The following is a 144179-nucleotide window of genomic DNA, read 5'->3' as shown; positions in this document are numbered from 1 at the left end:
TCATGGGGGAAAAACAGAGCAAGAGCAGTTATTTTAAATACTTCTATCCAATGACGTAATAATATAACGAGATGGATGACTTTCCGCGTTTTCCATATAACTAAGTGAAGCAGCGTCCGCCATTTTGCGGTACGGCAAAAATATATAACGCGACTATAAAAATAAAGCAAAAACTAATAATTTAAGTAATAATTAAAATTTGAATTTAATAATACTGTTTAAACGAACTTATTGACAACTACTTTTAACTTTATTTTTATTTTATATATATTTATAGTGCTTAAGAATTAAACTTAGTAAATGCATTAAAACTAAATGCATTGTGCTAAATAAAATAAACTTTATAAAAATTCATTTTTATAAAAAAATTAATTATGTGTTTAGAAAAAAAAAATTATCTAAAAATATTAAATATTAGGCCCCTCACATTGTGGGGCCTGAGGCAATTGCCTTAATGATAATCCGATGCTGCTCAGGCTTACTGTTACAAAGAACTCTAACGCCTACTTGTATATACTAAGTTCTAATTATTTAAAATAATAAAAATCTAAAATAAGAGACAATGTCTTATTACAATAACATTACCACAGATATTACAAATTACGCCTAATTAGCTGTAAAAACACATTTTTTAATGTTACCATTAAAAAGTTATTCTTACCCTAACTATGTTGAATTTTATTACTTTTCTAATATTGACGGCTAATGATGAATAAAGTAAATTTCAAATCATGAAACTTTACTAAATTAAACCATATTTCAACAGTAACACGAACTAAATTATAACTAAAAAATGAATAAACAAAACAGTAATATAATAACTAAATAGCAGCTAAAGAAATAACAAAAGAAATGAACAAAAATATTAAAAAGGCACAAACTAGAATCTTTTGAAACCTATTAGCAAAAAATTTCCTTTAAACAAAAACTAATAAAAAATAAAACTACAAACAAATAAATGGTGAAACGTTTTGTAAGCTTGATTTTAATACGTAAGTACTGCAAAAATAATAAGTCACATTGAGACAGTTGCTAACACTTATTTATGAAACACATCATTTCAATTATAGTAGGGAGTTTTGTCACGTGACATTTTATCGCGGAAAAAAATTGTTAATATATTTTTGAAAAACTTCGTCCAAAAAACGCCAGAAATGATTTTATGTAGGTGTTGAAGAATAAAAACCCACCCATGAAAATAAATAGTATATACGTACATGTAGATGTTATTTTTTTTAGAAAAGGTTGTACTACAATAATTTGTATATATATATTAACTCAGACATAAACATTTCTGAATTAAAAAACGAAAAAATAAAGCTGCAAAAAAAAGTGAGTAATTTAAAAGTTATTTTGCAAAATAAAACCAACTATATTAATGACAACAATATGAAAGATCTTATAAGTTTAGAGAAGGAAGTTGTTTCGTTATATAGTAAGACAAACATTTTAAAAGAGGAGAATTTAGAACTTCAAAAATTGGTTTCTTTGCTGGATGGTGACGAAGTAATAACATTTGAAGATGGCAGATACAGTGATGACATTCGAGAAACAATAATGAAACTTCTTTCAATAAACGTGAGTATGAATAGTGTCAACGAAGTCATAAAAGTAGTTTTAAACAAACTAGCCAAAAAGAACATATTTAGACTGCCATCAGCCGCTGTAAAATGTAGGTTAATGCAGGAAGCTTCAATTTTAGGTCAATTTCAAGTTGCGTAAGCAATGCTTGAAAATAATTTGATAAATAAAAACTCTAATATAGGCAATTGTTTGCATGGTGATGGTACTCAGAAATACCATAAGCATTATCAAAACTTTCAAATTACTACAACTAGTGGGAAAACTTTATCTTTTGGTCTGTCAGAAGTGGTTGACAAAGATGCAGCAACTGTTTTGCGAAACTTTACTAATATAGTAGATGACATTTGTGACGTTGTTAGCAACTCAGCTACTGAAAAAGAAATTAATTTTGCTAAACTAATAACATCAATAAAATCAACAATGTCTGATCTTTCTTCGGTTAATCCTCTTTTTAACTCACAGTTAAAAACATTAAGGGAAAAACTTTTGCCTATTGCAATTAGTAACTGGGATTTTCTTTCCTCAAACGTCAAAGACAATATGAAGGACATGAGTAATTTTTTCTGTAAACTTCATTTGCTTGCTAATTTTGCTTCTGAAACTTATAAAGTTTTAAATTCTTTTGAAAAAATTCTGCTTCAAAATGATTTTGAAACTGTTTTTGCTTTTAGTGGTAAAGAATGTGGTGCTGTACGGTTAGTTCGTACTACATGTAAGGCATTTCATTCAAGGGGTAGTGAGGAAGCTGGTGTTGCATCATGGTTTAATTCTTTTCTTTCCTCTCGTAACGATAAATCTTATTTTGTTCCATTTATTGGAAATCAATTTAATATTTTGTATTACAATGCAGCTGCCCTATACTATCATAAGGATTCTATAACAGAATTTCTTAATGCTTGGCCTAACCCTAATAATTTATTAAAAGCAGTTAAGGAAGATATCACAAATCTTGTATTCATTGCTGAAGTTCGTGCATTAGGTATTATTGACAAACTACTTACTGGTCCAATGTGGAGAATTATCGAATCACTTGATAGTATATTATTTTTAAACCCCTACCTACTTCGCTTGAAAGTTAGACTTTCATCTCTTTGTATCGATGCATCTTCTTTATTGTTTGCTAATGGAAAAAATTTTGAGGATACCAATCTTCTTCATCAAGATGTGGTTTACACCAAGCTGTTTGAATGCACTCAAAATGATGAGTTTGATTCTTTAACTGTTCAATCACTTGAAATTATTTTCCACTCAATTCTTGTTATTTTGGAACGTCAGTGGGCTGATCAATTACCAGGTGGTAAGTATTGGAATCCATCTAATTCTGTTTCTGAAGCTGCTTCTAATGTCCCTGTCACTAATAAAGCATCAGAAAGCGACTTTGCCATTTTGGATTTAATGGTTCGCACAAAACCCAATGCAAATGTTCAAACTATCCAGGCTTTGACAATGTGGTCTCAGAACCAAACATTAGAATGGCTTAATAGTAAATCAGATAAAGAAAGAAAACAATTGCTTGAATATTCAAGAACTAAAGTAACATTAATGAAAAGCAAATATGATGAAAGAAAAGAAGCTCTTAAAAAAGATAAAGCTATGCACCTTCTAGCAAAGCAAGAAGAAAAAAATCGAGAAGAAATTAAACTACAACATAAAAAGGTTGCAGCTTGTAATGATTTGATAAATTTAAATGTAAGGGCATGGATATCATTAGAGGAAGCAGAGAAAACAGTTTCTAATATAGAAGAGCCATTGAAATCAAAAGTACTCCTTTCTCAACTTAATTTTTATCGCATAATCTTATGTGTTGAATGTGACAAAAAACATTTTTGTAAAACAAAAGTAGAAGGAAGCAAAAGAATAAACTTGTCTTCAGAGGAATTATATCAAAATCTTCTTATTGTTATTCAAGCAAATTTAACACCAAACAAACAATCTTTAAGTAATAATATAAGTAATAATTTAAAGCCTCGTACAATACGTGATGCAGCTGTTGAAAACAAAAAAAAAGAATTAATGGAAAAAATTCAGGATGCAAGACTAAACAAACTAATAGAGCAACAAAAAAAGCACTCCTTATCAAAATTTATTAACAATCCATCTGATTTTGTAGGTTTTTCTATACAACATCGTGTTAGAGAAGAAGATGCTCTTAAAGTATCTTGGGAACGTGCGCAAGTGGTTCAAATTGATCAATTAAACGGTAGAAGAACTACATACCTTGTTAAGTATGATAAGGAACCTGATGAAGTATGGTCATTTCCTTTATTGATTGATTTTGAAAAAGGTGATCTTATTCTTTGTAGCTAGGGTTGCGAGGTAATTTTATTTAATGTAAATTTAGAATTATGTTACAGTATATATTAATCTTATTTCTTTTATTGTTATGTTCCAATAGTTTATTTTTACTGCATTTGAGTTCAGTGGTTTTTATCTTTACAAATAGTATGAATCAAATCTGATATGTTTATCTGTACCAATTTTGTTTATTTGTTGTTGTTTATTTGCAGCTTAACTGCACATTTTTATTATTTAAAAAAAAAAAAAAAAGCTTATGCAAGAATACTATTACTTTTACATTAACTGCCTATCAAGTAAAGGAAAGAATCCAGAAATGGAGGGCTAACCTTAGGCTAATTTACTATTACTTTTACATGAACTGCCTATCAAGTAAAGGAAAGAATCCAGAAATGGAGGGCTAACCTTAGGCTAATTTACTATTACTTTTACATGAACTGCCTATCAAGTAAAGGAAAGAATCCAGAAATGGAGGGCTAACCTTAGGCTAATTTACTATTACTTTTACATGAACTGCCTATCAAGTAAAGGAAAGAATCCAGAAATGGAGGGCTAACCTTAGGCAACATGACAGCTCACGGATGGAGTGCAAAGTCCTATGGCTTACCTTTTCGTTGGTGCACTTCGTTAAGTAAGTTAGACAATTTTGTCTAATTTATGAACGGAATAGCCAAGGTAAATTATGTATAAAATTGTTTGTTAACAATACACACACAGCCTACTCTGAAGTTTGAATTGAAATTCGATAATTAAAATATTTTTTCTGAGTTCAAATAATTTGCAACATATAGTCAAATTTGGGTACATTAATAGTGCGATAATTTATTTCAAAGACAAAACGATTTAAAACATCTATTAAAAAGTTTAAGACAAATAGATAGATAAGATAACCGTATAAGTATTTCCATGTGTCTGTTAATCTATGTAATCTCAATTTCTTAATACAAGAGAGGGGTAATAAAAGTGGATGGGGGGTTTAGTCAAGATTTAATGAACCGGGGGAGGGGAGGGTCAGAATTTACACTGAAAGTTTTATTACTCATCAGTAACTAGTATGTATTTTTTGATTTTTAAAGCTGATTTTCACTGATTTTTTTTTAGTTTTTAGATATAATTTTTTTGTTAAAACAAGTAAAAATTAATAAACGGGAGGGGGTCTTAATAAGCTTAGTGTGGGTGGCAAAGTTTCCCAAAAATAATAAACGCCCCCTCCCCCCTTGAGTTAAGGACTCGAGAGTACACAATCAAATAAAGCCAAGCGCAATGAAATAGAACAATTCAACGAGTTTTTCATTCATTGTTTTCAAATTTTTTAAAAAGTTAAAAACCCTAACCCCATTAAAAAATATAACATTTTTTATATTATGATAGGTGCTGAAAACAATAAATTAGTCGAATCAGTAGACTATAAGTGGTTAAATCTTTTTTTGAATCTATAACAATACTGAAATTATTAACAAGTCTTTGACTAATTTCTTTTTTTGTTTGTGTAAAAATAAATTTTAGATTTATTTTTATTTTGTACGTATTTTGACGTTTTCGGCGTGTTTTGTTTGGGTCCACGTTGTTCAATTGATAATTTATTAAAGAAAAATAAAATTAATTTAAGTTAATATTTATCATCAAAGTTTTGTTACGCTCAACGTATTATAAATTAAAACATTTGAAAATTTATTTTGTGTCAAAAAGGTTTAAAACATATTCAAACAAATTATACAGTTATTTGACTACTTCATGGTACGTCTGCGTTAACCCCCCAAAAAATTCTACTTATGAATTGTTCAAATAATTTAGATTTACAATAAAATTTTCTAATAAAATTTTATTATAAGTTAGTTTACGCAACTTTTTACGCAAAAAAAAAAAGAGATAAAAAAGTTTTTTTTTTCGGTGCCAAAAATTGAACGAGATACTTTAAGAAAATATTTCATAAAAAGTCTATGAATTGAAAGTATTAAAACACGTATATCTTTGGAACTAAATAAGCTACAGAGGTGGTTGAAACCATTTTGAAAAGGAAATATATTAAGGAATATTATGCATTTAATATAAAAAATATTTACATTTGCTATAAATATTGCCTAAACTCCCTAATTATAGTCCAAGAAAAATAATATTTTTTTTCGATTTTTGACGAAGTCCTGCTTTTAAACCTTGAATAACTTCGCGGTAATATTTTTGACCATACGTTTTGAATCTAATAGCTAAAAATCGAGCAGAAATTTTTTTAGTTAACTGTATAATATGCAAATCCTCTTAACAATGATCGTGGTCAAAGTGATCATCCAGCATTCGAAAAATATTAACATAAGGTGAAAGTTTGCGTATAACAACACTTAGAATAAGAACATTTATATTCTGCTTAGCAGTAATTATTGTTGAATTCGATCCACATACGCTACCTTTAAATGCTTTTTTACAAGTTTCACCAACTTTGACAACACCTGATGATGGAAAAACAAGCCCTCCTTTATTTTTGTGAAAAACAAAACTGTGCATGTGTCCAATTGGTAGTGTTTTGGCATAGCTAAAGTGGTCATTGACTAAAGAAATAATCCAAGTTGTTGTTAATGGTTGAGCACACACTGTGCACTCAATTTGATGTAACAAATCACGAACAATATGCCCTTCAATGTAGCATAAAACAACTTGTTAAAAATTGATTATGTTTTCCTCGTCTAGTTTACAAAATAATGATTGGAGAAATGGCTCTTTACTGAACTCAATAGAAGGTACATCTTGTAGTGGTGTTCTTCGACGTGACCATTTCAGATTAAAAAGTTGGAGTTCAGGTTATCTAAACTTGAACAGTTTGCATTTCTGCTCGGAGCAACACTGTTGAGCAACACTGTTGAGCAACACTGTTGAGCAACACTGTTGAGCAACACTGTTGAGCAACACTGTTGAGCAACACTGTTGAGCAACACTGTTGTGTATCAGTAACCAGTAGAGCAACACTGTTGAGCAACACTGTTGTGTATCAGTAACCGCTTCATTGAAGAACACCTTGTGTACAACACTGTTGTGTATCAGTAACCGCTTCATTGAAGATTTAGATTGCACAACATCTGGATTATTATTAAATCCATTTTTCTCAAAAATGCAAGTAAAAATAAGCTCAAGTGACAACTTATTAGTTAATAAATACTTCAACGGATCAACTTCACGATTACATAGTTTAAGAGTCAAGCTCTGCATACTTATTTCATTTGTAACAAATCCAATAACACATGTTTTACGGCAATGTGAAACCAACAAAGGTGCATTTTTTCTTTTATCAAGACGTAGAGATAGCATATATCCAATATTGTTACTAAACGCCTCTATCCAGTAACTACTATTGCTAGGTTTAAGTGGTTGTTTATAATTTTTTGCAAATGCATTCTTAGAATTACATCATGTCAAATAATCTATCGAAAGTACGTATAAAATTCACAGTACCTTTTGCATCTTCAAACCCTTTTAGATTATATTTCATCAAAAATTCGATTGCATCCGCTACTGATGAGCTCAGTGTTTGACCAGCAACTTTTGCATTCATTTTATGTTGTTGAAATTGTATATGTCTGCTACCAAGTTTGTTACAAAGTGTCAACCCTTCTGATTTTTGAAGTTGATGCAAGAGTACGATATGTTCCCATTTAATGACATGACCATTATTATCATACAAAAAACCAATATCAGCAAAAGCACTTCTTGCTAATTTAAGCATACTGCGTGCATCTAATATAGCATAAACAGGCCTGCTAGAAGATTGATCTATTTTGACACTAAATTTGCAACCTAATTGTTGTAAGCAATCTATATTTATTGAACTTCCATCGCATGTCAAAGTGTGCACTCTAATGTTAACTGATTCACACTTTTGCAAACAGGATTGAACTAACGCTTTTAAATTATACCCTGTCAACCTACGAACTAGTACGTAACCAAGTGGATATTTCCAATAACTTTGCAAACCAACAAGCAAAAATACAAGTGCTTTAGTTGCTATATTGTCATCAGATTCAATCGCTTATCCCTCCATAATCTACAAACCCAGTAAATTTTCCAGATTGTTCATTGTAGATTGTATCTGCTTTTATATGCATAGAATCCATAATTAATACTGCATCTCTGTACATTGCATTATTCTCAGCACGTGCTTTCAATTCATCAAATACAGCATTATTGAAACCAAAACAAGGTCAAAACGCACAGATGATATCCAATTGGACAATGAATTTGGTGCAGGCAATTTAAAAACTGTACGTAAATATTCATAAGCACGAGTTGAATAAAACTGAAGAGTTAGAGCAAACTTTTTTACTTCTTTTGAATATCGTCTTCCTGTTGACGCTCTTTGGAAATTTTCCATTTCATTTCTATACATGTTACCTGTTAGTTCAGAGAAATTTGTATTTAAAAAATCCGCTGCATTTTAGCAAATCCATTTTTTGTCTTTAAAAGATTTCATAATCTGTGATGACCTTTTTTGATTTGCGACGCAACTTTTGTTGCAGATATTTAACTTTTTTTTTCAGAAGCAGTTTTCTCGGTGATACTGTACACTGATTCCTATATTCTGGTTCCTCCTCTATTCTATCTTTATCTGATGAGCAAGCTTCATTTGTGCTACTGCTCTGTGAAATTTCTAGCACAGTTCTCTTTTTTGACTTCCGATGGGTTTTTTTCTGATCTAGATGCTTTGGAAAATTAAAAACAGATGGTATGGCATGAGGACACAATTGATGTATTTCACACCCAGGACGTACTAAAAATTCTTCAGCAAGGAAATGCTCGCTACAGACATAATGATGCTTTTTAGAAACAAATTTATCTCGCTTCAGTGCAACTAGCCGCAGCTTGCTTCTATTTTGATCTTTTAATGGAAACTTGAAAATAATTTTAAGTATGTAAATACCTAGTATAATAAAAAGCTAAAAAAGCTGTGTAATACACATTGTATTTCGATTAACTTGTATTACAACATATAATACAACATACACAAAAAATAAAATATATAACATTTAAAGGGATCCCAAAAGGCCGAGACAAGTTGTTTTTATTTTAAAGAGAATGTTAAAATAAAAAATGTTTGGGCAGAATTTTTTTAAGTAAAACACAGTAATAAATGTATACCAACAAAAACAAACTTTGTTGTTTTACTCGAAGTTGCTGTCTCTAAAGCTGCAATTCTCTCGGAGTCTTTAAAATATACGCCGCAATCTACAGACTTTAAAATTTATTCAAGAGCGTTTAATTCGAAAAAGTTTTAGTAAATGATGTCATTGAAGAATTTCGATAAATATTAAAAAAAAATTTTGTTAGCAAATTATAGATTTTTTTTCCATTATAGATTATTAAAGAATTTGTTTAGTTACTTATCATTATATAAAAGTTTTTTTTTTAATCATAAATTACTATAGAATTTTAGTTATTTCAAATTATTATTTTTTTGTTATTTTTACGAAGTTCGCATTAAAAATAATAATAAAATACTTCAGACATTTTAGGCTTGTTTATTGCTGTAAATTAATTTTGTGTTATATTTATTGTTATTAAATTATTATTATCCGTATAAAGAATCTGTTAAAAAAGTTATTTTGTATTTTTTAGCCTTATAAAAGTTTATTTAACAGCATTTAGGAATTGTTCATAAAGTACGTACGCTTGGGTGGGGAGATGGGGTCTGCAAAAAGTGTATATGAGATGGAGGGCAGGGGTCAGTTATAAAAGTACGGAGACATTAATGTAAAACAAATTTTATAAAATGTTGGGTAGGTAGGTTAAGAGCGTAGATAGTTTTAGGAAGAGGGAGGGTGTTCAAAAAAACTATAGCAAAATGTGGAATAGGGGGAGGGGGAAGAAGGGTCGAAATTCAAGCGTACGCACATTATGGACAACCCCTTATTTGCTAAACTTTTCATCGGGTTGCATATATTCTCGGAATATTTATTTAATTAAGCGAGATATATTTAATAAAATTTATTCTACAAAACTTGTATTGCTCAATAATTACTGTTAAAGATTGCAAAAAAAGTGTTGTATTATCGAGTCAATTTTTGAAATCGAAATCGTTTAAGGAAAAACCTTTCATTGTCAATTGTAATAAGATAAGAGAAATGTAAAATACTTGCCAAATACGACATTAATTAGGAAATATTAAATATGTTTTTTAACGCGCGCTTTAACACAATAACAATTTTAATCGCTATCCGTCTTGAATTATTGCCATAAAACATTATTTATAGCTTTAATTAATAAATAATCCACTTTTTACATTATTATTAAACAGAAGTTTATAAAAAGCTCTATTACCGTTTTTTATAGCTCTATTTGAACTCTAATAACTCAAAAAACTCTAAATAACTCAAAAACAACAGAAATGACAAAAACACAAAAGCAAATAATAGGCTTGTTTATCAACACTCGAACGAATATATATTACCTATTTAGCAAACCGTGTACCTACTTATATTAATGTGTATTGAAATAAAATTAAAAAATTTATTTTTGTCTGCATTCTTTGTTTTTTGCATTTTGGATTTTTATTCTTATTCTGCCGAAAACCGAGAACATATTTTTTTTTTTTTTTTTAAATATAAACTTATTTTAAATAAAAGCATCCAAAAATATTAGTAACGGATAGCGGTTTCTTGATGACACGACCGTCGGTCTTCTGCAAGTTTTCCGCGTTCTTTAAAGTAATTTCTAATACTTTACAGTTTTACTTTATATATTTTTTTGTATAACGTAACTTTGTAATTTTTTTTTAAATTTCACTTGCTCTGTAAAGATTCTATTATATTTTACGAATTTGTAGGGTTTAAAGAACAAAAAAATTGAACAAAAAAAAAGAAAAAAAAAAAAAACTATCGAATGCAGCACAATAATTAACCATGGTTTATAACTTTTACATATTTAATTTATTTGATAAAAACTACCGTGATTAATTATATAATAAATTTGCCCCCATAATGGCCTATTTCGACTTTAAAAAAATTGTGGAGGTTAGATATCTAGTTATTCTTAAAATATTATTGGTGGGACTCCACTAGAACTAGACGAGATCTCAGTTGAATAACTGAGATCTCGCTAGCCAATTTCTCATGTAAACATATAATTAATTATTAAACATGCCAAAATCTCGTTTAAGTGAAGTAGCTCGGCTTACCGGGCTAGCCAGGCTCATATAAACAGCTTCTTAAATTTTGATTATTTAAATAAAAGCTCTAGGCTATATGGAACAGAAAAAGACAGAAATCAAAGAAGAAGATACAAATAATGCTGTTATCCAAGTTTTAAATGACTTTATAAAGCAGAACTAAGTTGCTAATAATAAACGGGGCGGGTATATGACTGTGGCCAAGGCCAGTTCTACGGAATGGACTGCATAAGCATTAACGCATATTGACTTATTTATATATATCATATAAGTATGCACCAATATTTATATAGCCTCAACCATAAATCCGGCTTTGGCCCTAGTCAAATACCAGCCCCGGTCGTTTACTAGTGAATTCGATGAAGAATTTTTTCGAAAAAGAAGAAAAAATGCCTTTTCACAATTTTTCTTCTTTTTTGAAAAAATATTGCAGGAATCTGCCACGTAGTCGCTATTTCTACCGCTTCAAGTTTTGCTGAATCAAACATCTTTCTATATTGTTTTAAATTTTTGCTGGCATTTTCTAGAGAACCTGAAGCTGTCGTAAGATCTAAATTTTTAGTTTGCAGCAATTTTGATGGTATATGTACCTCAAAAAAACAAATTCGAAACTGCTCATATTTTTTTGTACTCGTACTGCTTCTTCGCATTCTTCACGTTTTGTACTTGTTATTGATATCTCGGAAAGAGCTTTCATTATATCAAGAAAGCGAATTTTAACGGCGAAAAGAGAAGTATATCGTCCTGCCCATCGCGTTGGATTTAACCTTTTTAATGTTATTTGTGATTCTCCTGTATATTTGGATAGTAGATCCCACCTGTTTATGCTATTTCTGAAAAATGAATACACATCTTCTAGCATTACAAAAAATGAAGCAACTTCAACACAACATTTAACCGCATCGTTAATAACAAGATTTAAATTATGAGCTGCGCAATGCATATACATAGTATTGGGTTGATTTTTCTTAAAAAGGGCCTGAACCCCATTGTATATCCCACTCATGACGTTCGCACCATCATAACCTTGACCCCTGCAGTTACTTAATTTTATATGATGTTTTTCTAACAGATTTAAATTTTCTTCATGTAGTCCAGCAGCAGTGTGGTTATATATTTCCGTGAATCCCAAGAAAACTTCTTTAATTTCAATTGATGTGGTTTCATCTTTTTCATTTTTAATAATTTTAACGTATCTAAATACTTGACTGAGCTGATCTCTTTTAGTAATATCTTGTGTTGTATCCATTATAATTGAATAAAAAGGTGAACTATTAATATCAGCAGTAAGAGTGGCTTTTAAATGCGTTGCAAGGCAATGTATGACTTCATTTTGAATTTGATGGCTTAAATGTTTTATAGATCCATTTGGCATACTCAAAACTTGCTTCATAACATTATCATATTTAGATAAAAGTTGAACTTGGGTTAAAAAATTACCATTATATTCATTGTCAAATGATTCACGATGACCACGAAAAGAATTTTTACAAAGTGCTAATGTTATATTTACTATCCGCTCTAAGACTTGCACCCAAAAATTTGATTGGTATCGTATTTGTTCTTCTATATTTTTATCAATTGTTTCATTATGTCGCCTTTTTTCATAAATGCAACAAGCAAATATATGTTGTTGACTATTTTCGTGAATTTTAATTTTTTTAGAAAGACCACGCCAATCTCTGACACCATGCTCACGCCAGTTATCCTTTGCTTTTCGTTCTTCTGAGAAAAGCCAACAAGGCTCGCAATAAACGGCATCAAGTTTTGGGGAATAGCAAAGCCACATTCTTTCTATAGATCCATATTTTGTGGTAGTTTTAAAATATTCCTTGGAAAACCTACGGTTTTCTTGCAAGGGGTCGCGTATAAAAGGACCTTTTGGCCGACACGATTCCGATAATGCAATTATTTTCTTAATATCTTTTGTTAGTATTTTACCATGAAAATTTGCAATGTCAGTAGAAAATAATTCACTTAATTTTTCTAAATTAATTTGTTCAATGGCGTCATTCGTATCAGAGTTTGAATCTTCCTTGTCTTCATTTCGGTGGTTTCTCGGAGACCTATTCACATCTTCTTCGTTCACATTTTTATTACCAGTAGCAATGTTTTCTTCGATATCATCATGTTCTACTGACTGATTTATACATACCACTTCTGCAGAGTTTTGACTTTCCACTTCCGTTTCCGCTCGCTTTTCGATTGGTTTCAAAAACGTTGTTAGCTTCGGCAATTTAGCTAAAGTAGCTTTTGTTTCTTTTAACTTTCTTCTTTTTGCTGCACCGCTTGTACTACTTAATTTCTTTTCCATTATTATGAGTCAAAATCTAAATTATTACAAATTTATAAATTCAGTACCTGTTGTAAAATTTTTAATTATTACAAATTTATTAATTACCTTTTATTAAATATATCAGTGAAGTAATAAACTCTCGTGCAACAATACTTTATTATTCGTAACACGATTAAATAAATTGGAGACTAGTAATTCAGATAAAATAAGAAATGAAAAGTTAACTTAATACAACGGAAGATTTAATATAAAATTGAAAATGAGAACATACATTTAAAAGTTAATTTGTATATGCAACAAGGTTTTTAGAATCATTATCCTTGATATGCAACGACATAACAAATAATATTGTTTATATTTTAAAAATATTGAATATGCAACTAAGAACTTATAAATTGAAGAACTTCTTACAGTTTAAAAAAAATTTATACGCAACAAATTATTACTTTTACCGAATTCAGTCTAATTGTCTAATTCATACACAAACACAACATAACGGTATAAAAATTAACTATACAATAACATCTGGCAGTTCGCAGCTGATAATCGTACTTTATTTCTCAATTGCGTATGCAATTTTAAAAAGGTTACAACTTTAAATGTAAACTACGCACTCCAATATAAAAATAAATTTTTGAACAATATATTTTAATACGATGGATAACATTTTTTTATCCAAGTTTTATATTTTAGGGCCCACTATACCTGCGGAAAAGAGTTTTATAGTATAAATATTATTGAGAGTGTTCATGAGAGTGTTCATAAATATTAATAATAAGAGTGTTCATAAGTATAAAATAAGAGTGTTCATAATAAATATAAGAGTGTTCATAAATATTATTGAGAGTGTACATGAGAGTGTTCATATTCATTTGAATTCAATTGAAAGCAGACGCGTTTAAAGCTTAGAAAATTTTTAGCTGAAACTTTTTTTTATTTTTGTTGTTATTTTTACTATTATTAAAAACTTTTTTCTTCTATTTTCTTGGTATCGTTCAAATTCTTGTTATGGATATAAATTGTATCGAAAAATTATTCTCTGAAATGCTTGAAAAGCAAAAAATCGACATCCTAAACGAAACTAGAAAATTATTAAAAGAGCACGAAAAAATATTTGCTTCCATAACAGCTGCAAACATGAAAATTATTACTGAACGACTTGATAAAAATGATAAAGATAATATTGATAATTCAAATAAAATAATCGCCATTACAAACGACCTTGAATTAACAAATAAATCCGTGACGTTGTTAGTAACTGAATTCAGTGAAATGCAGAAATTCATTCAAGCAAACGATGATATTATCTCAGGTAAATTAGAACTACTGAAGAAAAAAACAAAAGAAATTAATAACAAGATAAAAGATAATAGTGAGATCACAAAAATAAAGAGTAAACTTAGAGAAATAGAAGACCGCTCAAGAAGAAATAACTTGAGAATTGACGGATTAAAAGAAAGTGAAAACGAAAATTGGAATGAGACTGAATTAAAAGTGCAAAAATTCTTCGAAGATTTACTTGGATTGAAAAATATAAAAATTGAACGGGCACATAGGACTGGGATTAGAGACTCGAAAAAGATTAGAACAGTTGTTATTAAACTTCTAAATTATAAAGATAAAGTTGCTATTTTAAAAAACGTCCAAAAATTAAAAGGAAAAAAAATCTACGTTAATGAAGATTACTGCACAGAAACAATATTAATAAGAAAAGATCTAAAAGAGCGAATGAAAAAGGAACGAGAGCTTGGCAAGTTTGCAATAATATCTTACGATAAACTAATCGTTCGAGAGTGGATTCGAAAGGAATAGTAATTATTATTTTTTTTTATTTTTATTTATATTTGTTATCTTAAATTTATATTTTTAAAATGGAAACTAATCGATTATTTAGGAATAATTTTGATAATAGCGCTCTGATTAATATTGACATAAATAATCTTGAACCTTTCCTAATAAACAAATATATACCGTTAAAAAATCAATCAGATATTAAATTTTATAATGATGAGGAGGGATTATTAAATATAAGTCCTTATTACTATAGTTCAGATATCTCATGTATTACTGCTGACATAAATTCAACTGCATTATCTATCCTACACCTTAATATAAGGAGCCTCCAAAAAAATTTTGAGAAATTTAAGCAATTTTTATTCAGTGTCAAAATTAACTTTCAAATTATATGTCTAACCGAAACATGGTGCCGCGATAAGGAAATTGAAAACAATTCTAATTTTCAACTTAATAATTATAAAGTTTTGCATCAAATTAGAGACTCTGAAAAAACAGGTGGAGGATTATGCATTTTTATCCACAACTCCTTAGATTTCAAACTACGCAAAAATTATTTTGCTGTTACGCATGATTTTGAATTGTTATCAATAGAAGTTGTAAACAAAACTTGCAAGAACGCAGTTGTACACGTCATATACAGACCGCCTTCTGGTAATAAAAAAGCATTTAACAAACAAATTAAAAGCTTAATTATAAGCGAAGAATTATGTGGCAAATGCGTTTACTTCGTAGGCGATCTGAATTTAGATTTACTTGAATACAACAAAAACAAAGACGTCAGAACTTTTTTCAATATTATGTTTCAAAATGGATTTATTCCTACTATAAATAAACCTACTCGAATTACAAAAAATACTGCTACTTCAATTGATCAAATTATAATTAATAATTTCAAAAACGTAAAAATTAAAACTGGAATATTTATTACAGACATATCTGATCATTTTCCGGTTTTTATAACAGCACAAAAATCGTTAAATCAACCTTCTAAAAAAGTAAAAACTAAAAAACGAGTAATTAAGGACGCTTCTCTTGTGACATTTATTAGCCTTTTATCGACAACAAACTGGGAACGTTTTGAAAACAAAAAATGTTAATGAAGCTTATGATAAATTTTATCATATATTTGAATGTCACTACAATAAAGCATTCCCAATAACAACTAAATTTATTAAATCAAAAACTCTACAAAATCCCTGGATAACACCCGGAATCATAAAATCTTCGAAAAAAAAGCAACGATTGTATAAGAAGTTCATTAAAAAAAGGACTTTTAAAAATGAAACAAACTATAAAAACTATAATCGCCTTTTTGTGACGATTGTAAAGCGCTCAAAAAAATTTTACTATAGTAGCCAATTGCTAAAATACAAAAATGATATACAAAAAACTTGGAACATAATAAAAGAGGTTATAGGTAAAAAAGATATGAATAATAGTTGTTTACCAAAAAAACTAATTATAAATGACTGTGAAATTATTAACGACGCAATAATTGCTAATTCGTTTAACCATGCATTTGTTAGCACAGGTCCAAGTTTAGCATCAAAAATAAATAAAAGTCAAACTTGCTTCAAATCCTACCTAAACTCTAATAATAATATAATGGACAATAATATGCTAACAGAAACAGAATTGCTAGATGCCATGTACTTACTTAAACCAAATAAAGGTAATGGAGTTGATGATGTAAGCAGTAATGTAGTAATTAAATCAATGCCTTATTTAAAAATTCCGCTTTTGCATATATTTACGCTCTCTTTAAACCAAGGAATCTTTCCCGATAAACTTAAAATTGCAAGGGTAATACCTATACTAAAATCAGGAGATGAGACTAGTGTCTCCAATTACAGGCCTATCTCCATACTATCATGCTTTTCAAAGTTATTAGAACACATTATGTATAAAAGATTGTATTACTTTTTAGATGTAAACAATATTCTCTATAGTAAGCAATTTGGGTTTAAAAAGAGCCACTCTACTGATCAGGCTATTGTTCATCTTGTTCATGATATTTTTAAATCATTTGATGAAAATAAATATACATTAGGTGTATTTATTGATCTCAGTAAGGCTTTTGACACTGTCGATCATTACATTTTACTAACAAAATTAGAAAACTATGGTATTAAACATACAAATATTGCGTGGTTTAAAAGCTATTTGTCAAATAGAAAACAATACATTTCTTATAATGAAGGTAAAACAACCAATATGAACATAACATGTGGGGTTCCTCAGGGATCTATATTAGGGCCACTCCTATTTCTCATTTTTATTAATGATTTAAGCAAAGCTTGTACCGAACTAGATACAATATTATTTGCAGATGACACAAATCTATTTTATGCACATAATGATATAAATATTCTGTTTAAGTCAGTAAACAAAGAGCTATTAAATCTTACTGAATGGTTTAATGCAAACAAATTATCGTTAAATGTAACCAAAACAAAATATCCTTTTTTCCATCGTTTTCATGACCGAGATAAAATTCCATTGAAACTTCCAAAACTTTGTATTGCCAATCAGGACATAAAAAGAGAAACCACTTTAAAATTTCTCGGCGTGCTTCTTGATGAAAATGTGACGTGGAGAGATCACATACAATATCTCGAAAATACAATCTCAAGGAACATAGGCCTGCTATGCAGAGCTAAGCCTTTTTTAAATCCAACTTGCTTAAAGCTTTTATATTTCTCGTTCATTCATTGCCATCTTAATTATGCAAATATTGCTTGGTGCAGTACAAATAAAAATAAAATAAAAAAACTATTTAATAAACAAAAGCATGCAATCAGAATCATTTCCAATGTGGGCCGTTATACACACTCCCAAGCATTATTTGTTAATTTAAATATAATGAATGTTTATCAATTAAATGTCTATCAAGTTCTTATATTTATGTTCAAAATTAATAAAAATGTATCTCCTAAAATTTTTTACCCATTATTCAAAATAAATCAGAATAGATATCTCACCAGATTTTCAAATAACAGTTATATCCAACCCAAAAGTTATTTTGCGGCGACCGAATTTTCAATTTCTACTAGAGGGCCGAAATTATGGAATAAAATATTAACTAATGAACTTAAAACAATTTCTATGCTAAATGAGTTTAAGAATAAATTAAAGCAAAAACTACAGATGATCGACGTAGCGCTCAACTTTTTCTGAAGTTTTAATGAGGCTTGATAAAAAATAAAAATATATATATATATATATATATATATATATATATATAAAATTATGGTTTATAAGAATTATTCACATATTTAAAGGTATATGCTGGTGTAAAAGGAAAGCTTCAGGATTATGCGTATTTGCTTGCTTGCTTATTAGTAATATAGTTTCTTTGTACAAATTCCTTTTTTTCTTTTTTTAAAATTTTTCTTGACCAACACAAAAACAAAAAGTTAAAGTAGGACTTTAGGACCGATGATTTTTATTCTATTAAGTCTTTATAAAAATGTTTTATATTATATAGTGTTACGTTTTTAAATTTTTGTTGTCTTATATTTACGGTATAGACTAAGGGGCTTGGTGATAAGACCAATTATGTCTTCTTCTTGCCCCTGCTATTTGTATTTATATTATGCTTTACGACTTTAATAAATTTATATAGCAAAAAACAAAAAAAAAAAAAAAAAAAAAAAAAAAAAAAAGAGAGTATAATTTTTTTTATATGAGGGCCCCCTATAGCTGGTAGGCCCCCCCGCAACACAGGGTCCTGCGTCCAGTAGTTCTGCCACTGTATATATATATATATATGATTTCAGTGTAGACATCGTGTATAAGAGTGTATGTTATATTAATAAGAAAACATCAAACAATACGAATTCTCTGACGTCAGTTAAAAAAAAAAATTTCTTTTTTAACTGACGTCAGCAGTTGAATGGCTTCTTTTTTCGTTACGCAAGAATATAAAAAATGGAGTCCAAAATTTAGTTTTAACAAATTGCCCATTATCGAGATTGATTATTATCTAAATTATCTAAATTTTGGACTCCATTTTTTATATTCTTACGTAACGAAAAAAGAAGCCATTCAATTGCTGACGTCAGTTAAAAATTTTTTTTTTTTTTTTTATTAAACTGTTTTTTAACGTTCAAAAAATTTTGTAATATTTTACGAGCTGATGATGCTGGTATCCATAACCCAGTGAAAATTTCTCAAAATAAATTATTATTTGTATTAAGAGAATTCGAATTGTTTGATGTTTTCTTATTAATATATATATATATATATATATATATATATATATATATATATATATATATATATATATATATATATATATATATAACTTTAAAAATTTTGATCAGAATTTCAAATGCTAATAAAAAAGGTGTGCAAAACAGAAAACAACTGAAATATGTAAAAATCATTTACTTTCAAAATAATAAATATACAGAGCAACAATTTTATGTTGCTTCCTCTTCATGAACGTCAACATCGTTAACTATTTTTACTTTCGGCAACGCCCGCTTCAATAAATCGCCAACAGAGCTTCGATAGTTGCGGCATCATAACCGGTTCATTCGGATACTAAGCCTTCAAAACAAGCAAAAAAGTAAATTGCAATTATTATTCTTCTGAACACAGAAATGGTTTTTATATAAGCAATTTTTTATTTTTTTATGTAAATATAAAATTAAATTTTTTTTTAATTCAACTTAGGAATGCACAATACAATAATTGCCTAACCTTTAATACACTTGTAATGTTGCGTAGCTGTAAACTTAAGCTTGCCTTTTAATTCATCTTTACTAAATAAGTTTTGGACTTGTGGCACCATTAACTGGTTTAAAACATTTTTGACAGTTTTGCGTGCTGTTGCACCACCAATGGCTTTGATTTAAGTGATCTGAAAAATCGTTAAATCTAATAAGTTCTAAAATCTAATACCGTAAAAAAATTTATATTGCAACTTTACATTTTCACAAACACGATATTCTAAAGTTACAAGAAACGTTACTTGAACCATCAGAATGAGCATAATAGATTTCTATTTCATTAGAGTTGACCACAAATAACATACAACTACGTTGTATGTTATTTGTGGTCATCACCTGTTTTAATAGTATATAGAATACTTTTTATATATACTCCTGGAAAGTTTAATGTTTTTACCTTGTTTTTCATAGCACTAGAACTTGCTCTGAGAATTTCCTCTTCCTCATTAAAACACCTAATATATTCTTTATTTGTATTGCAGCTAACAGGAAAAAACATTAATAAAACTAGAGATACAATTTTAAAATCAGAGAAAGATTATTTGATCAGAGAAATAAAGATTATCACAAACCTTAATATCATGCGAAAACTTACGTTTATTTGTCATTTCCTTAAATGAAACACCACCATCACTTATCTTGGAAGATGTTGAATTTTTGTTAAAGTGGTACAATTCTAAACCCAATGATTGTTTGAAATCTTCATTTAATCTTTGCTATATTACACAGTCTGCATTACTTATTTTCCACGGAGATATAAGTGGCACATCCAATTGAATTGGTGATGAAAAACCAGACGGTATGCACTTTAAAGCATGCAAATTCGGACTAGAAACTCGTTCCTTTGGATTGAGCATATTTGAAACTATAAAATCACAAAAGATAGAATAAAAAACAAAATGATTCCAGAACACACCAATTGAATACCAAACATATTAAAGCTCTATACACATTAATATCATAAAGTGCATTGCATTGCATTGGTCTCATTTTATCATTTTTTTCTTTTTACTATACTAATTTCTTCAAGGTCCAACGGCAACTACTATTTAATTTTTGTTAAAACCTTATCTCAAGCCTATAACTGTAAAAAATTACCTTGCTGAACAAAGAAATTACATAAGCAAGTTTTTGAAAATATTAACTTTTCACAAATTATATAACAATATAACATGACAAAAAATAATGTAAACAGTTTTTAAAGAAATCAATACAAATGAATTGATATGTATACATACCAGGGCAATCATCATTTTCATCTTCAGTTAAAAAGTTTAACATTGCCTGACATGTTTCATAACTTCCACACTCCAAAATAAATTCTAACAATATAAACTCTTGCCAGCCAGGTTCTGGACTAGCCCATTCAGATAAATAAGCACCCACAGTTTTTTTTTCTCGAGGGGAATAGCATACTATACCTTCATCTACATGAACCCAGTGAGTAGGTACTACTGTCTTAGTGTCAATACCATCTTCTTTAATTGCAATGGTACTGTACAACCTACAATTTTAGATAATTATAAATTAAATAGCAAATAAGTCATAACAACTAAACTTACTATTTATTCTGTACAATATATCAATTCAGAATTGTAACTCTTGTATATTTTAAAGTGTTTTGAGGATAAATTTTATTTTTTTAAAAAACATATATGATTCTAGAAATAAGCTTCGTTAAAAAATGGATAAACCTTCAATAAATACATATATAACAACAAAAAATACGCAATTTTAAAAATTCACATTACTTAATAGAGATATTACAACTTTGTTATTTTTAAATGGAATACACACACATTTTCTAAGTAAGTCATGCATGTTAATTGTTTGCATTACTGGACTACAATTATGGTTTTTAATATAGTATATATTAAAAATCTTAGATTCTACAAAGTTGTCAAAGAAATTGTTTGACATGTCACAAACTAATTGATCATTTGGTAAAATGTTTTTAACAAAAACAACAAAATATTTCGTCATGAAACAAGCATTCTTGGAAACACCAATTTTAGTTATTAATTTTGCTTTACGTGGGTCATCTGATTTATGTTCACTTAAACGTTTTGCAAGTTCTACTAAAAGGTTTTGTTTACCTCGTACTAATCTTTTTAATTGTTGCAAAAAATTCTCAAACTGGAAGCAAGAAATCTTGTCCAAACTACTTTCAAAATGTTCAACATCGTCTGTTATATGCAGAAGGCAGTGAACATTTCAAACACAAAATGTGTCATCAAAATGTTTATGAGCGTTTGACACAAAATACTCCAAGAGTTTTTTTGCACGGCTCAAATATGTTCTCCTAACATCATTATTCTCCTCACACAACATGCAGGTTGCTAAAGATAAGCTGAAAAAATGTTTGTACATCTTAGGATTGAGGATATCCTTTAAAACAACTATACCCACATATAGTAAGAATGTTCTTAATTCTGTGGCTTTCCATCTATTGACGTCTTCAAAAGATCTTGTTTGACGCACAAAATCTGATGGCAATTTCCCATTTAAATTAATGAGTAAACGAGAAGTCTCTTTTAAATAAGGTGTTGATAAACGACCGTTAAATATTCGGGCATATGTACTTTTGTAGTAGTATAACATACGTCTCATAACACCTAAATTAACTATGTGCATATAGTCAAGAGCAAAATCCTGAATCATGTCTAAATCTTCAATGTCAAACAGTAGAGTTCCTGTATGATGATATCACCGACCATCTTTATCTTGTAGAGAGTATAGTCCAGCTTTTAAATCAGCATTGTTTCTATCTGTAACTGTTTCGTGACATTTATCATAAACAATACAACCACTAACATAAAAACCACGCAAATTGCATCTCTCACATGCATAGTATCCAGAATGTTCAACTGTGCATTTTAAGAGTGTCCTAGCAGGAGCATCACATGTTATTGCTAATAAAGAAATATTGTAGATCTTACTTAATATTTCTTCTGGCTGTTTGAAAGTTTTTAACTCTTCTGCAAAATCTGCTAATAATTCAGAATCACACGGCTTTATTTCACCGCCATTCAATCCAACAATAAACGGTTTAAAATATCTAAATTGACAAAGTATAGGCCAAACTTGGTTGGCACTGGATTCAAAGAGTGGTAGACCATCTACATTACAAATAAGATTAATTTTAGTGGAGTTAAAGTCTTGAACTTGCAATATATTTTCAATACCTTGTTTTATGCCAAAGTAAACGTAATTTCCATTTTTTAAAGATGCTGTTTTCACAACTTTTTTTGTACCCAAAAGTGTCTTTGCGTCTTTTGGCATTTCCTGGTGCCCATGACAATTTAAAATTGTCAATAAATCATTGGTACATTGCCTTGTGCAGTTGTGTTTTAAACTCCAATTTTTTATTTCATTTTGAAAAACAACTGTTTCAAATGGCTCTTTTTCAATATCACTATCGTTTAAAGACAAATACATTTTATCCTGATAAAATGTATTTGTGTTCAAAGACAAATACATTTTATCCTGATAAAATGTATTTGTGTTTAAAGACAAATACATTTTATCCTGATAAAATGTATTTGTGTTTAAAGACAAATACATTTTATCAGGATAAAATGTATTTGTGTTCAAAGACAAATACATTTTATCCTGATAAAATGTATTTGTGTTTAAAGACAAATACATTTTATCCTGATAAAATGTATTTGTGTTTAAACACAAATACATTTTATCCTGATAAAATTTATTTGTGTTTAAAGACAAATACATTTTATCCTGATAAAATGTATTTGTCTTTAAACCGCCTTTAATATCTATGAATCTCTTTTCTTAATTTTCAATAATTGAATCAGAAGACAAAACATATTTTTGTAGAACTGTGTTTAAGGTTTAATTACCAAGTTTAACTTGAATACATAACATTTTCTGCAGCAAAATTACATACAGAACTGCACTCTGTGAGTCTTCAAAATCTGAACTTTTTAAATTTTCCTTTCGATTAAAAGATTGAGAAAATTCAGACAACTTTTTTAGAACTTTGCCAGTCTGTAAGCCGCTTTTTACTAAATTTAAATAATCTATTAGTTTAACTTATATATAAATATAAATGCAACTAAGGGGCGGATGCAGAAAATTATTTGGGTACGTCCAAAAAGAAAAAAAAAAAAGGTCCTCTTATTCTAAATGTTATGAATTCTAAGAACATTTAGGACTTTAAGATTATGGTGTAGGGGGCCCATCCCCCCTGGCTGATACCCCATTATAAAGTTATACGATTACACATTACTGTTTCAAATTTATATATTTGTTATTTAAAAAATTCTTTACATTAGGTATTGTAATATTATAATGAACAGCCGTGATGTAATAGCTGCATGTTTCAGAAGCAAGATATCCCTGGTTCAAAGAAAGCTTTGGTAAAGAAGGAGGCACGAATTTCCTAGTAAATCCTCTTCAGCTACGCTCTGTGATAAGACTGTTACAACTAAGGGCACCTAAAAACAAAACAAAAAAACAATCAATATGGAGTTATATAAAAATATATTTAGTGTCACATTCTAGTATTCCAGTTAGCTAAAAAAAAAATTGTAAACCCATCTTCATTCTTTTCAACCTTGCTGATAAACAAATCTAAAAAAAAAAAATCATAACATTTGTAATCATAACACAAAACTTTAAAAGAATGAACCGCAACAAAATCGATACACCTGAAGGTATCAGCAAAAAACATTGTATGACAATAATTAGTTCATGCCAAATCATGTTTTATAAAAATGTGTGGCTATGAAAATAGCCTTTTTACCTAGCGGTAATGAATTTTTTTTTTTTTACTTTTTTTATTTTTTATTATTTATTTAAAACTTAATCTACGATTATTAATTGCAAATTTATCAATAACTTTTTCGATATCTATTACTGACTCAGTATGAATATTCATCAAAGCTAAACCATTTAAGCGTTCCTCTACCATTGCGCTTCGCGTATAATTTTTCAGGCGCCGAAGCTAAGAAAATGTGCGCTCACATTCACATGAAGTTAAAGGAAAGGTAGCAAGTAACTGTAGAATAATTTTTATGTTCTCAAAGCCAGGAAAATTTATTGCTTTTAAAGTCTCAGTAATATTAGAAGGGACATTACCTTCAAAATTTAACCAATAAGCTTCCCATAGGTCAAGCTCACCAGGTAAAGCTAGTGGATTTGGTAAATCTGCCCTGTAAAATTCACTAAAAGGTACTATACATTCTTTCCAACTAGTGTCACGAGAACTTCGAACTTCTGAAATCATTTTAGTAGGAACTAGGACAAGCACTTTATTTTATGGTAGTGTTGTCAAACCTAGTGCCTAGTTCAGTACTCAGATGATTTAACAAAGGAAATGTGATTGCTATTTTAAAATAATCAGAAACGCATTCCGAAGGAGGATTATTTCTGTTTTTTGAAATAAATGAAGTTCTTGGCTTAGCTTCAGTAACATTTAGCTCATGGGCTATTTTTAGAGCTTGTTCTTGGACATTTGATGGTGTTGATCAGCTATACTTCTAAGCGAAGATATAACATCTTTTAATGCCCGAATAAGATTTAAACCATCATAAATATCATTACTCTTTGACTGCAACATTCGTGTTACTGGAAGAGTAATGTCAAAGACATTTCTTGTTATACATAAAGCAACAATAAAGTCAAAACTTGTTATTAACTTCAGAAGCGAGGATGCACTGGAAGACGTTGAGTGATTAAAACTCTTATTAACATTTAAAGACATTTCTTCAAGACAAGAAACCAAAGAAATAAAAAGTTCTTGAAAAGTATCCAAACCATTAACTTTTTCTACCCAACGTGTTCTGCAAACATCTTTCAATTTTTTTTGACCAGCAACTGGAGCAGTTCTTTCAATGTGCTCCTCTAAATTTTGTTGCCTTGTAGGTGAAAGATTAAAAAAGTATGATACATCTTTAACATGCGCCAGAAGATTTTTGACATATTGAACATTGCATGATGCACAAGTGGCTAAATTAAGTCTATGACTGTAACAATGAACATATATAGCTTTTTTATTAAGATTTAAAACACGAGATGATAACCCTTTGGTGTGTCCAGACATTGCCCCATCACCATCATATGACTGTCCTCTACAATTCATGATATCCAACAAAAAATCTGAAATACTTTTTAACAAAACACAAAATAATCCTTGACCAGTAACACCATTAGTGCAATGTAAGAAACTAATAAATTCTTCTCTTATATTGAACTTGGAATCAACAAATCGTATTACTAATGATAGTTGTTCTTTATTATTACTGTCTGAGGCTTCATCAGCTATAATAGAAAAATACTTAGAGTTTTTAATTTCTCCAATTATTGCGTCAGTAACAACTTCTCCACAACACTTTATTAGTTGATTTTGTGATGTCTTAGATATGTAGGAAGCATTTTGTTGATGATACTTGAGATGATCTTCAAGAATTTTATCACCAGCTTGAACACGGAAATGTAGCAATTCAATAAAATTTCCTGCAGTGTGATTAGAAAATTTACCATTTTCAGGATGAAACTTAGAGTCGTCTCTATGCCCACGTAAAGAAAGCCCAAGACGCCCACAAAGCATAATTGTTTCAATAATAGGTTGCAATAACTGTCGATTTTTGGAAATCTGTGATTGAACTATTTTTTGGGATATAATGTCTATTGATTCTGTTTTACAAGACCAAATCGATGATAATGAAAATAAAACTTGAGCAGTTTTTACATGTAAACCTTTATTTCTGCAGACAGACTTATTGTTTTTGCCAAGCACATGTTTCTGAAAGTAACGAGAAGCATCATTCCAGCGATCATAAAGCTTACTAAATAATCTTTCAGCTTAACTACATTCAAATGGAAAATTGTGCTCAAAAAGTACACATGGTAAACAGAAAGCTCCATCAAATATATTTGAGTATGTAAGCCATGGACATTTTTCTATCCATGTAAATTGAAAACTTTGTCCATTTTTATTTTTAGGAAAAATAAATTTCTTACTAGGAACAAAAACAGATTGAACTAAATTTTGAAGTTCAGAATCATTTAAGGCTTTTGCAACATTTGAATAACGAGTATAGTTAGAAACCAAATAACCAATATCGTAATTATTGGAGGGTAAAGAAAATGGTTCACAAAAAGTAACTTTACTAAAATTGGATAAAGATGTAGATGATTGACTAGAAACTAGCATAGATTTATTTTTTATTTTTTCTTGCAAAAGATTACAATCTTGATGTTTAGATTCAACATAGAAATTTATATTAGTCTGTAACTTTTTGCTAATTCCATCGCAAATTTTGCGTTTTAAATTCTCTCTCATTAATAAAGTGTATAATGGTTGTGTTGAATACCTTCGTAACAAAAAAGGAGAGAAAAAAGATTTAACATTGTTTAATGAATTTATAAGAGGTAAAATAGTATGGCTAAATAAACTTTTATACTTTGATAGACCAAAATCTGGGTATAAACATTCTATTTTTTTGCTGCAAACACTTGACAATGCAAGAATAAAAGGAAAGAAGACCAGCTTTTATCATTACAATTATTAACAGCTTCCTCTTGTACCAATTCTTCACATTTTTTTCCTGTATCCAAAGAACTTAGGGAGACTGACAAAGGAAGAATGTTATCAAAACATAAAAAAGAGCTTGGATTATTATTAAAAACATTGAAAAGTTGGGTGGTTATAATAAAAATCAGCGTTTAGGAAAAGTTTAATTGAGGTCAATAATCTTAAATCATTAACTATACAGTTATTCCCAGATATACATAGGGAGATAGAACTGTATAGACAGTTTCCAGTTGTTTGAGACCTAAGATATACGTAAAATATAACAATTAAATAATTTTCATTAAATTTATTATGTGTATTTTTAAGTTTTATATTTATTAGTTTTACATTTATTACTTAAAAAAATCAATACATTGTATCAATTACGAAAGTTACAAAATCTTTGGAATAAAGATTTCGTAACTTTTAAGTGTCTCATCTTTAAAAGAGTCAACAATATTGGCATCTTTAAAAGAACTGACATTTGTTTCCAACTTTTTTTTCCAGGAGATTAATTTTATTTTGTCATTTTGCGGCATGGCTGTTTTGACTTCGTTATTAAGCTTCGTGATTTCAATTTCGAGCGACATTTTGAATATTTGGTAATTTGATAATTTTATAAGTTTATGATTCCATTTTTAATTTTGTAAATTTTATATATTTCAGGGCGTATGTCAAAGGGGACGTCCGACAATTTTTTTTTATCAAATAATAAATTGCGAAGACTAAAATTTAAAAAAAGATACACTATATAATCATATAAAATTGGGGACATCCATTGGTGTATTGTATTGTGTATTTGTTATTATAATTTTTTTCACCTCCTGATAACCGTATAACAAAAGATTTTAAAAAATATTTAACTTAGGGTGCATGTCGAAAGGGACGTCCAAAATTTATTTTAAGTAAAGAGTTCTATTAATAATTTTTTTAACAAATTAAATCCAAAATTAACAACAATTTTCATTTTATAGTGAAATAAAATTGGGAGCGTCAATTAATGTTTTTTAACAAATATTATTTATCAAAAATTGTTTTGAGTTCCGGTTCATAACTATTTTTATGTAAACTTTAAAATCTCGCTTAAACAACTCGCTTTAAACAAGAACCCGTTACGTTATAAAAAATTATAGTCAGTTATATAAATATAACTGACTATAATTTTTTATCAGAGGAAGCTGCTCCTTTTTATTAACCCTGGTACAACTTTCTCTCAACCCTCTCTCAACTCCAAAACATGAACCTTGATGAACAAGGCTGCTGAGCGGTACCTTCAGGGACGTGGTGGGAGTCAAACTCCCACCTACAAGGCAAGCGCTCTACCACTACACCACGACCTAGTTATATATATATATATATATATAGATATATATATATATATATATATATATATATATATATATATATATTATGTGTGTATAAATAGATATATGTATATATATATATATATATATATATATAAATATATATATATATATATATATATATATAAATATATATATATATATCATGTGTGTATATTATACACACATCTAATTTATATCATGTGTGACAATCTAATATATTTATATATATATATATATATATAAATATATATATATAAATATATATATATATATATATATATATATATATATATATATATATATATATATATATATATATATATATATATATATATATATATATATATGTATCATGTGTGTATATACACATATCTAATTTTGCATGTATATGCATGCAAAATTAGATATGTGTATATACACACATGATATATATATATATATATATATATTAGATTGTCATACATGTTTGTATATACCCACATGTATAAATAATATTTTCATATATCTAGTATATATAATTATATTTAAATGTATAGTGTAATTATTATAATATACATTTAAATATAATTATATATACTATTTAAATGTATAATAATTATACATTTGAATATTAAAACATTGACATTAAAAAAAATTAATTTACATTAGGTACGTGAGTAAAAAATTTCAAATTGTTTGAATACTCTAATGTTATATATCATTAGAAAGAGGATTATTACAGTATTTTAAAGGTGAAAAAATTATCAAAATCGAACAATTGATTCAAAAGTTATGACGGTTTAAGTAGCGATTTTTCTATATATGGATTTGTTGAAGAAACTGTGGTCAAAATAAGTTTTTCTTCACTTAAATTGTCATAACTTTGCCAATTCTTATCGAAATACAAATATCTTGGTGTCAAAAGATAGGTGTAAGAGTGGGTTACAACTTTATGTTAAACTTTAACCACCGGGTGTATCGGATGGACAGAGGGGGCACCAAACCACCACCTCGCCCGCATAAAACTGAACACTTTTTTCAGAAATTTTTTTTTTTTAAATACATAAGCAATATAAATACACAAAAAAGTTGTTTTAAATTTATAGTAAACCACCAAAATATACGAGAGGTGAATGTTAGCAATAGAGGTGGGTGTGGTGGCGATTGGTGTATCACACCCTAGGATCAAAAACGACTTGATTTTATAAATATTTATATCTTTACTATAATGAGTAAAATTAGTACACAATATAAAATTATGTTATACAATCTTACGTATAAAAGATACCCCCCCCCCCCTCTCCACTCAACCTAAAAAAAATAATTACTTTTTTCAAAATTTGAACAATAAATTTAAAAAATAAATTAAAAAATTGGAAATAAATTAAAAAATAAATTCATACCAGACAACCACCAAATATGTGAGGTTAATGTAAAACTCACAGTAGATATGTTGATGATGTTTTAGTACTATAATATCAAAAAATGTTTTAATTCTTGAAATATCTGATTGAATATTTAAAGTACAACAACAAAGAAGTAAAAAACATATTCCACTAGATTAAAAGATACATTAGTGGTGCATCCATGGTCATAAGAGAGTGGAGTATAAAGGAGGGCGTATTCAAATATGTCATAAGAAAGAGGCATTCTAATGCCCCTTCCACTTCTTACCAAAAATTGTTATTTAATTGGATATTTATTACAAAAAAAATTATACAACTACTAATGTGGGGCTATAAGTCAATGGGCTGTAAAAAACATGTCATCTTTCTAACCAAGTATAGCAAAAACCTATAATAAAGTCTTTCATGTGATTATTACATTAACAGAAGTAAGGACCATACAAAAATTGCAAATATTTTTTAATATAAACTCATGTGGCAAAGTTGATATATATAGCCTTACAAGTTGCAACAGATAAAGAAAAAAAAGCATAATAATAAATACTTAAATCAATTTTCAAAGAAAGAAAGTATATGTCATTAGCAACTGGAACAGATGAAATTTGCACTAATATAAAGAAATTGGCATAATAAACTAAAATCAAATTCTTGTAATAATTTTCCAATTACAAGTTCACTTTATACACCTTACCAATTCGTTCAGATGACGATGGCACTAAAAAATAAACATAAAATACAGCCACGTCTTAAAATTATTTGGTTGTTAAAAAGTAAAAATATGTAAACCTTACCAGTATTAACAGAAAAAGATAAAACTAAAAAATAAAAATACATTACATTATCTTGCAACTATATATGTAAACTATTTGTCGATACTGGAAAATATTTCTTATTTAAGATCTATAAATTCTTATTGAAAATATATGACATTACCAAATGGAACAGATGCAAGTGGCACTAAAATAAAAAATAAAATCTTGTATTTATTTTGTAATAACAATCATGTTGAAAGGTTTAGATTATACCTTACCAACTTGTTTCGATGATGATGGCACTAAAAAATAAAAATATAAAATACTATAGCATAGACTTATATGATCAAAAAATGTTATATGAAAAACTTTATATGAAAAAATTAAATAATATAGCACAACCTTAAAATAAATTAGAAATTAAAATCATATATGAAAATAAAAGTATAAAAACCTTACCCATTATAAATGATGAAGTTGATACTAAAAAACAAAAAATGCAATACACAACATAACTGTATAATTATTTAATAATTGAAACCATACTTAAAATTATTTGTAATTAACAATATATATATACATACATATATATATATATATATATATATATATATATATATATATATATATATATATATATAAATATATATATATATATATATATATATATATATATATATATATATATATATATATATATATATATATATATATATATATATATATATATATATAAACCTTACCAACAGTAACGGATGAAGATAATACTAAAAAATAAAAAGACAATACACAAAACAACCTTACAATTATTTTATAATTAAAACTATACTGAAAAATAATAATATATAAAACTTACCAACAGTAATGGACGATGATGATACTAAAAAATAAAAAAACAATACACAACATAACCTCACAATTATTTAGCAATTATAATCATATCGAAAAGTAAGAATATATAAACCTTACCAGCAGGAATAGACGACAGTGACACTAAATATGAATTAAATGGCATAATATAAGTCTCCTTCCATTAATATATATATATATATATATATATATATATATATATACATATATATATATACATATATATATATATATATATATATATATATATATATATATATATATATATATATATATATATAAATTCTCTCACCAATTATCGAAGTAAGGTTTGCTAAAGATAAAGAAAATAAATTAAAATTGTTGGAATGTGAATGGAATATATTTCAACTTTAAAATGCACTTGTTTCGCGTTATAATATCTATATAATGATGTATTAACAAAGTATACACTTTAAAATATTGAAACCTACAAAAATTACATATTTGTTTGCCATATTCACCTAAATACCAATTTTAATTTAAAACATTTACTTGAAGTTTATATTTGTAATGATGTATCAATTAGTTATATGTTGAAAAATATAGAAATCTATGAAACTTACGTATCTGCTGGCCGTACTCACCTAAATACCAATTTTAAATCAAAACGTTTATTCAAAGCTAACAAGGAATACTAACACAGCATACAAATACTTTTAAATGATATAGTAACTAAAACAATCTAAACTAAACTTACTGATTGTTTGTTCTAATTTGTCTACAGAAAAAAAAAAGTGACTTAATAAAATGTAAGAATTAGGTATGCAAAAATACAACTAACAACAATCTACATAGGCATATTAAAGAACTGTATTTGAAAACTAATAGTAAATGACTAAATACTAAATTAATTCATATAATAGGGATATAACTGACTGATCCTCTGTAAAGCAAGTTCATCTAAACAAATTAAATTAACTTTATTTTTACAAAGTAATATAAAAATTTGCATATAGTAAGTCATTTGTATATATATATATATATATATATATATATATATATATATATATATATATATATATATATATATATATATATATATATATATATATATATATATATATATATATATATATATATAATAAAAATAACTGCTGAGCTATTGAAAAAAGAAAGTAACTAACTGATGTTGTTGGCTGACGCCATTTCACAACTTAGAGCATCTAAAACATCGAAAGAAATATTTAAGTTATACATAAAGGTTTAGATAGTGGCCAAATAATAATTTAAAAATAGTTTAATAAATTTATATAAAAATAACTTATTTATTAGTTATAAATTATAATCTAAAGGCTTTCCTTGTTAAATAAAGACAACGTTCAAACTTCAAATTAGATATGATTCATAACTAATTTGATTCATATATAAATTATATTATGAATATGATACAAAATACTATGATAATAGTATTTTGATAAATAATAACTAAAAAATAAAAATTGAATAGATAAAATATAGACTATATCCTGGACATTAATTTCACCACAGAAGTACAACTAAAACTTGGACATCAATAAACTCGGTAATATATCAATTGAGTATAATTAAAACCAAATTAATAATAAGCTTCAACTATTCTTCTTTCTAAAAATACTCTGTTGATAACGAATACTAAAAAGGGAGTTAAGATACACGAAAACTTTAAAGTTCTTGACTCAGGTTTATTTATTAATACAGATTTTAGTTATATGGTTATATATAGTGTTCTTGTTGTGGAAAAATATGTTTAGAAATTAAATGTCCATACAACCTTAGAAACAACATATTACAAGATACAGTTGAAAATAAAAAAAACTAGTTATCTTTATGTAGAAAAAGGTGGTCACTTTCACTTAAAAAAGACCATGCATATTACTATCAAGTTCAAACTCAACTTCTTGTTACTGAATATGAATTCTGTGATTTTTTTGTATGGACAATGAAGAAATTTTTAGCTCTTAGAATTCCTTGCGATAAAAATTTGATAGAAAAATTTTTAACGTATTGAAGGAGTTTTTTAAAAGAGTTATCCTTCCTGAACTAATTTCAAAGTTTTAATGTTTTATCATTGCAAGATAAGATTTGCTACTGCCACATGAGTTCAAAAGACGACGATACGATTGGTTTTGCTCAGAATGCAGACGAAAAAGAAACGTTTTAAAAGTAAAAAAGAAACATGCTACGAAAGCAACAATTCTATATTTCATTAACAGTTTTACATAAATATATGTTATACAGATACATTCTATTTTTTTATATATATTATATTTAGTTATATAGATAGAATTGTTTTACATTCATTTAAAGAAAAATATGTTTATTAAACTAATATGATAACATGTTGTCAAATTATTATTCAAAGTAAATGCTAATAAAATGCTACTAAAGATGGACATAAGTTAACTAAAGCACAAGCAGAATGAACAATTTTATCTAATGTTGTATTAGATTCTCCGTCTTTAGTAAACAAATAGTCAATTGGTATTTTGTTGTTGAGAATTGAAAACTTTTGTCGTTAAACATGTTGAACGCGCTCAACATGTTTAACGTTTAATGTCTAACGTTTGCTAATTGACGTGTTTTGATAACTTCAGTAGCACTAAGCTGATCTTTTCCCCGCGTAAAAGCAGGAATTTCCAGGTGTGCTCCGAATGACCCTACAACATCATCAACAAGGGGCGAATTAAGTGATCGCGAATTAAAAATTCCGTAAAAAATTTTGGTCTTTAAATTTTAAGTTTTTTAAAAAACCGTGAACTCAGTTTTTATGGATCTTAAAAATCAACTATATTTAATTTCATCATGACTCCTCATAACTTACAGGTTTAAAGTAATACTTTTATAAAACAGCCGTTAATCTAGCTAAACTAACCACTGTATTATGTATTTACATAGCAAGGTAAAAACAAATACAGGATTCAAATACTTAAGAGCCATTGTCTGAGAAATCTAGGCAAAGTCTGGAAGTGATGTCTTCAAATTGTACTCATTTTTAGATATTTTGTAAAATACAATGAAAATGGGCCACTAGTAATTTTTTTTTCAAAAATTTTTATTGATTACGGAGATATTGGGTCCCAAAATTTGGCCCGTTTTGAGAAAATTTTGCGCATGGAGTGCAATTGCTACTTTGAGGAGTAGTTTTAGCAACATGAATATGACAGAAACATTTCTTTTTAATTTTTTTACTAATCTGGGTAGGTTTCTACAGTAAAAGTAAAAATTCAACATGATTACATTTTCAGTTGTCTAGAAATTGTGGTCCGAAACCACAAAGTTTGAAATTTTACCCTAACTTTGAGCTCTAATATCTCTTAAGGCCAATACTTGCACGTAGTTTTTTTAGGTGTTTTTGAAAGACACTAAGACATACATGGATTTTTTGAAACAAAAACCATGTGCATGCAAGGACCTGGGAAGGAGTAACCTGCCAAAAATCACTTTTTGCGTTCAACGCGCTTTGATAGATTACCCATAACAACTGTGGCCTTAGGTCCACCATAAACAGTATAAGTTAATTATTTTCCTTAAGTATGCATCTTCCAATATATGAAAAAAAATCCATGTGCTCTGGTGATAAAAAGCCTACAGAAGTCCTAGAAGTAGCCTTATTTTGCCAATTTTTTAACTAAAAAAATACCCTAGCAACGGTATAGATATACTTAGCAACGGCTACTTTAAGGTGGTAGTATAGTAATTAGCAAAAAAAAAAAAAAATCAACTTTTTCAAATAAAAAAAAATTCTGCAATGTGTAATATAACATCAATAAGAAAAAAAAAAAAAAAAAAAAAAAAAATTATGACAAATCTTCTTCAGCATAAATATCGCTGAAGGCCCATAAATGGGGTAAACTGCGACAGAGATTTTTCTAGAACCCTTATATATTTTTTATTGAAAATTTGGCTGGTGATATATTACATGTGGCATTGCAACATAGACTAGAAGATTTTGATATGGTCAAAAAAATCAAAAAATATTTGCATTTGTGTAAAATTTTGCAATTTTGGGGGTAATTTATGAAAAAAAATGATTAAAAATTACTGAACGAGAGAAGCAATAAAAATTATCCTAGTGTATGTTGTAGATACTAATGTAGTGAGTATGTGTGCCAAATTTCAAGTAAATCTGATAATTGGTTTTTTTAAAAATCCACGTCGCAAACCCTAAATACATGATTTTAAGAAAAACGCAATTAAAAAAAAAAAGAAGAATAAAATAGTTCAAAATTCACCACTTTTATAAATTACACCATGGCCTACTATATAACACGGCCGGTATCATGAAATAAATTAACCCCCATAATAAATTAACTCCCGTTGCGTAAAAAATTACCAGGGGAGTTAATTTATTTCGAAATAGATTAACTCCCCTTGAAATAAATTAACCCCTGTCGGCGAAACAAATTAACTCCCCATAATATATTAACTCCCTTGGAATAACTTATACGAATTACAAAAAAAGTTTTAACTTGATGTTTTCCAAATGTGTTGTTTTTAAATCTGTTAATTAGTTATTGATATGGATATAAATTATATTTCTACTATTATAATATCATATATCAATAGTGGCAATGAATATATATATATATATATATATATATATATATATATATATATATATATATATATATATATATATATATATCATATATATATATATATATATATACATATATATATATATATATATACATAGGGAGAGTGGGGGCATAACAGCCCTCGTAACGTTTAGATTAATGGACTATGAAAATAAAAACGGCATGCGTTTTTTTAACAGTGTATTTCGATAAACACATCATTAAGCTTTAAATTGCTGCAATAAAGAAAAAAATAAAACGGTTTTTAAAAACGTTATAACACAAAAATTACACTTAGTAAAAAAAACGGTTGTGCCCCTATAGAGAGGCACAACTGCACCCTAAAAAATATATATATATATATATATATATATATATATATATATATATATATATATATATATATATATATATATATATGTATATATATATATATATATATATGTATATGATATATATATATATATATATATATATATATATATATATATATATATATATATATATATATATATATATATATATGTATGTATATATATTTAGGGAAGTGGGGTCATAACAGCCCCCGTAAGCTTTAGATTAATGAAATATGAAAATAAAAACGACCTGTGTTTTTTTATCAGTGTTTTTCAACAAACAACAACAACAACAAAAAAAAAGCTTTTAATTTTAGCAATATAGAAAAAAACACAACAGTTTTTGAAAATGTTATTAAACAAAAATCCCAAAAATAACTGGGGGTATACTTTTCGTGGTACAATTTCTGCAGGTGTATCATTTTTTGTTTCTACAGTCTTGTTGACTGTTATTTTTAGTTTTTATAACCATCATTTTTGCCAGTTCCTCTTTATATGGTGAACTGGTGAGTATAGCTGTTTTGCCCTTTTGGCATCGTTTGCGAGTTTGCTGAGTTTTCTTATTTGAAATACTTACAATTTTTGCAGATTTTGCAATTGTGAAAGAAGCCATAGATGTCGAAGACGAAGTTTCTGATTCAGAGCAAGATGTCAGGGATAATTCTTGCAGTGAAATAGTTTGTGTTTGAGACTTGATAGTTAGATTTGGTGTTGCTGAATACATCTCAGGAAATGACCTGTTGGTTGCTTCTGAAGGCTCAAACATCCAATCATCAAAAACTTCAGGATTAAGTGGACTTATTCCAGTCTTTCTAAAACAATTTACAAGCTGTCAACGTGTTTGCAGATTTCATAAAAGCTATTCCAAATAGTTCTGGAATCTGATATTTGGTCACAACTCTAGGATAATGTGTACGCAGCCAAATTCGAACTTCGTTAGAATAGTTGCTACTAAATGGTGCCATGAAGGAGATATCTAGTGGCTGCAGATGGTGTGAACAATGTGATGGAAAGCAAATAACAGTAACACAATTTTCACATGCTTTCATTATGAACTCCATATTTTTTGTATGTGTTGCATGACCATCTAATAATAGCAGTACAGGTCTTTTTTTGGATGGCATTACAAAGGACAGAAAATGGTCAAACCACTTCAAAAATATATCTGTTTGCATCCAACCACTAGGGTGATATGATGCAATAATACCCGGAGGAGCTTTTTTGATAATATTAACATTCTTGGGAGCTCTAACATGGGGGGAAATAATCAAGGGGGCACATATATACCAGAGGCACTCATACACATTTTGATTGTTATGATTTTCCCTCGTTCAGCTGATGTTAGAGTTCCAACTTGTTTTTTCCCATCTTAGCAACTACTTTTGACACTTTTTTTGGTTCTGAAGAAATTAACGTTAACATTATATATATTATTTGGAGTTATGTTATTTTCATCTATGCTTTTAGTCAATAGTTCAAAAATTTTATTCACAGCAGGTCGGTTAAATCCTATTGCTCTAGCTCCAGAAGTTCCCTCTGGCATACGCAAAGAAATAACAGGATTGCGTTTTAAAAAGCTTTCTGCCCACTGGTAGCCTGCCATTCCTGTTTTTTTGTTAAAGCTATGTGACATCTTGTTCTTTTCAGCTAGCTGAAATGCCAATTCTCTCAAATCTTTCATTGTAACTGGAAACAAGCAACTTTCTAGAAAAATTAGGTGTTTAGCTAACTCTTACTCTTGTTCAAGGTTAGAAACTGATTTAAAATTTCCAAGTTTTTTTACTGAACAACTACTTAGTTCTAAACTCCCTTGCTGAAGTCTTTTTATTCTGTCTCGCAGTGTCGTTGTTGGGATATAAAACATTAACGATGCCTTCTTATGCCCCATTTCCTTCTTTATTACTGATTCAATAGCTGCTTTCATTAAATTTTCTTTCCAGGATTGTCGATGAGTTAGACGTTTGTATTTTCTAAGCATATTAGGTAACTGTATGCACAAAATAAAAATTTCTCTATCACACAAAAAATATAATAAAAATCTATATATATACAATATCTCTATATATATCTCTCTATATATATATATATATATATATATATATATATATATATATATATATATATCTATACATATATATATATATATATATATATATACATATATATATATATATATATATATATATATATAGATATATATATATATATAGATATATATATATATATATAAATTATATATGTGTGTGTGTGAGTGAGTGTATTAATATATACTAGTCAGCTATATAAACTCTATTATATTATAATAGAGTTTATATAGCTGACTAGTATGTGTGTATTAATATATACTAGTCAGCTATATAAACTCTATTATATTATAATAGAGTTTATATAGCTGACTAGTATATATTGATAACACACACACACACACTCACACCACACACACACACACACACACACACACAACACACACACACCACACACACACACACACACACACCACTAACTCACACACACACACACACGAACACACACACACACACACGCATATATATATATATATATATATATATATATATATAATATATATATATATATATATATATATATATATATATATATATATATATATATATATATATAGAGAGAGGAGGGAGAGAGAGAGAGGAGGAAGAGAGAGAGAGGAGGGAGAGAGAGAGGAGGGAGAGAGAGAGAGAAGAGAGAGAGAGAGAGAGAGAGAGAGAGAGAGAGAGCGAGAGAGAGAGAGGAGAGAGAGAGAGAGAGGAGAGGGAGGAGAGAGAGAGGGAGGAGAGAGAGTATATACTATAGTATAGATATAAACTCTATAACCTTAGACATTATTATTAGCAAACGAGAATGGTTTTGAAGTATTAGTATTAAAACAATAGTAATAGTAGATCAAAACAATAGCTATAGTATTGCACGAACTTCTATTAATACTATTATTCTACTAATATTATTATTCCACGGCTGTTTCACGCAATGTAAAATTGGGACTTACGTCACGAGTCTAGCAAAAACAATTTCCGCATAAAAAGTTTTATAAAAATTTTGGCAAATAAAATATAAAAATTCAATAACTTTAAAGTAATGGGTTTTTTTTTCTATAAACGCTTTAATCTTCAAATTAAAAAAATTTACAAGAACTATCTTTCTTGGTTAAATAAATATTTACTTTAAACAAAATAAAAATTAACATTGTTAAAATATTTTAAATGATTTTGGATGACTTTTCTGTTTTTAGCGATTTTTACGGAAAACCTGTCTTGGGCCAACCGAGATTGACTAACATAGCTACATGGCTGATGGTTGAAATTTGGAACACTTATCAATGAATGGTCTATTCTATCAGATTCCAACGTCATCCGTGTGATTTTATTACTATAGCTTAATTTTTAATGCATTTATACTTTTAAATTTATTTCTTTTAAATGTAAAATATTAATTTTTTGATGGATGACGTTAGTTATTAAAATTTCGATCTTTTATGCAGATGAAAATATAAAAACTATTTTACGTACCTCTTGCTAGTGTTAGTCAATATGCTTTTAAAACTTGGCATGTTTTACAACAAATTGTTTTAATTTTACGCTTAAACTTGTGTTAACATTTCTAAGCGATGACGTAACTTTATTGCGTTAATTCCCAAGCTATTTACTAACGAATTTTATTGAAACAACTGTTTCGGCGAGACAAATTTTGAAAGTATAAATGTAAACAAAGTTACGCGAAACTTTCTCTTTGGCAAATTGGATTGCCAAAGAGAAAGTTTCCAAAGAGAAATTTGAAGCCTCTGCAGCTACATAAGCATTACAGTTTGTCTTCCGTCTGATCGTAAAGAAATTGTTTGTTTATGAATGAACAACTAACAAGAACAAACATAAGTTGTTTAATGATGCATCATTTGTTAAACATTACTCTTGAAGAAGCATGAAGTACATTTAACATTAGAAGTCAGCAAGATTATGAAGAGTATTTTTTGTTACGGAATGGAAATAACACTATCAATTGCATGTACAAAGATGATTTACTACTTATATAACATATACCATTATATTAACTTAAAAAAATATATTTATGACAACCACAAAAACGAGTTATTTTAATTGCCTTTATTGCTATGTCTATTTATAAAAAAAAGTTGTTTGTTATTTTTCTACAGAAAAGAGTGTAAAGACATTATACAACCGAAATCGAAAACAAATAAAAACGTTTTTTTTTTAATCTTTAAAAAAAAAAAAATTTGCGTATTTTTTCCCCCAGCTAATTTTGTGTCTGTATCAGTTCACATTTAGTGTAAATAAAGTTTATGTGTTTTAAAATTGGTCTAACTATGTTTATATTACATATAAGTCAACAGAAATACAATTTTTCCGATTATTTTTGCTAAAAAGTACCATAAAAACTTCGAAATTTAGCCAAGTTCGTCATTTAGCGCATTTATTCAAAAATCAAAGCAGTCTTTGATTATTTTATTAAATGTTAAAATATAAAACATTTAATTTGTGTTCATATTCTTTTTACAGAACGAAATGATCTTAAATATTTCAAAAGTTATGCAAGTTTTAGTAACACCCCTTAAGTAATTATTTTGAAAAAATAACAAGAAGCCGTATTTCCACTTTGAAACAGCCGTGATTCTACTAATACTATTGTTTTGATCTCCTTTTTATATATAATATAAAGGCTTGTCAAAAATAAACTTTGTTATAAAGTAATTTTATTCAACGCTCACTAAATATTTATATATTATATATTTTAATATATATATAATACGAAATATATTTTAAGAAAATTTTAAAATAGAATACTTACACAATATTGTAGATATAATTATAAGTTAAATTATTTAAAACGCGTATTATAGGGGGTTAATTTATTTCAGTGGGGGTGAGAAATACTTAAGCCCCCGGTTAATCCATTTCGCTATATTTTAAAATAATTTAACTCCCGGGGTTCATTTATTTCGAAATAGATTAACCGGGGAGTTAAAATGTTTTAACCGGGAGTTAACTTTTTGGGGAGTTAATCTATTTTGCGTCACCGGATTTGTTGCCTTGAACGCAAAAAATTAGTGGGCCGAAAAAACGCGAGTTTGAAGTTTACAATGAACCGATTTAACAATCTTAAATTAAACTTTTTTTAATTCAAGTAATACTTTATTTTGCAATGCCAAAAAAGTGTTGTGTTGTTGGTTGTAGAAGTAATTATAAGCGAAAGATTGAAGAATGTTCCAGTAACAGCAACCACGTAACATACAAAACTGTGTTTAGTTTTCCTGATAGCAATCAGTTAGATCTTCGAAATTGTTGGATTAAGTTTGTCAACCGAGCTGATTGGAGCCCCACAGAAAACTCAGTTATATGTATCGATCATTTTGAAGATAAATATTTGAAAAGAGGTAAACGTATAACATTGAATTATTGCGAAAATCCTATACCAACAATTATTACCAACCAAAAAGTATCAAAAAGTGTATTATCAGATTTATATAAATTATCTCTTTATAAACCACAAGGACGTCCAATCTACACAAATGAAATCATTAGATTTTCTCTAATGCACAGATATACATCAAAACAGGCTTATACTTTGCTATTAGAAGAGTTTCCACTTCCTTCGTTGTCTTATTTAAAATCACTTTCAAAGGGTGGCATTGATCCATTATCAGGATTATTATTACTTTTGGAAAATGGTATTATTAGTGCTGACTGTGTTGTTTTAATTGATGAGATGTATTTACAAAAAGGTGTCCAATATCATGGAGGAAGTTTAATTGGTGCTGATGATGATGGTAATTTCTATTCTGGTATAGTTGTGTTCATGGTGGTTAGCTTGAAAGAATCTATCCCCTTTGTAATTAAGGCCTGTCCAGAATTTCAAATTTCTGGTTCTATGATTAGTTCACATATAGAAGAAACGTTAGATACTTTATATAAAGCATCTTTTAATGTACGAGCTATAATAACTGACAATCATGCAACAAATGTTTCAGCATTTAAAATTCTACGTTTAAAGTTTGGTGAACAAGATAATGAAATATATTTTACTTTTATGGGACACCGGGTTTACAATTTATATGACAGTGTTCATTTACTGAAAAACATTAGAAATAATTTATTAAATTCAAAACAGTCTGTATTTCCACCTTTTGATTTCATTGAGTTTGATGATATTATTCATATTGAAGCTGGAGAAATTTCTTGGAGTTTATTGCATAATGTTTATGAGAAAGATGAATTGTTACCTGCTAACTTAAAAAAAGTTTTCAAATTGTCTGCCCAAACTTTACATCCAGGAAACAACAAACAAAGTGTTCCTTTAGCTTTAAATATTTTTGATGAAACCACCTCTGCTGCAATCATCAGCTATTTTCCAAACGAAACTGCAGCTGCTGGATTTCTAAGGCTTATTAATATTTGGTGGACTATTTCTAATTCAAAGGTAATGTTTAATACAAACAATAGGATTGGTAATGCAGCTATTCCAGGTGACAAAAAGTCACAATTTTTTCGAGTTTTTGCAACATGGATTAATGAATGGAAAAACTTGGAGTTTCAAAGATGTAATAAGTATACTTTATCTGCTCAAACAACTAATGCATTAATTACAACACTGAAGGGTACTGCAAGTCTGATTGAAGATTTATTTTCAGAAGGATATAAATATGTTTTAACTAGCAGGTTTCAAACTGATCCATTAGAAAGACATTTCAGTAAATATCGACAAATGAGCGGTGGAAGATTTTTAGTCAGTTTACGTGAAGTTCAAAGCTCTGAAAAGATATTATGCATGAAATCCTTAATTAAAGCCAATATCAATTGTTGGACGAGCAATCTTAAACTTGATACAAAAATTGACAAAAATGAACTTTTAATAAAATTGGAAAAATATAGCAATGAAATTCAAGAGAATGAGCTTTGTCATGACTCTTACGAAGTTGCAATCAATATATCTGGTTACATCACGAAAAAGATTGGGGATAAATATAACTGTTCTAACTGTCTGAAATCATTAAGTTTCAATAAAGTCTCAACAGAATATCTGGAAATTCTTTCACGTGGTGGTTTAACAAAGCCTTCCAAAGAATTAGCTAACTATGTTTGTAATGGGTTTATAATTCTGGACACTGTAAAGAAAATGTTATTAAAGTATTCCCATGATATAAAAAATGCATCCTTGCTAGCGCTAGAAAAATATCAACCAAGTGATAGTGATTTTATGTGTATAGAACATGAGGAATGGGGAAGGCATTTGGTAAACACAATTATTACCAACATATATTTTAACAATGAGCAACAAATTAAAAATGGAAACATTAGAAAAAATGAAGTTGCTGCCTTTAAAGTTCGACAAACCAAAAAAGACAAATGAATAAACCTATAACAACATAGTATATGTATATTGTTTTTTTGAGAAACAAAAGAAACTTGACTTGATTAATCTTTTTGTAATATATGTAAATGCTTTCAGTAAATGTGTACATTTAAAAATTATGCTAGTTTTACTAACATTTTTGTTAATTTTAGTTGTTTGAACCAATAATTTTAAGACTAAGATTTTGTAGATTAAAATTGATGGCTAAAATAGATAGTTCATTCGGCTTAATGCAATCATGACTTATTATTAGCTAACTGATTTAGTGTTTGAAGGTTAAGAATTTTGGTAATAGTAATAATTATAGCTAAGAGCAAATTATTTAAATATTATTAATGTCTTTATAGAATTACCTTCAGGTTTTGATTCAAAAGCTAAAAACCTAAAATCGGTCCACTAATTTTTTGCGTTCAAGGCAACAAATCCGGCCGTGTTATATAGTAGGCCATGGTTACACCTTCCAGTTCTTCATTTTGGTCACAAAAACCTTTTTTTATTGCTCTTAACTTTTTTCTTCTTGATTTTGCTTTAGTACTACACTGTTTTTCTGCTTTAATGATTCGTTTATTGTCTTTACGTAAACAGTAATTTTGCGCATTTACACCGAATTCCATTCCAAGCTCATTAAACAACTTATTTAAGAACTGCTGCCCTTCATTAAAATTTAGTACAGCTGAGGCTACTCCTATACTTAGAGCAGTTCTTTCAATAAATATATCTTTTGGGCATCGCTTCCATATCAACTGGTTTAAAGACTCATTGGGATTCTGCGTTTTTCCATGCAAACATTTTTCAAGAAGTTTATCGGAACCAAGGTCTATAAATATTGGTTTGATGGTGTTGCAGACAGCAGCGGGAATACAAATATTTTCTTTATATGAAATTTTGCCAGTCAGTTTGTCAGACTGGAATTTGCACCAAGAATCTTTGGTACGCAAACAAAACTGATGACACGTTTCGCCATCACAACTTTCAGAACAGTGAAAAAGTACAGCTGCAACACTCTTTTTCATTCCATATAAATTTCCAACGTTTTGCCTTATTGCCTTACCATAATAATTTTGCAATGTATTTATAACATGTTCTGTTAAGTGACCGGCTCCTCCTAACTTTTTGCCATCACATAAAGTTTCGTTGTTTTGTTTTTTTAAGTTTCTTAATCTAGTACCAACACGTTTTTGAATATGCCCAATGCACTCTGCTTTTTTTATTTCAAAATCTCCATAAGGTTTTGCAGAAACGACATTAACATATGAACTGCTATCTCCATCTCCAAGAAACGTTGTATATCTCAAATTATTTTTTTTTTCAGAACGCAAAAATATTTTTATTGTACCACTTGATTCCATAAAGGAGGCTGAACCGGTATGACTGGTTTTGCACCTTTTATAATGTAAGGAGTGAAAATCATTATATTCTTCATTATGTGTGTATTTTTTTAACTCCCATATAGAACACAACTTACAAGTTTTTGTTTCTATTTCGTAATCAACACACTTACCATTTTCTACAGTAACAGCTGTTACTAATCCATTGTTTGAGGTGTGTCCACGTTTCTGCCATGATCCATCAAACCCACAAATAATATCTTTAGATGTTTCATTGATTGATAGTAACTCATTTGCTGCATTTGACATGCTTTTGTCAACCAAACTTTGATAGACATCCAACATAATGTGCAATGTGTCATTATAGCAGTTTTTATTCATTGGAGGGTTCATATTCATAATTCCACAAAATGTTTCTATTGCTGAAAATCCCTTACCCATTTCACGAAATGCAATTACTGTACGAGTGTTTATGTCAAAGCGTTTTCGTCCAACACAATTAATTTTTTTATCCATTTTAGCAGATGAAAAAAAAATCGTTTCCCATTCACAATCACTGCAACAAATTTTTAGTCCAATACTTAGGCCATATTTTTTTGAAGAAGCAAACTGCAAATTTACTAACTTGTTACATTCTGGGCATTTAAGGAGCATTATTGCATTTTTAAGTAAACCAAAGTTCATAATAAAGTTAAAGTCTTCATTTATCTGTTGAGGTTCATTTACAACTTCTTTGTTGAACAACTTCTTGTAGGATGAGGAACATGGTATGTTTTCAACTGAAGGTATGGCTACGGTTTCATTATTTTTGCAGACATTTGTATGTCTGTTTCCATAAAACTTTCTTTTCTTATTTTGGTATGCTCTTTTAGAAGATTGTTTTCTTTTCGTTCGACCCATTACACTTTTATTAAAATAAGATATTTTAAAAATTGACTGATGTATACTACACTATAGACTATTGGTGAACTTATAAAGAGCATAAAATAGCAATAAAGCGTGCTCATTCGCGTATAAATCGAGTCAATAAACAAGAAGTAACTGCTGATTAACAATTTTCATTATAAAAGTTTAGCATGAAACTGTTTTTATCGCTAATTTTATATAACTTTGATTGCAAAAACCCGTAGCAACCTGGTAAATAAAGCGTTACTATGGATAAAAATTGATATTGAACAATTTAAAAGCAATTTCAGAGGTATATACTGATTTTTTTTATTATAAAGCAAGATAAGATTTCGACTCTACAATAGTTATATTAGCTAAAAAATCATTTTGTATTGTAAAAACAATTGAAAAATAAAATATTTATAAAAAATTAACAAATTTAGTTTAATTTTATGTCAGCTTCAATTATATTTTTTTCCATTTATAAAAACTTTTACGAAAGTTAAATTTTTTTTTGAAAATCAACTTTTTTTTTCGCAACCGAATTTTTAGCTTGTGTTCATATGAAGAGTTTTTACCCCGTCTAAGCGGGAACCTGGTAGTTCATTGGCAATACCTCGCCTAGACAGGATAATAATTTTACATACGAACGCAATATTAAAATTGTATGACTTTTAAAGGAGAGGCTAGATCTCAGTGGTTTTTTTTATCCCATTTTGTTGGGATGATTTTTATCCGTATGCACAGCCCCTAAAGCGCGTTTTTCATTTTCAATTCTGTTGCGAAAAATTTTATTATCAATATAAAATTTTTTGTTAAAGTTTGGATTATTGGAAAAATTTCAATTCAAACCGACATCGAAATAAATTAATTTTATTAATTTTTAATAATATTAAAAGATGCTGCGTTTTTCAAATATTTTTACAATATATAATGACTAAAATTATTTAATGCTATGGTCCAAAAATTAAAGTTTTAGCGTGGCGTAAGGGCGATAAAATATCAAACATTGATCAAAAACTGACAATTTAATTATTTGTCATAAACTTTTTTTTTGACTTTTTTGCTTAAGGCATGTAAACAAAATTTTTAATTTTTAACATTTGTTTTGAAATAAAAATTACTAATTTATTCGATAGTCCTAGAAAAACAACCGCTCTGACAAAATTACTATTTTTTTGCAAAAATTTTTTTAAATAGTCAATAAACCATATAAAACAAAACTTTGAGGCCAAGTATTTAACATTTGTTAAATACTTGACCTCTAGTTAATATTTAATTGCTTTAAAGCAAACGAGCAAATATTTTTCATTACATCCACCGGCGGGAGGCAAATACTTCCGCCTCCAATTTGACGGCCTCAGTCAGTTAGGTGGTAGAAGCCATTGGAAGCGGCCTCCAAATGGCTTTGCCTCCAAAATTTCTTCTGGAGGCGGCCACCACTGGCTTCCGCCTTTCTATTGACGTCGGCCAAAATATTTTGCCTTCAAAAAAGAACTCTGGCTGCGGTCACCAATTCAAAGGCGGAAGTCACTTGAGGCGGAAGAAATAACATTAGCCGCTAAAAATTGATCGGGAGGCCGCCGCCAACTGCTTTCGCCTCCCTTAAAAGTTGGTTTTTCGGCAGAAAGTTGCTTTGCCGCCGGGCGGCATTATCAACTCTGGCTAAAGCTTTATTGCAGCAGAGCAGTTGAACATTAAAATTCACACAATAATTGCATCATAGTACTTTTAACGTTAAACACCAATCATAAATACCTCCATTAAACATTTTATTCGAAAAAATTGAATTTTTCAGAAATTATTTAGATGCATTAATTAAATAAATAACATCAATAAAATATTCAAATTAATTTTAACGTTTTTTATTCAACTAAATCTTTATAAATCTATATAATATATTTTTTATATAATATATGTATAAAGAACTGGCAGCCGGTGACAATAACAATGGGACAGGCAAAATATATGCTGAATCAAAATTTTATCCGATTTTTATATTCAAAATATAAAAATAAGATAATAGTATAGTTGTGACTTTTTTTTTTTTTTATCAAAGCTGAAGGAATCAAAGTTTTTAAATTAATTTCAAAAAAAAAAGTGATTTCTTGTTGGCTGGCTTTGCTAGCCCCCGCAGCGGCTGCTTATGTTGGACATGTTTAAAGACGGGTCTAGTTTTAACTCTTTGATACCTATATACAATCATTTCTTGCGGTTTGTTACATATAAATGCGACAAAATTTCCAAAGAAAAGTCAAAAAATTGATCCTGTGTAAGAGTATTGTCAATGATACAATTTAGATTTTTATAAAAAAAAAGTTCATAGTTTATAAGTATTTCTTTATAATGACTTCAGTTCACAGCTTTTCATTTTTACTGCTGTACTAAACAGTGTTGATACAGTTTTTTTTATTTATTTAGATTAATTAATGTAAAAATAATGAGAAATGTTTTCAAAGTCTTCAGTTAGTTACTTTTCAATAATAACTGCATTGCTTTTTGTAAAATATATCACTATATCGTCAGCATGTTCAAATACTAAAGTGCGTCTACTCAACAATTAAAAAAGTTTAATACAACACTAAGACCTACCAAACCATACCCTTTAGATACAATCAATTAGAACTACTTTTAACTAGGCGTCCTCTGTTTCTTTTTCTATACCGTTTTGTGAAAATGGTAAATAATATTTTGTGACTCAGTAAAATTTCATAAGTTTAAGCAACTTTTTGCTAGCAAATTTTGCAGGTATTTGGATTTTTCATTTTGTATTTGATATTTATCTTTTGTCGCTTATATACAACTCAGTTTGCGCTGTTTACACAATTTACGTAAAATTGGTCTTTCTCGCTAATTAAATTATTTTAGATTTTATAATTAAAAAAAAAAAATCTAAGAGATAGTTAGGTCCTTTTTTTTTTAGGTCCTCATTTAAAAAAAATAAAAAGACTTTAAGGGATGCTTTAAGAACAAGAATTCCTTACTAAAGTAAAAACTTTAATAACAAAAGCATACTGGTTTTCCATCCTCCTCAAAATTAATAATTTGATTAAACAAATCCTTAGGCGATTCAGAAATTTAAATTTAGAAAAAAAGAGCATGTTTTAATAATATTTAATAAAAGTTGTTTTTAGCTGTTATAATTGATGTCTTTTCAAAACACGCAAACTGCGTTGAGCTGGGCTTTTTATGTTAATGTAAAGTGTATTTAATTATAATAACTTCTATAAACTCGATATAAAACAAAATTACGCTTGTATTTATATTACACTATAAAATACAAATAAACTCCGGAATACTGAAAATATATATTACATAGATCATAAACTGAAACAAAAACAACATTTAAATGTTTCAATTGCAAATATAATACAATGACGTTGGAACAACGTCAATTAGATTCTCTGTTCTTAAAGGCTACAAAAGGTTAATGACGAGCTTAGTACAAGTCATTTATCGTTTGACATAAAAATAAAAAAAGCATTGATGATAACAATTAATTTTGATCTAAGGTTAGACAAACCTTTAGCAAACGAAATTAGCTAACTATATCTGACTGTTAAACCAACTATTACCCGTTTTAAAAGATTTCATTTATATTTGAATAATATGCTTTTTATTGAAAATCATTTTTTCTTTAAAATTAGCCATTCAGTGGGCATACTTTTAAATAATAAAATGCTCAACACAAAATTGTTGTATGTAGCGCCATACTTGATCTGTTTTGCACATGTAATAAGATAGATCCATAAACAACAGACATACATACATTTTTGTATGTAGCACCATACTTGATTTGTTTTGCATATGCAATAATATAAACCCATAAACTACAGACGAGACTCAGATTCTTTTTTCAAATGTACAGAACTAGTGCTGGTCCGCCGCGCAACAAGTTCCAAATGATTCGCGGTGTCAAGTAAATATTTTGCAGCTCTTCGATAACTATCAATCATGAGATGTAAGGATAACATTTCTCCCGAGTTACTTGTAGGTAGAAAATGCATTGGGGATAAAATGTCTGGCGTGTATGCGTCGTGATGCTCATGCTTGGGTCGGAGTAAACTCGCTAAAAAAGGTTATGTTTACTAAACCTCAATAAAAATAACTATAAAATAACTTTACGAGTTTATACCCAAGTTTAATTTATATCCAAGTTTATATTTCAGAGTGGAGTTAAGAACCTCCACTCTGCGCCGTATAAACTGGGGTATAAATTTGTCATTCATACAAAAAAAAAAAAATTAATTAGTATTCAATCAAAATAAATATAATTTTGAAATAATGACCAAAAAAAAATGTTTTTTTAGTATGTACCTATAGATAATATTGGAGTCAAATAGTACAACTTATAACTTTGCATTGAGTTAAGTAAACTTTAAGTAATTAACTTTCATACTATTTAAACATAATTTTTATTCGTCAATAAACGTTGACGTGTAAAAGTTATGTTTAAAAGGAATAAAACTACAAATCTGTCGATGAACTTTGGCTAAAAAAATCCATTCATTTAATAAATAGTATTTTTTTTTAATTTGCCTGGCTACGTAGTTTTTTTTGGCTGGCTATTACTAGATAATTATTAGAATCAGTGAATAATCAACTGAACTTCTTATTCCTCCCACTGTGCAGTGGTGGAAATCTTTGATGTAGTGCACTGTGCAGTAGTGGAAATCTGTGGTGCAGTGGTGGAAAGCTGTGGTGCAGTGGTGGAAAGCTGGGGTGCAGTGGCGGAAAGCTTTCAGTTTGAAAGCATTAAAACTTAAAATTTCAATTAAAAAAAGATTTCAGTTGATCAAAAGTCAAAATGTAAAAAATCAAATTTTGTATTGTCGCTTCTAGATTACCAACTTTAAATTGAAATTTATCATAAATTATTAATTCAAATTGAAAAAAGACTTGAAAATGAATAGAAAACCTAAGATTTTAAAAAATTAATTGTAAATAATTAACTTTTAAAAATCTTAGGTTTTCTATTTAAATAAAATTTATATAAATTAAAAAAAGCAAAAATTGCATTATCGACCATAATCATAAAAATTAATATCCATAAGTATAAGCTTAACAGCTTATACTAGTATTAAACAATTGCAAATAATATAATTTAATAAACACTTTAAATAATATTAACCACTTTACACAAATATTACTCCTAACTTTATACAGCTTATGTCAGTGATAGGATTTGCATGATAAACATAATATGAACTTTCTAGTATCACTTTTGGTAACATTAAAACTGATCAGTGCTTACTAAATAAAGAACTAAAGAAATACTGAAGTTAATCTTTTAATTGAATGAATAACATACTGCAGAGGATCTTTTGTATCTATTTTATTAATAAATTTTTATTTTTAAGTGACATAGACTATGTAGTAAATTAAATTACATATTTATTTCTTAATTGAATAATAAAAATATGAAATGTTCCAATTTAATGGTGTATAATTGCGTATAATAAAATTCAAAGGTGAATAATGGAATATGATGCAAAAAAAGAGAAAACAAAAATGAGGCTAAATACTGCTATTTGATTCATATATATATATATATATATATATATATATATATATATATATATATATATATATATATATATATATATATATATATATATATATATATATATATATATATATATATATATATATATATATATATATATAATGGGAAAATGAATGTTTTATTTAAATTCTAAATAAGATAATTCACACATAAAAGTGTTTTCTGATTTTCCATAAAAGTATTTGATGAGCAAAAAATATGTTGCAATTTAAAAAAAACGCTTATATTTTTTTGGCAAGCACTTTTTTATGCGCTTACCAAAGTTTTTTCAGGCATATAGTGCTGGCTAAATAGAGAAGACTGATATATATTTTCATCGTGATGTTAGAATCATAGGATTTTATTTTCATTTTGTAATGTTAAGAGAACAAAATTTGTTATACTCACTTAAATTTGTAAAATTAAAAGTAAAAATTTGTAAAATTCATTAAACTAAAAGATTAAATTGTCAATTTTGTTAATTTGATTACTTAGAACACACATTTATTATTTATTAGGTAATATATATTGGCATAAGACAAAATAGCATTCAAAATTATACAATTTTAATACGCTAATATTATTATTATCGTTTTTATTTATTTAATATTTAAAAATGTTTTTGTTAATTTCAACCTTATTTAATAAAGTTGGAATTAACAAATAATTTTTAATCAAGCAATTTTAAAAATTATAAATCTAATAATATTTTATAATAATTATAAAACATAAATAACATAAAAAACATATACTTTATGAATATAAACAACAAGAGCTGTAAAATAATTAAACCATTAAAAATCAAAAGCTAAACTCTCTCAACGTTAAAAAAAAGAAGAAGATAGAACCCTATTATTCTAACATCACAATATATAATTTAAAAAGAACTTATAAAATTTTTTTTTTCAAACTCAGTCTGCCAAAACCCTCAGTTGATGTATGTATCCTCCATACAAGGCTCTTCCTATTTGAGTCGTTCAATGTATATAAACTCTCTGCATGTTCCCCTTATTTAAATCAGGTAATGTAGGTACACCCTGGGTGGTAATCTATAAATAAATTAGGGTAAGGGTGCGGTGTTTTTATGGTAACTTCAATAACACAAAAATAAAAAAAGGAAACAAAAATACTTAAATAAAGTGCCTTTTTTTACTGTTAGTCTCTTTCACTTACCATGAAAATAACTGTATATACAAAATAAAAAGAAAAAAGAAAGAAAATGACTCACCCTCTCTGTCAAACATGCTTTCTATAGCCGGTTCAGAAAACTGTTTACAAAAGTTTGTTGGTCTAGAAAATTTATTTTTTGAACCAGACAAAAAAAAATCTCTATTTTCAGTGGGAGTTGCAGCATAAGGATAACAAGAAAATTGTTCAGGGGGTGTTAACAAATTTAAATTAGATGCAGCTTGTAAGTTTAAATCAACTTTGTAATCATTTCCTAAATTGTTATGGTTTTCAGATGCTAAACTATTACAAAATGTTGAAATACTTTGGAGTTTGATTTTGTTTTCGCTTGTTTCAATAGACTTGCTGTCATTGGTGACTTTTTTTATATTGTTGGGTTTATAGGTTTTAATTTTTCTTTTTCTATTTTTAACTTTCGTCATTGGTGAAAAGTCATGAGCATTATCATTATTTATTTCAATAATCGGATTTGTATAATTTTCCAGATGAAGATCTATGTGAACTAATTTGCTAATTTTTCCTGGAGGGATTTTGCGCACAGCACTTGTTATAGAAAAATTTCTTAAAGTCGATACAGTATCAATAACAGTACTTCCTGTGTCTTTTGAATAGTCCACTAATTGAACACCTCGCCTAAAGTAACCTAAAACCTCTCTTGCTTTAAACTTTTTTTTATCTACTACTATGACTGCATGTTCAGGTGGTGCAAATAATTCAAGAGGGAACTCTTCAAAATAGTCTTGCAGTTTCACCTGAACATTTTCAGATAAAATCAAAAATGGCTGATGAGGAGCTAATCGATTCCATAGAGCTTCAAAAACACGAGAATAATTAGCGTTTTCTTTTAATATATCTTTAGCTTGTTTTTTAGGCTCCTTGGGATCTTTAGGTTTTACAAAAGGACTGTTGGGTAAATCTATAGAAAAAAGTGTTTGATCAGAATTAGGTTTATCAAAGAAGCTGGAATGAAACTCGGGAAGCTCAGGTAAATACAGACTTAAATGATAAATGACTTCAAACACTTCACGAATTACAACAGCTCTTCTGTATTCTGACCAACCTATAAACAAATTGACAACATCAAATATTTCAAAAAAATGGGTACTTAGAATAATATAAAAATAGGTATTTAGAATAATGTAAAACAATATAAAAAAACTTATATAAAAACAACTTGAAATTAAGAATGAAACAAATTTAAATAAAAGAAACTGAAAAAAATAACATCTACTGTTTTTTAAATTTTGATTTTTACTTATCAATTTTATTTTTGTTGAACCTAATGCTAACCTAAAACAGTGTAAGGTTGCAATAAAGATTGCAAAGGTCAGTGTAAGGACCTTTTTATCATAATTTAGAGAGCTGTTATAATGATCTAAAATCATATCATAAACGACTCTTTTTTTTTAATATCATAATTCAAGTTTAGCTCAATTGAATTTTGTAAGATTAACCTAAAGAAAATCACACAAAATCTACATACTACAGTTACAAGCAGACATTTAAGGCCTATAAGAGTATTTGCTATTTTTTATTTTGACACAATTTTTAACTTTTAAGTTTCTATGTATGATTCTAGCAGAAGTTTATTTAAAAAAAAAGTAGTCATTTTGACTGAAAAGGCTCTCACAGAGTATGAGAGGTAAATACAGTGAAAAGGCTCTCACAGCCTATGAGAGGTAAGTACAGTGAAAAGGTTCTCTATGAGAGGTAAACCTATGAGAGGTAAATACAGTGAGGGGGGAAAAAAAAAGTTGAAGGAGTCAAAAAGTTCCTAATAGACCTTTAGAATAGTTTAACATTGATGGTATCGTGAGTTTTAAATGGCAATATATAACAACAGCAGTACATATAAATTCATTTTATTTTCTATTATCAACATTTTTTACTCAGTGTTTTTCATATCATGCCTAAGTCATTTTTGTTGGGTAAGGGTGTTATCAAATAACAATTTTTTTAAGAGTTATTAGCTTTTTTGTGGCTTTTTACAACTAACTGTTAAATTAACCTGAAAGTACTGAACAATTTAAATTACCATCTTCTGTTGGACTTACCTGTAGGTACTATTCCATGCCAAGTAGCTGCAGCATAGTCTACAGCAGTGGGCAGATATATATTTATAGCAACTGATGAAACAGGATAGATTCGATTAAGATAACTAAAAAAACAAAAAACATATATATATATATATATATATATTGAAAAAGTAAATCTATATTGTATGTATTTTTATACTCTATGAGTGATGCAAGAGATTTTTTTCATCTTTAACTTAATAATAGAAGTATGAAGTTATTTGCAGAAATGGAAATTGAATGCAGTAGTATATTAATATTGAGTTTGTTATATTACAATAGTTAAAGTAATTATGTTTTATGAACAAATATAATAGTTAAAATTAAAAACAGTTGAGGAAATGTTGATGAATGTTTTATTGTTAGTTATACAAAATAAAAATAATATATATATATATATATATATATATAATATATATATATATATATATATATATATATATATATATATATATATATATATATATATATATTATATATATATATATATTTTTTTTTGCATCACTCTAATTTGTGTGTGTGTGTATATATATATATATATATATATATATATATATATATATATATATATATATATATATATATATATATATATATATATATATATATATATATATATATATATATATATAGAACCCTTAGATGTTGTCCGAAAGTTTTTTCCATATTTTGTTGACAAAAAGTAAAAATTAAAATTCAAGACCGGAATTTTTTTTTTTTAATAATGATAGACTGCCTGCCCCAACCAAACCCTTAGTCGATGTAGCAGCACTCCCTTGCGGGTCAGGCTATTTGTCAGTCGATGTAGCAGCACTCCCTTGCGAGTCAGGCTATTTGTCAGTCGATGTAGCAGCACTCCCTTGCGAGTCAGGCTATTTGTCAGTCGATGTAGCAGCACTCCCTTGCGAGTCAGGCTATAAGATAGTCGATGTAGCAACAATCCGCGCATGATTTACAGTAAAAAAAATAAAAATAAAAACATTTTAATAAAAAAAATAAAAATAAAAACATTTTATTAAAAAAAATAAAAATAAAAACATTGTTTATATTGTTAAAAACATTCACAATGTTTTAAAAACATTCAGAATGTTTTTAAAAACATTCCGGTCAATTAAATTTGCGTTTTTGTGGTTTTTTTATATAACAATTAATTTGTAATTAAATTAATGGTTTTTACTTTCGTCCAACACGGAAATGTTGGACGAAAGTTAAAAGTAATTAAAAGTGACGTATATGTTGGCGTAAGAATCACTTTTTTCCTTCCGCTCTTCCCAAAGCCAACAAACTATAGATCTATATATACACACACACAAATTAGAGTGATGCAAAAAAAAAAAATCTGCATTTTTAGCTTATTATTTAATCTTTTAGCTTATAGAACTTGTCTAAATTAAATTCAAAAAGGTTGCCTTCCTCCGCTATGTTTTAGCGTCGTTTTTTCACTGTAATTGAACAGAGAAAAAAAAGTGATTTCGATTTGAATAAAATATTTTTAAAAACTTCTAATATTGATTTTTTGCTAGCTTAGCAGAAATCTAGTGTTTAATAATTTTATTACTAGAAGTCTGTTAAATAAAATTGAAAAATGCAAAATTTTTGAATTTTATTGCAAAAAGTAACTAATTTTTTGCAATAGAGTTAAGAAACTATTAATACAATATTTTTAAAATAAAATTTAGGTTAATGGATACTACAGAACATGCTATGAAAAAAAAAAGGTGCCTATAAACAAAAGACTTTTTTAGAATTTCGAGTCATAAAAAATTAAATTTGAAAAAAAAAAAAGAAATATTTAAACAATAAGAAAACAATACAAATTATAACAATGATATACCCAAAAATTAAAATAAAATTATTAAATTATATATAAAAAATAATATAAACTATTTCACAAATATTAAACAAAAGTAGTATAACAAGAAATAAAAAAATTATGAATTAATAGCTAATAATAAAATGTAATAAACACTAAGTTAAAGTTAAATTGTCAACATTTTATCTACAACTTATCCTTGTCAAACTCTTCATGATGAAATCATTAAAAAAAAAAAAAAAAAAATCGAAGATATTTAAAACAATAATAAAGTGATAAATATAATGCAAATTTTCAGGACTTTTCCGGAATTTTCAGAATAATTGAAAATTTTAAGACAACCAAAGATCAAAAACTGAGTGACTTTAAGGTCAGTGAATTACTTGATGATAAAGAAGATCAAAGCAATATGAAATTAACTTCTTCTCTTTTAATCCTAAAAAAATTTTGCCTTTAAAAAATGTAGCAAATCAATGTTGTTTATCATTTTGCCAAAAAAATTTATTTCAGTCCACTACCATCTGCAAAAACCAAAACCAATACAATGATATGCATATGTCAGTATCAACTGCACATTGTAAAAAACATTATGCACGATATAACAGTTAAAAGCTGATTAGCAGATTGAGCAGATTAAGAATCATAAAAAGGCAGTAATGCATAAATGGAATTCTAAGCGATTTTATCTAGTCATAGCTTATAAGGAAAAACATGTAGATGTTTTTATAAATGAATCATAAAATAGGTATATATATAATCTAAGTATACTTATTATCGCTGTTTTAAAAGAAATTTATTTAATTTTTAAGTTGCAGACTAAAACTTTTTTATCAGCAAATAATTAAAGATTTAATTGGTAAAATTCAATGTGATACAACTATGAAACATGCACAAGATTGAAAAATTTTGGAAAATATTGTTGGTATATGCTTTGGTAAAACAGCCAGTAACAGATGTATAAAAACGGAGCTGCAACTTAAATCAAAATTGAGTTGAAAAGACTTCACCTAGCCATTGGGGAGGTCTTTTTAACATGATAATGATTAGGTATATCATCATAACAATCTACACACTAAGTTTATTGATCTTTTTTATTCATTACAATTTTACCACTTAAGATTTTAGTATTTGCTCCAGTCAATGACTTTTAGCAGTCAATGACTTCAAATTTTTTGTCGCCATGAATCAGTATCAAGAAGACTATCAAAATTTCTAAGAAATGAAAAATTCCATAATTGCAAAGATGCACTTTTTAAAATCTAATTTTTTCAGCAAACAATAAACTTATTTATTACAAATCAAAGGGTAGGAGGAGGTTTCAATTTAAAAGTACGTACTTCGATTTTCTAATTTATCACAATTAACCAGCTAATCAATAGAAAAGTTAAAACTCTGACTAAAGATCCTAGTTTGCCAACATAAAAAGATGCATGGTATAGGGAGTAGAGGGTATAGTTTCCCTTTATGCACACACATGCACGGGCATGGGTTCCAGATAGGACACTTTCACACATTGTGCAAACTCTAAACTTAAGTATGTTTATACCTATGCCAAATGAGGAAGCCTTGCAAAAAATTGGGATGGCGGAAGCCTGGGAACAAAAAAGCCCTAAAATGCTTGCCCCCTCTGCCCAAACGTGAGGGCGCTATTGTATTTAAATTTTCAACTTAACTATCAAAAACTAAATTTAAATGTTTTGACAGAATTTAAATTTTGCAGAAAAATATTGTAAATTACAAAAGTTATGATCATACAAATTTTCCGAACCCCAAATTGAGGGGGTGTAAATTTTGCATGGTCATAACTTTTGTAATTTACAATATATTTCTGCAAAATTTAAAATCTGTCAATAAATTTAAATTTAGTTTTAGAAGGTAAAGTTGAAAATTTTACTACATTAGTGCTCTCACATATGGGTAGTTGGGGCAAGTGTTTTAAGGCTTTTTGTTCCCAGCCTCCGCCATCCCAATTTTTTTGCAAGGTTTCCTCATTTGGCATAGGTATAAACATACTTAAGTTTGAAGTTTGCAATGTGTGAAAGTGCCCTATCAAAAACATCAAAAAATCCTGCGAGCATCAATTGTTTTCAATATTACTGATCTCACATAAGACTCGTTATTTTACGAACTTTCTAAAAAGCGATACCTGAAAATAACGTCCGCCTTAAGTATAGTTTATCTTTATTTGATTCGTCATTAAAATAAAAAGTACAATATGACTTAACCGGGAATCAAACTCCGGTCTCCGCCAACGAAGTTCATAACATTAACTTCTCGACCATGCACACACGCTATTATTACTTGAAATAAATGCTTTTATAAAAAAAAAAGTTGGGGGGGGGGGTTTGAAAAACGTACATGCTTTTTAAGGGGGGTTGGGACCTATAAGTATGCATGGCAACAGGGGAGGGGGAAGGGTCAAATTTTTGGCGTACATACTTTATGGACACCCCTTAGCTGCTCTATACTACACTTTATTATAAATATACTTTTTTAATGTGGCTAAAAGCCTTTATAGTTATATCTTTATGACTTTCAATAATATACACTACTTTTTTTATTTATTTTAGAGGTCCTTCCTTAAAAATAATTAGAATTTTATATTAAAATACATTAAATTAGATTTTTCTGTGAACTATTCTTTAAAGGTAATATAATAGAGATGAACCTATTTGCTCTTTTTGTATAGGTCCATCCATTGCTTACTAAGTAAAAAAGTGCAATTCTTATAGTAAATACTTCTTATAGTAAATACTTTTTAATAGAAGAACCCTTTTATCCTATTTTAATAGAAGAATACTTTTTAATAGAAAGACCCCAAACATCAACATTAAACTAATTTACAATGATAAAACTAATTAAACTGTACTTTGAGGAAAAACATGCTGCTGATGAACAAACTCTTTCTGATTTTCACTATCATTGAGTTTGATTTTTATAAAATGAAAAATGATCGATTCACTGGAAAAAACTTTTAAGATACATTATATATTGTATTTAAGAGATTACTCCCTTAAGCATTCAGTAAAAAATAATAGAAAAAATTGATCAGAGATTTTGGTTCAATACAAGAGAGCTGCATAGCATTTGTGGCTTCTAGTTCCTCATCCAATTTTAATCAACTTTATAAAACTCAGGATTTGATTTAAAGAATTTCACAATTTTTTAATTCTTTCTGCTTTGGGAGGTCACATAAAGGTGACTTCAAAGAAAAAATTAAAAAGTTCAAAGACTCTTTTCTCTCTTAGACAGTTACAGTGACTCTTAAGACACACAGTTTTTTATCACATATCTGAGTTTATAGATTGACATGGGTCAGCCCTTGAAATGTTCAGTGAACAAGCAACAAAAGCGATGCTGTCAAAGTTTAGGATGGTAAATAATTCAATGGTAAAGATTCAAGCAAAGCCATATGTGGTAGACCGCTCGCTTCATAAGCAAGAGGTTCCGAGTTCAATTCCCACCACGCCCCTGGTAGTACCGTGCTCAACTTGTTTCTCCGCACAGCGGCCTTGTTTGTCAAGGTTCGTGTTTTGGAGTTATAGAGTTAAAAGAGGGTTGTAACCACAAGTAGCCTCTTCATCTGTAGTGGCCTTCTTGGCCTTGGGAAGGTGAATTACAATATATATATATATCCTGACTACAGAATCCAGTTTCTTCAGTGTTTTCTTTAGTGTTTTGTTGAATTTAACAGCAAGCTTAAAAGTTAGAAAACATTTTTTATTTAAAAAGCTTGCAAATAATTTTGTTTTATAATGTTCAAAAAAATTAGAATTTATAATGATACTAAAAGCATTATTTGAAATTACTAATAATAAAGTTTTTGACACCAATCAATAAACAAAATCAAATCAACCAACAAAAACTTATGTTATTTTTTATTTTTTAACTAAAAACTTTAAACTAGAACATTTTTCTTCAAAATCTGTAAAAGATTTTGAAAATTTGCCATGTAATTATCTAAGGGGTATAAAGCAATGTGGTTTTTCCCAAAAGTGGTTTTTCGGCGCTCTCCAAATTTGTTAACTTCCATTAATTAGAGGGTATGGAACGATAACAACTGCTGGTTTTAAGAACCCAATGACAAGAGTGAATGTTGATGAAGCACATTTGTCTTCTCAAATATGTACTGCTTTATAGAAATAATATTAACATTTATCAGTGCTGAAACAACAGATGCAATATTTATGAGATTACTGGGATAATTGCTCAATTATCCCAGTAATCTCATAAATATTGCATCTGTTGTTTTCTTTCTTGGCCTAAAACAACATTGCATGTTATTGATAGATACACATCTTTTTTTGTTAGCACCATTTCTTTCAAAAATCTTTATTATCTGCTCAAGAAACTTTATTCCTCAATATAAACCATTTTTTTTTCTTTAAATAAAAATCCCACTATAATCAAAGAGGTTACTTATTTATCTTTAAAACTGTTATTACAACTTTCTTTTAATCTTAAACTAAAATGTAGAATATGTTAGTGTATACTAAAATGTTGAATAGACTAGTGTATATGTCTAATATGTTAGTGTATTTACAAAGAGAGTGCTCAATGTTCTTAAAGACTAGAGGAGAGATAAATTATTATATATCGATGGCATTATGCACAGAAGTGTTAAGTACAACATTTGGTCAAATTGAGCTAAGTACACAAAAATTATTGCATTTTTTCAAACATTATTGTACCCGAATATGGTAAGTGTACGATAAATTGTTACAAATCTACTAATCGTTAAAATTTTTACGAGTCTACTAAATTGTTACTAGTCTACTACTTTCAAAATGCTCTTCTGTAAAATCACGCCTGCAGCACTTAACACTTCTGTGCATAATGTCATTGATATATAATTTTTCATTCAATTAATTTAATTCAATCAAATAATTGATTGATTAAATGATTAAATTGGCTTTACAATAGACTATGGCATCGAACTTATTGAAAAAGAAAATATCTAAATATAATTAATTTTCTAGATATATCTGTTATTCCTGAAAAAACAACAACAAATATATCAAAACCAACATATTCTATAAAGAAACAAACACCCACGACTACCTAAATTACAAAAAAAAAAAAAAAAGAAAAAAAAAAGAACATTCTATACAAAAAGAATAATTATTTTTACATGTGATTACACAACTGAAAAGTTACATTCAGATGAATTTTAAATCATGGCTGAAAGAATGTAATTACCCCAAAAAATTAATAAAAAAGCTTTTCACAATAAAAAACTTAAAGGGCCAGCACCCCAAAAAAAATTTTTATTTTAGTTACAACATATTATAGCAACCTAAACTGCCATTTTATTTTAAATAAAACTAACCTTTTATTCAGTTTATCATTTAATGAAAGAGTAAAAAAGGTTTTTTCAAATATACATCCAGTAATAGCTTACAAACAACCACCAACTTATTGAGACAACTTACTTCTGGCAAATTTCAATCTGTGTCATTGGTAAAAAAAAACAGGATTATTTAAATGTAAAGATATTTGATGCAAAATTTGTAAAGCTTGCTAAAAGCTTTGTTACATCTGATGGGACTACTTGGAAGATAAAAAGTCATAATACATGTACTAATAAAAATGTAATCTTTTATCTAAAGTGTTTAGCATGTAATAGTCAATCTACATACACTGGAAAAACAAACTATACAAGAAATCGGACAAATGGCAATATCTCCAGTTGCAGAACTGGCCAATATCAGTTATTTATTGCAAAAAACTATTGCAATACTGTTGATATTCCTATATTAATGAATGGCAACCCTCTCGCTAAGTACTCTCCTTTACGTCTTCTTGGATTATTGTTTACTACTGACTTTTCATGGAAACCATATATGCAAGCCTTCCCAGGAAGCTCGTGCAGTATTGTTCGTCCACGTTAAAGTAACTTTTTAGATAACTTGACCACGTTTCTATATAAGCGTTTCAAGAATTTGCAGCATAATAAACTTATAAGAAACTACAGAAAATAAAATGGCAATACTCAAAGAAAGGAAACAAATAATATATGAAATATAACACCTAAACAAAAAAAATAAAGAAAAATTTTGTCAAAAAAAATACACCTAATTATTTTTAAGTTTAAATTCGGCAATATATTGGAAACAATTTCAGACAAGTATCAAGTATTCTAAATACATTTAAAAAAGAAGCCATTGTATTTTTTTATTTAATTTCTTCCGTCATTACAAAATTGATTAATCAAATAATATCTTTTACAAATAAATAGAAATTTATTGTCTAATTTTCCTATTATATAAGTATTAAGAAAAAACGTCATCAAACATCATATATCAAAAACTAAAAGACTTGGGTGGGTTCTTCTAATGATGCTCTTTCTCTTCTAGACAAGGTCCAAAAACACTTTGTGACTGAAGTTGGACCGCTAAGCTTAAGCCTCTTTCCTATCGCCAAAAAGTTGCATCTCTTTCTCTTTTCTACAAATACTATCACAGTCGCTGCTCAAAGAAGCTATCATTGCTAGTTCCATCAACTAAAACTCACTCTCATTTGATTCATTTGTGTTTGCTTGCAGCAAGTACAAACAATAGTGTTTGCTTGCTGCCTTGTTGGGTTGAATCAGAACAATGAAAAAAAAATCAACTGAAAGATTTGACAACCACATTTATGACATTTAACTCACTATGGAAATTATTTACACAAACAAAAACATGATACGCTTAATTAACAACATAAACTTAATTTCCTTTTTACAAAAATACAAATTTTTTAGTTGAAAATTTTTATTGCATAATAGCACTAATGATGAAACTTTTAAAGGATTTTAGTGTTAAAGTTTTAAATAAAAGTTGTATTATTTGAATATATTATTTTTAAGAAAATTTTTTAGATAAATTTTATTATTTATCTAAAACATTTTTATTTTGCTTGGCATACCCTTTACTTTATATATATATATATATATATATATATATATATATATATATATATATATATATATATATATATATATATATATATATATATATAAATATATATATATATATATATATATATATATATATATATATATATAATTTTTGCAATTAAGAGATAAATTTAAGTGTTTAAATATATGTTTGTTTATATATAGATTGTTTATCACTTTTAAGGTGCTCATTTATTCTAGTTGCCAAGTAATATTTATCTGTAAAGACTTCTATTTTTTAATATTTATTTCAGAGTTTTTTTATTACTGTAAAATAATCTTATGAAAATGTAAATAAATTTTACAAAACATGTCAAGAATAAAAAACATCAGGTTATTTTTAAAAATAATATATATATATATATATATATATATATATATATATATATATATATATATATATATATATATATATATATATATATATATATATGTTAGCAAATAAAAATCAGCATTTATTTTATTTTTTAAATTAATGATAAAACTATACTTTTAGTTTTATTGAGTTATTTAAAGTCAAACAATTATACAAATATTTAAAGTCAAACAAGATTCAAAGGGGAGAACACGATTAAAAAAAACAACAACTTTAAAATGCTATTCTTTTAATTATATGTAAATAAAAAGTAAAAAAAAAAAAACATTTAATGTAGGCTGTTTAAATAGTTTACATTGCTGCTTAGTAGAAAAATTTTTTTTTTACTTTTTTGTTTGTTTACACTTATTCATATTTCTTTAAATGATTTTTTTTTTTAACTTAGTTTTTTAATGATTGAATGTGTTTTTAGCATTGAATAATTCCCAATATTTAATTTATTCCACACATTCTTTTGTGTATGAGAAAAATTTATATTTTAAATTGTTTAAAAAAAATTCATTGCTTTACAAAAAATTAAAAAAAAATCTGGTCATGTTTATCAAATGAAAAAAGCTAACAAACATACCTATCAAATTCACTAACATAGTTTTTCATATGAAGATACATACTTTTTCTAACTGAATTTTCAACAGCTTCTAATTTTGTTTTTACAATATTGTAGCAATGTTCTGTTATATCTTTCATAGAATAATGCAAGTCTGAATTTTCAACTCTTGCTAATCTAAAAACATCTTGTAAAGGACCTTTATCGCCACTCCAAAAGCCTCTTGTCGCCATCTTTAATAAAGTATGTTCATGAAAAGTACACAGGGCACTTTCAGGAGTATTCTTTTTTGGAGGTGAACATCCAGGTTTAAATGGTGGTCCACCATGATTTTTTTTATCAGTAATGTTTATGTTTTTTACTCGTCCTTTTTTAAATGATTTTGTTTTTATGTCACCTAATGATGTGGTGGTTTCATCAGAAGTTTTAAGATTTTCACTATATTTGTTTATAAATGTATCTGAAGGTTTAATATTAGATATAGAGGTTTCATTTTCCTCTTTTAAAAGCATCTTGTGACTTTCTTGCACTAGAGTTTCAAATAATGAACTGTCTGTTAATAAAGAATCCATCCCAAATAATAAAGCTGGCTTTTCATTTACTTTATTGTTATTTGTATTAGAGTATATTGAATTGTCTAAACATTGAGGTCGATACTCACACTGATTTGTGGGCAGTGTCATTTGATTATATATATAGTTTTCTGTCTCATATAATGAACTTAGGTTTGATTTAGGTGATGAAAAAATTGACAGGGGTCTACATTCAGAAGCAAATATAGAAGTCTTTGGAGAAGACAAAGGTGTTGGAATCAGAAATTCATTATGATGAAAGTTTGCCATCTCAGTTTCCTGTGTATTATTTGGATTCGATTGAGCTAAGTAATTATTTGAGGTGTTATAAGGTCTTGGATTTTGAAGAACCTCTTGCTCTGTACTTATAAAACTTGTATGTGAGATATTATTGGGTATCTCTTGTTCATTATTAATCAATTTACCCGCAGTTGCAGCCAAACAGTTCAAAGCCTCTAAATGAGATCTTGCTGAACTTTCTAACTGTGCTGTATCTTCTTCCATATATTTCTAGATATATAATAAGTAAGCATAAATAAAAATCAGCAAATGAAAGTCTTTTTATATACTATAAAATAAATATTGCAATAAATATAAATTCATTAAAATATTTTCGCAAGACAAATTATGCTACAACATAATATAGCATAAAGTGACGCTTTGACTACGAAGTTTAATTTTTTGATTCATGCACTTTAAACTAGCTTAAATTAATACAGTTATTATATAATTTTGAAAATTATTATGTAATTTTCAAAATCCAAACTTAAAAACACGTTTTACACATGTTCAGATTTTCAATTAATGTAATAATTACAATTTACTTTAATGACTATATACGGTTAATCAATAACTTATACTTGTTTATCTTTTGAGGTTTAAATATATAAATAAAAATTAATATTTTAGTTCACATTTATAAATCAATAAAACAGAGCACTTTTTTAATGTACATATATATTTTATTAAACTATTTTTTCCCCTTAATTTATTAAAACTTACATATTATTTTAATTTTTAATCTAATAATATCACATGCTTTTGTCTCGTAGTTGCTCTATCGCTTAACAACATCAATAAGCACTTGAAATTCTTCAAGTGTTATTTTGAAAAAGTTATTATTTATACAGATCTCAGAGAGTGAGTGTGGCAATCAACTAATAGTTTGTTACAATATTTGCACGTGTTGAAATACAAGCGTAATCAAGAAAAATTTACGTACGCGCCATTAGCGATAAAATTAAAACTGTTGTAATGATCATCAAGTGAAATGCGTAAATTGCGCTTCGAGCTTGATTTTTTTTTTACTAATTCTTTTTTTTTTGAAAGATATTTTCTCTTAAAAATAAGTTAAAATTGACTTTAAAAAAAAGTGCATTTGCACAACTTTTAATCTTTTAACATATTCTTTAAAGTGATTTTTTAAATGTCCCTATCCCACTTTTTTCTATAATATATTGTTGTTTTATAATAAGTATAATTTTTTAACTTTAAAAAAGTTATTATAAAATAAAATGTAAAAAAAAAAAAAGTTAAACAAATATTCAAAATACCACTGAAGAAAATGTTACAAAAGACTTGCAGGAAAAAAAGCTACAATTTGCATCCTGGTATTAAAAGTAGAACTTGATACTTTGCGTTCGAATAAAATCGAATAAAGGAAAACGCGAAGTTAAAAGATTAATTATTTGATATTATTTCATTTATTAAAAAGCCATAAATTTTTGAAAACAAAAAAAAAAAAAAAATTTAGCGCATCGATAATGTTACTTAAATCTAACTCAATATTAAAATGAAAGTATTAAAATAAGAAGTTTTTAATATAGTGGATTAGTAGTTAAAAAGTGTTATAATAATATTTCCCGAACCTTGAACCTTTAAATCTTTAGTCACAAATAAATTCGTTTTACTTAAAACCTTCTCAAGGTAAGTTCCTTAAAGAGAATTGCTTTGAACACTCATTAATACAAAGCGATCCAAAAGGAATTAGTTCTAAAAAAAACCTCTTCAAATATTTCCGTTGTTGAGGATATCAAGTCAAAAACCAATTCTGTTCATAGGATCAATAAATATTTTTTGAAAAGAAAATGTTGCTAGGAAACACCGTAGTTGTCAATCATCATGGTTTAAATTTTTTTTTCTGGATTCATCAAGATTAAGGGAAGAGCTCAGTTTTGCGCATACATTGGATTAAGCTCAAGAAAAGTTTATTTCATTTTTCTTTTATTACTCAAATTTTCTCCATTATTTTGACTTTAGAAAAATATATAATTTTTTAGAACTTAATGAAAAAGCGCTTTAGTTTACGCTTTCTTTTAGTAGCGAGTCAAGGTTCGAATATTAGCAGTCCAGCTAATATTCGAACCTGAACTCGCTCTTGGTTTCAAGTTTCCAAAAGGCTGTACCCGAAGTACAGCCTTTTGGAAACTTGAAACCAAGAGCCCCTAATTCTTTTAAGATCTTTTAGCAGCTGTCCGATCAAACGTAAATCTTCATTAATGGTAGTGGCTTCAGTTGTAGAAGACGACTACAGCAAGAAAGTCAACGTTAACACATAAAAGGTTTTGACGTTAACAGCAGAAAGGGTGTTGTACCAAATCGTAATTAACTATACAAATTCAAAAGATAATAACCATTTTTAAGTCTCTGCTTGGCTGATATGCTCACTGGTCAGATACAGGTTTTATATGACATGTTTAAAATTTGCCAACATTTCTCACGGCCTCTTGGCAAGTGGTTTAATCAAGTCATTATGAGAGCTTTATTTTGTTATAGAAAGTCTATGCAGTGAAATTCCTATTGCTTCAGTAAGGATCGAGCACTACTCAATTTTCACCATAAAATAAGTACAAAGATTCAACATTTTCAAAGAATACTTTGACCTCAATGGCTGGTTCAACTGCGTGGATGCCAGCCAAACTCAGACTGTGAGCGCAGCAAGAAACGTAGGGAACTTCCGAATAATTTTGCCTTGTTAAGCTTTGAGCTTCCTTGTAAGCACCTGGCATATTAGATTCATTATTGTGTCCCTGACCGCGACAGTTTCGAATATCCATACCTAGCCTTGAAACCACATCAGTGATAAGCTTAGCTATATCGACTCCTTTCTTTATCTCGAAAACTTCAATACACAAGAATCGTTCTTTGATTTGCCAGTGATTAGTTTCTCTTTCATAGAGAAGGAAACGAACCATAAAACTTGCCCAGAGATTTTTTTTTTTGCTCTTTATATAAACTACAATTCCCTTTTACAAAAAGAAAATTGATCACAAATATATAAACGGCTCAAAGAAGATATGGATGGCAAAATACCAACCTAATCTTTTCATAGAGCCCTTACAGATCATAAAAATAATAATAAAATATGGTAAATAAATCAAGTAGTAAATGTAGCTAAAAAGTAGTAAAAAAAGAAGATATAATGTTTAAAAATACAAATAGAGAAAAAAGAAGATATATTATTTAGAAGTACAAATATTCGCTATTGGTCAAAAAAGAAGATATAATAGTCGCCAATAGTCGAAAAAAGAAAAGAAAATATTTAAAAATACAAATCTGTCAGAAAAAAGAATATATATATATATATATATATATATATATATATATATATATATATATATATATATATATATATATATATATATATATATATATATATATATATATATATATATATATGTATATATATATATATATATATATATGTATATATATATATATATATATATATATATATATATATATATATATATATATATATATATATATATATATATATATATATATATATATATATATAGGCCCTTTCAGAGGTTTGGAGAGGCCTGGGTCAGTTATAAATTGGAGGCCCCAAAAGGAAGATTTGCGTAAAATTTGCGCAAATTGCAACGCAAGTTAATGCAAAGCCATTTAAGTCTTCAGATAGATCGGGACCAAATAAATGTGTAACTTTCAGAATAAATGCAATTAATTAGGCAATACGGATTTGGCACTTTTTGTGCGTTTATTAAGCCAACTAGCCAAGAAATATGCTAGTCTATTAATTACACATTTCTTAGGGAGGCCTTGGAATCGGGAGGGTACGACTGTACGAGTGGAGTGTTACTTTATTATTATTGTTACAATTCAGATTTCACAAATGTATGATTCCTACATAAATAATTATTCATTGATTTTTATTTATTGTTTTTTTTTCAATAGGTAATTGTTTGCAAATCACTATAAATGAATAATTAAATTATGGTCGCATTTTGAAAATGAAATATAAAGAAATTCAATAAATGTATATAAAACAGAATTAATTAGTTTTATTCAATTTTCACAAATGTCTTTCTTGCTTTTTGTTCTGAAAATGCAGCAATTAATAATTGAAAATTCCAGTTTTCGTGCAATATCATAATTTATATTCAGCATAGCAAGTCCATTCAACCATTCCTGCCCCATAGTTAAACGATGATAAATTTTTATCTGCTTTAAAATATTAAATGTGCGTTCGCTCGAAGCCTTCGATGCAGGCAAACTGATAAAAATGCGTAATGCAGTTGTAATGCTTGGAAGGACAACTCAAAGACCAAGCCAAGAATTTCTTCCAGCAATTTTTTTGGTATGCAGTCTAGTTTAAAATTAATACCACAGGTTCTTTTAAGAAATAAAACCTCATTTTCAAGTTCTTGTAAGGTTTTTTTCATCTTTTCAACATCAAGAGTAGCATAGCGTACTTCAATGATTAGATTTATCTAATGAATTATTGTGAGTAGCTTCATCCAGATAGACGACATCAAAGTGCAATTAAGTTTGGAAACATACCTTTGAATAGCATTGAGTTCTACTTTAGCCTGGGCTGGTAAATGTAGCACCCCAAGTTTATTTAAATCACTTTTTATTGAATTCAAATGTTGTGAAACTGGTTTAATACCATCAATCCGTGCTGACCATCTTGTTTTGGACATTCCATGCAACGAAAACAGGAAGATGTTGCTTCTTTGCATGATTCAGCGCAATCAACACCAACTAAATTTAATGTGTGATTTCCGCAGTTAGAAAACATACAGTTTGGATTTTGTTCTAACAAAACCGCTTGCACATCTTTATACTTTCCAATCATATTAGCACCACTGTCATAAGCTTGACCTATGCAGGCATCGAAATCCAGTATCAAAGTTTTCAATATTTCTAGTGTTCAAGCAGCAATTCCTTTTCCAGTTTTTTTTGAAAAATTTTTAAATAAAATAAATCTTTCTTTAACTGAAAAGTTTGAATTGTCTAAAATTTTAACATAACGAATAACCTGAGTAGTTTGCTCCTTGTACGAGCAATCTGCAGTAGCATCAACTCTTATTGAAAAATATTTTACTTTCACAATTTTATGGAGGATTGCTGTTTGAACATGTGAACCACAAATATCAATAAATTCGTTCTTAATTCGTGTTGAAAGATAATGAGCTTGCATTCGCTGCTTACACTGTTGTGATTCTCGAACAGTTTTAACATGTTCAGCTAAAAGTGGTCATATTTGCTAAGAAGTTCGATAATACCTAAAAAGTTGCCACTCGCTCGATCACCTATTTGTTGATTTGAACTAAAAAGTGCTAATCCGCGTTCAGAAAGAAAAAGAACAACATCTAGAATACGTTTGAATAATTTTTTCCAATTTTCAGTTTCAGTCTTGAGTTCAGATTAAAGTAAATTATCAACTGAAGTTTTACATAATTCTGCTCTACTAGAAGATTTCCATACAACATAGTTTTCTTTATGGTAAATTGAATTTTCATGCGATGGTATACAATCTTTCAATCTTCTCTAACCTCTACTAAAGCCCCATCCGGAAGAACCAGAGAAAAATGACACATTTGCAGCATTTTTTTTAAAAAGAAAACAAGGTACACAATACAAATATTGTTTTTTAATACTCCAGCACAACCAGCCCCTTTGCATGTTTATACATTTGCAAGAGTTTTGTTTAATAAACAATAGGAAAATGCATGCTGTTTAGAGTCTTGAACAATATTATTTGGAATTTCAAAGCAAGTAATCTTAAGAAAGGACTTCACTTGACTGGAATTGTTCTTGTTGATAATCCCAATGTCAACAAAATTGACCAGATTATCTTGATGAGTCTGATCTGTTGTCCCTGGTTCCATATCTCGAATTTTATTTGCACTTTCATCTTCCTGTAATGAGATTTCGGGTTCAACATGTTCCTGGTTTACAATATTTAAATTTTCTGCTGGTTGTTGTTCAAAATTTCGATCTTCTGCAATTGGAACAACTTCATTTTCAATATAACTACTGTCACTCACACTTTGAAAATGGTTTGCTGGTTCAATATGAACTGTATTTTGTGATTTTTTTAAAAACGAAAATATTTTCTTCAAGTTGGTGTATGCTTCTTCAGCCAAATCTTTTCTCCACTGCCTTTTACTTGCACCCTTCAAATTTTCTCTTCATTTCAATGTTACCTGAAAATATTGAAATTTGCAAGCATATTAAATTTATGCATCTATCAAACTTATACAAATTTATATATTAAATTATGTTTAAAAAATACAAAAATTATTTACACGAACAAAAAAATATTACTTTTCTCAAAGTTACAAAATGTAACGTACAAAGGTTAACCTACAAAACGTAACGTACAAAGGCGTAATATATCAGTTTGAACAAAATGATAAGAAACAGTTCAATACAAATTGATTTAATCCCGTTTGATAAAATACAACCAAAAAATAAGAGAAAAAATGAAGCTACTAAAAAGCAGAACAATAAGTCAAAACTCAAAAACTCGTACGAGATAAAAATGATTGACTTGTATCAATTTGATCAAGCACGCCAGACGGAGGGTTAATTGCATCATTACACGACGTAATCTTTATCATGTCGGATTTAGGTTTAGAAATTTGTAATTATGAAAAAGAAATTAATTTATTAACTTAAGTTATCTTTAAATTAAATTATTTAGATTAATCAGAAATTTAGAATTATTATTTTGATGTTTATTTTAGTGATTAAAAAATGTATTTTAAAAATGTGATCCCACAACAAAATCGGAGGCCCAGAACATATGGCTCATATGGCTCCCCCTCTGATAAGGTCTGTATATACAATTAAATGCAAATAGTTAAAAGAAAGATAAAATATTTATGAATACTAATAGTCACAAAAAGTCATAAAAGAAAGTATAATATTTGGAAAACAACAAATTTTCTAAAAAATGTATAGCACCATATTTAACATATAATATACAAAGATTATATATAATTTTTAAAAAAACAAACAGCCATATGAAAATATATAATGTTTAAAAAACTTTTTTTTAAACAAAAATAAAAATTATAAATAAAAATTATTCCGTAAGATTTAAAACGAATTTTTTTGCTGGAAACTGAAATGAATTTAATGATTTTGCCATGTTTAATTTGTCTTTCAGAAAAGAGTTCCATAGCTTAGGTCCTCTATAAGTTATACTATATTCTGTGTATTTGTTTACTTTATGTATTCTATATGTGTTACTTTGATTTTTGAGAAATATTTCTCATTTAGATTTTTATTAAATTTATTTACAAAGAATTCAAAAGTTAAATTATTGGTATATTTATATATAAAGATTAGGTGTTGGTAAATATTTATTTGGTATATGTTCATCATTTTCATATCCATCATTAAAGATTTAGTATGGTCCATCCGTTTTTTGTTGTATATAATTCTACAAACATGTTTTTGCAAACAAAGAATTTTTTTAAGTTTTGTTGGTTGACAACTTGCCCACGTAATATTTGCATAAGTAATGTAGTAATAAATTAAGCAGAAGCACCGATCTCATGTTTCTGCAGCTAGCACGCTACCAATATCTAAAAAAAATATATAAAATTTCAAAATCCATTTTAAATTATCTGTTTTAATCTTTACTTATAAACTATAAAACAAAAACTCATTAATTATCCATCAACTTATTTACCTAAATACTTATTTAATCAACATCAACATTTATCATAACCATAAACCCAAGGCCTCATTTCAGCAAGTTTTACTAACGTATTGAGAGCGACTTTCTGTAAGAATCAGCCAAAAACACCAAATTTTTAAAGTGACCTCTTTCAAAATTGCTAATTTTTAATATGTCGGTGCTATTCATACTAGAAACTCAATTCTAAATTTAAAAAAAAAAAATATTATTTGGTTCTCTAGATAGTAGATGTCAAAGTTTGACTAAATTTTTCGAAATATTAACCAAATGGTGTTGAAGGCATGTTTAAACTCGAAGAAAACAAACAAAGTAAATACTTTACAATGAGTATTTTACTTGATTTTTGTTTTTTGGCTAGTTCAAACCAAAAATTAATAAAATTGGTAAAATTGGTCATTGACTAAATATCATGCTTCAAAATATGCAAAAAAAGATTTTTTTGTCATTTTTGATCTTCGTTTTCATTCGAAGCCGCAAATATCCCATAATTTTTTTTGTTATTATAAATCTTTTCCTAGTTAAGTACCTAAAAGTATAAAAACATACATGGGGAAGTGAAGGCTTAGCCGCAAAATCCAACTCAAAAACGAAATTTTAATCATTTGACGTTTGAAAATTGTGACACAATTATTGTTAAAGCCCTGGGTTTACAAAAGTTCTATAAGGCGTAACGTAAACATATTTCAATTATTTATCAGATAGAAGAAAAATAGTTGTGGGATATATTTGAGAATTATTGAAAAAAAATTACATGTTGTTTTACAATAATTTTTTTCTTGTAAAACTTCATTAGTTTATTAGCTTCTTCAAAATCATTTGTTGCTAAGAAGTAACCACCGTGGTGATTAATTGGATTTAGAGGATTTATTTTACATAAGATGTCATCATCTAAATATTATGCTATCTTTCGATTAGGTCATTGATAACAATTATTTCCAAATGAAACACTTTGCACACAGTCAATTAATGTACCAACTTCAGTTGTAGGAAAATATTTAAACACAAAATTTATGGATAAATGAAACTTCATTTCTATAATAAATAATCATTTAAGTTTTGATATTGTTTTGATGTGATGTTAGCTTTTTACTTAGTTTCATAAGTTTTTGGTTTAACAATTTACACAAAATTTTTACCTCTCTGGATACCATTGGTTTTTGCGACCCAATTATCTTTCAACCATACAAAAGAAAGTTTGATTACAAGTTTATGTGTTTCTTCTTGATATTTCTCGGCTTCTTCATTTTCAAGTTCATTGTTACTGTCTTCTTCATTAGTCGGAGCAATCAATTTTCCAATTCTTAATAGCTTACTCCATCTAGAGAACAAAAACTTATTTGTTGGCTTGAAACAAACTCATTAGCTGTAAGATATTTTCTTATCACTGTGTTTACATCTGCTGGTGACATCATATTTCCTGTATTTTCTCCATTTATGAAGTATTAATAAAGAAGTTTAATCAGCTTAATGGAAAAACGAAAAGTCTTTCTTGTTGGCAATGCCCAACCTAATTTATGGAACTTTTAAGAATATATTTTGTTTATTGGGGTAGGCGTGATCTTAACCAATGCACTTGTAGAACTAGAATGAACTTGCAAAGTTGCTTTCAACTTTTCAGTATAAATTTTTTTTACTTTACTTAAAAAGGAAGGTTGTTCAGATCTTTTGTGCTCTGTCAGCATATGCTCTTCTAACTCAATAATAGTTTCAAAAGATTCAATACCAGTCTCCTGGCAAAAATGTAGTGTATTTAAACCACAATTTCTTATCTTTTTTTTCCACTCAGGGTTTATCGCTGAAAGTTTACTTTAGTACTTGTGAATGGAACAAGCAATTCAACTGATGATTTAACTGAAAGGTTGTTGAAAATCACTTTAACTCTATCTCCAATTTCATAGTATCGCCACAAAGTTATGTTGTTTTCTTGGAACTCATAGGAGTGGTAGTTGTTTATATTTAGAATTTTAGGACCAGTTAAATAAACATTCTCAATATTTGCTTTTGCTCATTAAAGTCGTACCGCAGAAGTTTGAAGTTCTTATTTTTGCTGAGCATTATCCAATTTTGCAAAAATTTTAACTATTTCTGGCTCATCTAGGTGAAACTGATTTAGAACTGATTTCGCAATAAAGATAACAGAGCAAACACCTTGATTGCAGCGATAAAAAATTGTTTGATAAACATGCTTTTTGAGAATGTCATTTTTTTGGTAAAAAACATCTTACCCTTTAGACCCACCCTACATAAAAAGTAGTGTAGTGAAGTCGACAACACTCGTTCGCTTCAACTTTTTCAACAACCGCGTTGCTCACCTATGGAACGCCCTACCTAACGAAGTTGTCATTGCTATCAGTGCTATAGGCGTAGTATCAGTATACTTCATAGCGAATTTTGATCAACTACCATTATATTTGTCACAGTGCATCATCTTCCATGTAGTTGTGCCCGACCTTTCATGGCTAACTGTTAACGGACTTACGGAATACACCCTGTTCCGTTTAATTCAACTTCAATTAAATCCTATTTTTTTCGTAAAAAAAAGTTTATGATTATTTATAGTAATAGAATTTAAGTTCAACATTTTTTTTCATATGCATTTTTATTCCGAATACTAAAGTTTCAATTGCAAATACAAAAACTAAGGGGTCGTTCATAAAGTACGTATGCTCAGGTGGGACTTCAAATAGCGTTTAAAAATTGGAGTAGGCGGTGGAGGGTTCAATTTAAAAGTACATACTTCGTTTTTCTAATTTACCACAATTAACCAGCTAATCAATAAATCAGTTAAAATTCTGACTAAAAATCCTTGTTTGCCAACATAAAAGATGAATGGTATAGTCGAGTCGAGAGTATAGTTTCCCTCTATGCACACTCATGCCACCCCTTATAAACCTCTTTTTTGAGTCCGCAAAAAACAGTTTTTAGCAGTGTTGTGGCTAATGAGTTGGAGGTCCACCCAAAATACGTGTCATTAGGGTTTCAAAATCTTCCAAATTTTACCGCAAGGTGTTGCTAAAATAAAAAGCTCCTTAAATTTATAAAAGGGCCCCTATATAATCCTCCTCCCCCCCCCCCTAAATTAAGAGTATAATTAGCCTACCCTCGGCACTGGGTTTTAAGCTTTGTTTTCAATAGGCCGGGTAAATAAAAATAAGCAATTGCTTTTACTCAGTAATTGGTCAGCTTTACGCAAATAAAAACTTCAGCAGTTTTGGTCAAATTTTTATTCACGTAAAGTTAAGCAATTCACTCAGTAATTGCTCAGCTTTATGTGAATAAAAACTTAAGAAAAAATACTGACATTTTTATTCACGTAAAGCTGACCAATTACTGAGTAAAAGCTCATTTTTATTCACCCCGCCTAATATTACTGATCTCGCATAGGACTCGTTTTTTATGGACTTACCAAAGAGGGGTGCCTGAAAAAAACGTCCGCCTTAAGTATAGTTTATTTTTATTCAATTCGTCATTAAAACATAAAATCGTTCGTTATGACTTGACTATGACATTATTTCCGCCGCCTGAGTCTATAGATTCAACATTTCGGCCAAACAAACACATCTATACAATGTAATTTAACTTTATTAAAATAAATACTTGTATATATATATATATATATACATATATATATATATATATATATATATATATATATATATATATATATATATATATATATATATATATATATATATATATATATATATATATAAAGACATTTATATCTTTTAAATTAGGATCCTGTGCCAAAACCAAGGGCTTTGGGGTCGTATAAAGTATCTAAGGTACCCCCTCCACCTTTTTTTTTTATTAAACTTTTTATTGAAAAAAAAAAGTCAAATTTCAAAATTATTGGCGTACGTACTTTATGGACGACCCCTAAGCAGATTTCACATTGTCAGTCATTAAAATCTTTTCTATTCATTGTAAAAAAAAAAACATTTTTATTTTCCTCCTCTCTCTCTAAGGCCCTGCACATTAGTGTTGTGAGCATTTTTCGATTTGGATATGTCAACATTTTATACTAAGAAAATTACTTATATTGAATGCACTAAAGCGTTTAGTAAAGCACTGTTGTGATCCTCCTAAGCATACAACATGTTTATATGTTCGATTATATATATTATTTTAAGATCAGTTAATAAAAATAGTTTTATACAACTTTTAAAACAAGGCGAATTCTATTCTCTTTTAATGTCTTTATTTCCTATTTTTATGCACGTTTTTTATAATGCGTTCCACATGAATGCACTTACGTAGTTCAGATCACATAATTACGTAGTTATCATTCTCAACAGTTTCCCCTGTTTGGGAAAGACTTTTCTTATCAGATTAAATGATCTTGATACTTGATAATAAAATTTCACAGGTCTATGATTTCGCTTGGGATAAGATTTTCTATCAGCTTTTGTTCTTTCCTTATCATTAACTTGTATATCTTTTTGTATAAACTCATCAGGTTTTAAAAACTTTTTTACAAATTGGATATTACGAGCTAACTCGTTTCCTTCTTCATCTACTACAATAACTAAACTTTGCCTTCTTTCTTTAACTATGTATTTCTTGTTTAGATATTTTGAATCTAATTTTCCTCCACGTTCATGACGTTTTACGAGAACCTGGTCTCCTACTTTAATATCATGTCTCTCCTTTGTTTCTCTTACTTTTGCATACTTTTTATTTTGACTTTCTCTCACTTCTTTATCGTATGGTGATTTATCAACTATTATTGAAGGAACTTTATTGAATAACAATGTGGCTGGTGATTTTCCGGTTATAGCAAGAGAAGCACATCTATAATTTCGAAGCATACATTGAAGTTCCTCTCTCCAATTTCTGCCCATAAAATGAGTTGCTTTTATTGTTTTCGCTATTACTTGCATGAATCTTTCAACTATGCCGTTTGCTTGCGGGTATCGCGGTGTTATTTAATATGTTTTATATCAGCATTTTTAAAATATAATTTTATAGCCTCACTTTGAAATGGTGGACCGTTGTCACTTCTTATTTTGTTAGGATAACCAAATATAGCAAATAGTCTTTCTAGTTTATTTATGATACTTGGTGCTATTGTGATTTTCATTATGTCAATAAATGGGTATCTGGAATATATATCTTCTATAAAAAAATAAATACTCCCCTGATGGTAATGGTCCAAAAAAATTCATCACTAATTCATCCCAAACATGTTCTGGTAAAGTCGACATTTTAATTGGTTCAGGATCTGGCATGCGTGAATTAGTCTGGCATCCAAGACATTTTCCAATATGTGATTCGATATCAGTATTCATAGTGACCCAATACACTTTTTGAAGCAATAATCCTTTGCATTTTTCAACACTTAAATGTCCTTCATGTGCAACTTGTAAAGCTCTTTTTTGAAGAGACTTTGGTAAAACAATTCTTGTTTCTCTTAATATAATCCCCTCATAATCAGTTTACTCATTTGGAAATCTACGATAGGGTCCAGTATTGGGTTGTCATACCATTTACCAGACAATAATGCATTCTTTACTGCAACTAAATTGATGTCACTTGCTGTCTCCATTTTTATATCTTTAAGTGATATTGATTTGGGTGTCATTTTTGTCACTAAAAAGTTAACATAAGCCGCCACTTCATTTTCATCTAGCTCATTGGATTTCTCATTTGGGATACAGTTTCTGGATATAAAGTCTACAATGTTCTCCATCATATGCCTGCAATTTTATTTGCCAGCTTGCAATGCGTGGATTTATTTTAGAACCGAATGAAAAAATAAACTTGAGCGGTTTGTGGTCCACTAAAACCTTAAAGTTTTTCTATACAGGTACTAACGTAATTTATCAATTGCCCATACCAAAGCAAGATCTTCCTTTTCTGTAATGCTTTATTTTAACTCAGCTGCTATCAGTGACCTACTTATGTAGCAGATTGGTTTCATTCCAATACCTTCTTTTTATAAAAGTATTTCTCCTATAGCATGATTACTTGCATCAGTATTTAACTGTACTTCTTTGTGCGGATCATAAAAAGCCAAAACCGATTCACTTGACAATTCATGTTTAAGCGTATTGAAAGCATCAATATATTTTTTGACCCACTTAAATTTTGTATTTTTTTTTTATAGTTCACGTAATGCTGTTGTCTTTTCATTAAAGTCTTTAATAAATCTTGACAAGTATGTGAATAAATCCAGGAAACTACGAAGCTCACTTAAAGTTGTTGGTGGTCTTGCATTCTTGATAGCCTCTAATTTGTTTGGATCAGGATTAATATCATTTTTGGATATTTCAATACCAAAAAATTTTATTTTCTCTTGAGCAAAAATACACTTTTTTTATTTAATTTTAAACCTAATGTACGTGTTTTGATAAACAATGATTCTAACATCCTTAATAAATCTTGCTCATTTGATGCGTATACTATAATATCATCGCTGATAAACTTTACTTAATCTATTTTACTATAACTTTGTTCCATGTTTTTTTGAAAAATCTCGAATGAACTTTTAATACCATATACTAATCTTTTGTGTCGATAAACTCCCTCATCTGTTTGAAAATTTATGATCTTTCTGGACTCGACATCTAACTCTAACTAAGTATAAGCTTCTATCTAACTTCGAAGGTGATAAGGATAGCGACGTCAATTTTGTGTATTTGGTTGTATATTTTTATCTACATGCAGTTTACATTGAAAATTTTTTAGCTTACTGTGTCCTTTGAATATATCTTCATAATCTGCAATCAATTTTAATAAATCATTTTTGAATTTCAAATTCACTTTACAATTAAAATACTGCAAGTTAATAACTTTTTGATTTAGTGGAGATTTAATTTCATCATCAATACTTTTACACACATTAAAATGCTGCATGGTTATATTTGATTTAGCTAATGAATTTACACCATTATCTTTTCCATTTTCATCAATTTTTAAAATATTCAGCTCTTTTGCAGTTTCAATTCCCATGATATTTTCAACATTATTTTTATTTACAACATAGATTTTGTTGTAAGCAACCTATCAACCTTAGAGGCGTTGAAGCATAAGGAAATATTACTGTTGATGATTTTTTTAGTAATAAGTTAGGATTGTGATTTTTAATCCTTTCAAATAAGTTTTTATCAATTAAATTCACACTAGAACCTGAGTCAACAATCATTTTTATTATAAATTTTCCACCAGTACATTTATTGAGTTTGTTTCATAAGATTGTCCTCTTTGTTTTGAACTAAATGTTAGAGCAAACGCTTCCTCTAATTCATTTTCTGAGCTGCTTTCACTTTTGTTTTTATTATTTATCTCTTTAACTTGCTGCATTGTGCTGTAAGACGTTTTTGAAAAACTTCTGCAACAAATGGCTAGATGATTTTTCTTTTGACAATTATTACATGTTTTTCCATTAGCTTTGCATTCTTTTTGATGTCCAACAAAATATTTTTCCCCACATCGAAAACATAACAAGTCAATTTCTCTTTTACATATGATTTCACTTTGGTTACTTCCTGATTTAAAAACTGTTGCTTGTTTTTGTCTTCTGGAAATAGTTAGTTCTTTTAAATAATCTACCACATCAATCTCCTCTGTGCCTTGATTTGTTTTCTTATTTGACATTTCTTTTGCTTGTTTTTTTGATATTTCTATAGTTGCAACCAATTTCAACACATTTACCAATGTTTATTTCTCTATCCTTGAGAAGTTTTTGCTTCAGTTTTACAAAATGACCTTCTGATATAAATTGATCCCTAACTGCCTCAGCGATGTCTGAAAACGCGCAATATTCGGCTTGTTTTCGTAATCGAGTAACAAAGCTCACAGTACTCTCCTCTTTATTTTGTTTTATGTTCTTAAAAATATATTGTTCATACGTGATGTTGTTTTTCGGTTTAAAATATTGATCGAGTTTTTCACACATTACATTAGGTATGTTACATGAAATTTTTAAATTCATCAAGTTCTAGGTCGTTATATATCATTAAAAAGAGCTTCATTTCAATATTCCAAAAGTGAAAAAATTTTCGAACCACCCTACAAAAAGTTATGACGTTTTAAGTACCGATTTTTTGATATTAGGATTTGTTGAAGAAACTGTGGTCAAAATAAAGTTTTTATCAGCTAAAACTATTATAACTTAATCAATTCTTATCTAAAAGTTTATATCTTGGTATCAAAAGATAGATACAAAAGTTATCTACAAATTTATAAAGGTTTCTAGATTACGGGCGCATCCGGGGGCAAGTGGGGGAACAAAACCATCATCCTTACCGGCAATAATGACTAACTATATTTATAAAAAAGTGCTTTTTTTAATGAAAATGTAAAATTTTATATACAAGATGTTTTTGTAATTAGCTATCAGACCACAGTTAAATATAGAAGTTTCATCATTGCCTTTAGGTGAATGTATATATGTATATATATATATATACATATATATATATATATATATATATATATATATATATATATATATATATATATATATATATGGGCAATTTTATGCTCAAGTGAGTTATTTCAATAAAATGAATATTCAAACAAAAACCAATCATTGGGTTGCCATATGTTTTAATCATTGGGTTGCCATATGTTTAAAAACTTTAAATTTTGAATAATAATGTTATTTGTGTTATTTTTTTGTTCTAAGTTTCAAATTAAATTCATGCGTCATACTTTCTATATAAATAGTAGCTAAACTAGATTTTGATGCGTAGAATTATCCTTGTAAGTGACGATAATTAATTTGATTTAAGATATATAAACAAATAGCTAAAACAATCTTTTGAATAATTTTACGCAGAATAATAATTAATTAATTTAATTTAAGAAGCCAGTTTATGTAGGTTAAATATTTGGCTTGAAATATTCAATTGAAAACAACAGGTTTAATGCAATGATTTTTTGCGCCTCGTAAGTAACGCAGCATATAATCAACTATAATTCCTAAACTTATAATAATTGAACGAAATTTCAATATACACGAAAATAAATAAATAATTTTGGGATAATTTATAAATATATAAACATCTAATCAGTTAAAATAAAAAATATATATCTAAAAATGTGACATTACAAAAATCAAAATGTCCCATAAGTAACGATGGAATTGCCCTTATATATATACAGTGCTCGAAGTGGAGAAAGAAAAGTAACAGCATGGTATTAGGTAATTTAAAAAACCATCAAGCCTAATCATTTTTATATATAGAGACTTATAAAAAAAATGGCGGGATGGTTTATAATTTATAAAAAGGTGATATCCCGTCACCTTTTTTTCTATATATATATATATATATATATTATTAGAAACACTTAACTGTTTCTAATAAAAAAGGATATTTGTTTATTTTCTATATTTTTTTCACTGCTTCTTAATGTCAATCAATTAAATGTAAGTAATGCTGTCCTTGCTGCATTGAACCAGCAACCAAGTGTAGAAAATCAACATTGCAGATTGTTTTTCATGGATGGACCAGCTGGTAGTGGAAAAACGTTTACGTATAACTATTTGGTTGCTGAAACCATAAGTAGGGGTTTTAAATCTGCTACAGCTGCATGGACTGGCATAGCAGCAACTCTTCTTACAAATGGATCTACATTGCATGGTTTATTCAAATTTCCTGTCCCATTATTGGATAACACCACATGTAATGTAACCCCTAACTCTATACATGGACATTTTTTAAAACAAGTTAGTTTGTTTTTGCTTGATGAAACATCCATGATACCTAAACATGCCTTAAATGCAATTGATAGGTTGTTAAAAGATGTTTGCAACAACAACTTTCCGTTTGGAGGAAAAGTCATTTTTTTTGGTGGTGACTTCAGGCAAATACTGCCTGTTGTAAAAAGAGGACAACCAGCTGAAATTGTAGAATCGTGTATAAAATGTTCCTTACAGTGGCGATGGGTGCAGAAATTTACATTAACTGAAAATATGAGAGTACATGATGGGGAAAGAGAATTTTCCCAATGGCTATTAAAACTTTGTAGTGGAACAATGCCTGTCAAAGAGGAGGATCCTTTTAAAGGATGCATCGAAATACCAAATCAGTGCATTATTAGAGAAAATGAATCGATTGTTGAAAGATTTTTGGAGATGCTGATCAAAATGATTATTCTAAGCGCGTGATTTTAACACCAACTAATGTTGATTCATTATCAATCAATGAAGAAGTGCTTGAATGTCTGCCGGGTGAGGTCAAAATTTATTTAAGTGCTAATCAAATTGATACTGATGACCTTAATGAAAGAAATAACTTTCCTGTTGAGTTTTTGAACAGCTTAACTCCTTCAGGTATGCCACCTCATTGTTTAAAATTAAAAATTGGTTGTGTAATTATGCTATTTAGGAATTTAGATCTCAAAGCTGGGCTATGCAATGGTACTCGAATGAAAGTTAGTGCTCTTCAAAATAATTATATTGATGCAGAGGTTTTGATAGGTGTTTCTGGTGGTAAACGGGTTTTTTTCCTCGAATTCAGTTGGCTCCATCAGATTCTAATTTACCTTTTGTTCTGAAACGTCGTCAGTTTCCTGTCAGATTGGCTTATTCAATGACAATTAATAAAAGTCAAGGTCAAACATTTGATAGAGTTGGGGTATATCTCAAAAAACCGTGTTTCTCTCATGGTCAACTATATGTTGCATGTTCAAGAACTAGAGCATTTAATAGTTTGTTTTTCAAAATTGATAAACATCTCATTCAAGGTATGGTAGGTGGAAAGTGTTACACAAATAATGTTATATTTTCTAATGTTCTTAACTTAATGTCTTTTTCATTTTCATTTTTCATTCATTATAGATTTTCATTTCGAAAATTTACTGTTTGTTGGTTGTGAGCACATTTTGTATGTATAATTTTATTTATTATTTTAATTTTTTTTTTCATAGTTTTTGATAAATATATCTGTCATTTAATATTGTTATAAAATGTGTTTATATTTGTTATATAAAACCATATTTGTTTATAGTTGTATATATGTTAAAATTATGTTGTTTCCATGTTTTCAAAGTGGTGTGACTTGGCATTATGTTGAGCAAGATTGATAACCTTGCCAGCCAAGCGGTGTACTTATAGCAGAGGTGTGACTTGGCAGTATTTAGTGCCAGGCGGTGTTACTGCTTTAGAGCTAGGTTGTGTTGTCTAGCCTTTTTTTAATTATTCTGGAAACACATAATATCTGTTAGTATTTAGCGTAATGTGTATGAGAGAGTATGCAACCTTGATCTGTAAATCTAGGGCATTTTAATGTCCTAAATTTGAAGTAATTGAATAACTAATATTGAATATAAAAGCAAATATACTTTTATGTATTTATATGTTTAGTAAAAAGATAAATATAGTTAACTTAAAATTGGTTTTCTAATTTTGTCTTTCATATTTTAATTTGGTTTGTTATTTTCGCTAGATTTTAGAATCAAGGGTGTGGTGTAAATATTCTATTGTTATGTTTTATTGTTGTGATGTTTTGTGTTAATAGACTGCTTGGCTTACCTTCACGTTGGTGTCTATTGTTAAAAATGAATAATTGGTAGTTTCATTATTGGAACTTACTGCTTTTATTTATTTACTAAAAGCCAAGACAACATTTTGCTAAAAATGCAATTTATATCTTAATTTGATTTTTATTTTTTTTTAGTATTGTTAATCCTTTTGTACTTGGAAACAGATTTTATAGTTACATTTTCGATAAATGTTTATATTAACTGCCATGTCAACATAGGTTAATATAAATAGGTAAATCGATTTTGAGTTTTTATGTGGTTTTTTTTTATTTTTATTTATTTTTTTGTAATTACGGTATCATAATTCCATTTTTAATATTTATACGACTTTTAAAAAAATTTCCTTTTATTGTAAATTTTTTGTCAGTTAAAATGATATAAATATATGCAATTAGTTCAATTTTTTTTTAAATTTCTCTTTTTTATGCCTAATAATTTGTTGTACGTAACTTAAGAGATGTTTTTAAAGAGTGATTGCAACTAAAAACAAACTAAAAACCTTTAAATACATGGAGAATATTGTAGTTTAGCGCATTTGTCAAATACGAAGTTACTTAAATTTTATAACGGGTTGAACTAATTAATTAGCTTAGTTTGCATTTGCAACACTTTTGAGGAAAGAAAAAATTTTTATATATTTTAAATTCTTATATATATTAAAAAGAAAAAATTCTTAAAAATGTAAATCATTGTTTTACATTTTATTATTTTGGTAAAAAGTCTTCATCAAAAACTTGATTACTCTTAATAAAAATAACTTTATTCTCCTGGCCACCATTAAGGCAAAAACGAGGAAGGGAGGTCCTTTATAAGTGTCAAAATATATGAGAAAATATACTTCAAATATACTGTCAATATACTGTCTTTTATTAGTGTCAAAGTATACTTCATATTAATCTTAATTAAAGTTCATGATATAAAAAATATAAGAATTTAGCTTTACTTTTTCGTCAATTTAAAGCATGATGAAGTGTTATTATTTTGTGTCAGTAACTAAAAACGTACTGTGTTGAGCTTTGTAATGTCTAGGAAAATGGTTCTGCCATACACTGATATGACCTATGTCAGTTTTAAATTACTCAAATAACGTTAAATAATTGGTAAATTAATTTATTTAATTTTGCAGATGGCTTAATTTTTTAATTTGAAGGCGTTTTTCTTACATAGTATTAGTTAAGGTTTTGCAACTTTAAATTGTGGAAAACAGCCACTGTAAATTAAGTAATAGACCGACCGTAACCCGTATTACGGGTTGCTTTCTGCTAGTTAATATCATCAATATAATAACATGGTGTCACTCCTTTGATCAGGTTTCTGCACGAGTGATTCCTTCCTTGTCAATCATTTTTATAACTTCTACTTTAATCTTAATAATGATATTTTGGTTTTATTATTTATAATATTATAAATATTCTTACTATTATAAATATAACTATTTTTATTATTATTAATATATTATTGTAATTAGATGATTGTAAATTATAAGAAAAACAAATATCTTGTTGTTGTTGTTGTTGTTGTTGTTGTTGTTGTTGTTGTTGTAGAGTAAATCTAATAAAACGCAAGTTCTTTTCTTTTAGGCTCTAAAATTCTCTTATATCTTTAAACCAGCACAAACTAGAACCAGAAGCGTTTAGATCTACCTTTTAGAAGGAAATACTCTCCTGTATCTGCAATTTCAAACTTTCAACTCATTTTGACTTTTGAAGAAAAGGATCGGTTTTTGGAAACTTTTGAACTTTCTCATCCTCTTTTCTACTTGTTTTCCGCTTTTGTGTCAAAAACGGAAAACTTTTGACCCAACTGCACTATATACGCACTATATTACAAAAACATACATTTTGTAATTTTCGATGCAATATTGAATACAAGTATTTTTTTTAGTGTCATAGTATTTGCATATTGAGTGTTTTAGGACCAATTAATAACTATTACATCTAGCTATAATATATAAAAACTATTTAGTTACTTATAAGATATGTCCTAATAACAACGCAACTACACGAAAAATACAGCAAACATGCAATGCGCGCAGGAACAAACTAACAAGTAAGCTTTTGTCAAGTAGTCGATGCTGTTTATATCTTTGAAGTAGGCTTCAAAGATGTAAACTTTTTAGTCTTTATTGAACATTTTTGAATTTATGTAAGCCTCCACGTTAACCATAAAGTTGATCTATTTCTTCAAAACCAGGATCTAGAGGCTACGATGTGGTACGTCCTGTGCCTCTCTTTGCTAACGCCACTGCATTCAGAGAACAATTTCAGAAAAAAAATTTAATGTAAAACAATGCATAAATAAAATTGTTTTTAGTGAAATGAAAGTTTTTTGAGAGCCGTTTAAAAAAGTTATACGCGACCTCAAAAAATAAAGCATAACAGAGTGAATCTCATGAAATGCACGTTCCATTATTTTGAGCACTAAAATTCTCTTATACCCTTGCTGGTTGCTAAAGTTACAAGTAAAAAGTTGCCGCATATATTATGGTTTGTTGACAACATTTTATAGAAAAGTATAATTTTTCCATACGGACTTAAATATGCCAATAAAAAATCGCAACACTTTTGTTGACCTAGATTCAAAGTGTGTTGCTAGAAGTGGTAATGAGTTTTGAAACCATTATAATTGCTGACTTGAAGAAAATATACAAATTAATATACATGACAATGAATTACAATAAAAAATAGTATTTTGTTAAACTTGTCTACGTTATTAAAGACAAGGTAATGAAATATACTAAAACGCAAGCAAATGAATATTAACTTTGAAACTCTTTTATGAAGTAGGATTCATGTTTGAAGTTATTGTTGCGCTAATAATAATAGAGTTATGTTGTCACTAATTGCGTACAGTATGCCATAAAATCCGTTTAATCAGTGTAAGATAAGCAAAGCAGAAACATACTCGTCATATCTTCATTGCTAGCAACAAATTTTGAGTCTAGATCATCAAAAGCGTTGCTTTTGATGATCTAGACTCAATAAACTTTTATTTATCATATTTACATGGTTAAGCCCATAATGCAAAAATCATATTTATTTATAAAAACAAAAAACAACAATGCAACAAAACGAATCTCAGGGCAAAATTTTACTATAAACGATGTTGCCAATTAAAGTCATTTCGATTAATAAAGTTTTAACGTTTCCTGTTTGTAACATACTTATGAGAAAAAGTTAGAGTATAATGTTTACACCTAAGTTCGTAATTATCAAATTCTAGTAAAATTTGTTTTGAACATAAAGAGTGTAAACGTATTGACGGATTTCCCAAATAAATCAAAAGCGTCCAGATTTTTACATTCAGTCATTTAATGGGTCGCAGTTTGTAAAAACAAGGCTGTTTAAAGACTATCAAATAAGGTATTTAGTAAAACCATTTCCGTTCTTTTTCTTATAAATTGAAACTCAAACTTATGATATCATCGTAGAAAGAGCAAAAACTAAACACTGATCATAAAAGGTAAAAACGTTACAAGATTTTATGCGATTAATTTTATTTAGAAAAATAAAAAATATAAAGATACGATAGTTGTATGTACTTTTTTTTTCATTTTTTGATTTTGTTTATTAGAGAAAGTTGAAATGGTGAAGAAAATGGTTCTACTTTTGTTAGTCGCACATCAGATGTCTGCCAACGTAATCAAAAGAGATACTTTACAGAGTAACTTCATGAAATCTTCTTCTTCTTCTATTTTTTTATTTTTTATTAATCAATTTTGTTTAAAACTTGTTCAAAACTTATAAACATGATACATGTAACATTTACTTTACAGCTTTGCTTCAGCCAAATTCTGCATCTGAAAATACCTTTAACCAGTCATCAATCGTTCAAGCACCACTGCCTACAACGTTTGATACTACAAACACAATGCTTCTAGAAAATGTTGCAACGGAAAGTTTCTCGGTTGAAACCGCTCAGTCTCTATTCTCGTCGAATGAACCCATGATGACGGAACTTTTTCCGACAGCCTCAACTCAAGCCGATTTAATTTCAACAAATCTTCAAATACCAGAGTCACCTGAATCGATATCAACTTGCAATGTTACTAACTGTCGTTTACCGTCATGTAGATGCGCGGGAACAGATATACCTGGCGGATTGTCAAAAGTTAACACCCCGCAAATGATCTTATTAACCATGGATGACGGAGTTACACCAGAAAACTATCAGCTTTACACTGAGTTACTTAATGGCTCGACTAACTTTAGTGGTTGTCCAATCAAAGCAACGTTTTTCGTATCTGGTGATAATTCCGACTACGCTTACGTAAAGAAGTTGCAACAGAGCGGTAAGTAAACTTTACAGTTTTGAAAATAAGTACTTCACGCTCATAGTTCAATAAAGTTAGAAAAAGCTTTTCCTACTTTATCGCGTTCTTATTTAAACATCATATTTATATAAAACGGAAGCTTTGCATACCACATTATATAGAAGTATGCAAAGCTTCCGTTTAAACACAATATAAGATATTGTGTTTAAACGGAAGCTTTTGCATACCACTCAAGTCAATTTTATTTTGAATTTAAAATGTATACCTATTTGAGCGCTACGATCTGCACTTTTCTTGTCTTCTTTTTTCTTAGTCCACAGTAACTCCGTTGTACTTAAGGATACTCTTCTATTTTATAGGCCATGAGATAGCAGATCATTCGGCAACTCACAAATTACCGGAAGAATGGTGGAGTAAAACAGTAAGTTTCAAAATTACATTAATTTTTCCGTTTTTGACTATTTTTTCACGTGAACACATCGTTTGAAGATCAAGTGACCGTATTGATAGCTTTTTTATTTTGTAGTAAAAAGAATACAAACAAAAGTCAGTGTCTTTTACTTGTTAGCAAGTTTTATCTTATTCGTTTTAAGGCAGTATTAGAAGACCTACAAATGGAGATTTTAACACAAAAAAATACTATTCAGCAAGAAGTCGGAACAACTACACTCGGATGGAGAACTCCGTTTCTTGCAAGCCAAGAAAACACGTTTAAAGTATTAGCTGAAAATCAGTTTTTGTATGACAGTTCGTTGGGAACCATTCCGGGTACACGATGGTGGCCATATACATTGGACTACTTACCTTCTTTGCCGTGCTACATGGCTAACTGCCCAACACGTAATAACTTTGCATATGTTATAGCGTTATTTTTATTGAGTCATCGTGTATTACTTTTTGTTTTTGAGTTATCGTGCGTTACTTTTAATTTTTTAGTTATCGTGTATTACTTTTTGTTTTATTGAGTTCTTATGTTTGAATTTTTATTTCGTTGTGTGCTCATGTTTTACTTTTTTGTTTGAGTTGTCGTATTCTGATGCGTTTAAATTTTATACTTTTTATTTAGTTACGTATCCTGGAGTATGGGAAATCCCGTTGGTTACATTGCAATGCGACGAATCAGCTACCACGTTTGCTACAATGCTCGATGAATGTACAAACTTAGAAACTGAAGAAAGCACGTATAACATGTTAATGACCAACTTTAAGCTTCACTACGAGGATAATAAGCAACCTTTCCCCATGTTTGGCCATTCGACTTGGTTCGATAATGCACCTTACCGTAAAGATGGTATTAAAAATTATTGATTTTTAGATTTATCTTATAATGAATAGAAACGTTTGCGTTTTCTTGCAATTTGATTTTTAATTATTTAAGAAAACATTTTCTTTTTTTTTAGCTGTCATAAGGTTCATGAACGATGTTCGAAAGTTCAGCGACGTTTACTTTGTCACTGCCCAACAGGCAATTGAATGGATAAAATCGCCGGTCGGTCTCGATAAAAAGCCGCTTTCGTGTAATCTATAAATATAATATTTTAGAGCATGACAAGATTTTTTAAACAAGTTTAGTATGTAAATAATAGTTACTTCAATAATATTTTTTCATCACTACAAATTTTTTTGTTACTTAATTCGGCGCACTTTTGGTTTTGTATGTCAACTTTTTAGGGAAAATGCAATTTAACGGAAGAAGACAGAGAGAAGTTGCAGAAAAAATAAAGATTTTTCCTTAAGTAATTTTTCACTGTATTTGTATGTTTGAGAAACACAAAGCAATCGTGTTTACGCAAAGCTCCCTCCTCACGCTTTATATTATAAAATAAGCTGTGTAAGTTTACGATAATTATCGCTTTGGTTCAAAATGATTCTCAAAATTATGGAAAAGGTTCCTTTTGAATGAAGCGATTTTTCCACAAATTTGCCCAGTTCGTTTCGCCACATTATTAAATTCGATTCCGAAAGCTAATTTTCACTTAAAAGTTATAACCATATCCCGCTTTACCTTTTATCTTAGCCTATGTGATCTTTTTGTTAACAAAATGATTTACACAGTGGGTATCTAGAAAATTTTAGCTTCAGATATAAAAAGATATTTCCTATGACTTCCGTATTTATAGCGTTAGTTCCGTATTTATTGGAAAAAATACAACTCAAATGTATACGAAAATTAAGAAAAAATTAAAAAAAGAATTAAATTAAAGAACCATGTTTTTTAAATTTACAAACAAAAAACTTAAAACAAAATATTACAAAAACAAAATATTACAAAAACTTTATTTTTCATTAATGCAAGTTTGCTTTATTAGTTTTTTAAACCTATTTTCTTATTGTTTTTCCATTGCTAATAGAGAAAGACCATTTCATCGCGATTTTAGCACACTATTTCTTCTATAGTCTTTTACAAATTTTAACGCTAGTACTTAGTATCGTATTATGTTCGTGATAAAACTTTAAATTGCGTCCCCGAATTTATCTTTTTTATAGGGGATCGTTTGTTTTAGAAAGATACGATACTCTATTATAGTTTAAGAGGATAAGATACTCTACTATAGTTTAAAAAAAAAATTTTTTTTTTTTTTTTCTTCTTTTATTTAGCCGTACAAATATTTACAAGTTCCGTGTTTTATAATATATATAAAAATGGCAAGGACGAGAAGAAGACAGATTTGCCTTATCACCAAGTACTTGTTTTTTCTAGACATTTATATAAATACATTGTAACTAAAATTAAAAATTAAAAATGAGAGAAAAAAGAAAAATGTTTCAAAGAAGTTAATGCAAAATAGTTAAAGTCTTTAAAAGTTGTTTTTAATACAAGTTAAAGAAGTAGTTTATTCTCAATAACATGAAGATTAACTTACGGTCATGCAATGCTATATATATTTAAATTTCAAAGTTATTCATTAAAGTAAAATTTTAATAAATCATTCAAGAAAACCTAAACCAACAGCATAAAAAGAAAACATGAAGAATGAAAACATAAACGTTAATTTATAATCAGAAGACACTATATATACATATATATATATATATATACATACACATATATGTATATATACACATACATACACACACATATATACATATACACACACATACACACACATACACATACACACACATATATATATATATATATATATATATATATATATATATATATATATATATATATATATATATATATATATATACACACACACATACACATACATACTTTTTCATAATATAATTGAATATAATGTATATAATTAAAGACTTTAGACCTTCTCAGACAAACAAAGCATGCACTAATAGATAATTTTCAAATATAACATTTTTATAGAAAGATTTAAAAAAAATTCTCTGTTTTTTCATTATTTAAAAGTAATAGTTTTATTTTGTTTAAACTGTTCAAGAGTTGTAAGTGTTTTAATATCATTACTAATTATCTTATTCCATACATTAGGTCCTCTAATAGTTATTGAAAACTTGGTTGACTCATATATAGTTTTGGGTTGTACAAAGTTGTTACTTAAATATTTAGTCATGTATTTGTGTTGAATTTTATTAAATAATGGTTTGAAGATATTTGGTATTGTATTATTATTATTAGTTTTATACATAAAAATTAGCAGATGATATATATTTATTTGGTACAAGTTTGATATTTCTAGATTGTTGAACAATGGTCCAGAATGTGAGAAGCGGTGTGCATTTGATAATAATCTAATTGCATGTTTTTGTTTGCTAAATAGCTTTTTTGTCCTTGACTTATTGGTGCTGCACCAGGCAATGTTTGCATAATTCAGATAGGAATGAATAAATGAGTAATATATGTATTTCAGACATGATTGATCTAAGTATGGTTTTGCTTTATAGAGTAATCCGATATTTTTAGAAATTTTATTTTCAATCATGTTTATGTGGTCTTTCAAATTTATGTTTTCATCTAGAATTACACCTAGAAATTTCATTGAACATTCTCTTTTTACGATGTATTCTCCAATAATAAGTTTTGAAAGTGCAAGAGGGATTTTATCTATTTTATGGAGGCGATGAAAAATAGTATAATTAGTTTTAGTTAAATTAATTGTAAGTTTATTCATATTTAACCATTCGGTTAGTTTTAGAAGTTCGATGTTGACCGTTTTAAATAATGTTGTTATATCACTGTGAGAATAAAATAAATTTGTGTCATCAGCAAATAAAATAGAATCTAGAATATTAGAAGCTTTGCTTAAATCATTAATATAGATTAAAAATAAAAGTGGTCCTAATATAGATCCTTGAGGAACGCCGCAAGTAATTGACATATTGTTAGTTTTTTCATTCCCGAATGAAATATATTGTTTTCTATTAGATAAGTAGCTTTTAAACCAAGCTATGTTTATATTTTTGATTCCGTAGTTTTCTAATTTTTTAATTAAAATACTATGATCAACAGTGTCGAACGCCTTACTAAGATCTATGAAAACACCTAAAGTAATTTTGTTTTTGTCAAAACCTTGAAAAATAATCTGAATGAGATGAAGAATTGCATGATCAGTAGAGTGCCCTGTTTTGAAGCCAAATTGTTTGTTATAGAGAATATTATTTTTTTCTAAAAATGAGTATAATTTGTTATACATAATGCATTCTAGTATTTTCGAGAAGCATGGAAGAATGGAAATAGGTCTATAGTTAGAAATATTAGTATCATCTCCAGACTTAAAAACTGGTATTACCCTTGCAATTTTAATTTTTTTTGGAAAGACTCCTTGTTTAAACGAAAGATTAATTATATGCAAAAGAACTTTTTTAATATAGAAAATACATTTAAATACAACATTACTACTAACACTATCAAATCCTTGCTCTTTGTTTAATTTTAATGAACTCACAGCATCTAATAATTCTTTTTCAGTTAACTCAGCATTTTCCATAATTGAATTGCTGGGAGTCAAGTATTTCTCCTTGTTAAACTCACTGTGTTTTAATTTTGATGCTAAATTTAAACCTGCATTGACAAACACCTCATTAAACGTTTTAGCAATTATAGATTCTTTAGTAATATCTTGATGATGATAATTTAGTTTTTTTGGAAGACCATTTAGCTTAAAGTGTTTTTTTTCCAATTACTTCTTTGATGACTTGCCACGTTTTTTGAATATCGCCTTTAAATTTTATTATTTTATTTGAATAGTATAATTTCTTTGAAAGCTTTATAATTGATTCAAAGTGACTCTTATATTTTTTATACCTTAATTCATTTTCATAAGTTCTTTTTTTCAGAGAAGCTTCATACAATCGTTTTTTTTTTTTGATGATTTTATTATTCCTGGTATAATCCAAGGGTTTATAAATGTTTTAGTTTTAATAATTTTTGTTACCACTGGGAAAGCTTTATCATAGTGTTTTTTGAATATTCGAAGGAAACTGTTATAAGCAGTATCTGTGGTTTGAATTTGTAGAATTTCATCCCAGTTTTCAGAAAATAGAGAATTATTAAAAAGTTCCATAGAAATGTTATCCTAATTAACATTATATATTCGATTTGTAATAATAATTTTTTTTTGAGGGGTGTGTTCGACAACTTTATGCGCGATTATAAATATTGGGAAATGATCCGATATATCAGATATTATTATTCCAGCTTTTATTTTATTTTTTGTATATTCATTAATTATTATTTGATCAATTGAGGTTGCGCTATTCCTGGTAATTCGTGTTGGTTTATTTATTGTTGGAATGAACCCATTTTGAAATATGATGTTCATAAAATTTTTTACATTTTTATTTGTGTCGTAATCAAGCGCATTATAATTAAAATCCCCAACAAAAAAGACACGTTTGTCACATAAAATTTTGTTTTTGATTAAATTTTTAAAGTGTTTTTCAAAAAATTTGTTATTGCCAGATGGCGGTCTGTACACAACATGTACAATGATGTTTTTAGTGATTTTATTTATAACTTCAATCGTTAATGATTTGCAATCATTACTAATTGCACTAAATTCGGTTAGCAGTTTAAAATTTAAAGAGTTGTGGATAAAAATACATACTCCTCCACCTATTGTCTCAGAATTTCTGACTTGATGAATAACTTTATAGTTTTGTAGTTGAAAATTTGAATCTTTTTCAACTTGTTTATCTCGACACCAGGTCTCTGTGAGACAAATAATTTTAAAAATAATTTCAACACTATATAAAAAATCTTTAAATTTATCAAAATTTTTTTGAAAGCTCCTAATATTTAGGTGTAAAATAGAGAACTCATTAACATCTATATCAGCAGAAAGATTAGAAATATCGGAATTATAATAAGAAGGGCATATGTTGCTTTCATCAGTGTTAAAAAAATTAACGTCTGGATCTGAATGATTCTCTAAAAGTGTATTTTTATTTGTCTGGAATGCCCTAAAGCCTAATTCACAAAAATTTATACCTTCCATAATAACAAGAAAGGTTATACTAACAAAATATTTAAAGTATAAAATAAAATAATTAAAGTTTAGGAGGTAATTTACTGAATTCTTTTACTATTAATTTATCGTAAATTACAACCGAAAACATACCATTTTTCCTATGTATCTTCATCTGCTCGAATAGTTTTTTTCTGATAGATGCAGTTTCTGATGAATAATCCTCATTGATATATATTCCCGATCCTTTTAGTTTACTCGCACTTTTTAAAACTTTTACTTTATCTTTGTAATTTAACAGTTTCATTACTATTGATCTTGGTCTACCTGATCTTGGTCTACCTGATCTTGGTCTACCTGATCTTTGTCTACCTGATCTTGTTTCATTACATCTACCTGATATTGTTTTGACCAATTGTTTCATTACATCTACCTGATCTTTTACATTCCATCTTTTACATTAATTACATCTTTTACATAATTAATTACATAAATAATTACATCTTTTACATTTCATAATTAATTACATTACATAATTAATTATTTTATTTACATTACATAATTAATTATTTTATTTACATTACATAATTAATTACATTACATAATTAATTACATTACATAATTAATTATTTTACATTACATAATTAATTACAAAAATAATTACATCTTTTACATTACATCTACCTGATATTTTATTACATCTACCTGATATTGTTTTGACCAATTGTTTCATTACATCTACCTGATTTTGGTCTACCTGATCTTGGTCTACCTTGGTCTACCTAAAATTCAAAAACGCAACTGGATAACAAAAAAAAAAAGAGGCGCAGAACGATTTCGCTTTGCTGAACGGCGTTCCCCTACTTTAACCTCTACAGTTTAGTAACTTCTAGCATTGTCACATTCTTATGACTACGGTAAGTCCAAATAAGTTCTCAACTAGTTAGCGACCGGGGCTATGGCCGGGGCTAGGTTTGATAACACATAGCCGCGACCGGGGCCAGGTTTATGACCAGGGCTGCATAAATATTGATAGAACCTATAAAAATGTTATTTTTAATTAAAATTTACAACATGAATTTTATTTAAAAACAATATTTTATAGGATTTATCAATTTTAATGCAGCCCCGGCCGGGTTTATGAACGGGGCTGCATTAATATTAATAGATCCTATAAAAGTATTGTTTTTAATTATAACTCATATCATAAATTTTAATTAAAAATAACATTTTTATATGATCTATCAATATTTATGCAGCCCTGGTCATAAACCTGGCCCCGGTCGCGGCTATGTGTTATCAAACCTAGCCCCGGCCATAGCCCCGGTCGCTCACTATTCTCAACTCAGAACTTTTATTCTATAGTCATATTAGAATATTGCGTCAAAGGTTGCGCTGATCAGAGCTTAAATAAAAGTCCCTTAAAAATTATCCATTACCCGCCAAAATGTGGGTTTATTAATTATTATTTCTTAATTTAAATTATTAATTATTATTTATTAAACCATATGAAAATTTACTCGAGCATTTAAAGTTTCCATATTATATCGTCATACAAGTATCTTCGGGTATTTAGTTGACGACATTGTCATTTGTGAGGGCTTCATTAAATATTCAGCTGAGGATTTTGGTTCAAGCATGTTTGATCTAGAGATAAACGAGTTTTATGACAACAAAATTAAATATTTGAATTCTGAAAATAATGGGTAATATTTTAAAATATAAAATCTGCAAAGTTAATTAGGATAATATTTTATAATAATATTTTATTATAAGTGTCCTAAAAAATGCTTAAGACATAAATTTGTTAAAGTAAGTGATTAAGGCTTATTACTCTTAGACAAATTACTCTTGGCAGTGCTAATTTATTTTTCTTACAATGTATTTGTTTTGAAAAAAGTTTTTTTTTTAAAAAAACGCATTGTTATATTGCCAATATAATTGTTATATTGCCAATATTATTGGATTTTATTTGAACAATTTTTTTAGAATATATTTATTATAATGCATGAAATTTTTTTAAAAATTGTTCTCAATAAAAGTAAATAAATTAAAAAAATATATTTATGTTTTTTTGAAGGTTTAGTTATGAATGTTAACGAATATAGTAAGCAAAATAGAATCAGTTATGTTTTGTTATCAAATGTTCCTGAAATTACCAAAACTGAACCTTGCTGTCTTGGTATAGATGAGGCAGGCCGTGGACCAGTTTTAGGTAAATTTAAATAAAGTTTGTTTTTTTCAATAATAAGAAAATATGACTTGTTTATACAAAGTAGTAGTAGTAGTAGTACCAATTTAATAGTGTCATTTTATTTAGGTTTTCATAGGTTTCTAGAATTTTAGATTAAATGGTTATACTAGTTTTGATTAAAACTAATCTGTGTTATTTAAATTTTTTCTCTAACCTCTTTTCAGTAGGCAGGATATTAAAAATATTTGGACAAAATTATTTTAATCTTTTTTTTTTTTTTTTTAAATGAAAACCAGGATCAGGTCAGGTTCAGGATCATCAGGATCACCCTGCTACTAGTATCTTATAACCCAGTACTACCTGCCCCATGTCCTCTACCTTGTTGGGTTCGCTTTTTCAGACGTAGACTAAGAGGAATAAAGTCTGACTATAAATTCCCCTGTGCTAGGGCTCTTTATTAAGTAAAGGCTAGAGATGGTGTCTCAATAAAAATACTTATATTGGGCTGATGTTAATTGCATCCAGGTAATGTCTTATAGAAATCCTCCTAAACAAAGTCTTTAGGGTTAAGCAGAATGATTCTGTTGATCAGCTTTGTGTCCCTTCATCTTTTTGAATGGTGTAGATGTAAACTTGTGTTACATTGTTTTCTGCATAGGATCATAGAAACCATAGGATGGTTTTCTGCTGAATCTACTTGACTTTTCTCATAGGCTTTTAGTTGTGTCTCCTTGATAGTGGCTATGCAACTCTTCCTGTTATCTTCCTAAGGGCACAGCTCTGAAACTCAGTTTAATTGCTCTGAGGCGGGCTGGTAGTAAGGTTTCCCAAACTATGTGGTAGCTCTCAGAGAGGCTGATTCCATCAACAGCTGTAACATTGTATTAAAAGTGCCATGTTATGCATAGGTGGTGTCCCCGTTAGTGCTTTTGGTATGTATTGTCAATGCCACATAAGTAGCCCTAAGTTACAACTTTAAGTTAATTAGCAGGGCTGAAACAATTGCATAGCTCATTGTTTGGGATTCTATTCTCTATCAATGAATGATTCAAGTTCTTTTTAACTTAAACTATGCCCAAAGTAACCAAAAATGTTAAACATAAAAAATCACTACCACCACCACCACTGTTTCATTATATCTTTCACAGATATTTGTGGTCTTAAAAAAACTTTCCATTAGTTAAATCTTATCTCTTGCAAAATTCACCATAATGGCTAGCTCTTTTTGAGACTAATTTATATTTGGCTGTTTCTTCTACAGATCTTACTATTGATGACTACTATCCTTTGATTCACAAAGGCTCTAATAGTCACATGCTTGGCTATACTTGGTATACTTATGCATCAATTCACTTATTTGTAGAGAAATCAGGTTTGAATCCTCTAACCATTCTTTTATGTGGTTCCAGTTAGAACCTTCACTCTATCACCTTTCTCTTTCATTCTTTATCATTCTCCTTCTTCTAAAGGCTGCACTCTTTTAGATGTAATTTCTGATCAAATTAATAATGCTCTTTCTTTTTACCCCTCTGCTAATATTGTTATTATTGGGTTTAATACTCATTGAACTGAATGACTCCAATACCGCTAAAGCCTATAACTACTGTATTTCTCAATTTCATACTTAGTTAATTTTGTGACAACCCTAATCACTTCCTCTTACTCCTTGATTTGTGTCAGACCTCTGACCCTAGATTGTGTTCAGCTTCTATTTTAGGTGGTTCAACCATGCAATGATCTCTATAAATCTTTCATCTCATTCTCCTTTTTTGTACTCATCCTATCATTGCACTACTTACTACTACCCTAAAGCTAACTCCAATTTTTTTCGTGATTTACTTTGTGACGGTCTTTGTGATGATGACTTTTCTCTCTTTGCTCCTGGATCCAGGTAGGTATGGAAGTTTATATTCCTACTTGTCGGTTTCAAGTCAAGCCTCATTTTACTCCATGGTTTTCGCATTGTGCAGCTGCTATATCTAATCATTAGCATTTTTAAAAATCTTATTCAATAGAACAGCCTTATTAGAACAAATGTCTTTTTATTATTGCAAGAAATACAATAAAATATTTCCTTCTAGTTTTTCTTTTGAATCTAATGGCCATACTCTTCCTGCCATTCCAGTTAAAAAGCTTAACCCATTGTAACATATTTACATAACTCTGTCTTTGGTTGCTAAAGTCATTTCTTAATTAAATTTTTTTACTTCTTCTATTGCATAGGACAGGCTGCCAATCTTGAATTTGATCTCATTTCTGTAACAGCTTGGTGCTAGAAGCGGCTTGTGAATCTCCAACAAAAAACTCAGTTATTTACTGCAAACAACTACCACAGTACTGTCTATTTTCCCGTATTAACGAATGGCGATCCTCTCACTGAGTCCTTTTGTTTATGTCTTCTTGGATTATCACTCATTACTGACCTCTCATGGAAACCAGATATATAATCGATTGCAAAGTTAGTATCTGCTAAGATTCTTTTCTTTATTGTGCTTGCCATTATCTTGATTCCATTTTGTACCTCTATAAATCTCATATTCGTCCCTCTACATAATAATGTTGTCATATTTGGGGTGGCTTTTTAAATGTTTTTTCTCTTCCAGACCAAAAGTACTTGAGAAGCATTAGTTCAACCTGCTTTATTTGCTGGGCTTGAACCTCTCTCCCATGATGATATAGTTGCATCTGTTTCTTTTTTCTACAAATACTATCATGGTACCTGCTCAAAGGAGTTATAATCTCTAGTTACATCAACCAAAACTCATTCTTGCTCAACTTGTCAATAACTAAAGTCAAATCCTTTAACTCTACCTTCACTTTCAAATTCTCTCCCACCTTCATGTTTTCCTGAATCATACCTTCAACTTTTCTGTCAACTAGTAAACAACTGAGGTTGAAGTTTGACCGGGGCCCAGTTTGATATAATATAGCTGGGGCAGAGAGTTGGCCCGGGTTTGTGACTGGGGCTGCATAAACATTTATGCATCCTAAAGTATATTTTTTAAATTCGAAATTTATGTTATATTTTGTATATATATGCATATATCATTTTGATCAACATGATCATCATAATCACCATTTTCATCATCATCATCATCATCATCATCATCATCATCATCATCATCATCATCATCATCATCATCATCATCATCATCATCATCATCATCATCACCATTTTCATAATCATCATTAGACTTAAGCCTTTCTCTTTTATGCTGTTTCTTAAATATAAACAATCTAAAGCTTTTTCTTTCCTTACCTAAAGCTTATTCATACAATATGTATGGTACTTTTTTCAAGTTTTCTTACTTCTACAACAACTATTTTCTCATAAATCATTTTGTTCTTTAGCAAATGTTGTTTGATGCAACATTTTTTTTTCTAATTCTAATATGCCTCCTTTTCTTCTATTGTTAGAGTCACACCATACATCCATCTGATCATCTTCTTTTTCAGCAAATATTACACTATAAAAATACTAAAGTTTATATATTTGTAAGGATATTTTATGTCAGCATCTAAATAAATAGAAAACATATGTTTATATCCATAAATGCATGCAAAAACGTGCATCTTGGAAGCTTTTATTCCTTCTAGAATAAAAGTTTGAAAGCTTTTATTCCTTCTCTTCAAGTCAAACCTCATTCTACTCCACATTTTTTACCATTTTGAGCACATGCTTTATTAAACCGTAATCATTTTTTTTCATTTTTTTTAAGAACATCTTTCTTAAGAACAAATGTCCTTTTATTATTGCATAAAGGCAATTTAAAAAGGTCCTATATGATTTTAAGCTCTGTTATTCTCAGTTTACTAAATCTTGTATCTTATCTCAGATGATAGGTTTAAGAGACTTATGGAAAATCTTAAACAGTGTTATTAATTAAAGTAAGTCTAACATTTATCTATAATTCATGGGTCTGATCTTTTTATTTCTCCCTAGAATAGGGTAGAATTATTTGATAAGAACTTTTCCTCTAACTTGACTCTTAAATATAATAGCCATATTCTTCCTGTCATACCAGTTAAACAGATTAACCCATTGGTAAACATTTAAATCACTCTTGCTTCCAATGCTAATGTTAATTCTCAATTAAACACTTCTACAGTTCTAAAAAAGTCTTCTCCAAAACTCTCTTTAGTTTTTGCTAAACTATTAAAAAGTGCTAAATAAATATATATATAAATAAATAGGTGTTTTCAATTTTTAAAAACTCTAGAAAACACTTTGACCTCTCTTGAAGTTTGAGAGGAAAATAATTTAAAAAATTTGATATTTTTAAATATTTTAATTTATTTTATTAAAACGATACATTTTTTCTGTGTTTAAAAAGAAAATAAAAATTTATTTTTTACTATTTGTATTATAACTTTGTATTTTTTTTTTTTTTCTTTAATATTATTATTATTATTATTATATTTTTAATATTATTATTATTTTTTTAATATTATTATTATTTTTTAATATTATTATTATTTTAATATTTCTATTATTTAATATTATTATTATTTTTTAATATTATTATTATTTTAATATTATTATTTAATATTATTAATATAATTATTAATATTATTAGTATATTTAGTTTTTTTTTTTAATTTTCAATTTTTTTTAATAATTTTCAATTTTTTTTATTTAAAATAAAATTTTTAATATTTTTAAATTTTTTAATAATTTTCAATTGAAATTTATTATTATTGTATAAATTTGTGCTGTATTATAACTTATTACTATTTGTATTATAACTTAGTATTACAATTTAATATTTATATTCACATTTATAATACTAAAATTCTGCTCTACTAAAAACAAAAAATTGTTGTAGTATAATATATCTTATAAAGTTGACAAATTGTTATCCAGTTAAAAATAGTTCAAATATAATCTTAAGCACTACAAAAAAAAAAGTTATGCAAAAAAAAAAAAAAAAAGAATTGGATTTTGTAAGCAAAAAAAGTCAATCTGAAACTCGAACTTTTTCTTTTTTATTGAAGTAATTTTTTCAGTTTTTTTTAGTAAACCACTTTAAGCGAAATTGAGGGAGTTAAAGCTCTCACTTCTCACTGAAGCCTGCCTATTTAAGTCAGTCAATCTAAGAACGCTCGATTTATGTATGCATTGATAGACTTATTCTGTGAAACTAAAAGAACAAAAACAATTAATAAACTTTAAGTAAGCAAAAATAATAGTTTAATAACATAAAACTACTTTGAAGTAAAACATTAAGATTAAGAAAAAAGTTCCCTTAAGAGAAGTTGAATCCTCGTCCTTGTCAGCTGCGCCTAAAATTTGCAGCAACATAACACCCTAGCACTACGCCAACATATCAATTACGAAAAAAAAATTGTTTAATATTTGTAGGCATGTGTAAATAATGACTTTTACTAAGTTAATAAACAAAATGATAAAAATTAAAGTTCTTAATCAAATCAATAATTAATTAGCGCTTAAAGTTTGATGAAAATCACAGCACAAAACTCTTTTGCACTGTAATTTCATTGAAAATCACAGCATTTCAAAGAGTCTTTAATGTGCTGTTTAAAAATACATTTAATGCATTGTCTAAAAGTAACAGCTGTGTCATGTTGGATTACTTTTTTTTGATTATACACTAAAATTAAAAAAAAGAGAGAAAAAAAGTTATATAAAATATTGTAATTAACATTATTTAATATTTTGTTTAAAAATATTTTATAACCCCTGTATAACTATATAACAAAAAGTTTTAAAATCAATAAACTCATCAAGTGCTACTTTTTATTAATTTTTTTATTTTTACTCTTTAAAAAAAATCAAAAGTTGTGAGTTTTTTTTTGATTTTGGTCCAATATTAAATATCTTCCAATTTAAATCCTTAAGATTCTAATTATAGAGAGTAGTGATTTTGATCTCTAGTTTGATCTATAAATGATCTATGATATGATCTACAACTAAAATTAACATTATGACATTATAAAGACTGGATTACATTGTTTATATGATGAATTTTTATGTGTTGGGATTGCTGAAGATGTAAGTGAACTTAATTTAAAATTAATCAAATACAGAGTGCTCATTCCATTAATTTCCACACCCAAATAATATTGAGTTATACTGCATATTTGATATGCATACCTATAGGCTATAGCATTAAGCTGTAGGCTTAAAGAACAAAGAAGTTACCAAGAAAAAAAAAGTTAATAATGTAAAAAAATGTATAAGTATTTTCATAATTTTATTTACTTATAATTAGTTTTTTTTCCCTTCTCTTTTTGTATTTAAAATGATTGTTGCCCCTCCAATGCCCAATACTATACAAACCCTAAACTAATCACTAAATGTTTTAGTTTTTCATTTAAAAGAAATTAAAAGACATTTAATTGTCTTTTGTTGTAAATTTTTTAAATGAAGTTCTAATAAAACTAAAAAAAAATGTTGTTTTTAAATGTATAATTATTAGAGAGACAAAACATGAATCTAAATTTTTTTTAGTTTTTTCAGGGATTTTATGCTACAGATTTCATTTTTGCTACAAAAATCAATAATTTGTAGGTCAATATCTTTGATTTGAATTGGATAAACAAGACCCTTCTTGAGAATATCAAGTCCTGAGAGTAAACTTTATGACTGTTCATCCATGCATATTAAAGCTCATCCATACATATTAAAGCTCTCTGCATGATTAAGAAATTCTAGTGTCAAATGATTTAAAAGAAGTTAGGTATTATTACCACCGCTTTTAAATATAAAGTTATTGATTCTTTAATCAAACTGAATTGACTTGAAAAATTGACACTGACTGAATAAATAAAATTTGGTGATTTAATTTAATTTTGTAAATTTTAATAACAATGGTGCCATCTACTTAGGTTTTTTGCACCACGTGTTTAACAAGTGAAATACCAAGTTTGTAAATGTTTTTTTTTACAAAACCAATAGTAGATCCATGGAATAATCTGACAGTCAAACGTTGAAACATCAACAGTAAACTATTTTATAAGCAAATTTAAAAATCAAGTTTTTTTTTAAAGTAATCTTTTAACTAAACTTAAGGGTCATTCCATGCCAAATGGACCAAGGTCGAACATGGACCCCCTCAGATTTTGATAAAACTTAATGGGTTTGTTAATATCAATGAGAAAAGCAATTCCTGAAAATTTCAGCATAAATCTTTTGTGGTTCATGAGATATGGTCATTTGAAATTTCTGATTTTTCCAAAAATAAAAACTTCAGTAGCAAAAACATGATTTGTTCATACTTTGAAGCTCTATATTTTAAAAACATAATTTCAGAGATCCTTCTAGTTTTTTTTATTGTATACAACTTTAGATTTACTTTAATAAAAGTTTGATATTGAATTCTTGAATGTCACATTTTTTCCATAATGGCTACCTAAAAAAACAAAAATTGTTTGCAAGTATAAAAAGTTGGTTTTTGATGAGTCAATATACAAAGCCTGCTGTTTAAGAAGTGAAAAGAAATATTTTTTTAGTTTCTATATATGGTAGGCTTATAAATTTTTAGAAATTTACTGATAAGATACAATTCAGTAAAAAATTATAGACCTCTAAAAATGGCTGTAGCTAAAACTTAGGAAAATGTGCCTCCACTTCAAACCACCGATAACCTAGGATCAACACTGGTTTTAATAAGACTTTTTTTTTCTTCTAATTTAGTAGACTTTATTACAGTGATTTCAGAAAAAAAAATAGTGGGTAATCATGGGGAAGTTACAAAATCAGAACAATGAAAATTGCCCAAAATGCATTAAAAACAATAAAAATAAAGTTATTTTTGTACTTTAGTTTGTATTATATATTGTAATACAAAGTATGTATGAATTTAAAAGTATTTCATAATCAGTACTAGAAGTAAGTCTTTAGTTAAGCCTGAATTAAACTCAATTTTTAAAAAGCCCTAGCTCTTTCCTGCCCCCTCCCCCTACTAACAAACCCATTAAGTTTCATCAAAATCTGAGGAAGTCTATGTTGAAATCCTAAAATTTTGGTCCATTTGGCATGGAATGACCCTTATGCAAATATAACATAATTTCATTACATTGTATTTAGCAAATATATAACATAATTGTATTATATTTTTAGTAAACTAAAACTGTATTGTATTACATTGTAATTGTATTGTATTGTAAACATTTTAATTGCTTATTACATTGTATTTATGAATATAAGTAATAAAAAGTTTTTTTTCAATCATTAAACTGAATTTTTCAAATTTTTTTTTAACCTTGACTCAGTCTTTTTGATTCTTTTTTTGCTGGTGCTGATGCCGATGTTTGTTGTTGATAATGGTTGTTGTTGATGATGATGCTGATGGTTGTTTTTGATTTATTTAAACTATTTTGATTGTTTTTTTAGGTCCCATGGTGTATTCAGTTTGCTATTGTCCAATAAGTATGATAAAGAAGTTATCGGATCTTGGTTTTGCAGGTTTGAGTTTTCTTTTATAAAAGTGAGAAAATGTGTTATCATTTTTCTAGGTTTAATTAATTTGTTTATATTTAAAAAAATACTAAAGTGTACAAAAATTTTTAGATTCAAAGACATTGACAGAAGAGAAGAGAGATAATCTTCTTTCTGTTATTGAAAACAACTGTGACTTTATTGGTTGGGCAATCAAAATAATCTCCCCAACTGAAATATCGAATGAAATGCTTCGTAGGTATTAAACTTTTTACCGATTGTGTGAGACCAATCATTATAGAAATGGTAGCTGAAAAATTTGAGTTGTTTAATTACTAGTGAAATTTTTGTAGAGAAAAGTTTTTTTTTATAGATAGTTATTTTCATTTTTTCTTTTTTTTTTTTCTCCAGAAATAAATGTTGATTTATTAGATATAAAGTGACATTAAATGAAATATCTCATGGAGCTGCAATTGAACTTACACGTAAGACAATTAATGCTGGTGCAAATATAACAGAGGTCAGTGTTTATAAATAAATATAAATAAATGAATTAAGCGTATAGCAATTGGAAATAGTTTTTTCTTAAAAAAAATATTTTTAGATTTGCTTTTTTTATCATGATTTTTTTTCTTTTCTAATTTAGCTTTCTTTTTTTTTCTTTTTTTTTTTGCCATTCTTAAAAATATGAAATAAATGATTTTAAAGTTTTATAGCAATGATATTTTCATCAGTTCTACTTTATTAATTAGAATAATTCTTTTACTTTGTATTATTTTAAACCTGTTTTATGTTTTTTATGTTATAAACTGTAAAAACAACTGACAAAACAACCTCAAAGTATTGTTTTGTTGTTGTTTTACATAGCTCTTAGCTATAACAATTTTATACACTTCAAAAATAAAGCATGTTTTATCGTCAGTATGAACATGGTATTAAACAGTTTTTTTTTTTAACTATTTAAGTGCTTTAAACATTTGTAATATTTGTAATTTTACTTTTACTTTTTTAAGTATCATGTTAAGTAAAAGCAATTACTAAATGCAATAATTGTATTATATCAGCAACTTAAGTTTTCAATTAAAATAATAAAATAAGTTATAATAATATATTTTTAATAAACATGTTTCTTGCATGTTACATTATAACAGTCACTTAAGTTTTCAATTATATCTTAAGCTGTAATTTACATCAGTAACTTACAGGTAAGCTATTTTAAACTCAGCCAAACAAGAATATTATAAGATATTATTTAAATATGAGAGATATTATGTGAAAAAATAGCAATTAGAAACTAATATACAAAAGGGACTATTTTGTACTAACAAAACCCCCTTTACCGCAAAGTGCGATAGTGGTGTAGTGGTAAAGTGCTCGCTTCATAAGCGAGAGGATCCGAGTTCGATCCCCACCATGTCCCTGGTAGTACCGCGCTCAACTTGTTTCTCCGCGCAGCGGCCTTGTTTGTCGAGGTTTGTGTTTCGGAGTTATAGAGTTGAGAGAGGGTTATAACCACTATTAAGTAGCCTCCTCATCTGTAGTGGCCTTCTTGGCCTTGAGGAGGTGAATAACAAAAAAAAAAAAAGTGGCAGGCAGTGGGGGGAAATTTCAAATAAAAATAAATAAATAAAGTTTATCTGACTAAATTTTTTTGCGTTAACTAAAGCCCTATACTCGCATTACCAGCAATGTTTATTTAAAATTCTTTTAATTAACTTGTTGGTATTTTAAAGATTTTCTTTAGCTAAATCTACCTTTCCTAAATTGTTTGATTTTAATTAAAATGAGATGTTTAGATCATATTATAATCCAGTTCTGAATTTTAAATAGTTATTGTTTCCATGCTATTAGTTGTGCAAGTTTTTAAATTTTTGTTGCAGAAGAATATACATTTCTTGTCAAAACTAAAAGGTTTGACATAATCAAACTATTTTTCAGAAATTATGGATATTAGCATGAACAGCTCAAAATGAAAAATATTTTAGGAGATATGTAAGTGTATCATACAAAAATGATTTAACAAGACAATCTATTACAACTGCTGGTAAAGAAATGGTGCAAACTTAAGGACTGATATGAATAGTACATAGTAACTTCCGTAGTAACATCTGTAGTGATTCTTAAATATTTATTCTTTGGATTAGTCAATACTGCTCATTCAATTTGAGGTCTGCCTTTTAGGTCAAAGGAGATGAATACTTTATGTTTTATTGAGCTGTGTACAATTGCCTTTTAAGGGCATAATATTGTCTTATGTTGATTTATTTTTTTGAAAACCAATAGAAATAAACTTTTTTTAATTGTAGTTAAATTGTACTTATGTCTTGTATAATGATGGCAATGATTTTACAGTCATCTATGTAAATATTATGTCTTGTAAAGAAATTAATGTTTTCCTAATAAATTGTTGTCATGTCTTTTCACATTTGAATCAGATATTTTTGCTTCAAAATATTTTTTGTATTTACAAGTAATCAGCGATGCAGTAAGGCAAGTGTCACCTTTTGATATAACTGATTATTGTCTCTTTTATTTTACTATGGAAACATTTTTGTTTAACGAAACAACTAATTTAATGTATCAAAATAAACTCAATATTTACTTAGATATACTTAAATATTTACTCAATTAGATACTTAAATATTTACTCATTTCTGAAATTAAAAAAAATAAAATAATAAACACTAAGTTTACAATTATTTAAAATATGTATACATCTGCACACCCACTAAACTATGTATACACCTGTACACCCACTAGAACTACATTTTTGTGGGACACCCTATTCACCCACTTACTATAAATTGTTTTAATCAGCACAATAATTTTTTTTTGCTGTAATAAAAATCTTTAATATCTTGATATAAATAAATTCAATATTTAAGTCTTATCTTCATTTACATAAAAGTCAATATACAATCCAATATACAATTTGAAACTGGCATCGTTTTCAGCTTTCTGCTGCAAATGTATTTACGATGTCATCTGGCCGGATTTCCTCTAATATATAAGCATTGCAGAAACAAAGGGTTCAATTACTTACTGATTAAAATTTTTTATCATTATTTATATTGTATAACTATAAATGAAAAATGAAATAATGAAATAGCGAAATCTTCTGCTTTTATTTAGTAAATGAAAATGAGTAAAAATGTTAAGACAATTTAATCAACATTTGTTGATTATATTGTTTTTACTCTTTTTATTTGTTTTGTTTAATTTTTTATAAATAAATTTTTTTCTTCAACTTTTCATTAACTTTTTAAGAAAATTCAACATCATCAAATCGACAAATATTTAATATTATAGTTTAACATTTGTATTTATTTTAAAGTTTAAAATAAGGTTTAAAATCATTTTATAATATAATTAGAATATTTAGATGTATGTGGATACTGTAGGTGATGCTTCAAAATACCAAAACAAATTATCAGAAGTTTTTGATGGGGTATCTGTAAAGGTGACACCAAAAGCTGATGCCTTATTTCCAATAGTCAGTGCAGCTAGTATATGTGCAAAGGTATGAACTCAAAATTTATAATTTAATAATAATATTTAATAATTTTGTTATTGATGTTTCAACTTCTTAATTTCAGTTAGATATTTCATGCAAGCATAAATTTAACCTTTTTTTTTAAAAGAAAAATAATAAAGCTAAAAAAAGGTCTTTGAAGTTTTTTTAATATGAATGAATGTTTTAACAGAGTATGCATTTCAGTAACTATAATATTATATGTTCTGGATATTATTCAAAATACAAGAAAGAGTATTTATTTTTTATTTATGCCTTGTTAATGATGTGTTTTTTTTGTATCTATGCTTTGTAATTTTAGCTATGATAAATTTTTTTAAATTGATTTGAATAGAAATAGATTTTTGTATTATTTACTTCTTTTGTTAACATATTATTTAAAAATAACTTACATATACCGTAAGGTTTTTTTTTTTTTTTAAATTTCCAGCATGTAACTTTGTAAGTTATGACTTAATTATTAAAATTGTAAAATACCAAAGTTAGAAAAATAGAAATAATTTTTTTGTTCACGAACACAGAATATAAGATAAAAATTATGATATAGCGGAAATTTAATGATGGAGATTATGATATGGTGAAGGCTTTATTTTTAAAACAATAATATTTTAAAAAGAACTAAATTTCTTTTCTTTTAAAAGTTTTTAGAAAAAAATAAAAGCTTTATCTAATTTTTTAAAAATAAATTTTTTAGAGAATTGTGGTAAAGATAAAGTTTAAAAGGAAGACTTACAACAAGTTTTTATAATAACACAAGAAGCATAACAAAACACTATACTGTTGATATATTAAATACATTATAATGGCACAAAATAACAACATTAATTAAAACTTAGTAATTTTTACTAATAAATAGTTTTTGCCTTACTCGTTTTAAATTCAATTTTAGTAAATAAAGTAAGTTTCAGACTATAAGATTTTTCTAAATTATAATCATATTTCAACAGTAGGCAAACTAAAACAAATCATGGGCAAAATTTATGAAGACTTTGTTTGCTAAAGAAATGCTTAAGTTAATATAAAACATGCTTCAGTTAGTATAAAACATATAGTCCTTCAAAGTAAAGTATAAAAGGTGGCGAAGGTAAAACTAAAGAAATAAAAAAATTAATAAAAAGTAGAGATCCTTGCTTTTTTTGTGAAAATGAAATGTGAAAGATAATTTTACCACTTTGCAATGAAAATAATAAAGATAAAAATAAAAGATAAAGATTTAAAAATCTAAAAAGATTTTTAGATTTTTAAATAAAATATAATGAAACTAATATAAAATATACAATTCTTTCAATTAAAAAACATAAATTTAAAATAAATTTATCTTTAATAATTAAAATTTTTTAACATCTTCGCTTCCAACAAAGCTGCAAACAACTACTATTAGAATTGGAAGTTACTGGAAGAGAAAAGATGAAGATTGTAGAGCAAGATAACGATCGGCAGAAGTCTTAAAAGATTACAAGTTCTATGAATCAGGAAAGCAAGATGAAGGAAGCGAATTCCAAAGATTTGATGTTCAAGGAAAAAAACTAGACAAATAAGAGTTTTTGGAACACTTAGGAACAGTCACAGAAAAAGGATGAGACTTAATTGAATGACGAGTAACACGAGAATGAATTTTAGTAGATGGTACAAAAGACGCTAGCTCTTTGGAGTATTTGTAGAAAAGAGAAAGAGAAGCAACATTACGACGATGTGATAATGGTTGGAGGTTGGCTGCAAGAGCAGGTCCAACTATGTTTACAATGGGCTTTTGCACTTTGTCTAAAAGAGAAAGGGCATCATTAGAAGATCCACCCCAGATATGACAACAGTATTCCACACAAGGCCGGATTTGAGATTTGTAGAGATGGAGAATAGAATCCGGAGTAAGAAAGTGTAAAACTCAATAAAGAGATGCAACCTTAGCAGATGCTAATTTTGCAATGGATTTGATATACCGTTTCCAACAAAGATCATAAGTAAGAGTTAATCCTAGAAGATAAAGGGTAGATGACTCATCAAGTACATTACCATTCATAAATATAGGAAGATCTAAATTCTTGCGATAACGATTTGCTAAAAAAAAAGGGTTTATCTGAATTAAAGTTTACCAGCCACTGTAAGCCCCAGGCTGTAGCATAAGTGAGATCCTTTTCAAGCTCAAATTTTCCCTCCAAGCAACCAGAGAGTGTTGGCTTCTTATCAAGACAATAATAAATAGTAGTATCATCAGCGAACAATGCCATCTTAGATGTGAGAATATCTGGAAAATCGTTAATGTAAATTAAAAAGAGTGTAGGGCCAAAGATTAAACGTTGAGAAACCCCTGAAGTTACAGAAAATGAAGAAGAGTGCTGTCCATCGAGGACAACTTTTATATTACGATTGGAAAGGAAGGACTCAATAATCTTAAAGATGTTGCCAGATACACGATAAGAAAAAAGCTTATGGAGAAGACCAGCATGCCAAACTTTATCAAAAGCTTTAGAAATATCAAGAGAGATGGCCTTAACCTTTATCTAATGCATGATAAAACCTATCGGCTATTACTGTTAGCAAATCAGCTGTAGAACGAGAAGATCATAATCCATATTGATGATCAGAAAGTAAGTTATTAGATTCAAGATGAGAGATTAAGTGTTTATCAATTAAAAATTCAAAAATCTTGCTTATTATAGGAAGAAGACTAATGGGACTAAGTTTTGTGATGAAATTGAGATTTCATGACCTGGGAATCGCGGGCTTTGTCGTCAGACAAAACCTTTTTACAATAGTTCCTAGCAGTAATAAACAGACGTCTGTTCTATGGATAATTGTTTTGCTGATAGATATGGAAGTAACGGTTTCGATTGGAAATTGCAGCAGCACAATATGAGGAAAACCATGGAGAAGTGTGAGCCTTGACTTGGGGTTGTCGATAGGGAATAAAAGATTTCATGCCTGAATCCATGAAGTTATGTAAGAGGCACATAACTTCATGGATTGTCAGCAAGACGATGAAAGATTTCTACCCAAGGGCCATCACGAAGAAAATCATGGAAAGGGTCCCAGTCAGCTTTAATGTAGTTGTATAAGGTACGATGATAGGGGGATTCAGATGATGAAGAAGAATGAGATAATAGTTTTAGAGTGATCAAACTGTGATCAGACGCACCTAAGGGTAAATGTGGAGAAATTGAGCACTGACTATGATCAGAAGCAAGACATAAGTCAAGTGGAGAAGGTAAATAATTCGAATTTTCTGGAAAGCGAGTTAGAAAGTTGACTTTATAAGTTAGAAATTGAGAAAGGCAAAAGTTGTGGACCTTAACGCCTGCAGAGTCACTGACACTAGAGCCAAGCCATTCAGTGTGATGAGCATTAAAGTCACCAACAACTACAATATTGGCTGATAGATAAAGAGAGAAGGCTTAGTCAATTTGATCAGAAATAACATCAAAAAGACTGCAATAATGAGACGAAGGAGGGCGATATAGAACAAAGAGAAAGGTGATAAGAGTGAAGTGATGCTAAATGAAAGCATATAAAAGAATAGTTGGTGGATTCAAACCTAGTTTCCAAACAAATGAGTAAATTCTTACAAATGTAAATGCTTCGGCCAAGCAAAGGGTTCCAAATGTGGCCTTGACAATGCACACCAAAAGCACAAATAGGGACACCATCCATGCGCAACATGGCACTGTTAGTACTTTGATATTTTTTAGCTGTTGATGGAATCAGTTTCTCTGAGAGCTACCACAGAGTTCGGGAAACCTGACTACCAGCCGGCCTCAGTACCATAAAACTGAGTTTTAGAGCTTTACTCTCATTAGCAGATAATAGAATGAGTTGCATAGTCATAAAAACAGAGATGCAAGCAAAACCGATGCATTGAGTCAAGAAGATCCAGCATTCAACATCCTAAACTGGAAACAAAGTATTATAAATACATCTGCGCCAGCCTATTCGATGAAGAAGGGGTGCGAGGCTGAGTAAAGGCTAGAGACACCATCTCTTGCCTTTACTCAACCAAGAGCCCCAAGGCAGGAGGCGTTTTAAGTCAGAGTTGGCTTTTCCTAGAAAAAGCTACATATTTGCATGGTTTGAGTATATAAGACCATGTCTGATAATGCCTACTATTATTATCAGTTAAGCCACTCAGCAGCCAAAACTACACAGGATATATACAATTGGATAGGTTGGGGTATCATGTTTTAGGCACAACAAAGCTTTAAATTGAATTAGATATGAAGCATTTAAATCTGAGATTAACTAGTTGACAAGTGAACTTGGTTTTTTTCCATGGTTCTATAAAGTCTTTTTTACACAAAAAGCTAGGTTCTTCAAGCTCAGTGTTTTGATACCAGACGAACTGAACGCTATTTAGCTAGGTCAGTCTATATGACTCATTTGTTTTTGCAGTGCCCATTTAACTGGCTTGACTATGTCATCTAGACATAAGAAGTGGTACTTTACATAAATGGCACCAGGATGGGGCAGTGGCTATGACCGAACATAAGCCTAAACCAACTACAAAGGATAATCTACAACATAAAAAGATGTTGTAGATTATCTATTAGGAACTTTCGGTTTGGTGGGTGTGCACAGCATTGTGTACTGGGAACTGCTTTTGCTGAATGCCACAATTCTGGCAGCAACCTACTGTGTTCAACTCATTAAGCTTAAAGCAAAACTCTTAAAAAATACCAAGACAGACAATGAAAATGCACATCTTCTCATTGCAACATTAAGGTAGAAAAAGTTATTGCAGCTTTAGTATTTTTTATTATTATTATTATTTTAATTTATCTCCCCAAAACCACAAAGACCACTACAGTTGAGTAGGCTACTTTATTGTGGTTACAACCCTCTCTATAACTCCAAATCATGAACCTTAATGAACAATGCCTTTGCACAGAGAAACAAGTTAAGTGTGCTACTACAGAACTTCTTGCTTATGAGGCGAGCACTCTTATACTTGGTTATAGAGAATTTGTTTGGTTATTGGAAGTGGTTTGGTTATTTGATACAGCTTGGTTATTGAATACTGTTTGGTTAGAAAGTGTTGCCTTTGTCCTACTCACTCAACTTAACGCCAGCAGATTTTTATCTTTTTCAATCACTAACAGCTTGCTTAATGAAAGATTCAACAATAAGAAGCCATTCTGACAGCATTTCAATTACTTCTTTGATTTATTTTCAATCTAAGTAATTTTATGAAGTTTCAAATGAATAATGAGTTTTTTTGAAAAACACTAATATTTTTACTCAATAATAAAGTAAGATTTCTTAGTTTCTATGAAGTAAATAAAAAATTCTTTACGTATATAAAAACTTAGATACCTAAAGATCTAGGAATTCCAGTTACAAATATATCAAATCCTAACTAATAGCTAATAACAAAAACACTGACTGTTTCTGTCACTGACTGTGACTGTCACTGACTGTTTCTCTTAAATACTTTTTCTAAATAATAAAAAGTATTTATTTATTATATAAATATTTGTTACACTAATACTTATATTAAAAAAAAAAAAATCGTATGTAAATAGCAAATTTTATAACAAAATTCAATGTATCTCTCAACAACTCAGCAACTAGTTAAACAAATTTTAAAATTGTTAACCAACTGCATAACTGCATGACATAAAAACATAAAGATAAAAACAAACTTTCTTTACAATACATTTTTTACATGCAAACCAATTTATAAATCATTAGCTTTGTTAATTTCTTATATATTCATTTTTTCAATCATCAAAATCAATAATACAAAATTTTAAATTATACATTTTAGACATTGGTCAGCAATTTGCAATTTATATTTTGGTCATTGGTTAATTGAAATGTATAAAAAAGTGTTATTATTACAATATATGTTTTTCACTTCAGTTGTTTTTAACTCTTGTTTTTATATGGTGACAATATTAATTTTAACAACATTATCATTAATGTCAACTACTAGCAGAACATTATTAATAGAAATTCTCATATTCAGTTTTAGTAATCTTATTTCATCTTTGTTCATAACAATATATAAGTTTCATTACAATCTAAAATCAATGTTTGACAAAGTCTAATGGACAAGTTTATAACCAAAAGAAAATACTAATTTTAAACAACATTTTATTAATTTTTTTTTTTTTTTTTTTTGAAGTATTGGATACATTATACATTATCTATTAAAACTAAAAGTTATTAAAATTAAGTTATTAAAATTGTTACTTCATATAAATTAATTTATTCTAACCATTTTCAGAAAGATTTAAATGAATTTTTTTAACATATAAAAACTTGTTTTAACATATAAAGACGCATAGTGTCAATCATCATATCAATGTTTTTCTATTTGAATTTTTGAATTAGGTTGCTAGAGATAGATGTATCCAAGATTGGCAGTTTCCTGAAGGAGATATAAAAGAAGATTACGGTTCTGGATATCCAGCAGGTACTGCACTTTCACTTTTATAAAAATTTAAATTTCTGTGTTTAATTTTATAGGCAGCCTTATCTACTTCATACTCAAATTTATATTTAAATCAATATATAAGTATTTAAATCAATATATAAATATTTAAATCAATATATAAATATTTAAATCAATATATAAATATTTAAATCAATATATAAATATTTAAATCAATATATAAATATTTAAATCAATATATAAATATTTAAATCAATATATAAATATTTAAATCAATATATAAATATTTAAATCAATATATAAATATTTAAATCAATATATAAAGATTACATGAAAATATGAAGTATAATATAAATTGAAATTGTTAACAGATATAGCACATACAACATCTAATGGCAATGGGTTCCAATAATTCTCTCCTCAGTTTGTAAAAACCTGATGCCTTTGCTCACAATTTTGTGCGTATTCTCTTGACAATTTTAGGTGATGTCCTCTAGTTTTTATTGGATTTGCCAGTCCAATACGAAAAATATGGGGTTCACTCCATGAAACAATGTCTATCTTGTTAACAATTTTATATGCTTGTATCAAATCTCCTCTAATTCGATGTGTTTCTAAAGAAGTTAAATTTACAAACCATCTTTGTATGATAGTTGACGGTATGAAGGGATTAAATGGTTGCTTGCCTTTGTACTTTCTCAATTTTGCCAATATCCACTCTTGAAGATGGGTCTATGGCTGCTACAGCGAATTCTAGATGAGGGCATTCAAACATTGTACGATACAACATGCCTTGAACACGGTTAGCATTATTTATTGATTGGATGAATTGTAATACCATTTCAAATCTGGCCTGACACTTAGATCATGTTCGACTAAAGTTGATGCAAGCTCCACGCTATTATTGTTATAGCTGTCATTGAGTAGGCATAAAGGTCGTTTGTTTGTGTCTTTAAGATAATCATAATAATAATAATAATAATAATAATATATATATATATATATATATATATATATATATATATATATATATATATATATATATATTGATTCAAGTCTTAGCTTCTAATTGTAAAAACAACGAAAAAAATCACGCACAGAAATAGAAATGCTCATAAAATAAGGTTTTTTTTACTTAAATTTAAATTCTTTACCTAAAAATAATGCTAACAACATTTTTCAAAATAATGCTAGCAATCTTTTTCAATTAAGATAATCTGAGAACAGTATGTTGAACTGATTAAGTATACTAGTCATAGTAAGATTCAAACTTATTCTTTCACCCTGTTCATACCTATAATAAAGCAAGTTTTAACAGTATTATTTTAAACAAGTTTTATATTTTTTCATTTCTAATTTTGAACTAGTTTTACTTCCATGCAGAGAGGGCAAAAAGCTATTTAACTAAATTAAGAATTAGTTTATTTAAGTGCAGATTGGTATGAGTGAGGTATTAGTTCCTAAGTGTTCAAAGTAAAAAAAAATTCTACAACTATCATATCTAAAGCTCTAGAAACTCCAGTTACTGATTCATTCTAAAGAATACTAGCCAGCTTTAATACAATATCAATAGAATAATGATTTAAATTATAATTATAATAATCTATTACATGACATCTTTTAATCTAAAAATTTTAAAAGTTATACAAATGTTAATCTAATTTGTTTCTAAGAAGAAAAAAAAATGAAGCTGAAATAAAACATGTAATACATTAAAAAAATTAATTTACATTAAAGTACCAAGTAAAAATTCTAGTACGAGTAAAAATAAATGAAATAAATATATATCTTAATCTGGTTAACATGATGAAAATCTTGATCAAATATTCTAAAACATGGCAATCCATTATTTATGAGTTAAACCACATTAACTGTAAATGTAGCAAAAGAAAGACAAGCACTTTAATTTCTAATATATTTTCAAAAACTCATATTGTTTTTATGATCTACACAACTTATAGTAAATAATTTTTTTTTTACCTTCCCATTATGGCAGCATAAAAATTGTTTCATCAGAAAATTTCTTAGCATCACAATACTGCTGACAAATTTGGTTCATTTATCCTAAATAATTATAATCTGGAATAGTATTACTTCTTGCTATACAATGCATTCTTCTTGTATTACTTCTTTTTTCTTCTTGTCCGTTCTTCATTTTGTTGATTATTAATTTTATCTTACCAAAGCTTATTTCCTTCATTTCAACAACGATTATTTTCAATTTGCTTAACCACAATATCTTCATTTAGGTTTAAATTATCTTTAGCTGGATTAACAGCATATTTTACATTTTGTAGATAAATAATCTTGCTTAAGTCTATTTCTTTAATTTCAGCAAAGATTATATTAAACTCCTTTTATGACATTTCCATCATTTTGAAGAATAAAAACTTTATTTATGTGTATAAGCAAGGCAATTTAACAATTATGTTCTGATACAATTTAATAATAAAGTTTAAATAACAAAAGAATAATCAAAGCTCAAATAAAAAATTTATTAAAAATGAGAATAAAAAAGTTTAAGTTATGAGAATAAAAAAATTTAAAAAATAACAGCAAACAAAAAACAACAATAAAGTTATAAATATCTTCACTATTAGATATTTTCAAATTTTTTTAATATTTCTGCTTTGGTGCCTCCCAGTACCCCTGTATGGATGAGCCCTCCATTTAAAGGATGGCTCATCCATACCTCAATTTTATTGTTACCTATTAAAGGACCTCTGTTAGAGAGAACTTAGGTGCTGGGAGTGATAATGCACATAATCGCTCCAAGTGAATTCTTAAGAAATAAAAAAGGAGAATTTCATAAATGTAGATATATTTCTATTTTAATTATAATTAGAATATAAAAGATAACCCTACCAGTTGTAACTGTACCAGATGATAAAGCTAATGAAAAGTAAAGATATATCTTATATATCTTATAAATAAAAAATATCTATTATTAAAGTATAAACAATGTATTATTTAAATAATATTTAAATGCATAAATATATAAACAATGAAAATATAGTATTTAAATATAAAAATTTATAAATATTGAAAATTTAGTATTTAAGTATAAAAATAAGTATAATATAAAATAAGTAATCAAAAATCAAAAAAAAATTAATCTTTTTTTCATTACTATTATTTCATTCATAAGTTGTCTAAAGCAAGAAAAAAAACTAATACTTGTAAAAACATTTGTCAAATAACAAAAACAATGCTAAATTAAGTTAAACTAATAATGCTATATATAACATCTTTCAAAAAAACTCTATAATATTGCTAAATATGGTATTTGAAATAATTATTTTAATATATTTATAAACTACTTATATTAACATATTAACAGTTGAAATATTAAATAATAAAACTTATTAGTTCTTAAAATATTAATTTTTAAATTTTGTCCAAAATTTTATTTATAAGGTGTTAGTATGATTATTTAAGCACCTATTTCATAAATGTAGACATGTAAAATCCCGAAATTTGCAAAAAATCTCTATTCGGGAAACTCAAGTAATGTTTCAACCTTAAAATGATATCTTCTCAATTATGGCTTAAAAGGTTGTGTTGCTGCAAAATATCCATTTCAACGCAAGCTAAACAAAGTTAAAAGGTTAAGGATAGGCAAAAAATTATAAAAATTGGACAATTAAACAATGGTCTAAAGTTCACTGGCAAATCAAAAAATCGAAAAAATGTTTGTTGTTTATTTTGGAGAACACATGATAACCATGGTGCAAGGTCAGTTTTGGTCTGGGTAAAACTGATACTGCATGGCTTTTTTTGTTATACATTGCTTTTTTAATCAATGATGTTGTTGGCTTAGTAAAAAAGCATCTATAAAAAGTCAAAGAAGCCTTTGTCTCATCATAAGACTGGGTAATAAGTGAGTTATCTCTCTTTTAAACAAAAAACACTTAATCTTTTTTAATCACTTAATCTTTTTTTTAAACAACCATTTATAGTGTATTTTTATTGTTTGTATTTTGCAAATATTTATTTAAAAAAGTTTAATTGTATTTTTTTTTTTTTTAATTTTTAATTTTTTTTTATTTTAGACCCAAAAACTAAACAATGGTTAAAAGAGGCAGTGGATCCTGTGTTCGGTTTTCCGCAGTTTGTAAGGTTTAGCTGGTCAACTTGTGCCAATATTCTTGAAAAACATGCTTGTGAAGTTATGTGGTATTAAAACTTCTATAAAGATAATCTATTATAAAAATTTAAAAAATCTATTTATATTATAATCTTTTAATGTCTGTAATAAATAAGCTGTAAATTTTTAATGTTTTATTCAGGGAAGATGATGACGCTGAAGAAACAGATAAAAAAATTATTCCAATAACAACTTTTTTTGCTCAAAAAAAGAATGCTGCTAATATTTCTGTTCAACACTCAAAGTTTTTTTCAGAAAGAAAACTTGAACAAGTTTGTGAGTTGTAACAAGAGACTGAATCAGTTTTTTTATATCATTAGTTTTAATTGTTGTAATGATGAAATATTTCTAAATTTAAAAGAAATATGTTTTGCTATCACAATGTTGCTATGTAACAGTTTACAATTAAAAAAAAAGAAAATAAAAAGTAAAATATGTAACTTAATTTATTATATATTGTGTTATTATATAATTGTTATATATAATTTTATTATATATTTGTTATACATTATGTTTGCTTTTAAATACACATTAAATAAAACAGTTACTAATTACTAGTTGTAAATGAATTTTGGTGATAAAAATAGTGAAAATATTTTCTCATAATAAATGTTTTTCATATCCAGATTGCACCTGCCCAAAATCCAAACCCTAGGTTGATGTATGTACTAAAAACCCCTAGATGGTTATTTCAGTATATTATCATTGATGGCGTTTCATGTAAGGGTAAGTACACAAAGATATATACAGCCCCTGGGATATATATATATACATATATATATATACATATATATATACATATATATATATATATACATATATATATATACATATATATATATATATATATATATATATATATATATATATATATATATATATATATATATATATATATATATATATATATATATATATATATATATGTATGTATATAAACACGCACACACACATATATGTATATGTATGTATATATGTATGTATGTATGTGCATATGTATATTAAAAATGCTCAGAAATCATTATTTAAAGCAAACCATAGCATAGTGAAGATTTATAAAGTAGTTTTACTACTTTTAAAGAAAATAGTTATTTCAAGTGTTTAATAGTGTGAAAGTAATGCTTTTTGATCATGATAATTATATATATTTATAATTATATGTTAAAAATAACTTGAAACTGATAAGTTTTAATATATTAGAAAAATTAAATAAAAGTTTCAAAAGTAGTATAAAGGTTATTTTAAAAAAAGATTAAAAATTTGATTCTTTTTTACCACTTTCTTAGCCAAGATACATTTAGAATATAAAAAATTAATTTACAAAAAATGCCTTTTAATAGAAGTATGAAATAAATTAAATATAAATTAAATAACTTTATTATGCTAACTTTTAAGGCTAAAGTATAAATTTTTGTATATCTGTATTAAGTATAGTTTCATGTATGAATGTAGCCTTTTATTCTGAATTAAGTATAGTTTCTGGAAAGGTTAATGCATACAATTAGAGCTTTGTTTTTTATTTTACAAAAAAATCTTGAAGATTAGTAGCTATGCAATGGTGGATGTACGCAGTTACTTGGTACTTATGTTACATTCCACTAAGCAAATCGCCAAACAATGATTCCCTTCATATTGCTAATTACACATACACATTTTTGTAAACACACAGGTTTGTTAATTTTTTAAATGCAGATTATTTCTTACAACAGAAAATTTTCAATTAGTTTTTATATAAAAATAAATAATATATTATATGTTTTGTTTTAGTTGTATTAATTGTATTTTATTTTTATTTGACAAATATTTATACAGGATAAATTATTTCAGAAATCATTACAATACTGTTATCAATGTAAGTCATGTTATAAAATATAATAAAAGTTATAATCAATAGAGGTAATAAGATTATTAGAAATGTTGTAAAAAAAAAAAAAAAGCATTTAAAAGTAAATTTTTAACTTTATTTATTTATTTTTAACATTTTCTCTTCCAACAAGTCTGCAAGCAACCACTATTAGAATTGGAAGTTACTGGAAGATAAAAGATGAAGTTTATAGAGCAAGATTACGATTGACAGACGACTTAAAAGATTGCAAATTATATGAATCAAGAAAACAAGATGAAGGAAGCGAATTCTAAAGAACTGATGTTCAAGGAAAAAAACTAGACAAATAAGAGTTTTTGGAACACTTAGGAACAGTCACAGTAAAAGGATGAGACTTAATTGAGTGACGAGTAACATGAGAATGAATTTTAGTAGATGGCACAAGAGACGCTAGCTCTTTAAAACAGTGCCTATTGTAGTATTTGTAGAAAAGAGAAAGAGAAACACTACGACAATGTGATAATGGTTGGAGGTTGGCTGCAAGAGCAGGTCCAACTATGTTTACAATGCGTTTTTGCACCTTGTCTAAAAGAGAAAGGGTATCATTGGAAGATCTGCCCCAGATATGGCAACTATTCCTTACAAGACCGGACTTGAAATTTATAGAGATAAAGAATAGAATCCGAAGTAAGAAAGTGTTGAGCACAATAAAGAGATGCAACCTTAGTAGATGCTAATTTTGCAATAGATTTGATATATGGTTTTCTAAAAAAGATCGGAAGTAAAATTTAATCCTAGAATTAAGATGAATTAAATAAGATTTAATCCTAAAAACCGTTCATAAATAAAGGAAGATCTAAATTATTACGATAACGATTGGCTGAAAAAAATTGAGTTTATCTGAATTAAAGTTTACCAGCCACTGTGAGCCCTATGCTGTAGCAGGAGTGAGATCCTTTTCAAGCTCAAATGCACCCTCAAAGCAACCAGTGAGTGTTGGCTTCTTATCAAAACAAGAATAAATGGTAGTGTCATCAGCGAACAATACCACCTTAGATGTGAGAATATCTGGAAGATCTTTAATGTAAATTAAAAAAAGCATAAGGGCAAGGAAAGAACCTTGAGGAACCCCTGAAGTTACAGTATATGAAGAAGAGTGCTGTTCATCGAGGACAACTTTTATACTACGATTAGTGAGGAAAATCAAGGAGAAGAGTGAGGCTTGGCTTAGAATCTTCGAGAGGGAATAAAAAATTCCATGCCAGCCTGAATCCAAGAAGTTATATACGAAGCACATTTGTCAGCATAAAGACAAAAGATTTCTACCCAAGGGCCATCACGAAGAAAATCACAGAAAGATTCCCAGTCAGCTTTAAGGTAGTTGTAAGAGGTACGATGATAGGGGGATTCTGATGATGAAGAAGAATGAGATAATAGTTTTAAAGAAATCAAACTGTGATCAGAAGTACCTAAGGGTGGCTGTGGAGAAACTGTGTACTGACTAGGATCAGAAACAAAACATAAGTCGAGTGGAGAAGGTAAATTATTCGAGTTGTCTGGAAAGCGAGATGGAAAGTTGACTATTAAAGTTAGAGGTTGAGAAAGACAAAAGTTGTGGGCCTTAACGCCTGCAGAGTCACTGACACTAGAGCCAAGCCATTCAGTGTGATGAGCATTAAAGTCGTCAACAACAAAAAAATTGTCAACGGATAAAGAGAGAAGGCTTAGTCATTTTGATCAGAAATAACATCAAAAAGTGTGCAGTCTTGAGATAAAGGAGAGCGATATAGAACAAAGAGAAAGGTGATAGAGTAAAGTGGTGCTAAACGAAAGCACATAAAAAAATATTGTCTGTGGATTCTAACCTAGTTTCCCGACAAATGGGTGATTTCTTAAGAATGTAAATGCATAGGCCAAGCATGTGACTATTGGAGTCTTTACGAGTTAAAGGAAGATAACCATCAACACTAAGATCACAAGAAGAGATAAGACTCAACAAAAGAAAGGTTACTTCGAAAGAACACAAACATTAGTGAATGATAGGTTTAGAGAACTTGTTGATGATGGTTTTTTGTGTTTTATTTTTATTGGTTTTTGCTCCAGAGTAATAGAAAGAACTTCTAGCAAACTCAAATTGGATTTTTGGAATATAAATTAGGTTGCAGTTATTTCATGTTGCTTTTAAATGGTTGACAACTTCTAAGTAGATAGTAAAGCTTGAGCATAATAAACCAAGAATGGATTGCTTCGCTAATAGACAGATGCAATGAGAATTTGTAAGAATGGTGATTTTGAGTTCATTTTGTGTTTGTTGTTTGCATTTATTATACAAGATGCATGTTTATGCAAAGAGTCCAGCTTATCTGTTTTTGATTTTAGTAAGTTGAGGCAAAGATTTCTGCAGTAGGCTAAAACGGGTATAATAGTCAACTGTTAAATGTGTTTTGCTGCAAGAGGTGTTAACAAATACCTAATTTTTTTAAGTAGTCTTAGTCTGTCACAAGCTTTTTTATAAGCATTGTTAAAATAATTACTCATGTTAAGCATCGGGTCTAGGTCGATGCCAAGGTAATTATAGCTCAAGGTGAAACATTGAGTTGAAGTTGTAAGAAACATTTGTGTTTGCTTGTCTTGAAAGAGATTTTCCTGTACCAAACAGCATGGACTCTGTTTTACCGACTCCAAGGTAGAGTATTAGCTCGTTTTTTATACACTATTTTGAGATTTCTTCCGTATTGGATGAAAAATGTGATTCTATAGTAAATATATCTTTTCTAGGAATGTATATGACTGTATTGTCAGCATAAATAATAGATTTTGTATGTTTCAAGCAAGATGCCAGGTCATTAAAGTAAATAACAAAAAGTATAGGGCTTGATATGGATTCTTGAGGTACACCACATACAACTTTTCCTGTTTTAGATATCGTGTTTTGAAAAAAAATTGTTTGAAATCTGTTAAATAGGTAATCTTTAATCCAGCAGAGTTCAGTATCACAAACACCATAACTGTTAAGCTTGTTGATAAGTATTCCGTGACTTAAAGTGTCAAATGTCTTACTCAAGTCAAGAAATATTGCCCTAACTAATTTATCTTCATCAACTTTTCGTTTTATGTTATATACAAACTGTGTTGCAGCTGTTACAACTGTTACAATTGTGTTACAACTGTTTTGTTGATCGTTTACGTTGAAAACCAAACTAATTATCATTTAGAAACCATATATTAAAGCCATTGCAAAATTAGCATCTGCTAAGGTTGCATCTCTTTATTGTGCTCAACACTTTCTTACTCCGAATTCTATTCTTTATCTCTATAAATCTCATCCATCCTTGAATGGAATAATGTTGCCATTTCTGGGGCGGATTTTCCAATGATGCCCTTTCTCTTTTAGACATGGTGCAAAAACGCATTGTAAACATAGTTGGACCTGCTCATGCAGCCAACCTCCAACCATTATCACATTGTCGTAGTGTTTCTCTTTTCTACAAATACTACAATAGGCACTGTTTTAAAGAGCTAGCGTCTCTTGTGCCATCTACTAAAATTCATTCTCATGTTACTCGTCACTCAATTAAGTCTCATCCTTTTACTGTGACTGTTCCTAAGTGTTCCAAAAACTCTTATTTGTCTAGTTTTTTTCCTTGAACATCAGTTCTTTAGAATTCGCTTCCTTTATCTTGTTTTCCTGATTCATATAATTTGCAATCTTTTAAGTCGTCTGTCAATCATTATCTTGCTTTATAAACTTCATCTTTTCTCTTCCAGTAACTTTCAACTCTAATAATGGTTGCTTGCAGCTTTGTTTAGTGTATTGTTTAAAATTTCTACACTTTATTTTTGGTTTGTACTTAGCATGATTGGATTTAAAATGCATCCTGTCAGATCATGGTCACGAAGGGATATCGATATTACAAAAGATTTTGATATTGGAGTTGGATTATTTGAATAAATTATGTCAATCAAGGTAAAAAATGTTAATGTTGTTCTTGTTGCGCTTTTTGTTAGTTGTTTGAAACAATAGAATTGTAGCATAGATTTATTTCGATATGATAGTTTGGTTTTAATAATTAACATTGAGATCTCCTAAAAAATATTGTTTCTATGGAATCAAACTTAGATATTATTTCCGAAAATAGGTTAGGGAAGTTGGGGTTTAGGTATTTTGAGCCTTCTGGTGGGCAATACATGACACATAATAATTTACTCTTTTTATATTGTATTTTGTAGAATTATTTCAAAACAAATGTTCTCTATTTCGTTAATTTGTAGATCGTTACGTCTCACCCACCTTAACTTATTGGATATATAAACTGCAACACCTCCACCAGGTCCATTTTGATGTGTGCTGTTTAAAAATGTATGGCACTCAATATCATATAATTCACTAGGGTTGTCTTTGCTATTATGGGTTTTAGTCAATCCGAATATGTTAATATTTTGTTTGAAAAACCCCATTTAATATTGGCTTAATATTTAATAATAATTAATACTTAATAAAACTAATATTTAATACTTAATGAAACAATAAATTAAAGAGAAGTGAACTAATTTAAGACATAGCATTTTAACATAAAGATGAACTTGTTACATCATACCGATGGTTTTGCTAACTTTTGATTGTAAATATTTAATATAGGGAAGTCAAGATAAATGGTTGTCAATAACTATTCCTAAGAACTGTATAAAGTCTTCCTGTTTTATTTCTTTATTATTTGAAAATAGATCTGATAATTTAAGGGGAAGATTTAGTCCTTGCGACTTTTTATAATGTATACTTTGTTTTTTTGACGTTTAATGAGAGTTTATTTGTTGTAAACCAATCATTTATCTTATTTAGACAAATAGATTGACGATGTTAGATTGATTGTTTCACAGACCACGAATATTTAAATGAAAGAATTGCAAGCCTTTTGAATATCGTATGTTTTCAAATTTTTCCAGTTCTGCGTTAGTTTGATTTAAATACATTGGCCCGGGTCATGTTTCTCTGTCACCTGATAACAATAATAGAAAGTTTAGAAAGCATTTTCTTTTAGTATTATTTTCTTTTCTTGTTGGTATTGCCATAACGATGTTTGTATAAACAAAGTTAACTCATATTTTATAGTTTCGAAAGACGTTTTAGAGTAACATATCGATTTTGAGTTTTGCAATGACGGCTGTTTAACAGTTATTGTAGAGTAGGCTAGAAGTGTGATATAGATTATATTGAACATTTCAAGAAATTAGTATTAGATAATAGTGTTATTAAACAGTAAAATTAGTACCAAAATCTAGCATTATAAAATCAAAAAGCTACCATTATGAAATTAAAAATCTACCATTAAACAATTATGAAAAGAAAAGACTAAAATAGTTCAATGTTTAACTTGTTTATTTAAGTTCAGGTCCTGACCAGTGTCATAATAGTTTTTATTTATTTTTAATTTATATCTTCTATGCGCAGGATCCATCAAATCAATCAGAATATATTCCTTAAAACATACCTAGACAATGTGCATTTTAGCTTATTTGCAACGTTTGAATTTTTCAAAATTCAAAAATATTGCTTGATTTGTAAGAAGAAAAGAAGGAAAATCTAATTTTTTTGAAAAAATTTGTTTAGTTATTTTATATATTTTGTAAACATTTTTGACAATGCTGCATTCAACTACTACAGGGTGTCTGCTGGAAAAACTGAAAAAAGGTTGTTTTTAAAAAACACGCTGGAAAAACTGGAGAATTGATGCTTTAAGTCATTAATTTATATGTACTGATCACTGCGATAAAAGCTATTAACAAGATCGATGGTTTCATGGGAAAGCAATTTTCCTTTTTTTGATGGTATTTTATGCAAAATTCCATGTTTGTTTGTTTTTAGCTTTTCTAGCCTCTTCCCAGTAAGAAATGAGCTAGCGACTAGTTAGATAAACTAGCTTTATAATGATTTTTTAGAGGGTTTTTTTTATATTAGCCTCAAGGTTAATTCATTTAATTTAATTAAACTAAGAAGTTATAGGTTGATCAAATTCTTGTGTTTTTTTGCCTCATGTATATATGTAATTGACCGAGCACTTTGCTTTTTATAAATTTTTGTTGGCTATTTTAGAAGACTGAAATAATAATTTACAAATTTTTGTTTTAGAAGTCTGAAATAATAGTCAGAAGTATTGGCTACTCTGATCCACATAACCTCCTTGGCCTATGTCTCAAAAGTTTTTGACTCTGAAATTTAAAAAAATAAACTTTTAATTGGATTTTCTTCACAATTTTAAAAAATTTATTTTTCTACATTAAAAGTAATAATATAGTAAAATGAATATAATTATTTTTTCAATTAGAAAAAAAAAACATAAACATTAGGTTACTTTCTCCAAAATGTTTAACAGCTGTTAAAAGTTTATCGCTATGCTCTGAATGTTCGTCCTTTCTTTTATGTCAAGACCAGATTGGTTTAAAATTGGCACGTATTGCTTCACCACATTGTTCAGCATATCTTCCTAAACTGTATCCATGATACTTGACAAATGAAACTACATAGTACAAAATAATATAATTTTTTCAACTCAAATTTAATTTTTACCAAAAATTAAAGCTAGATTTTGTGAAGATATATATGAATTCTTTAACTTGGAAATAGGTTTCTCAAATCCGCTTTCTAAAGTGTTCCCAAAGCAAGCATCTTTAACAGATCTGAAGTTTTTAAGGCATTCAACAAAGAGAGTGAGATGACAATGAGTGTTTTTAATGACATCAAAATGTTTAATGATAGCATTTGAGTTGTTGCCATAACAACTCCTACCTTGTTAACCTCTTTGAAGAATAATTTTTGATTTCAACCACTCATCAAAACCACGCTACAAGATACTGTATTAAGGTTATCGAATCCTCCTCTAGGAAGATAATTCTGGGATTTATTACATTCATGCAATCTTTCATAAGTGTCTTATTAAATCCAGTCTCAGCGTATTTGGAATAAAATAATCCAAACTTTCCAGAGATCTCAGTTTTCCTGACTCTGTTATTAGTAATCCCTTACACCAAAGACATGCTTTCAAGCCAGCATGAGATGATAACCAAATACTGAATTAACAAATTTTAAATCAAAGACTATACCAGGGATAGCCAAATAGCGGCTCGCGAGCCGCATGCAGCTCTTAAAATGTCAGATGGTGCAACAGCAATGGTTGGAAAACACATTGGGCTTATGGGTTTACTAAATAGTGATCCTACGTACCCAGAGTATCCCAGTTCATTGTGTGGTTCATCGAGAACATTTAGCAGCAAAACATCTTAATTTTCCAATTGTTTTTAAGTCAGTGCTGGAGTTTGTAAATTATATTCGATCTGTTGCAAAAAATCACAGACAGTTTAAAAATTTCATTAGTGAATTAGATCTTGCTGACAAACCAAGTGACTTGTCGTTTTACTGTGCTGTAAGGTGGCTTTTAAGTAGTGACGTTCTTTATAGGTTTGTAAAACTATTAGAACAAATTAAATGTTTTTTGCTTGAAAAGCATTTGAAATCTTTGATGATGTGAATTTTTTGCTTTTATTTTTAATTGATGTAATGCAACATTTACAAAATCTGAATTTGTCAGGGAAAAGAAAAAAATATATCTGATCTTGCTTAGACTATATTTAGTTTTCAAAAAAAAATTGCTCTATTTCAGAAAGATCTTACCTTAAAAACTTTTAATCATTTTCTTCAAATGAAGAAGATGATTCATAATCCTAATCCTACAATTCAGTATGATGATCATAAGATTGAATCATACCGGAAAAAACTACAGAATTTATCGAAGACTTTCAAAACAGGTTTAAAGATTTGTATGCTCTTAAATCATCATTAGCATTTTTAGCAAACCCTTTTTTAATTGATATAATTAGTGATGGTTGTCCAATACCAGAAAATACACTTGAAGAAACATCTCGATATAAAATAGAATTACTAGATCTCCAAGAAGATCAAAATCTTCAAATACTGCATAAAACACTAGCTTTATTAGTTTTTTGGAAAATGGTTCGTGAAGTTAAGTATCCTCAACTAAAAAGGATTAGTATAAAACTTATTTAAATTTTTGGTGCAACATATACATATGAATCTTTATTTTTGACTATGAAATTTGTTAAATCAAAGTATCGTGCCAATCTTACTAGTGAACATTTGTTACAGTTGCTTAGAATATTAACTACAAGCTTGAAACCAGATTTTAAAAAACATACCAGTAGTGTTGAAAATCTTAGTCCCTAATAAGTTTATAGTAAATTTTGCAAGTTATTATACAAGAAGAATTTTCTAATGGTCTTTTGGTCTTTTACAAAAAATAATTGATGTTATAAAAAGAATTCTCTCTGTTATGTCTAATTTTTTGCTGAATTATGGAAAGATATTTTTCAATTGTAAAAATAAAAGTAATTTGAACTTAATTGAAGTTCATTGAAATTTTTTTTTTATTGTGTAGTCGTTTGTTTATTTGATATTTTGCAGTTTTTAGTAACTTATGCTATTAAGTGGTTATAAGCATGTTCAATTCGAATAAAAACAAGTTTAATTCATATACATTAAACTAATTTTTTTTCTCAAAGAAACCTTTTTATCTTTAAATTTTTATACCTTGCATACAATTATTTTTATAAGGAAATTTATGGTTGTTGTAATTGTGTTAATTCAAAAAAAAAAAAAATGATTTAGAGATACTTTCTCAATTTTTTCTACAAATGGTTTTCTAGTGTGAATAAAAAAGAATCAGATTTTATGTAGCCAAGTTTGCGTTTAAAGAATAGCTTTTACTTTCTTTATTGTGAAAAAAACTAAATACTAAATATAAATTGTGTACATACTAAGTTTATTTATAAAATTACAATTTCCATTTAAAAAATCAAAATATTAATGTATAAAAATCTAAATTTACGTTCGCCAGTTATTTTTTTTAAAGATGAAGTTGGCATAGCAACATACTTATTGCGGCTCTTCGGCCACGTCATTATTTATATGCAGCTCTCGCCAGCGAGATTGTCATGGCCAGCGCTGGGCTATACTAAGTTGAACATTCTGCAAGTTTAGCTTTTCTAGAATAAGACATAAATTGTAATTTGGTTCTGGATTGACTTCATTGATTCCAAGTATCTGGCATCTTTGAACTCTACTATTTAAAAATCTTTCAGAGTTTACATTATTCCCATTCAGGACCAAGTATATTTACAATAACTTTCAAGAATAATCCCCATGTATACTCCATAACGTTTTCAACTTCATAAAATTTAGAGTTTCTACAATTTCATTTAGTGATTCAAAGATGTTCGATTCAACAGATGACTTTTTGCCCATACTTTTTCTAAGAACTGCTATCGTACCTTTTCTAAGAACTGCTATCATATCTTTTGTTTTAAATAGTGAGAGTTCTCATACAATTTGTAATTCTTTGACAATTTGAACAGATAATTGTCTGATAAAACGTCTAGCAGGTTTTTTTTCAGGTGTACTATCCTTTATACTGAGTGATTTTCCTTTTGTTGATATATAAAAGTTGAATCCATATTATTATTCTTTTTCAACAATATTCAGGAGGTTTATAATTTTTTTTCTGAATCAACCCATAGATGAAATATATTAACAAATTATGTAAACAACTTGATTGTAAAACCTCTAAGTTGAACCCGTTGGGAGAGAAGGATAGACGAATTTTTGCGATACCACATTGATGAGATTTATGATGCTGTTTAGAGCTACATCAATTTGGAGTGACATGAAATAATAATATAAGCTCCAATGTTGCCAAACGATAGTTGCCCCAAAACAACATTGTCTTATATTACAAAAAACCGTATCATTGACATCTTTCCAAATGTGTATGTAGCATTGAGACGTTTGCTTACCCTCCTGGTATCAGTGGCCAGCGAAGAAAGAATTTTTTTAAAATTAAAGATTATCAAAAATTGCCTTCCATCGACTCTTTATCAGGACCGCCTCAGTGGGATGGCCACAGCAATGGAACGCCGAGTTCTGAGTACAATTAAAACCGATTCATTTTTAAAAGACTTGGCTAAACTTAAGGCAAGAATAGTTTGTTTGTAATGTTTATAAAAGAATTATGTTTGTAAAAGGCTTTACTACTTTTTTAAAGTAATAGTGTTAGATTTGCTATTTACATTGTCTATAAAGTATTTTACGATGTTTATTATTTTATGTCACTTTGTATTATTAATCTACCTAAAAAATATGCTGTTAGGGTTATTATTTTATTTGTTCATAAAAAGTATGATACTTATTATTCCATTGGTTAGTTTTATTTTTTGTCAATATAAACTTTACGACATGTATTTATTAATTTCTTTTTTTTTTAAATAGTTATACAACACGGTCGTTTACGAGCGTTAAGTTTAGGTGCGCATGTGCCAGAAGTTTATATAAATTTCAGAGTTTTTAAAATGGCTGCGGTTCTTAGCTACATAATCTTTTTTATAAAGCAACTGTTATTTTTAGTTTATTTTTGTAAAAGTTAATGTTGCAACCATATTACTGATCTAAATCAATAAGTAAATGCCTTTTTTGTATAAGTAAATAAATAAATACGCTAACCAATTATTTTTAAAGTTTTAATTTGTATTTTGGCTAAAACTTTTATTTGTAACATTGAGTGGTTTGTTTATTTTTTTTAAATAAATTTTGAGAATTTCTAACTGTACAAATTAAAAAAAAAATTTTCTTCATTATTATTATTACTTTCTTTATACTTTGACCTTCTTTTGGTTGTTGCTTAAGTTTAATTTTCTGTAAAAATGTATTTTAACATGTTTAGCTTGTTAAGAGCTTAGTTTTTTCTTGAATTTTGTTCTGGTGCATTTTAATCCACTATGTTATAAAATTAGAGATATAAAAACGTAATAAAATTTAAACAAATATATATATATACATATATATATATATATATATATATATATATATATATATATATATATATATATATATATATATATATAAATATATATATATATATATATATATATATATATATATATATGCATATATATATATATTATATATATATATATATATTTATATATATATATTTATGCATATATATATATATTTATGCATATATATAAATATATATATATATTTATATATTTATGCATATATATAAATATATATATATATATATATGCATATATATATATGCATATATATATATTATATATATATATATATATATATTTATATATATATATATATATAAAGAGAGAGAGAGAGAAATGGGCATATTACATAAGCTGTTTACATAAGTATAAGCTATGTAAAGTTTTATTATATTTCAGGAATTAAAAAGAGCATACAAGACAAGCATTTTTTAGAAACACATTAATATACATAGCTTACATGAAATTTAAGTTAATTTTATTAATTCATATTAAACTAAAAATTAATCAAGTTAAAATGTTACTTGTTTTTTTTACATGTACTAAATCTAAAATACATCTATTTTTTTATATGTACTATTTTTAGAAGACTATATAATTATCATCATATTAGTTGTTCCAATATTTCAACCCTATAATATTGGAAATATTGGAACAACTATTATGACGACAGTTATAATCTTGTAAAAAATACTTAAATATGGTTTGGTTTACTAATTTAAATACCAAATTGCATTAGTAGCTGGTAATGTACAGTTAGACAATGCTTATTTATATTTATTAGTATTATATATGATTTTATATTTATGTTAGTTTGTGTTTTTATAACATATATTGTTCAAGATTCTTAATTTTTTGAATTTACATAATTTTATCTACTTTAACTTTAATGACATTAAAGTGGGGGTTAATTTAATAGCTGACTTTGTTAGTACTATTTTCTCTTCTTCTTTCATTAAATTTTCTTCAGTAGACTTTTTTTAGTTTTCATTGTCTAAAAGGTGCCTTTTTTTAGTATTAATTTTGACATTTAATGAAAACAGTGAAAGAAGTTCATTCCTAAATTTTCTTGATTCAAATTTATTTTGTTTACATTTTTTTCCCTAGATGATTTTATAAAACACTTCAAGAAAACAATTTGATCATTAAAAGCACAGTATCATTTTCTTAAGTGACAGAAGCTGAAACCAGATTTTACATATTTTTAAAGTTTAAAAACTTTACGATTTAAAACTTTTTAATTTAATTTTTAAGTTAATTTGAATTCATATTAAACTAAAAGTTAAACAAGTTACTCGATTTTTTATATATAGGGTTGAAATATTGGATCAACGATTATGACGACAATTATGGTCTTGTAAAAAATACTTAAAATTTAAGTATTTTTTACAGGACTTTACTTGTCGTCATAATTGTAGTATTTATATAATATTTAAGTCACATATAAGTTAATTTAATTAAAATTTAAAGAAATAAAAAAATTTAAGTTGAATTAATTAAAATAATGTTATGATCAAGTTAAATATGGTTGGATTTTACTTTTTAGATATCAAATTGCATTAATAGCTGGTAATGTACAGTTAGACAATATTGATATATATCATGATTATTAAGATTGATGATTTAGTAGTATTGTTTTTATATTTATGTTAATTTATAGACTTTAATAATGTCATATAGATTAATATAATGCCTTATTTAATTTAATTTTTTATCTATTTCAACTTTAGACAGTATTGAAGCAAAGATTAATTTTATAGCTAATTTTGTTAGTACTATTTTTCTTCTTTTTTCATTAGGCCTTCTGAAAAAGACTTTTTTTAGTTTTCATTGTGTAAAAGGTTTTTTGTTTTAAGATTTAATGATAACTTTGAAGCAAGTTCATTCCTAAATACTACTATTATTTTGTTAAATTTTTTTTTTAGACAACATCTTTAAAAACTCTTCAAGGAAATGATTTGATCATTTAAAGCACAGTGTCATGTTCTTATGTGTCAGAAGCTCAAACTCGATTTTAATTTTTTAATGTTTAAAAGCTTTGAGATTTAAAAACTATGATTGTATAAAGAAAAACTGTATGTATAATTGTAATAAATTTGGATGCCATGAAAATATAATTAAAAGTTATTTTATAAACTTATTTCCCTTTATTAACTTTAAGCTTAGAGAGATTTATAGAGTATATAATAATATATTAAAATTATACTCTAATATAGTTTTAGCTCTTCAATTAAACTAATAATATTATACAAATGATGAGTTTAACTCATCTGACTGTCTTTAATACCCATTTTTACAAATAAATGCAGGAAAAATTAACACAAAGTTTTGATCTTGTTTATTTACTTTAATGCTTTGCAATTTTAAACTACCTGTCTTTTAATTAATTACATAAAAATGTTGAACTAACAAAAAGTTTTGACATCCTTTATTTTTAATGTTTAAAAAATATGCATGAGGGGTCTTGATTTTGTAATTAATAATGCGTACGTCAAGGGCGGATACAAAGAATTATGAGTTTTTTCTTTAGGTGGTGGGGAGCTTAAAGGAAAAAGGGGAGGGGTTAGTGGTTTTGCGACGAACTTGTTACTAAAGAGTTACGATGTTTAAAAAAGGTGGGGGGGGGGGAGGAGTAAGTCTAAAACGGTCAAAAAATGCGTGACGTAATTTGTGGACGACCCCTAAGAATCGTTTAATGTCACAAAATACACATCTGTATCTTTTCAACGACTAAGTCCGTGGTTTTGTGCGTATATATAATATGGACACCCCTAAGAAAAAGTTGCAGTATCCGTTGTATCAGTAACGTCCATAAAATATATACGCAGCAAAACCACTGTTTTAGAACCCGTGTCCCATTGCACGTGTCGTCACTTATTTTAGGTGTTCCAAGAAGTCCTTACCGTCTTAGCACAGAACACCGCAGAATAGCATTTAACAGAAAGATGACACACCTCCTTCCTTACCGTAGTTGCAATACTTGCTCAGAGATGGGTTTGAACCAAGGATCTCTTGTTTCTGAGGCAAGCGCGCTAACCTCAGAAACAAGAAAACAAGCTATATACTACTGATCAACACTACAAAATATTAGGAAAATAAGCCAATATTAATCAATTACATTACATTATTAAATAAGAGTGAGGGGGGGGGGAATAACTACTAGTATCTATTAGGACCATATTATATACTAATATATTATATATTGTTGATATTATTAATTATTATTATTATTATCCTTTGTTAAATAATCAATTTTAGTACAAGTAAGCAATGCAACTAACAAAGAAAAAAAATATACTTGGTAACTTTCTTTTTCTTTTTTGTCTAATATTTAAATATATTTTTATATTTACAATTTATTTTGTATTATATATATATATATATATATATATATATATATATATATATATATATATATATATATACACATATATATATATATATATATATATATATATATATATATATATATATATATATATATATATATTATAATATATATATTATAATATATATATTATAAGATATATATATTATAAGATATATATATATCTTTTTATAAATATTTTAAATATATTTTATACACTTTAAATACATTATTTATACTTTTCTTTTTAACATTTTATAATTGTAATATTCATTAAAATAATTAAATTTCTTTTTCTCAAGGTTGGTTTATGCTTTCTGTTAATAGGGTTTGTTTTTTGATGGTGGGATTTCATAATACTGCTTAACCGCTTTGTTGGAGAAGGAATGGATTGATATATGGTAAATAATTTATTAAAATCGTGATGAATGGATTCGCCTCCTCGTTCGCCGTAATATCCAAACCCAGCACTCCATTTTTTCAAAAACAGAATAGCATGTTCTTCCAACATATTTAACTTCGGTGGCACTGAATCATCCGACCAATTAGCGCGATAAAACTGCATTAAATCAGCAATATGTGTTTCTAAAGATAAATAGAAAGCAATAGTAAAGCAAATTTTTAATTTAATATAAATTTTATTTTGTTCTCAAACATACTATAAACACGTTTATATATTTACTTATAATTTCACTTCCATAATACCCTTTAAACTACTTATTGCAAAAACGGATTATAATTTTTTCAATAATAAAAGTAATTAAAGATTAATTTATTTATCGATGGGTTGGAAAGAGTTTTCATTAACCATTTAATCCCCTCATGTCTAAAAAAACATACCAAGTTGTGTTAATTGAACTGCTGTTATTGAACTTTTAGAAGAGAAGACATTATAACGGGTCCGCCAAATAATTTTTTTTTTTTTTGAAAATGCTATAAAAAAAACTACTGAATATTTTCTCAAATGTCTTTTTTTATTTGAAAGTACAATCCTTCCGGTTAATAATGGAAAATAATTTCATTCAAATGGCTGCCTCGGCTAGCCATGCAGTAGCCTACACGATCGGTCCAATTTTTAAGCACATTATCGATTGTGTGCAGCTGTATTTCACCAATGGCTTCACGAATATTGTCCTTTAAAGCGTCAATTGTCTCTGGCTTGTCGGCGTAACACTCATCTTTCAGGGCACCCCACAAATAATAGTCCAACGGTGTCAAATCGCAGCTCCGAGGTGGCCAAACGACATCAGCTCTGCTGCTGATAATGCGATCTTCAAAAACAGGGCGCAAAACATCGAGTGTAGCTTCGGCTGTGTGGCACGTAGCGCCGTCCTGTTGAAACCAAATGTTGCCAATATCCTCCTCAATTTTTGTGAACAAAAATTCGGTCAACATGGCCCGATAACGATCGCCATTGACTGTAAGGGCCACTCCTTGCTCATTTTCGAAGAAAAATGGCCCAATTATGCCTCTGGATCAAAATCCGCACCAAACAGTGACTCGTTTTGGGTGCATCGGCTTTTCAATGTATGCGTGCGGGTTTTCTGTGCCCCAAATGCGACAATTTTGCTTGTTTACATACCCGCCAAGATCAAAATGAGCTTCATCTGAAAAGATGATTTTTTTGGCAAAATCGGCATCTTCTGTAAGTCGATCGCAGGCCCACTTAGCGAAGCGAAAACGCATTGGATGGTCAGTTGGCTTCAACTCCTGAACCAATTGGACTTTGTATGGCGTCATACCAAGGTCTTTATGCAAAATTCGTCTCAATGATGTCTCCGAAATCTCTCTCTCTAATTATAAAGATATATAAATATAGCACCATACTTTAAGCATTTTATGTACATGGTTTCCTATGAAACTTTTTCCGTGATACGCCTGACGTTGAACTTTAAATTGTTGCAAAATAACCTCAATCTGTTGAGTACATGGTCCCTCACTTTTCTTTAAAATATATTCTTTTTCCAAAGTATTACACTCTTGTATCTATAAGATAAACATAATTTTAATTTAAAAAGTTTAAAAAAGTTTACGACTTTAAAAAGTAAAGGAATTTAAAATAATTTTGAAATAAATCTTAAATTACTTTCTTACTTTTTTATCTTTGGTTTTGGTTAGAAAGTCATATTCACAGATGAAAATTGATATAATATTTTCTACTTCATCTGGATTAGTTAATATAGATGTAGCAAAATCATCACTAATTAACTCAATTTGATCATCAAGACCTGAGATACAATTTTTCAAAACAGAAATTTGTTTTTGTTTCAAAATAAAGCTATTATAAGGTTCAGATAAACCATTTTTGCTGCCATCATAATGTCAACACCATGTGCTTCTTCCTCGAACATGTTGAAAAATTTTAAATAAACACCAAGAGCAATATGCAGACTTGGTAAAGAAACCTATGCATAAACATAAGTAATAAATTTTTTTCTAAAAATAAGAATTTTGTATATATAATTTTTATTTTATATATATAAAAATCTCTCTCTCTCTCTCTCTCTCTCTCTCTCTCTCTATATATATATATATATATATATATATATATATATATATATATATATATATATATATATATATATATATATATATATATATATATATATATATTTATATATATATTTATATATATATATAAATTTATATACATATATAAATTTATATACATATATAAATTAAATATGCTAAAAGCAACTGTAAATCAAAATTAAAAAAACATAAAAAACTTATCTGATCTAGAGGTATTCTCAAGATTGGCTCTGTTATAACATTATTGTTATACTTATCATTTTTCTTGAGACCACCACTTTCCATAAATTTTTTAAAGTCAATTTGAAGGCTTTCAATTGTGCGGATATCAATTACTGGTCTTTCGTTTCTGCAAATTTTCATTTCGTCTGCTGTTGCATTACAGAACAAACAACAGTGAGTACCTTAAGATTTTCATATTATAATTAAATGAATACCAAAATTAGTATACATATATATATATATATATATATATATATATATATATATATATATATATATATATATATATATATTCAGTATACCTGAGGTATTATCAGTTTATAAGTATACCTGAGGCTCCTGAGATGCCATACAACACACACAGAAACGCATAATCTCTGAAGATAAATACTCTAATGTTATAATCCCTATAAAATGTATATATATATATATATATATATATATATATATATATATATATATATATATATATATTTATATATATATATATTGATACTTCAGAACATACTTATAATTAATTATTTGGAGGTTTTCTACTTGTTTTTGAAATCTTGTCATGGCTACTTTAATATTTACTCTGTAGTCCTTTGCTTCAAACATGTTAAAAACAATCGTACTTTCGGTATTGTTTGGGTTTAGGGTATTGACAATCTGATAGCTCATCTTGAAACTACCCCCACCATAATCTCCTCCTATTTTTATTTGAATTTCTTTATCTGGAATGAACTTATGATGCACCAGACCATTACAACTAAAACAATATGTAAAGCTGTGAATAAACAACGAAAATAATTGTTTTAAGCAAAAAACTAACATTTGACGTATTTTTCTAAGATTAATAACACATAAAATTTTCTTGAAGTAATTAACATACCTTTCCAAATTTTCAAGATATCTCAAAATATGATTACGTAAATCAGTTATACAACCCCAAGGAGCTTCTTTAATTTCAAACTTTCCTTTCTTTTTTTTTTGAAATGTGAAAGGTGCATTTTCAACAACTATGTCATTTCTGCAACCATTCTAAGGGTATCGTTCATTATATACTGCCTTCTTCCTACCCATTTTGAACAAATTCTGCACAAGTAATTCAAATTGTTGTTATGCTTTTCCATCTAAAAATAAAAACATATAAAATATTTACGTGCCCAGAATTTAGATCAGATAATCTTTCTTTTAATCACTTTTTTACAAATTTATATCTAGCAATATTATATATATTTATATATATATGTGTGTGTGTGTGTATATATATATATATATATATATATATATATATATATATATATATATATATATATGTGTGCGTGTAATTCATATATATATATATATATATATATATATATATATATATATATATATATATATATATATATATATATGTGTGTGTGTGTGTGTGTGTATATATATGTGTGCGTGTGTGTGTGTGTGTGTGTGTGTTTTTATATTTTACACAGTGTATGTAAGTAAACATTACTTTTCAAGTAGTAAATTAAGTTAAAGTATTTTGTTTTATTTTTCACATTTAATGATCCTTAGTTTTATAACATGATCGAATAAAATGCACCAAAACAAAGTTATGAGAAAAATCATACTACTTAACTACACAAACGAGTAAAAATACAATTTTTATAAAATTAAATTTAAGCAATGACCAAAAGTAATCAACTATAAAGAAAAGAATATAAAAGAAGTAAAAAAAATTTTTAAATTTTTTATTAAAATTTTTTAAGTCTGAAAATTTATTTCAAAAAAATAAACAAGTTGCTCTTCTACACCAAAATAGCTTTCGCAAAAATACAAATATGCGTATTTTAATTGGTTTGTAAACATATTTTATTTGCTTAATATTAAAAGTATGATACTTATCTATTGATAAAAAAAATAAAAAGTTTACAATACTGAACATAACATCAAAAAATGCAAATAAATGGTTGCCATCTAATATTTACTCTGTATCTATGAACCGTGGCCATTTTAAAAACTTTAAATTTTTTTACAAATACTGGCGCATGCGTACCTAAACTTTACGCTTTTTTCTAATATCTAAACGACCGTGACAACACATACAATTCTGTTGTCAGTTTTTAAGTAATGTACGGTAAATATTTAATAGGATATTATGTTTTTAATGTGCAATTCACCAAAACACATTTGATAAGTATACCATTGCATTTTAATTTTTTTTATAATAACTAATTAATAATAGTATTTAGTACTGCAATTTTACATATAACATTAAACAATTTAATTTTTTTAATTACTTTTTCATAATTAGTTGTTAACCCAAAGTATAGTCTCACTTCAAACAGTTCATTTTATGATGACAAGAAGAATCAGCTAAACAATTTAGAACTTAAAAATAAATCTTATGAAGCATTAAATAAGAAATCGTCAAATTTATACACTTCTACTGAAGTCATACAGAGAGATTTTCCTAACAAAGTTGGTTCTAATCATTTACACCCTTCTACAGTAAACATTCACAAAATTTACATTAATAATTTTATAAAATAAAAAAATCATAAATCTCATTTTGGTTACTAGTAGAGAGTTAGTAATACTAGTAGAAGAAGCACTAAAAAACTTGCAATATGTTTTTCTATGTGTTAGCTCATAAATTTTTTCTTATAACTTATATATTCATTTTTAATTTTATTCTTTCAATGTATATTTCAATTATTTTTTATATACTTTATTCGTTTATTATACTTTACTCAATATATGTTTTTTTTTATTTTGATTACTGAATGCAATTATTTTTTTTCAGCTTAGAAAATAATAATAAGTTTTTTTGTTAATTGTTAAAGAAATTAGTAATCACAATGAGATATATATTTTATTCAAACATTTTTTAGACCAGAATTTTTAGTGTAATTTTTATAAAGAGTTTTTTATATATATAATTTTATGTAATTATTTTTATCTTGCATTTTCTATATTTTTTTAGAAAGAAAATTTGTATAAGAGTTAATATAGAATATAAATATTTTCCTAAAATGTATAATTTAAGAGTTTTTATTTTTAAATGTTTTTTCATTGACAATTTATTATTTATCGAGTATGATTTGATAAGCGGTCGTGGTGTAGTGGTAGTATTGATGTAAATTTACCGGTAATTTTTGATCGTGGAAATTTTGAAAAAGTTTTAGTTTTAAATGTTTATTCTACAATTTATACGCTATAATCTGGTGTCTTGAAAACTTTTCATATTATATTTGCATAAAATAGGCTTTATCTCAAGTTGTATAAAAGAATTGTCAGCAGATTAAAAAAAAAACGTATATTTCACGAAGTGAGTATTTTAACAGCTATAAATATTATGTGATAAAATGAAGTTTTTAATTCATTTTAAATATTATATATTTTATTCAACAATAAACATCATCTTTCTTTTTAATAAAAAATTTCGAAGTTTACCAGCCGGTAATTTTTCAAAGTTTACTGGTAAACTTAACGTTAAATTTTACCTTAGCAACACTAAAGACCGAGGAATAAAAAGAAGCAATTAAAGACCTTAGTGCTAAAATTACTTAAATCACATTTTGACGAAATCAAACTAATTGGTAATTTTTTCTTCCCCTTTCTTTTTAAGCATGCCAAAAAAAAGAATGATATAATTTTATGGACAAGAATTAGTTCATAACTTTAAAAAAATGGCGGACACAACGAACATAAAATTTAACCCAAGCCAAAATAAGAAGACTATCACCATAAAATGAAAAATAAATGGCATTAAGCTGGCTAAAGTAAGGCGTGTTTACATATATATATATATATATATATGTGTGTGTGTGTGTGTGTGTGTGTGTGTGTTTGTGTGTGTGTGTGTGTGTGTGTGTGTGTGTGTATATATATGTATATATATATATGTATATATATATATATATATATATATATATATATATATATATATATATATATATATATATATATGTATATATATATGTATATATATATATATATATATATATATATATATATATATATATATATATATATATATATATATATATATATATATATATAGCGTGCAAAAGTAATCGGACGAGAGCATAACTTAAGATAATTTTTGAATGAAAAGTCCAATTTTTTTCAAATTTTCACTAAAATGTCAAAAAATTGATTACAAATCTAAAAACAAATGAATTTTTACTAAATTTAAGCAATCTAATCTTAAAAGTTCATTTAATTAAAATATGCGCGTGCAAAAGTATTTTGGCAAAAAAAAAGACTTGAATTAGATTTTTATTTTAAACATTTTTAAAATTGAAAATGCTTTATTTTAAAGTAAATTGCTTTAGTAATTCGTCAGGAAGCCCTTAGCATTGATTGCTGCTTGAGAGTGACAAGGCATTGAGTCCACCAGCTTTATAATAACAATAAATTTGATTTTTCCCAATTCTTGTTTCAGAGTATTCAATAAATCACGTTTACTTGTTGGTTTTCGACCTGAAATTTATCGATCAATGAGATTAAATAGACATTCAATAGAATTAAGGTCAGGACTTTGCTAAGGCTATTCGATTAATCGAATTTCTTTGGTTTTGAAAAAGTTTTTCACAAGGGTTGAAGTGCGCTTTGGGTTATTGTCCTGCTAAAACATCCTTCCTTGAGGCATTTTGTCTTTAAAATGTGGTAGCATAACATTCTTAAGTATACAAAAATATGTACTTTGTACATTTTGCCATCAATCAAATGTAGACCACATGGGTAAAACCTCAGATGTCACATTTTTCTTACTGTGAGAAAAATGAAATTTAGTGTTTAGTGACATTAGGTATCTGCTTATTAATAATATATTTAATTTAAAATATATTTTTATGACTATTTAGCCCTAACAAAATATATAAATGCAATTTTTGTGCTAAATACAAGAATTATTTATTCACAGTGTTCTTTTGAAAACAAGACACTTATTTTGGACATCTGTGGTTTTTCCGTTGTAAATTCATCAACTCATAAACCACGTTAGCTTGTAACCTTTTAGAGCACTTATTTTTTTAAAGGTTGATGGTGACACATTGTAATATACAACCACAACGTACTAAGTGTGTGATGGGATAATAAAGCTCCCCCCCCCCCCCTTATTTACATTAAAAAAATTCAAACAAATAATTATATGAAAGTTTTTCTTTTAACTTTATACAAACTATCATTGCAACCTTTTCTCTTCCTTAACCTCATCTATTTACCATAGATGATTCCATGATAT

The 144179-nt window shown here is 27.9% G+C and overlaps 6 protein-coding genes and 2 long non-coding RNA genes across 12 annotated transcripts; 4 read left to right on the top strand and 4 right to left on the bottom strand.

Moving 5' to 3' along the window:
• Positions 1–11308: 11308 nt before the first annotated feature.
• Positions 11309–13540, bottom strand: LOC136083765 (zinc finger MYM-type protein 1-like). Its single transcript, XM_065803445.1, has 2 exons — positions 13428–13540; positions 11309–13356 (listed from the first exon to the last, which is right to left on the bottom strand). The coding sequence occupies exon 2, from the start codon at positions 13338–13340 to the stop codon at positions 11577–11579; it is 1764 nt and encodes a 587-aa protein (XP_065659517.1). The 5' UTR covers positions 13341–13356; positions 13428–13540; the 3' UTR covers positions 11309–11576.
• An 11770-nt stretch (positions 13541–25310) lies between these two features.
• LOC136083256 (52 kDa repressor of the inhibitor of the protein kinase-like) lies at positions 25311–31890 on the bottom strand. Its single transcript, XM_065802657.1, has 11 exons — positions 31845–31890; positions 31732–31755; positions 31619–31642; positions 31335–31358; positions 31154–31177; positions 31057–31080; positions 30915–30938; positions 30815–30838; positions 30668–30730; positions 26840–27070; positions 25311–26680 (listed from the first exon to the last, which is right to left on the bottom strand). The coding sequence occupies exons 1-11, from the start codon at positions 31888–31890 to the stop codon at positions 25311–25313; spliced, it is 1878 nt and encodes a 625-aa protein (XP_065658729.1).
• A 17647-nt stretch (positions 31891–49537) lies between these two features.
• On the bottom strand, positions 49538–67394 carry LOC124817314 (uncharacterized). 3 transcript variants are annotated; one of them, XM_065803443.1, is made up of 5 exons: positions 67211–67394; positions 64792–65852; positions 55077–55180; positions 53063–54082; positions 49538–50358 (listed from the first exon to the last, which is right to left on the bottom strand). In XM_065803443.1, exons 2-5 carry the CDS (start codon positions 65844–65846, stop codon positions 50120–50122), a joined length of 2418 nt encoding a protein of 805 aa, XP_065659515.1. In that variant the 5' UTR covers positions 65847–65852; positions 67211–67394; the 3' UTR covers positions 49538–50119. The 3 variants fall into 3 exon arrangements, with proteins under 3 accessions (XP_065659515.1, XP_065659516.1, XP_065659514.1); XM_065803444.1 differs by lacking the exon at positions 67211–67394 and adding an exon at positions 66896–66998; XM_065803442.1 differs by lacking the exon at positions 67211–67394 and adding an exon at positions 66345–66595.
• A 15359-nt stretch (positions 67395–82753) lies between these two features.
• On the top strand, positions 82754–84339 carry LOC136083255 (ATP-dependent DNA helicase PIF1-like). Its single transcript, XM_065802656.1, has 4 exons — positions 82754–83371; positions 83416–83724; positions 83775–84061; positions 84264–84339. Exons 1-4 carry the CDS (start codon positions 82754–82756, stop codon positions 84337–84339), a joined length of 1290 nt encoding a protein of 429 aa, XP_065658728.1.
• A 5341-nt stretch (positions 84340–89680) lies between these two features.
• On the top strand, positions 89681–90599 carry LOC136083254 (chitin deacetylase 8-like). Its single transcript, XM_065802655.1, has 3 exons — positions 89681–89911; positions 90138–90362; positions 90472–90599. Exons 1-3 carry the CDS (start codon positions 89686–89688, stop codon positions 90597–90599), a joined length of 579 nt encoding a protein of 192 aa, XP_065658727.1. The 5' UTR covers positions 89681–89685.
• A 6920-nt stretch (positions 90600–97519) lies between these two features.
• Positions 97520–120556, top strand: LOC100199692 (ribonuclease H2 subunit A). The gene is made up of 8 exons (XM_065803441.1): positions 97520–97672; positions 106008–106079; positions 106185–106311; positions 106485–106572; positions 109435–109572; positions 115909–115990; positions 120022–120145; positions 120259–120556. The coding sequence occupies exons 1-8, from the start codon at positions 97546–97548 to the stop codon at positions 120401–120403; spliced, it is 903 nt and encodes a 300-aa protein (XP_065659513.1). The 5' UTR covers positions 97520–97545; the 3' UTR covers positions 120404–120556.
• Positions 120557–121510: 954 nt separating this feature from the next.
• On the top strand, positions 121511–134979 carry LOC136083764 (uncharacterized). Of its 2 annotated transcripts, XR_010640063.1 has the most exons (5): positions 121511–121785; positions 121929–121968; positions 125797–125908; positions 134574–134611; positions 134769–134979. It is a non-coding gene; the product is annotated as an uncharacterized LOC136083764 (long non-coding RNA). The 2 variants fall into 2 exon arrangements; XR_010640062.1 differs by lacking the exon at positions 134574–134611 and having other exon boundaries at positions 121516–121785.
• Positions 134980–136412: 1433 nt separating this feature from the next.
• LOC136083763 (uncharacterized) lies at positions 136413–140116 on the bottom strand. Of its 2 annotated transcripts, none has more exons than XR_010640060.1 (6): positions 139839–140116; positions 139473–139715; positions 139295–139371; positions 138305–139146; positions 137051–138196; positions 136413–136795 (listed from the first exon to the last, which is right to left on the bottom strand). It is a non-coding gene; the product is annotated as an uncharacterized LOC136083763 (long non-coding RNA). The 2 variants fall into 2 exon arrangements; XR_010640061.1 differs by having other exon boundaries at positions 139295–139341.
• Between the last annotated feature and the right edge of the window lie 4063 nt (positions 140117–144179).

This window comes from Hydra vulgaris, chromosome 08 (genome assembly GCF_038396675.1).
Source record: "Hydra vulgaris chromosome 08, alternate assembly HydraT2T_AEP".
Lineage (NCBI taxonomy): Eukaryota > Metazoa > Cnidaria > Hydrozoa > Anthoathecata > Hydridae > Hydra > Hydra vulgaris.
Note: the sequence above shows the minus strand (reverse complement) of the source record. Positions and strands in the feature narration are given on the sequence as shown.

Excerpts from the sequence above, each read along its gene's own strand:
- LOC136083254 (XM_065802655.1), top strand. The coding sequence starts at position 89,686 with ATGGAGATTTTAACACAAAAAAATACTATTCAGCAAGAAGTCGGAACA. Across the intron at positions 89,912-90,137 it reads CATGGCTAACTGCCCAACAC|TTACGTATCCTGGAGTATGG; the intron begins GTAATAACTTTG and ends CTTTTTATTTAG. Across the intron at positions 90,363-90,471 it reads TGCACCTTACCGTAAAGATG|CTGTCATAAGGTTCATGAAC; the intron begins GTATTAAAAATT and ends CTTTTTTTTTAG.
- LOC124817314 (XM_065803443.1), bottom strand. The coding sequence starts at position 65,846 with ATGGAAGAAGATACAGCACAGTTAGAAAGTTCAGCAAGATCTCATTTA. Across the intron at positions 55,181-64,791 it reads TATGTTAGTGAATTTGATAG|TTATCTTAATCGAATCTATC; the intron begins GTATGTTTGTTA and ends TTGTTTTTTTAG. Across the intron at positions 54,083-55,076 it reads GCATGGAATAGTACCTACAG|GTTGGTCAGAATACAGAAGA; the intron begins GTAAGTCCAACA and ends ATTTGTTTATAG.
- LOC136083765 (XM_065803445.1), bottom strand. The coding sequence starts at position 13,340 with ATGGAAAAGAAATTAAGTAGTACAAGCGGTGCAGCAAAAAGAAGAAAG.
- LOC136083256 (XM_065802657.1), bottom strand. The coding sequence starts at position 31,890 with ATGCCATTTAATTCATATTTAGTGTCACTGTCGTCTATTCCTGCTG. Across the intron at positions 31,756-31,844 it reads ACTGTCGTCTATTCCTGCTG|TATCATCATCGTCCATTACT; the intron begins GTAAGGTTTATA and ends TTTATTTTTTAG. Across the intron at positions 30,731-30,814 it reads ATCGTCATCTGAACGAATTG|TGCAAATTTCATCTGTTCCA; the intron begins GTAAGGTGTATA and ends TCTTTATATTAG.
- LOC100199692 (XM_065803441.1), top strand. The coding sequence starts at position 97,546 with ATGAATGTTAACGAATATAGTAAGCAAAATAGAATCAGTTATGTTTTG. Across the intron at positions 97,673-106,007 it reads AGGCCGTGGACCAGTTTTAG|GTCCCATGGTGTATTCAGTT; the intron begins GTAAATTTAAAT and ends TTGTTTTTTTAG. Across the intron at positions 120,146-120,258 it reads CATGCTTGTGAAGTTATGTG|GGAAGATGATGACGCTGAAG; the intron begins GTATTAAAACTT and ends TGTTTTATTCAG.
- LOC136083255 (XM_065802656.1), top strand. The coding sequence starts at position 82,754 with ATGGATGGACCAGCTGGTAGTGGAAAAACGTTTACGTATAACTATTTG. Across the intron at positions 83,725-83,774 it reads ATAATTATATTGATGCAGAG|TTGGCTCCATCAGATTCTAA; the intron begins GTTTTGATAGGT and ends CCTCGAATTCAG. Across the intron at positions 84,062-84,263 it reads TCTAATGTTCTTAACTTAAT|TTGTATATATGTTAAAATTA; the intron begins GTCTTTTTCATT and ends ATTTGTTTATAG.